Source organism: Caenorhabditis briggsae (genome assembly GCF_000004555.2).
Source record: "Caenorhabditis briggsae complete genome, chrV, whole genome shotgun sequence".
Taxonomy (NCBI): domain Eukaryota; kingdom Metazoa; phylum Nematoda; class Chromadorea; order Rhabditida; family Rhabditidae; genus Caenorhabditis; species Caenorhabditis briggsae.
In genome coordinates this window covers 14,587,125-14,727,708 of record NC_013488.2, presented here as the reverse complement: position 1 = coordinate 14,727,708, position 140,584 = coordinate 14,587,125, and the positions used below count along the sequence as shown (strand labels likewise).

General features: G+C 38.0%; 32 protein-coding genes and 1 non-coding gene across 33 annotated transcripts; 18 read left to right on the top strand and 15 right to left on the bottom strand.

Moving 5' to 3' along the window:
* Positions 1-4,580: 4,580 nt before the first annotated feature.
* On the top strand, positions 4,581-8,409 carry Cbr-unc-39 (the record flags this gene model as incomplete). Its single annotated transcript, XM_045238129.1, has 4 exons — positions 4,581-4,871; positions 4,921-5,050; positions 7,835-8,184; positions 8,233-8,409. The coding sequence occupies 4 exons, from the start codon at positions 4,581-4,583 to the stop codon at positions 8,407-8,409; spliced, it is 948 nt and encodes a 315-aa protein (XP_045092727.1).
* A 784-nt stretch (positions 8,410-9,193) lies between these two features.
* On the bottom strand, positions 9,194-11,357 carry CBG04627 (the record flags this gene model as incomplete). The annotated part of the gene is made up of 8 exons (XM_002637790.1): positions 9,194-9,281; positions 9,335-9,493; positions 9,767-9,999; positions 10,045-10,178; positions 10,234-10,405; positions 10,454-10,537; positions 10,583-10,849; positions 11,262-11,357. 8 exons carry the CDS (start codon positions 11,355-11,357, stop codon positions 9,194-9,196), a joined length of 1,233 nt encoding a protein of 410 aa, XP_002637836.1.
* On the bottom strand, positions 11,146-11,217 carry CBG28182. Its single transcript has one exon. It is a non-coding gene (tRNA).
* A 17,060-nt stretch (positions 11,358-28,417) lies between the features above and the next one.
* On the top strand, positions 28,418-29,452 carry CBG04625 (the record flags this gene model as incomplete). The annotated part of the gene is made up of 4 exons (XM_045238128.1): positions 28,418-28,439; positions 28,913-29,013; positions 29,060-29,354; positions 29,400-29,452. 4 exons carry the CDS (start codon positions 28,418-28,420, stop codon positions 29,450-29,452), a joined length of 471 nt encoding a protein of 156 aa, XP_045092726.1.
* A 14,862-nt stretch (positions 29,453-44,314) lies between these two features.
* On the top strand, positions 44,315-48,420 carry Cbr-gnrr-2 (the record flags this gene model as incomplete). Its single annotated transcript, XM_045238127.1, has 6 exons — positions 44,315-44,551; positions 44,599-44,714; positions 45,650-45,809; positions 45,859-46,156; positions 46,200-46,437; positions 48,324-48,420. 6 exons carry the CDS (start codon positions 44,315-44,317, stop codon positions 48,418-48,420), a joined length of 1,146 nt encoding a protein of 381 aa, XP_045092725.1.
* A 788-nt stretch (positions 48,421-49,208) lies between these two features.
* On the bottom strand, positions 49,209-51,744 carry Cbr-nxf-1 (the record flags this gene model as incomplete). Its single annotated transcript, XM_045238126.1, has 10 exons — positions 49,209-49,551; positions 49,601-49,891; positions 49,936-50,129; positions 50,187-50,255; positions 50,305-50,341; positions 50,487-50,596; positions 50,642-50,728; positions 50,774-50,953; positions 50,998-51,395; positions 51,594-51,744. 10 exons carry the CDS (start codon positions 51,742-51,744, stop codon positions 49,209-49,211), a joined length of 1,860 nt encoding a protein of 619 aa, XP_045092724.1.
* Positions 51,745-52,495: 751 nt separating this feature from the next.
* On the top strand, positions 52,496-52,833 carry CBG04622 (the record flags this gene model as incomplete). Its single annotated transcript, XM_002637786.2, has 2 exons — positions 52,496-52,647; positions 52,695-52,833. The coding sequence occupies 2 exons, from the start codon at positions 52,496-52,498 to the stop codon at positions 52,831-52,833; spliced, it is 291 nt and encodes a 96-aa protein (XP_002637832.2).
* A 140-nt stretch (positions 52,834-52,973) lies between these two features.
* Positions 52,974-54,627, bottom strand: Cbr-nxf-2 (the record flags this gene model as incomplete). The annotated part of the gene is made up of 7 exons (XM_045238125.1): positions 52,974-53,379; positions 53,588-53,652; positions 53,698-53,829; positions 53,877-53,939; positions 54,002-54,235; positions 54,281-54,460; positions 54,508-54,627. The coding sequence occupies 7 exons, from the start codon at positions 54,625-54,627 to the stop codon at positions 52,974-52,976; spliced, it is 1,200 nt and encodes a 399-aa protein (XP_045092723.1).
* Positions 54,628-55,213: 586 nt separating this feature from the next.
* Cbr-dhs-22 lies at positions 55,214-56,306 on the bottom strand (the record flags this gene model as incomplete). The annotated part of the gene is made up of 3 exons (XM_002637784.1): positions 55,214-55,409; positions 55,455-56,044; positions 56,091-56,306. The coding sequence occupies 3 exons, from the start codon at positions 56,304-56,306 to the stop codon at positions 55,214-55,216; spliced, it is 1,002 nt and encodes a 333-aa protein (XP_002637830.1).
* A 686-nt stretch (positions 56,307-56,992) lies between these two features.
* On the bottom strand, positions 56,993-57,823 carry Cbr-pas-1 (the record flags this gene model as incomplete). Its single annotated transcript, XM_002637783.1, has 3 exons — positions 56,993-57,324; positions 57,369-57,705; positions 57,752-57,823. 3 exons carry the CDS (start codon positions 57,821-57,823, stop codon positions 56,993-56,995), a joined length of 741 nt encoding a protein of 246 aa, XP_002637829.1.
* A 187-nt stretch (positions 57,824-58,010) lies between these two features.
* Positions 58,011-58,473, bottom strand: CBG04618 (the record flags this gene model as incomplete). Its single annotated transcript, XM_002637782.1, has 3 exons — positions 58,011-58,125; positions 58,183-58,300; positions 58,347-58,473. The coding sequence occupies 3 exons, from the start codon at positions 58,471-58,473 to the stop codon at positions 58,011-58,013; spliced, it is 360 nt and encodes a 119-aa protein (XP_002637828.1).
* Positions 58,474-58,834: 361 nt separating this feature from the next.
* Cbr-rrbs-1 lies at positions 58,835-59,916 on the bottom strand (the record flags this gene model as incomplete). Its single annotated transcript, XM_002637781.1, has 3 exons — positions 58,835-58,985; positions 59,034-59,771; positions 59,816-59,916. The coding sequence occupies 3 exons, from the start codon at positions 59,914-59,916 to the stop codon at positions 58,835-58,837; spliced, it is 990 nt and encodes a 329-aa protein (XP_002637827.1).
* A 4,337-nt stretch (positions 59,917-64,253) lies between these two features.
* On the bottom strand, positions 64,254-64,654 carry Cbr-egl-1 (the record flags this gene model as incomplete). The annotated part of the gene is made up of 2 exons (XM_002637780.1): positions 64,254-64,420; positions 64,489-64,654. 2 exons carry the CDS (start codon positions 64,652-64,654, stop codon positions 64,254-64,256), a joined length of 333 nt encoding a protein of 110 aa, XP_002637826.1.
* An 11,878-nt stretch (positions 64,655-76,532) lies between these two features.
* CBG04614 lies at positions 76,533-78,395 on the top strand (the record flags this gene model as incomplete). Its single annotated transcript, XM_002637779.2, has 4 exons — positions 76,533-76,737; positions 76,788-76,932; positions 76,977-77,072; positions 78,197-78,395. 4 exons carry the CDS (start codon positions 76,533-76,535, stop codon positions 78,393-78,395), a joined length of 645 nt encoding a protein of 214 aa, XP_002637825.2.
* A 410-nt stretch (positions 78,396-78,805) lies between these two features.
* On the top strand, positions 78,806-79,997 carry CBG04613 (the record flags this gene model as incomplete). Its single annotated transcript, XM_002637778.2, has 5 exons — positions 78,806-78,830; positions 79,335-79,410; positions 79,457-79,493; positions 79,663-79,819; positions 79,873-79,997. The coding sequence occupies 5 exons, from the start codon at positions 78,806-78,808 to the stop codon at positions 79,995-79,997; spliced, it is 420 nt and encodes a 139-aa protein (XP_002637824.2).
* Positions 79,998-80,412: 415 nt separating this feature from the next.
* On the bottom strand, positions 80,413-82,092 carry Cbr-dlat-1 (the record flags this gene model as incomplete). The annotated part of the gene is made up of 4 exons (XM_002637777.1): positions 80,413-80,542; positions 80,595-81,047; positions 81,102-81,834; positions 81,885-82,092. 4 exons carry the CDS (start codon positions 82,090-82,092, stop codon positions 80,413-80,415), a joined length of 1,524 nt encoding a protein of 507 aa, XP_002637823.1.
* Positions 82,093-82,552: 460 nt separating this feature from the next.
* Cbr-tag-114 lies at positions 82,553-84,018 on the top strand (the record flags this gene model as incomplete). Its single annotated transcript, XM_002637776.1, has 5 exons — positions 82,553-82,639; positions 82,689-82,847; positions 82,892-83,400; positions 83,526-83,794; positions 83,837-84,018. The coding sequence occupies 5 exons, from the start codon at positions 82,553-82,555 to the stop codon at positions 84,016-84,018; spliced, it is 1,206 nt and encodes a 401-aa protein (XP_002637822.1).
* A 218-nt stretch (positions 84,019-84,236) lies between these two features.
* On the top strand, positions 84,237-87,339 carry CBG04610 (the record flags this gene model as incomplete). The annotated part of the gene is made up of 6 exons (XM_045238123.1): positions 84,237-84,852; positions 84,873-84,878; positions 84,905-85,188; positions 85,235-85,380; positions 85,427-86,018; positions 86,071-87,339. 6 exons carry the CDS (start codon positions 84,237-84,239, stop codon positions 87,337-87,339), a joined length of 2,913 nt encoding a protein of 970 aa, XP_045092722.1.
* Positions 87,340-88,085: 746 nt separating this feature from the next.
* Positions 88,086-89,977, top strand: CBG04609 (the record flags this gene model as incomplete). Its single annotated transcript, XM_045238122.1, has 4 exons — positions 88,086-88,293; positions 88,529-88,642; positions 89,139-89,360; positions 89,403-89,977. The coding sequence occupies 4 exons, from the start codon at positions 88,086-88,088 to the stop codon at positions 89,975-89,977; spliced, it is 1,119 nt and encodes a 372-aa protein (XP_045092721.1).
* Positions 89,978-90,711: 734 nt separating this feature from the next.
* On the bottom strand, positions 90,712-91,200 carry CBG04608 (the record flags this gene model as incomplete). Its single annotated transcript, XM_002637773.1, has 2 exons — positions 90,712-91,023; positions 91,081-91,200. The coding sequence occupies 2 exons, from the start codon at positions 91,198-91,200 to the stop codon at positions 90,712-90,714; spliced, it is 432 nt and encodes a 143-aa protein (XP_002637819.1).
* Positions 91,201-91,544: 344 nt separating this feature from the next.
* On the top strand, positions 91,545-92,063 carry CBG04607 (the record flags this gene model as incomplete). Its single annotated transcript, XM_002637772.1, has 2 exons — positions 91,545-91,682; positions 91,740-92,063. The coding sequence occupies 2 exons, from the start codon at positions 91,545-91,547 to the stop codon at positions 92,061-92,063; spliced, it is 462 nt and encodes a 153-aa protein (XP_002637818.1).
* An 872-nt stretch (positions 92,064-92,935) lies between these two features.
* CBG04606 lies at positions 92,936-93,417 on the bottom strand (the record flags this gene model as incomplete). The annotated part of the gene is made up of 2 exons (XM_002637771.1): positions 92,936-93,247; positions 93,301-93,417. 2 exons carry the CDS (start codon positions 93,415-93,417, stop codon positions 92,936-92,938), a joined length of 429 nt encoding a protein of 142 aa, XP_002637817.1.
* A 332-nt stretch (positions 93,418-93,749) lies between these two features.
* On the top strand, positions 93,750-94,234 carry CBG04605 (the record flags this gene model as incomplete). Its single annotated transcript, XM_002637770.2, has 2 exons — positions 93,750-93,884; positions 93,938-94,234. 2 exons carry the CDS (start codon positions 93,750-93,752, stop codon positions 94,232-94,234), a joined length of 432 nt encoding a protein of 143 aa, XP_002637816.2.
* A 1,620-nt stretch (positions 94,235-95,854) lies between these two features.
* Cbr-clec-57 lies at positions 95,855-97,298 on the top strand (the record flags this gene model as incomplete). The annotated part of the gene is made up of 8 exons (XM_002637769.1): positions 95,855-95,897; positions 95,943-96,107; positions 96,154-96,267; positions 96,309-96,423; positions 96,467-96,576; positions 96,629-96,743; positions 96,789-97,127; positions 97,175-97,298. The coding sequence occupies 8 exons, from the start codon at positions 95,855-95,857 to the stop codon at positions 97,296-97,298; spliced, it is 1,125 nt and encodes a 374-aa protein (XP_002637815.1).
* A 170-nt stretch (positions 97,299-97,468) lies between these two features.
* CBG04603 lies at positions 97,469-98,847 on the top strand (the record flags this gene model as incomplete). Its single annotated transcript, XM_002637768.1, has 6 exons — positions 97,469-97,505; positions 97,559-98,077; positions 98,131-98,242; positions 98,287-98,406; positions 98,452-98,673; positions 98,724-98,847. 6 exons carry the CDS (start codon positions 97,469-97,471, stop codon positions 98,845-98,847), a joined length of 1,134 nt encoding a protein of 377 aa, XP_002637814.1.
* Positions 98,848-99,089: 242 nt separating this feature from the next.
* Positions 99,090-102,139, top strand: CBG04602 (the record flags this gene model as incomplete). The annotated part of the gene is made up of 5 exons (XM_002637767.1): positions 99,090-99,138; positions 101,027-101,542; positions 101,585-101,696; positions 101,722-101,859; positions 101,917-102,139. Coding segments are annotated over 5 exons (1,038 nt in total), but the record flags the coding sequence as incomplete, so codon positions are not given.
* A 383-nt stretch (positions 102,140-102,522) lies between these two features.
* CBG04601 lies at positions 102,523-104,455 on the top strand (the record flags this gene model as incomplete). The annotated part of the gene is made up of 6 exons (XM_045238121.1): positions 102,523-102,571; positions 103,166-103,681; positions 103,729-103,840; positions 103,888-104,007; positions 104,056-104,277; positions 104,326-104,455. 6 exons carry the CDS (start codon positions 102,523-102,525, stop codon positions 104,453-104,455), a joined length of 1,149 nt encoding a protein of 382 aa, XP_045092720.1.
* Positions 104,456-104,530: 75 nt separating this feature from the next.
* Positions 104,531-104,994, top strand: CBG27220 (the record flags this gene model as incomplete). The annotated part of the gene is made up of 2 exons (XM_045238120.1): positions 104,531-104,729; positions 104,897-104,994. The coding sequence occupies 2 exons, from the start codon at positions 104,531-104,533 to the stop codon at positions 104,992-104,994; spliced, it is 297 nt and encodes a 98-aa protein (XP_045098329.1).
* A 311-nt stretch (positions 104,995-105,305) lies between these two features.
* CBG04600 lies at positions 105,306-106,201 on the top strand (the record flags this gene model as incomplete). Its single annotated transcript, XM_002637765.1, has 3 exons — positions 105,306-105,661; positions 105,714-105,994; positions 106,050-106,201. The coding sequence occupies 3 exons, from the start codon at positions 105,306-105,308 to the stop codon at positions 106,199-106,201; spliced, it is 789 nt and encodes a 262-aa protein (XP_002637811.1).
* A 97-nt stretch (positions 106,202-106,298) lies between these two features.
* Positions 106,299-106,969, bottom strand: CBG04599 (the record flags this gene model as incomplete). Its single annotated transcript, XM_002637764.2, has 2 exons — positions 106,299-106,486; positions 106,867-106,969. The coding sequence occupies 2 exons, from the start codon at positions 106,967-106,969 to the stop codon at positions 106,299-106,301; spliced, it is 291 nt and encodes a 96-aa protein (XP_002637810.2).
* A 24,886-nt stretch (positions 106,970-131,855) lies between these two features.
* On the top strand, positions 131,856-132,633 carry CBG04595 (the record flags this gene model as incomplete). The annotated part of the gene is made up of 2 exons (XM_002637763.1): positions 131,856-132,002; positions 132,202-132,633. The coding sequence occupies 2 exons, from the start codon at positions 131,856-131,858 to the stop codon at positions 132,631-132,633; spliced, it is 579 nt and encodes a 192-aa protein (XP_002637809.1).
* A 576-nt stretch (positions 132,634-133,209) lies between these two features.
* On the bottom strand, positions 133,210-134,401 carry CBG04594 (the record flags this gene model as incomplete). The annotated part of the gene is made up of 2 exons (XM_002637762.1): positions 133,210-133,298; positions 134,218-134,401. The coding sequence occupies 2 exons, from the start codon at positions 134,399-134,401 to the stop codon at positions 133,210-133,212; spliced, it is 273 nt and encodes a 90-aa protein (XP_002637808.1).
* Positions 134,402-137,279: 2,878 nt separating this feature from the next.
* CBG04593 lies at positions 137,280-138,459 on the bottom strand (the record flags this gene model as incomplete). Its single annotated transcript, XM_002637761.2, has 7 exons — positions 137,280-137,381; positions 137,436-137,529; positions 137,735-137,832; positions 137,880-138,047; positions 138,096-138,190; positions 138,235-138,348; positions 138,396-138,459. 7 exons carry the CDS (start codon positions 138,457-138,459, stop codon positions 137,280-137,282), a joined length of 735 nt encoding a protein of 244 aa, XP_002637807.2.
* Positions 138,460-140,584: the final 2,125 nt, after the last annotated feature.

The window sequence follows — 140,584 nt, the reverse complement described above, 5'->3', positions numbered from 1 at the left end:
AGAAGAATGATATGAAAGGGAGACGTCTGGTGCCACCCGGTGGGGGAGCAGGCGGAAGGCGAAGAAAGAAGGAGAAGCATAAATTGGTGTGCACTTCTGAAAGTGCAAGCAACGAAATGTTTAGAGAGAGAGAGATATTTTATCAGGAGAAGAGATGGAGATGTGAAATGCCAATTGATAAGGGGCGCCCGCGCCAGACAGCTTCGCAACATAATGGAAAAGAAGGAGAAGAACCGGAATGTATGGGAAGAGAAAGGGAACGTTAGGGTTAGAGAACACTTCAGAGAGACTGGGGGGCGAATCTAGAGAGGATAGAAGTTATGAATTCAGAAGATCATTTTTTGGAGGATCTCCTGAAACATCAGAAACACCTTAATAAAAATTTTTGTGTTCTTGTCATAATTTTGTTTAAAGAGGAAATTTTAGAGCGCCCCCTAACTTTCAACTTTGATCTCTTGTATCTCGGTTTCCGGAGCATATATCAAAAAGTGATCGACTGACAAAATATTTTTGACATTACGATAAATGTTTTATCAGTTGACTATTTGTTGATACAGTTCACAGCAAATGAGATATATGGGCTCAAAATTGACGGGGGTGGGACGTTTTATTAGTCTGACCGAAAATGTTTTAACCGAAAATAAATTTTAACCGCTTTTAAAATTAGAATTTTAGATAGAAAATGAAAGAACTAAAACTTCAAAAACTGTATAAAACTCCTCTGAACCAGTATTTTATGATTAAAAAAGACATCATAGAGCCTGTTGGTCCAGCCTATTTATTCTAATAAAAACCTGCCCAGTCTGTCAACTTTGAGCTCAATTATCTTGACTTCTGTAAAAGGTATAAAAATTGTGCTAACTTATAAAATATTGGTGATATAATGATAAATAATTTGCCAGTCGACAACTTTTTGATACCTTTCATAGGAATTGAGATAATTGAGCTCAAAGTTGACAGTTTGTTTGTGCTTCTATTCAAGGAAGTACGGTGCTATAACAATTTTACAAAATACAAATTTCACAATTTCTGCCTTCCCAATTTTCTTTTTCAAACTTTCAACCCATAAAACCCAAATGTCTCTGTATCAATTATCAACCTATCAGATTGACATTATCAAAACTGACAGGTTTCGATTTCAAACCGGAAGTCCTCTCTTTTTTGTGACTCAATTTCCTCCTGTAAAAAGTGTTTTCAGCCACTATCACTTAAAACTTTTGATTTCGCGAGTTTCAGACTGAGTTTAATCTCTGAAAAGTTCATTCAGAAACAAATCCTCTAGACATGTGTAGACATTTTTCCGGTGCTAATCTGTGCTGCTGATAATAGCAGAGAGATAAAAAAGGGATTATTCGTGTTTTGCGCACAGAGTTGCGTTTGGATTTTGAGACGGAAGAGGGGGTCAGGATCTGGAAAGTTCTAGAAAAATATTTGAAGAAAGAGTATAAATCTAAAAATGCCTTCATTTCAGGAACCACAAGAAATAAGAAATGTTAAACCAGTAATACAAGGGAGCTCATTTGTCTCGGTTCCTGTAAGAGGTATCAAAAAATTTTAACTAATAAAATGTTTGTGATATCATGATTAATAATTTATTAGTTGACCACTTTTTGATACCTTCCGAATGAACCGAGATAGTTGAGCTGAAACCAAGACCAGTTTCCCAACTCATCCATCCATCCATTTCGTCAAGAATTAAAAAAAAACCATTATCTGTCTTTCAATTTCCAACACATTTCCAATATTTCATTCAAAGCGTACATTTTCACTTTCTCAAAAACGTACTGGGCTCATAAATCTTCGTCTCTCCCTATCTCTCTTGTTCTTCCGTAAAACCACCGTATTCCTCGCCACGTCACAATTATCGGATCAAAGTGACGCCTTCGAAATGAGAGGAAAAAGCCAATTCTTGTTTTCCGGGGGTCCCGTATTTTCGCTTGCTCCCTTTTCGGAGCATTTCCATAATCCGCGAAAACCCGAAATGCGCACCAAAACAACGGGGGGTCATCTGAAGAGTTCGAAATGGGGGACAGCTGGAAAGTGCTAATAGGCCATTAGGAGATGGTATAAGTATACGTTATGAGTCAGAAGAAATAATTTATCAGCAACACCTGTAAAACTGGACAGATAGGAAGTGCTGTAATAAATGGTTATATTAAAAGTTCAAGATGGTTCAAATTAGGGTCATTTGGGGATACTAAAGGAGGGGTCATGTCTCATATGGGTGTCACTCGTGTAGGTAAACAATATATGATGAGCAGGGACACATCTGGGTCAACAAAGAGGTCGGGATTAAAAAATCAATAGAAATTGTAGACTACTTCAGAGATAAAAATATCGTCGAACTAGTGTTATCATAGACACTCTAATAGAATGACACTTTCTAAATTGAGCCAATTTATCTCGGTTCCTGTAACATATATCAAAAAGTAGTCGACTGACAAAATGTTTATTATAACATCAGTTTTACTAACAACAAATGATAAAATGACTAACAAAAAAATTTTACTAACAACAAATGATATAATGGAATGCACAAATTTTGAATAAAAAATGGAAGAAAACTGTTTCTCAGGGTTTTTGTTTTGGGAAAATTGGCTCCTGGGAATGAAAATAAAGGGTTTTTTGTTAGGAAGTTTATATCTGACTACCGTAATTTCTCGAATAGAATGGTTCAAATTTGACGATATGGGAGCATTCTATTAGAGTGGTTACGGTATGTTTAGTCAAGGTTAAAATCGGATCGCAAAACTGTTCTTATTGAAAAAAAAAAACATATTCTGAAGAACAAATTTATGATCCCACACAAGGAATAAAATGTATTCACACCCATTGTCTATTTGCTCTACTAATTGCTCACATAGGCGGTTCTTCCCAGAAGAGCTTTCCCTGAAGAACTTTCCCAGAAGTCAGGTTCTACCATACTGATGACTTTCATAGCTATGGTGTATATATGGAACATCACAAAACTTTGGAGAATGGTTTTCGAAAACCCTCATATTTTTCTAAACCCGGTTCCTCCTAATTACGCAACTCTCTAACCCCAAGTCAACCTCAATTAGTGACACCTATTACTAGAAATCCACCTGTTGTAATAATGTTATCTGATCGAAAAGTAACGATAAGAGAGGTGTTGACTGCTGGTGAAACCACAATTAAATTGGTGTCGAGAGCAGATGTATCCGGTAGAAGTGCACAAATTGGTTAACCATACACCTGCACTTGGATAGTGCCACGTGGCACCATATAGGGGTACTAGATTTGACACATATGACTCATTGTGTGGGTTTAGGGTATAGTTTACGGTACTCAGGGTGTCAAGTAGTGCATGTTGCGTAGACAGCAGAATTGAGCCGGATATAAAATACCTACATTTTTTGGAGGAGTTAAGTAGCAATTTCAAAATAACTTAACTTACCGTACACCTCGTCAGAGAACCCAATTTTTCGCACCGACATCCCCAGAAGAAAAAAAACGATAGAATAGAATCACTTGTGTAACGAATCAATTGTTGGAAAAAATGAATGACAGCAGATGGGCGGAAACCAGAGAACATGATTATCATCAATTGTGGCACACGGTAAGAGTTAATTGTATTAAGGATGAGGTTTCATTTTTCACAGTATTTTTTGTGGATTAAAAATGGAAAATTGGCAGAAGAGCGCAGAAAAGGAAATGAAAAGTTTTGAAATGTACGGAAGTTTCAGAATTTATTTTCAGAGCCGATTTTTAAATGACACTTTTTCAAATTTGTTTTCTATCTTACTGTAATTGCACTAATAGAAGCCCATCCTATACGTGCATTTTGAGCGCAATTATCATTTTCTTCAAGATATTTCAAAATTTGGTCAACTGATACAGTGTTTATCATAACATCAGAAACATTTTATGTAGATTATTTTTTGATATCGTCTAAAAGAACCGAGGTAATATCAAGTTTGTAAAATATCAAATTTGTAAAACTAGACGATTTCGGAAATTGAAACTTTCCTCCAATTTTAGAGCATTTTTAAAACTTCCCCATCCTAAAAAACCAAAAAATGTTTCAACAAGAAAATCATCTCTCTACCGTAATCCGACTCTATCGCAACTATGCACAATCCGTTGACAAAGAGCCCAAGCAGTGCTGCTGAAAAATTCAGCAGTCGAAATGTTTTGAATGAAAAGGCAAAAGTCCGAAGAGAAGAGGTAATCTGAGATCCATTGAGTGCACTTTGTCTGGGTCGTTTTCAGGAGGATCTTCTTCATTCTTCCCGAATATTCGTCATTGTTTCTTTTACGACAAACCCTTCGAAAAGAGAAAAAAGTCAAACGGAAATCATCATCCAATTAATTTGGACCATCCTCTTGTCTCCCTTGTGTCGCTTCATACAAGGATTCATATTTCAAACGAGCAGCTTCTCCAATTTACACCCACATATTCTTCTCTAACGCCTCCTATAATTAATCCCCCTTTCTAGGCTCTCTACAGGTGTCTACAGTACCACAATATTGTTGCCTTCTCCGACTCCGCCCCTTTGCCCCACGGGAACGTTTCCGAGATTATGAGTAACCTACTGCCCCCTCCTCCATCCTATTTCATGCCGGACCCTCACCTAATCGACACCTCTTCATATTTCGACTGCTATCAACAACAACAGCCACACCAGTATCCGATCCTCCCGGCTTCTGCCTCTTCAACAACATCAACACCTTCAACGTCTTCTATCCTTCTCTCATCTTCTCATTTTACATCTGGAGCATCGGTACCGCCCTACTCACCAACATCGTCTCATATTCTGACACCTCCTTCTGTAATTCCAACGCCTTCTCCATCGACGACGTCGATTGCAACGTTCGGTTTTCCAATGGCAGAATATAATTTGGATCAGGTTAGTTCTTTAAACATATTTTTAATTAATTTTTTTTTCAATTTTTTAGATGGAAGCCATCTGCACATCCCTATTTCAAGCAAGAGATGGTGAACGGTTGGTGGCATTTTTTAATCAGATGAAAGAAATGTATGGATCAAATGCGTTGGATCATTTTGGAAGCGAATCTATTGTTGTAGGTTAGTGTGGAATTTTCAGCAAGCCGATGAGTTCGTCTTTTTATCTAGTGATGCAATCTATGTATTCCTAGGAACAAGTGTTTGCAAAATCTTATGAAGTGACTGCATATCGTAAAAGCTTGATCTGTTATCATTTCTCAATCTATATTTTTGTGATTCTGTGTTTTTTTTCTTAAGATTACGACTCACCTGAATTTCTCTAATACCAACACTTGAATAAACGCCTACCCAACACCTTAACTTTGAGCTCAGATATCTCGGTTCTTGTAAAAAATATGGTCAACTAATAAAACGTTTATCATGACATCACCAATAGTTTATCAGTTGATAAATTTTTGATATTTCTTATAGGAACCGAAATAATTGAGTTCAAGGTTGACGGTTTGGGTGGGCTTCTATTATGGTATGTGCCCAGCCAGGACCAGTAAAAAATTTAGCATTTCCAAATGTTTTAGTGGAAAATAGCCAACTTTGGGAAACTCGAAAATATAGTCGATTTCATCAGATGAGTTTGAAAATTTTCGTATTTACTGACCAGGGAATGGTATGCATCGGGTATGGAGTTATGCCACATGACCTTTATTATTGGAAATCTGAGAAAAAGTCATTTACGAATAAGATTTTAGCAATTGTTATAGAGGCGGCTGCTCAAAAAAAAATTAGCTCTAAAGCTATAAATTTACTACTCTTTCCCTCAATTTCAATAGAAATTTAGAACGCTTGTATAGGCATTTTCTATTGTTTCGAATGGATTTATATATTTACTGTTCACGCGGCTCCAAACTTCTATTGTAATAGAGGAAAAGAGTAGTAAATTTAGAGCTTCAGAGCTAATTTTCTCGGAGCTGCCGCCTCTATAGCAAATTGTGAAACCATATTCGTAAATAACTTTTTTCTCAGCTTTCCAATGATATAGGTCATGTGTCACAACTCCATACCCGATTTACACCATTCCTTAGTAAGCAAAAATAGAGCTTTAATTTTGTGTTTTACAACTTTTTTGTGAAAACTCTTCCAAATGAGATATGCCTCTTTGAAAATATTAAGGCTTTGAACACATTTCTTTTTCAAAATATTTTGGCACATGAAGTTATATTTTTGTTTGGTAGAACTTAAAATTCACAGTCTTATTCCATAAAATCTACTTTATTTTTTTTTTTGGAACTTCAAACTTGACCATTTTCAACTGAAATCAATTATTTTGCAAGATATCTAAAATGTGTCAACTAAAAAATCTTTGCAGATATTATAATAAACAATTTATCAGTTGACAACTTTTTGAATCTTTGACAGGAACCGAGATTTATAGACTCAAAATTGACGATTCGGGTGGGCTTATATGAGAGGTAGTCGGTATACTTTTTAGATTTCCAAAGTCGATAATTTTCAATTTAAATAAGTTAAGTTTATGCAGGGTGGCTAATAAGTTTGTAGTTTTTTTTTTGCGCGAGTCCCTGGCACCGTGCCAAGTGCGATTTTTGACAACTTTCGATGGATTCCGAAAGCAGGAGACATATACAAGAGGTCTCCAGAACCAATTGTCATCACTTTTTGTTTATACTTTTTCTATGCAAGCTTATTCCCATAGTGCTAAAATTTTTAAGCGTTAACACTGAGAATACGATAATGTTGGACAGTCAGCGTCGGTCAGCTCAGGAAATCGCCAAGCAGTTTAAAACAGAAGAATGTGTCAATGAGCAACTAAAAAATAAAAAATTTCCTTTATTGAACATTTCTAGTATCTGTTGGATCCTCCAGAAAAGAACGATATGTAGGTGCGCCGCCTCTACGTCATATGGACCTATGAGAAGATTTTCACAACTTAGTAGCTTCCAAAAAGCCAGAAAAATTGGCAAATGATGTTAAAAGATAACTCGAGATTCCCTCACCGTTTTCGGCATATAAAGGATTTTTCCCAAAATCTGGTCTGAGCATGGTTGACAACTAAAGGTAGAGCTCCACTGATCTTCATTGACAAACACGTGAAGATCAACTCGGACACCTACCAAAATATGGTTTTGAAGGGTGTTCAATTTCCCTGAGTTGCTAGTCATGTTGGCCAGAAACAATTTACTATGAAACAATATTCGACACCGCCGCAAAGCTCCAAATTCACCAAAATCGGGGACCGAAGCTTGTTTTACGCGAGACTGGGAGAAGGAGTTCAACCGGATCTCAACCGGATCTCAACCCGCTGAATTTTCATTTTTGGGGTATATGGAAAGCAAGAGCATGGCTTGTTCTAGCCCAACTTTCAACTTGCTTAAGCGAACACATCTCACGTTATGGGATAAAACAGACGACAACTACCTGCGGCGCACGGTGACTTTTTCGTGGAGCGTCTGAAGGCCTGTATCAAAGCAGAAGCATTCAACTCCGATCATGTACTAAAATAATTATTCAATTGCTCCTATATTATCAGAAAATGAACTTAGTTCGAATGTCATAAGCCAATTTTTTTCCAGGGCACTCCAAAACGAAAAACCACATACTTATTAGCCACCCTGTATACTTTTCTATAAGATTATGGACTTTGGATTTTTTGAATTCCCTGTGGCCTATTGCGTCTTCAAATTTGTATTAGATTTCTCGTGCATTGACTCCCCCATTGAATGAGCCCATTTCTAAATTTCAATCACGCAACACCTCCCATGAATATCAACGCAAGATCATCACCCTCATACGATTGCGTCATTTCCTCCCCTCCTCAAATTCGATACAATTTATTGCGTTCTCCCTTTTTAGTACCCGCCCTTCCCCATTCTATAGTATCTCCAATTTCAGCCTACACCTACGCACTGTACCATTCGAATGACTTTGAACGACTCTTTCATCTTCTTTCAACTCGTCACTTCCATGCCACATTCTTTGCGGATCTTCAGGAAATTTGGCACTATGCCAGATACAAAGAGAGTCAATTGAAGAGAGGAAAAGAGTTGAATCCAGTAGAGAAATACAGATTGAGAAGAAAGTTTCCACCACCGAAGACTATTTGGGATGGTGAGGAGACAGTGTACAGTTTCAAGGATTCCAGTCGAAAATACCTGAAAAAGTTCTTCAATGATGTCAATCAGTATCCAAATCAAGAGCAGAAAAGGGAAATTTCCAGAGCCACCGGATTGAAAGTTGTTCAGGTATGCACTTTGAGAATCTCTCCACATATTCAAGTTTCAAAATTTCAGATCTCCAACTGGTTCAAAAATCGTCGTCAACGTGACAAAACCGACAACGGATCTCCTCCATCCAGCTCGGCGAGTTCCAACGGAGGCAATGAGTTTCCACCACTCGTCGATGCACAACGATTCAATCTGACTGCTGTACCATTCAATATGAATGTCAACATGTTTTTTGATAACTGATTTTCTAATCTTCTTCTGCAAATTTTTAAAGTTCTCCCTGTAGTTCTGTAATAACATCTTTCCTCTCTCTTGTGTTAATTTGATCTCTTTTTTGATAAATAAAGTATCTAATCCAAGAATTTATCAGACAAGCGATTTTTAAGATTTTTCATGTTATGAGCTATTTTCAGAATAAAATCTCTTTTTACTAGATTTTAAAGATTCAATAAAACCAGTCAAAAGTTAGAAAATTTTAATTATTTTCAGATGAGAATAAGTAGACAACGAAGGATGTCTGAAAATTATAGTATACTGTATCAAATATGTGTTTTATGAGTGCTTGGAAATTCTTAATTTAGACATTTAAGAATTTTGAATTAAAGGAATTTGGATGTTTCGAAACTTTGAGATTTAGAAGTTTCAAAAGATCCCAACTGTTCAATTTCAGAGTTTTGTAATTCCAGAGTTTTATATTTTTGAGATTTCGAAAATTTTCAGAAAGTCGGAAAGTCAGAATTTTTGGAAATTTATAGTTTTGGCATTTCGTTTATAATTATAGAATTTTCGAAATATTCTTTTAGAATATCAAAATTCTAGAATTTTGAAATTTGGAGATTTAGGAAATTCGAATTTTAATTGTTTTACTAATCCAGAAAATTATGTTAATATTCTTTTCGAAAAAATCATTAGATTCAACAAACAGATTCACTTAAATAACCCGATTAAAAAAAACCGAGAAGGATAAAGCTTTGTAACAAAAAAATAACAAAAATAAAGCGAGATCATAATCCAGTAGATGGTATCTCTATCCAGTGAGTGAAGTATTCAGAATCTCCTTGGCCTCTTTCTTGACAATTCGACATCGAATCCGACGTTCCAGCCATCTGAAACACCTCAAAATCGAGAGGACTTTTTAGAATCGTCCGTCCCCCAAAAATACACTCACTTTTCGAATCGAACTTTTCCAAAATATGCCAAGGTGTTGGTGGCAGAGTTTAGGATCACCAAAAAGTCAGATATACGAATCACGATTGTCATAAATGAACCAAAATGTCTGTCAGTTTCCATAAAGACCTCATAGAGATCGATCAGAGTGGGAAGGGTTCTGAAAAAGGGAAATCATTTGAAATGAACCTTCAAAATACCGTAAAACCTGCAATAGAAGGGGCCCATACTGTTAAGTTTGAGCTCAGTTATCTCAATTCCTGTGCCAGATATCAAAAATGTGTCAACGGAGAAACGTTTTATCATAATATCACAAACATTTCATCAGTTTACACATTTTTGATGTCTTGCATGGGAGCCAAGAGAAATAAACTCAAACTTGACAATGAGTGGGACCCTTCTATTACAGGTTTTACGCTCTGTAGTTTCTCACCTCAAAATCAAAAATTTGACCACAATGAACACAGCCAATGCTTTGGAAGCTTTGTCCTTCAATTCTTCGGTAACCAAAGTGTCTCTACTCCTCTTTTGACTCTCGAACAGCCGTCTTCTCTCCTTTACATTTATATGCATTTTATACTCTGTGAATACTGATAAAGTTGAGATGAAAATCATTGGACCCAATGTCTCAGTTGTCATAGTTAGAGCGAGTTTTAGCTGGACGTACTGGAAATTTAAAAATTAATTTGAAAAAAAAAACTAAAGGTTTACCCAGTCTGTGAGTCTTAACGGAGCAGCTTGGAGCATTTTGGTTTCGGTTCGATAGTATTCGTCGAAACAAGAGATTAGAAAGAATTCGAAATAGGAAGTTGCGTGTGTCACGAAGCAGATGATCACCAGAAGAACTGAAAATCAGGGAATATGGAAATTCCAGAACAATGTAGAAAAATATTTGCTCACTTGGAACTAGAAATGGTTTGAAGAATCTTCGAAAGTTTGCTCTCATTTTTCCAGCACTACTTCTCGAATGGAAATCATAAAACATCTCTGCAGGGAATGATATCGTAAACTTTGCAGATTCTGTTGATGGCTGCTGAACTGTGCTCATTTTTCCGGCAGATATTGATTTTCTCTGTAAGATTAAAAACTAGAAAATATCCTATTTTGTGTAATTGCTCACCGATCGACTATAATTCGATGCAAATTTAAGTGGATTATTGACAACTCGATATCGGATGTATGTGATGTAGCAAACAAGCATCGGCTGCAAAATGAAATAAGAATCATTATTTTCATTTCCGAGGCTCACCGAAGCCATTGCAAAACTGTTTCGGATTCCATAAAGTACTAGAATCATTCCTTGGTGCTTATAGAACACATTGGATCCCCAGAGAAGAATACTGAGAGGTTCAATGCTTAGAAAGAGTACTGTAGTCATCATAAGCATAAAATCCATGAGACATAACGTGTAGAGAGCTGCAGACATTCTTCTGTTGAGATGTCCATTTCGCAGAAATCCAATAGCGTAGACTGTGCCGATAGCAGAGAAAATTGCAGCGGAAATTGTTATTGGTCCCTGAATCCAGGTTTTTAGAATTTTTTTAAATCTAGAAATTTAGCGTCCCAGTACAATTGTACTCGAAGCATGCATTCTTCAAAAAGACGTCACATTTCTAGAAACATGGGATTAGATCATGTCAAAAGATTCCCTAAATTTGGAATAGTCTGGAAAACCAGAAGTTATTAGTCTACATCATAATCTGCTGGGTCCTAATAAGATTAGAGGCCAACAAAAATATCCAAAATATCCGGATGACAGATAAGAAAAGCAATTAGATGACGAATAAGCGTTAGAAAAACAAAAAACGCAATAGGTCCCACCGAGATTTGAACTCGGGTCGCAGGATTCAGAGTCCTGAGTGCTAACCACTACACCATGGAACCGCGGTGGACAGAGGACACCATTGCAATAGAAGAAGGAGACTCACATCAAGCCAAAGAGTAAACTCTGATTGTCCGGACGCTCGATATTCGCATTTGGGAGATGCATTAAGGACCATCCAATTGCCATCAGTTTCGTTCATTTTGGAGTGTGTCTTGAATCTCAAAAAAGCAAATAAATGTAGTTTGTGTTGGGAAGCCCTTTATAAACACTAAATCAAAAGGGTAGGAGGTAAGAAAGACACTAAAACGATCAGAAATTCATGTGCATAGAATAGGTTATTGAAAGATCGAAACACAGAGTTTTAAGTTCTAAAAGATAATGTGGCTTCTAGAAAAATGGCATTTTCGAGTACGTATAATGACAAGAAAAAGGGAGAATTGAAAGAACAATTTGCACGTTCTGAGAGGAGGGAAGATGAATAGGAAAAGCGGAGAGAGCTTTATGCATAGGAAATTAAGAGTATCGAAATGACGAATGAGGTGTGAAGAAACTGTTTCGGAGAAAATGAAAAACGGGAAAGACAGAAAGACATGTGTACTTGTTTGAAATTCAAAAAAAAACAAGGAAAAATAATGAAAAAAAGAAACAACAATGGGGAAAACGAGGGGTAAACATATTTAAAAGTCATTCTTCCAAGGGAATGGGGGATCAGTGGAACAGATTCAGAGAAACATGTAAATAAGGAAGTGTTGGGTCCAGGTAGGAACCATGTCCAGAACAAGTTTAAATGCGAGCATCACTTTTTAAAGCATAATTACCCGGACTAAAGTTTGTGCTACCATAAAATTTGTCTGAAGCGTTGCACTGAGCTCAATTTTGAAGTGCTAAATTTCAGATAATTCATCTGTAAACTGGCGAAGTTTCAAATTATTTGGTCAACTTTGAGCTGAGCTATCGCTAGTCAAAGTTTATCGATCTCATGAAAATCAGAAGAAACATTTTGCCGTTCATCTTTGGACAATCATTGATTTGAGGAATCGCATTGAAAATTTCAGTAGCTTTGAATCAGGTTTAAAATTATGTTTCTACCAATTTTCGTGCTTCCAAGATACTTATTTCTAAAGATATATGTCTAAAGATATACCTGTTTTTATCAGTCTGAGTAATTTTGCGCCACCCTACAAATCCTTGGGTACGGAAAGCAATATTGCTAGCCTGTAGACCACCAAAACTGAAAAAATTTCTTTGAATGAATTTAACACCCAACGGGAAGCAAAATGGAACGTGTTCAAATCCGTTCTGACTTGCTAAAGAGGATTCCGAACTTTGAAAAATCATAGGCTAATCAGGATTCTGTGTCATAAACCACAACTTGAGTTGGTTCTGTGGCAATGAAATTTGCAGAAAAAAGCTTATTGACAAAGATTAAGGCTTATTGACAAAGATAAAGGAGGTGTTCCGATTTTTTGAAAAAAGTGATTTCAGAAAAACACAACCAAACAAAAATCGGTTCCAGAGATCTCGAGGTGATGAACAACAAGCAAAATTTCTAGGCCATGAGCAATTAGAACGGGAGTAGAACAATTTAAAAAATACTCGGATATAAGATTTTCAAAAGTTTTTCAATTCAGCTCTCCTGATTTGCAGATGGAGAGACCAAGCGAACAGGAGGAACATTTCAAAAAATATGGAAAACACCGGAAACCAAAGATCCAAGAAAATATAAACAAGGTATATTTTTCCTCATATGCAACTTTCTTTTGCAGAAAAAAACTCTGGAATATCTATAAGAAACTCAATACTTCATGGAAAATTGACAAATGAGAGAATTCCAGGAAAAATTAGAAAATTAAAAAGGAAATAGTTCAGCATCAGAGAGCAGCTGAAGTAGCAGGAATATATGGACTTGTGACATAAGAAAAAATGTTGTGCAGATAATTACTATTTACAAGATCGTTTGGTTTATAAAAAGTTAGCTTTCAAAGTGTTAGGAAAAGGGGTTACAGTAATTTTGAATTGCTTTTTAGAATATGGCTACTTTCTACGACTGCAAAGAAAATCATAATTTTTCCGATTTGTCCGAAAATTTTTTTGGTATTTGAAACAAAATTAAATTTACGGAAGAGTGATATACTTCGAAATAGAAGGCAGGGAACATGAAAAAATTTATTTTCTCGAAATTCCTCATGTAAACCTTTCGAGGAGTTGAACTTGTGGGACGAATATTGAAGGTGCGGCGCCGCTACCGACTGAGCCACATCGGCGAAGCTAGAGCGGGCACGAACACTAACAGCATTGTACACCGTCACGTCAGAATAACACAAAAAAAACACTTTTCAAAAAATCTCCTGTCTTCGCTCCTTTAATAATCAGTTACTGCAGAGCCTCTGTTATCAAGAATATGTTCGTTCTTTTTGTTTTCCTACAATGAACACATTAATTTATATATTTACTGAAATTTTCAGTCTAATCGAAAAAAAATTAGGACTATTTTTTGCAGAGACTTATGAGGGCAACCGTAATTTGAAACCCTACTTTTTTCGAATTTCAATTTGCGTAGTAATTTTTGAACTACTAGGTTTGTTTGTTAAGATCATACCTCTAGATTCCCTATTTCTTTTTTCGTCTTCTAGATTCTAATCGATCTTTATTTTTAGACCACCCTCCGCAAAAAAAAACATAACAACTTTTAGAATCAATTTTTGATCCAAGAAGTCCTAAAAGCTGGTCCAATCTGGTCAAGTTCGAACTGGAAACTTGGGAAGCCCTAAAAATGATGAATCAAAAAAACTGGAACGCAAGTTTTAATGATACAACTTAAGAATAAAACGGGACATCTTCCCAAAAAATGATATGTATTCGTTCTCCTTTTCTTCAACACCCCTCCTAATCCCCTTGAGAGACACATAGGCAAAAAATTGGTCACATTTTCAGTTTCCAGACGTTTTGGAACAAGGAAGAACTAGTAGAAGACGAAGACGGGAGAAAAGAAACGTCGTCTATTTTAATTCTCTTTTCTCCGTTGCTCAATGGGATCGAAAAGTTTTTGGCAGGAAACGAAATGTGCCATTCATTTCGGGTTGATTGTTGTTCGTAGAGGAACATCAGAATACAACGTCTTTAATTTAATTTGTTTATTGATCAGGTGTAATAAAACATTAGAGGGCAGGACATGAAAGACTCAGAAAAAATGCCCCTCACGAGGCCGATCTGAGTAGGGGAGGGGAAACGGGATAATTTAGATATTTGACACAGTAAAGATGTAACCGGTAGAAAAGGAAAAATAGGGAGCAAATATATCAATAACGAGTAATACTGGAAGAAATTAAGGATTCAAACTCGGAAGGTAGGAGAAATCGGGTAATTTGGGAAGTGATGGCGTTCCACAGGGGAACAATTGAAGAAAAATAGTCAGAGGAGTAGGGCTGAACAATAATTAAGTTCATAGGGCGACGAGGGAAAGAGGAGTATTTGACATGTGCATTTAGGTTAGGAAAGTAGGCGGAGCCATTTAAAAATTTATAGAGAAGAATTAGTTGAGCTTTTAGCCTACGATGTCGAATGGAGAACATATTGAGGATAGAGAGACAATCAGAATAGGAACTGTACTGGATATTACAACGCTGGAAAATACACTTAGAGAAAAATCTTAAGGGAGATTCTAGTTTTAGAGCAAGGCGAGAAGAAGGCGGAGGGGAATAAACTACAGAACAATATTCAAGTCTTCTCAAATGTAAACACATCGAAATTAGTCTAGTTTCGAACAAATTGAAAAAAATAGGAGGAGGGAACGAAGAAAAAAAACAACATATATAAAGTTTGGCCGGCCACACCTACGTGCTATTTTTAAATGCATATCCAGAGATGATTAGGTTTCTCGGGGTGAGGGTCCGGCCAGACTACAATTTATATGTACAGACTACTAACAAAGTGAGGTAACATCGTAAGGAACATATTGCTGGTACTTCCGATGATTATGAATTGCAGAGACAGAAAAAAAAATCTACGGAGAAGAAGAAGAAGGAAGTAGTAAAGGAAATTGATGGTCTCTGTCATGGGAGGTCATATTTTTAAAGAAGAAAAAGTTCCTATCAGATTCAGATGAATGTCAGAAAAAAAGAAGGAAATCGAGTTACCTAATAATCGAAAATCGTGCTTTGATTGAGACCAAAAAATAAAATGAAATAGTGAGTATTTCAGTTCGAAGGGCAAACTAAACATACGGATATTTTTAAATCCAAAATTGAGAAAAAACGGGATTTTGTAAAATTCTAACAGGTCCGAAGGGTTCTAGTTTTCAGACTTTGTCTACTAAGAGGGCTCTCAAAAACAATGACACACCAATGAGCATCTATCTTAATATCGTCACTGTTTTCATATAGGTCATCCAACCGAGCCAACCGTAGATCAGAACTTATTGTTTTGCTCTACCAGTTTTTTTGGTATAAAGGGATACTTTGGGTCAAAGTGTGACGATGAGTCAAAATTTTTTCTCAATTTTCTAAAAATGGGAATTTTGAGGAGCTCTAAAATGGTTGAAAATATTTAGAATTTCCGTATTTTTTCAAACAAAAATCCAACAAACCGTCAACTTTGAGCTAAATTATCTCAGTTCCTGGGAAAAATATCAGCAATTTTTCAAAAAAAGCAATGTTTATCATAATATCACCAATATTTTATCAGTTGACAGATTTTTGATATCTCTTATAGGAACCGAGATAATTGAGACTAAAGTTGAAGGTTTCCTCACCCTATACATACACTATGAGCTCAATTATCTCGATTCCTGTGAAAGATATCGAAAAAGTGTCAGATTTTTCAACGCACAACAACAGGAATAAAATTTTTGTAGGCATATTCCACAAGTTCTACTGTAGAGATATACTGAGTGAAAACAAGACTGTCGAAACGGACGGCCGGAAAAGGCCGCGGTGGCGGCTAAAAAGAGGAAAGTATCTGGCTCATATCAAAAGACTAGCTTGATTGAAAGTTTCGAAAATTTTTACATGTTCTTTAGTTTTTTTTTGAATTTTTCGCCTATCCTCGATAATTTATGGGTAAAAAAAGAATATCAAAATGTAATAGCAAACTTTTGACCAAAACATTTCTCAAAAACATATGACTGTAATTACAGCTGTCTAAAAAGTCGGTTTCTGTTCAAGAGTTCGCCATTTGCCTTGATTGTTTTTTCCCTTGAGTTTCACACGCATTTCCGCTGACTGACGTACAAGAAATGTACTTTTTAGGGGCCTGTTCTAATATGCTAATTGCAGCCGGCACCATGAAAACAAAGGAAATTTTGAAAGAAGAAGAAGAAGAAGTAGCTTCTAGAAAAAGGGTAAGCGAGTAAGGAAACATGAAAGTAATATACGTTTGTCTTCTCGGGAGTTTGAAACAAAAAAGAGGAAAAAAATAACTAATTATCAGAGGGACACAAAGTCATTGGCTAAACGCGGTGACTCGTGTTGAAGGGAAAATTGAAACAGAAAAAAAAACTACTCAGGGGTCCGTCCAGAAAGAGTAAAAATTATAGATACCTATGAATTTTCTTCAAAGATTTCCTTTTCTGAATAAACAATCCGTGTTTATGTTCATTGGTCGGGGATGAATAAACAACTAGGGTTTCTTTTTTTTCGCTGAGAAGGTGGCATTGGTAAGTGGGAAGTTATGTGAGGATTTGTGATATCGGTGGTCGATGGAATAATTTAGGTTTGCAAAAATTGTATTCTTTAAAGATCATGATGAAAGTCATCTTCCAAAAAGTTGAAAGTTTGAGAAAAATTTCTGTGGAAATGGTTCATTAAAACTCAAACTATGAACAAAACCGCAACTTTTGAAATAAATTCAGGTACCTCAAAACCTGTAAGAGAAGGTTCCCAACAGAGTCAAGTTTGAGCTCAATTATCTCCACTTCTATGCAAGATATCGAAAATTTGTGAACTGATCAAATACTGCTGATATTATGATAAACAATTTATCAGTTGACAACTTTTTCATATCTTTGACAAAGACCGAGAAAAGTTCAAAAATAGGGGGCCCTTCTATTACGGGTATTGAGGTATACTAGAATAGCAATGAAAGTCGACAAAAATAGCTATGCTTCTTGGTTCTAATTGGTAAGTATCAGAAACTCCGAAAAATCCAAAAATATGAAAAAATCTAGGAAATCCGATAATTTCAAACATTCAAAATTTTGAATATTTCCAAACATCTGATTATTTTGAAATTTCTGAAACTTCTGAAAATTTCTCTTTGAAAAATCTGAATTTAAAAAAGTTTTTGATTTTCGAAATTATGGGATTTTTCGGAATTTCTCGGATTTTATGAAATTATAGGTTTTCTGGATTATTTTCTAGATTTTCGGGTTTTTATTCTGGAATTTTTTGAATTTTTGGATTTTTCGGATTTATGGGTTTTTGAACTTTTCGGAGTTTAAAAATTTTTCGAAACTATGGGGCTTTCCGGAATTTTTCGGGATTTTGTTTTTTTTTGGCCTTCTTTCTTATGGAATTTTGAGTATCTGGAATTTTAGATTTTTTGGATTTTTTATATTTATGGACTTTCGCATTTTCTGGATTTTTTGAAAATTTTAGGATTTTTTGGACTTTCGAACTTTTTGGATTTATGGATTTTTGAACTTTTTGGGTTTTCTTCTGAATTTTTTTTGAATTTACGAATTTTCTGGTTTTGATTTTTTGATTTTTTTTTGGAATTTTTTCAATTTTTCGGAATTTCTGCTATTCCTAGAACTTTTAAATGAGAAAAGTTCGAAAATTTTGGGACAAGCTGTTTGAGAGTCGTCAAATTCGAAATTTCAAAAAAAAACTGAAAAAAAGTCAAAAATCTAAAGATCCTAAATGAAATGAATTTCGGAAGAAAAAAACTAATCATTGATAAGGAAACCTTACGGAGGCTTATAGTTAGTTCAAATGTTCCAGACAATGACAAAAAATTTCCTTTCGAAATATTTTTTTGACTCTCATGTTTTTCGATTCCAAATTTACAGTATTCAAAAACAATAAAAACAATAAAACACACTAATTTTTTTGTTTTCGATGTTCCCGTCGGTGGGATATAAAAAATGGCCAAAATGGGTGAAAATCGAGTAGAGAAAAAATAAGGAGGCATTAGCAATATGAGCAAATTTTGAGTGAATCATTCGGAAAAGAACCCTCTGGAACATCAGAAATGAACCATTGGAAATGGGAGCAAGCAAATATTAAGGAAATGTGGAGATATAGAAAAAAAGAGGAGCAGAAAAAACATATGAATAAGTTCCGATAGAAGTAAGGAGCATATTTAAAGAGAGCAGAAATGAATTAGGCCTAGAAGATGTGTGACACTGTGATTTCTAGGGAAAACAGAGCAGAAGGCGTCAAAAATAAAGAACGGGAGGTTTCTATTTTCCTGGATATGATGGTCAAGTTCTTGTTTTTCATTCTGACTTCTTTTCTTTGTTTTCGGGAATATTCTTATTTTTTATTTCAATAAAGTTCTCTGTACTCATTGTTTTGGACGGCTAAATAAAAAGAAATTCAGATGACGTTGAATTTATTCTAGAATTTACTGCTAACCCAAAACCCTTGAAACAAAAAATCTAACTTAACCTCCAAGACAACTCAAAGTCTGATTGGTTTCTCCGAAAAAGGAAATTGGAAGTTTTGGCTCAAAAGCTTTTGAGTTGATTAAAAAATTCAATAAATAGTCAAAACTTCAGAAGGGGCGCTAGGAAATAGCTAAAAATAGATTTTCTGTCAAAATTTTTTAATTTTTGGCAAGTTCACAGTTTTAGGGAAACCTTTGAGTGTACTAGAAGAGTTTGAAATTTGTCTGAAACCTTAAGTTGATAGAACGAAAAATGGGGGAGTTTTTTGGGATTATAAAGTCTAGAGTGTAAAATTTGAATGATCTTCAGATCTTTAGATAGTATGAGTAAGCCTGGATTACTGTAGAAAAATCTAAAATCCAAATTATTTTTAGTCATCCGAGTTACTACTCTGATCTAATCCTTCAAAGATTTTTCTGCCGGAACACCGTAAAAGCTGTAATAGAAGGGTCTCCGTACTGTCAAATTTAAGCTCACCTACCTCATTTACTGTGAAAGATATCAAAAAGTTGTCAACTGATAAAATGTTTACCATAATATCAAAAATATTTTATCTGTTGACCACTTTTTCATATCTTTCCCAGGAACCGAGATATATAAGTTCAAAGTTAGGGAGCACTTCTGTTACATGTTTTACGGTAACACTGGCAAGAGTAAAAAAAAAATAAAAAGTTTTTCAAAATTGAACGTTTCAGTTATTATTAAAGCTCGAAAAATATTTTAATAGTAGACCTAGACTATTATGTAGCCAGGAAACTCAATAATTCATTTCGTTCATTTAAAATTACATACTTACCATCAGAAATTCTGAGCTCATATCATTTTGATTCCCACGATTCTCGCTTTCTTTTTTTGATTCCTTGGCAATTCTATTTTGCAAGATTTTGACACAAAACAGTACTATTTTATTTTTGTTTTTTCAAATACATGCATGACAAGTAAAGTAAAAGTAGCGGGGAAAATAAAAAGAAGGGTTCAATAGGGGTCATCCCGGAGTTCTCGGAATTGTCAGAATTAACTATTGAAAACTAGTTCATTGAAGCTTGCAAATCGAGTAGTAGAAAATTGAACGATCAAAAAGCAATTGAAAACTTATGGATGGGGGACTAATTATTTTTTTGGAAAAGAGATGGATTGCATTTGCCGTAAACACTCTAATAAAATGTCTTCAACTTTAAGCCGACTTTCAACTTTAAGCCAATTCATCTCGATTTGTGTAAAAGATGTCAGAAATTTAAAAAGAAATAAAATTTTTTTGACATTATGATCAACATTTTGGCAGTTTATCACTTTTTGATATCTTTCACAGAAACCAAGATAAATTGGCTCAAAGTTGAAAATTATGAGACCCTTTTATTACAGGTTTTACGGTAGTTTAATTTTTTTAAATCCAAATTTTGTTGGGACACTAAGGGTATAAAATCGAATGATTAAGATTTCGCAATTAAAAACAGCTGAAAATTTTAAGACACTTTGATTTTCAAAAAATTTTCTCCTAAAATCATTTTCACCTATTTTCAGATTGAAGAGTTTGATGTTTCAAAACGAATTACCACCTGTTTTTCAAGGAAACCACATTTTCAGAAAAACAAAAAACAGAGGCCTTCTACACTTTAAAATTCAATTTCAGCTGAAATAAATAGAAACGTATTTTGTGATTTCTTAAAATCAAAATAAAAAAAACACATTCCGCACAGATGAAACAAAGTTTTACGAAGTTAGGTTTACCGTATTTGCTCTATTAGCCCACTGTATACGGTACTTTGAGCTCAATTATCTCGGTTCCTTCAAGAGATATCAAAAAGTGGCTAACTGACAAAAAATTTCTGATATTATGATAAACAGCTTATCAGATAACAATTTTTTGATATTTTTTACAGGAACTGAGATAAATTGGGTCAAAGTTAGAAGTTGGTGGGCCCAGGGTATACGGTAGCTAACATAAACCCAATAAAGTAATGTCGTCTGAAACCTGAAACTAAACACAGTAGGAACATGTGGCATTTGAAATTGAGCAAACTAAATTGACACCTCCTGACCTATTGGCTTTCCAGAAACATGTGAACGTTCAAATTCTTTTTTTTTGCGTTTTCATGTTTTTGTGGATTTACACCTCTCATTTTTCTTCTCTCGTTGTAACGTTAATCGTTTATTCATTGAGTGATTTGTGAAAGGCTTTCTCATTTTTTCTTGTCTCCCGATTTGCACACAACCCGTACGTGCAACTGACAAAAGATGAGTGAATGTGTAGTAGTGTTTACTAACTAATCACAACGCTGAGCTGAGCAATCTAAAACGAATTCATTAAGGGGAAGGGAGGGGGAAGAAAAATGAATGAATGAATGTATGGGTGGGCAGAGGGAGGTGATCTTATGACTTTGGGACTATTTACAGAAGGGGCAGAAGAGAGAAGATCAGAACACAGATGTGGGACCATAGAAGTTGTAGGCGTTAAAAGTCAATGGAAAATTTCAGAAAATACCGCTCTAACAAACCCTATAAGGGCACTTTGACCTCATTCATCTCGATTCTTTCAAAAGATATCAAAAATCTGTCAACTTATAAAATATTGGTGATATTATGGTAAATCATATATCAGTTGACAAAATTATGATATATCTCATAGGTACCAAGATAATTGAGCTTAAAGGTAGTCTTCTGCCAGAGCAAATACGGTATTTTGCATAGTTGCAAAATCTCGGGTCGGCCCTTTTTTAATTCAAAAAAAATTACCCAATCATCAATTGGAAATGTTTCAACTGTAATAGGCGGGCCGGGCTGAGAAAATTCGTCCATCGGCCCCGGCCCGGCATTTTGCAACTATGGTATTTTTGGGACAACAAGTCAATTGTAAAGAAGGTTATTAGCCTATAGAAAAAAACTGTTCTCTATCTTTTAGAGGAACCGAGATAAAATTGCTAAAAGTTGACAGTCAAAGGGACCTTCTATTACAGTTCTTACGGTATCGTTGGAACCCTTTTTAGACCTAATTTCTAGAAAATACATTTTGGGTGCTCCCGAACCATTATTTGGTTATTTGACCTTACTCCTATGTTCAAATCCAATAGAAATAGAAACAAAGAAAAAATCCATTTGAGGGGTTCAGACTGAAGAAAAAAGATAGATGTACAAATTTGGAAGAGGAAGCAAGTAAGAAAAAAGAAAGCAAGTCTTGTTTTTTTTCTACCATCCCCCCTGACAATTTGAGTGCAGCATTTTTCAGCATTTCGTTAGCTCTGAATACTCCGGAAGAGCCACAACACTAGAAAAGACGTCAAGAGGTTTCTGGGTATTCAAACGAAGAAAAGAGACAGGGATCTTGCAGAATATAAGAAAAGGGTTCAAAATATCAACATTTCATTTTTTTTCGTCGAAAAATTTCAGAAAATTCGATAAGAACGGCAACAAAAAGAAGGAAAGAAGAAGGTGTCAAAACACGGTGAAACTAGAATGAAGTTTTTGGGAAAAGAAGCGGACCTGAGTTTTGCAAAAAAAATTAGAGTCCTAAGAAAAAGAACAGAGACTAAAGTTGAAAGAGCTAAACTGACCCTAACTTTCAGGAGCGATTTTTCTAAAACTTTCAAACGCCGAATTCGCCCAAATAGAAGCTCACCGAAACTGTCACCTTCGAGCTAATTCATCTCGGCTCCTATAAAAGATATCAGAAAGTTGTAAACTAAGAAATTGTTTATCATAATATCACCAACATTTTATCAGTTGAAAGAATTTGGATATCTCTCATAGGAACCGAGATAATTAAGCTCAAAGTTGACACTGTACGGTAAATGCAACGCCGATAACGGACTGTACATTAATCAAATGAAAACTATCAGGATTCGGGAAATCTGAAATTAGTTTTCAAAACTTTCTGGAAAGAAAATGTCAGCTGCATACTTGAATTTTCATAAGAATAGGGAAGTAGAACCTTCTAATATTTCGAAAAATAAAAAAAATTCTAAGAATTATCGTAACGAAAATAGATAAGATTGCTTCCAAGAACTTTTAATTGAACTCAAAAAAATTCTGAAATAACCAAGATTTTTCTAGTTCAATACTAAAAAAGACGACAAATTAGTGAGGCGACTCTTTTTTTTTAGTTGCTCTCCAAGAAAAAAAAGATGAACCCGATGTGAGATAGGAAAAAGGTGTTCTATTCAAGTAAAAAAATATTAGGTTGGCGGGAAAGTCTTTGTCACTCTGTTTGTTTAATCACTGTTCTCGTATATGGAGGCTGTGTATGATATCGACTCTAGTGAATAACAAGGTGATAAGAACCTTCCATATAAACAAGTCCCCATTTCCTTCCCTGCTCCTCATCTGTAATTGAAACGATATGTTTGTTCCCACTGCTATTCACATCAGACATGTTTTGATTTACCTCTTCCTATCTCACACCACGATGAAGGATTCGGAAACTTTCTTGAAGAATGTGTACAACACACTTGCCCCTCACTACAATACTATTCGCAATTGGTTCCATCGTTTCGAAAAAGATGACTTCTCGCTCGATGAAAAGGATCGCTCTGGGAGACCCCGTGAGTTGGATTTGGACAAGCTGAAGCACGCATTGCAATCGGATCCATTTCAATCTAGCCGTGAACTAGCTGTCACATTCGGAGTTCACCATAGCACAGTCCTTGAAGGTTTGAAGTCTCTTGGAATGAGAAAACTTTTTGGTCGATTCATACCTCATCACCTGACTCAAGCCAACCTTGACCGCCGAGTCGACGATTCGATTACTCTTCTCACTCTCCACGCGGGCGATCGATGGCTGGACCGGCTAATAACCGGAGATGAGAAGTGGGTCTTCTACGATAATCACCACAGGAAATCCCAGTGGGTTGGAGAAGGAGAGAGCCCACAGGATGTCCCCAAACCCGACCTTCATCCGAAAAAAGTTATGCTCTCTGTGTGGTGGGGAGTGGACGGCCCCATCTACTGGGAACTTCTGCCCGAGGGCAAAACAATAACTGGAGACCTCTACACTACTCAACTACGAAACCTCAAGAAAGCAGTCGACCGTTCGGCCCTGAAAGACAAGAAAGTGTACTATCAACATGATAACGCTCGCCCACATGTTTCGAAACAAGTGAAGCAGGAGCTGATGGGATATGGATGGAATGTTCTCCCTCACCCCCCGTATTCTCCTGATCTTGCTCCTTCCGACTATTGGTTATTTGGCGATATGACACGTGCCTTCGAAGGAAGAAGCTTCAATTCCCGTGGAGCGGTCGAAGCGGCACTCAAACAATACTTTGCCTCACGCCCGGCTGGATTCTACCGCAATGGAATCCATAAATTGAGGGAACGTTGGAGACATGTTGTTGATAATGATGGACAATATAATTAATTATTCGGTTATTTTTTCTTTGAGAAATAAACTATTGAAAAAGTGACAAAGACTTTCCCGCCAACCTAATAGCTTCGTTCTTTAGAAAAGGAACAAATAAGTAGTTAGACAAAAAAAATCCAAAAAGAAGGTTAGAATATGCAACAAAAAATACAGGAAGCGAGAAGAGACGCAGAGAAGCGAGAGCGCTCTCGCTTCTCTGCGTCTCTCTGCGGCATGATATGGAAATTTGCTGGAATTCTAGAAAAAAAAATGACGTCTGGAAAAGAAGTCCGAGAACAATGGGACTTTGCTAGAACGCAGCAAAATGAGTCGAGACTAGTGAAGCATGAAACATTTTTCTTCCACTCATGAATTATTTTTATCTCTTTGTTTCAAATTTACATCCTGAATTTTCTTTTATACAAAAAAAATTATATATCCTAGATCTCTTATTCTCAGAAGTTTGGAAACTCGAAGAAATCTCAGACGAAGAAAACAGGAAGCGGTCAAAATGAGACGAAAAGAAAAAAAAAACTGAAGATCAGTTATCTAATGTTACAACATTAAAGCGGGAAGTATATAGTGAAGAGGGTTTTTTGATCGAATTTAATTTGATTTGGATTTAGGATGTGTAACATCCATCGGGAGGAAAAAAATTAGGTGGGATGCAATGGATGATAAATAAATAGTGCAAACGACAGGAAAAGATACAAATTTGCAGCTTTAACGAAATATAATTTTTAAAAATCTGAAATCATCGCAATTTTTAGTTGTTGATTCTGTACGAAACGTTTCTAAAAGTTTGAAAAAGAAGTTGAAAAAAAGATTGACCCAAAAAAGTGGGACCACTAAAACCGTCAACTGTGAGCTCAGTTATCTCGATTCCTGTGAAAAATAACAAAATTTTTTCAATTAATAAATTATTTATCATTATATCTCCAATATTTTATCAGTTGACATATTTTTTATATCTTCCTCAGGAACCGAGATAATTGAGCTCAAAGTTAACGAGTTGGTTGGCTTCTATTAGAGAGAATACGGTAATCGTTTGGCTCTTTTCTAGTTTAGAGGTCCGAAAAAAGATTAGAGGTCCCAAAAAAATTTTGGAGGTCCCAAGAAAAAATAGAGGTCCGAGATTTGTAAAACGCACAGATATTGGAACAGTGTAACAGAATTTGAATTGTGTAAGAAAATAAAACTCTGTGGTCTTATTTAAAAAAAATAAGTGCTGATGATATATTTTATACTTCTAACGGGCTTAGGGATGCATATTTTTTGAAAATTATCTAAGCCTGAGAGAAAGCTTATTCACGGAGGCATTCCTGTTTGCCGACATTTTGCTTACATGTAAAATGGGGTCCATAAAAAAGACAAAAAAGAAATGGAGTCAAAACTATCAGGAGAAGTCACATTTCCGCTCTTATCCTCCTAGAGAGCCTCAAAACTCCAAATTCTGGCACATTATTCTAATACCTGCGCGTTTTTCAAATATCGGACCTCTATTTTTTCTTGGGACTTCTAAACTTTTTTGACACCTCTAAATTTTTTTCGGACCTCTAAACTAGAAAAGAGCCAATCGTTTTTGGCTCTTTACTGTCAATTCTGTGCCGGTTTTTTTTTTTGCAGAAATATTTTTGCCGAAAAAAGGGCAAATTAGTAATTTTATGATAAACATTTTATCAGTTGACAACTTTTTGATATCTTCTACAGGAACCGAGATATATAGACTCAAAGTTGACGGCACAGGGCGTGGCGCTTATTAGAGTGTTTACGGTGGTTGGTGTCAAAGTTTAGGCCTTCCCTATAGAAATATGTGATTGATACAGATGAAATATGTCCAAAAATTCAAAAAATAACCATAAACCCCCAAAAACTACATTTCCAGATATCTGATTCAAAATAATCCTGACATTGCTCTTCCTTTTAAAAAATCCAAAAAGTTTTTTTTTCGTATTTTTAAAAATCTTTCCCCGCTACTAAATCCGAATCATGCTTATCTAAAAGACGATTTTGCTACTAGTCACCCTTTTTCTGCAATAAAAATTTGTTTTTTCCTCAGTTGCCATCCTATTTTTATAGTAATATGGAAAATTAAAGAGCGACTACAACTAAATTAACCTCTAGAAGAAGGATGGGACCTCTAGACTTGTGAATATGCGTCTTGGAAAACAAAAGAGATAACAAGAGAATGAGTCAGGATCCTTCTTCTTCTTTTTCTTCTTTTCAAATTCTTCTCCTTTTCCTTCCATTAGGCCTTTCCCATTTTTTGGGTGGAAAAAGGAAAAGTTTAATGAAAGAAGACAATGATGACGTTGGAACAAAACAAATCAACGTCGTCATTCATTTTATCATAAGAAAGGAGGAAAAAATATGGCAACATTTTTAGGAAAAAAGAGTCTAGGAAAAATGGATTTCCAAGAATCCTGTCACTTCCAGAATCCCTACTGAAAGCGGTGGCGAAGAGTCTCGACCATAAATCGAACTAAAAAAAGAGGAGCAGCTCCAAAATGAGGGAAAGATAAACGAATTATGACGGAAAATGAGCATAAAAGAGAATATAAGAGAGGAGGAACAAATTGACCGGCCACTTCTTTTTTTGGGGGACAAATTAGTTATGAGTAGAGGAGACGAGACAAATAATGTGTCTGAAAATTACTTTAGACAAGAGGAAATTGGGTCAAGGGCACAGCGCTTATAGGCAAGGGATCAGGGACCATGAGAATGAATGCCTGCTTAGAGGAGGAGAGGACAACAAACTCAATATACCGATTAGAATAAATTGAGGATCTGAGGAATGAAAGAAATTTGAAACCAGTTTGTTTTCTGAAAATCGCAGAGTTCAGGCTCCAGAGAAATGTAGGACACCAAGAATGGGCGGGACTGGACGTGCCGGAGATGAAAAGTTCTGCTTGATTTTTTGATCTCATTCAGAGGAAATTGTAAAAATTGTAGAAAAATAAAAGCTCTTTTTTATAGTTGACCTAAAAGAAAGCTATCGTACGTATTAACAGAACGCCCCCAAGGCGTTAGCTATGAGACCAGAAGTCTCATTTTCTGTAAAAGATATAAAAGAGGTCGACTGATAAAATGATTACCATAATATCGAAAATATTTTATCAGTTAGCAATATTTTGATGTCTTTCAGATACATGGAGATAATTGAGCTCAAAGTGGACAGTTCGGATGAGCTTCCATTATAGGAAGTATGGTATAGCCTTGGCAGCCAAATTTCAAAATTAAAAATAAGAAAAATTAATTAACTAGTACTGTATGTAACTGCAAGGGCCTAGAAAACCTCTATGTATTCGTTTCTAACCTTCTTGAGATAAGTTTTTCAGTAATCAATTTTCCAGAAAATAACAGATTATTTTTGCACATTCTCTCTAAAAATTAATTAATTGACACAACGAAAGCTAACCAAGTTTCGAACAAAGAAACTGAGAAAAATTGATTCACAGTAAGGAGTAAGGAAGCCCTACTATTACCGGTTTTACGGTAATTGACACAAGAAAAACAAATTAAGTTTTGAACGAAGTTTCGAAAGCTTCAACAAACAATTCAGGAAAAAACCTATCGATACTCTGGAACCCAGACGTTGACATTTTCAAAACACCTGTTTCTCATAACCGATAAAGTTCAAGTGGGATCAGCAAAAATTTCTTCCGGGATTTACAACAAAAAAACCAGAAAAGATTCAAAATGCAACAGTAAGGTTTATAAAGGATTTCTACCGGGGAAAATAAAACTAGGTATACATATTCCTGGTATAATACCTTTCCAGAAAGCTTTCAAAAATATCTAGAAATACTTCCATTTTTCTGTTTATGAGGATCTTCTTTTTTTTTTACACATCATCATCATTCCCCACCCTGCTTCATTTTTCAATATTTGTTTGAACTTTTATGGTAACACTTCCTAGTAATACCCCCTTTTTTCTAGAAGGAAACCTCCCAGAATCCTCTTCATCTTGTGTAAACAAAAACTAAAAGAAGGATCTTTGGGAGACTCAAAACATAAAACCAAAGCAATGAAAAAAGTTTTAGGTCGTGGCACCAAAAATATATTTGCAATAAGTTTTTTTTCAAAATTCCTGGAATCCAAATCAGAATTCTCTAACTTCAAGGAATTCTCACGACTGCATACGTGATAAGGAAACGGGATTTTTTTGAGTAATCTGGAAAAAAAATCTGAAAAAAGAAATTGGAAAGCGTGGAAAAAATCGTGAACATCAAAAAAAGAAAAATTCACATAAAAGGTTTTTCTTGAAGAAAGGTTCAAATTCTGTATTTCAATATTTTTAGCCTCGTCTGGAAATTAAACAATGAACTATCTCATAATTGAACGTACGATCCAAAATTTTGATAATTTATTAGATTTCACTTTCTTTTCACTGGCTGGCCGAATTCGTTCATTTACGCGTCAAGTGTTTGCGTACGCAGCATTGAAGTTTAAAAAATCAAAAAATTCTTCGTGCGTCGTAAAATAAAATGCAGCGTACGCAAACACTCTCTGACACGTTGGCGGGTAACTGCACGAAATTGGTCGGTGGTCGGTAGGCGGTTAGTAGGCGGTTGGTAGGCGGTTGGTAGGTGGTTGGTAATGCGGTCGGTAGGCGGTCGGTTGTCGGTCAGTCGGCTATCGGTAGGCGATTGGTAGACGGTCGGTAGCTGCTCGGTCGGTGGACGGTCGGCGGTCGCTGATTTTCGAACGACTGAAATGAAACGTTTCATAGAGTACTCTTCGTACAGTTAAATGTCCAAAATCATCCCAAATAGATTAGACCTGAATCTCTGAACCTCCAATTATTTTTTTCCAGTAGCACACCTGATCTTGGTATTCATTCTTCCTATCTACACCATAATTGCATGCTCGTGCAACACACGAGCTCGACAACAAGCTCATTTAGAAAATCGTCAGGTACCGTTTCAAATTTCAGACAGTCATCTAAATCTCCAAATTACAGGCCCTCCGCGAACGTCAACGTCAGGCGGTTTTGTCTGGAAAAAGTGTTCGAAGTGTGATAGAAACCGAAATTGAGAGTGAGACAACGCAATGTCCCACGTGGGCTTGTGTTGGCAGATTGGCTCCGAGACTCAAGAGTCAGAATGAAACAACATACAAACGAATCGATCAAATCGATCAGAATGAGAAGGAGAAGCCACCATTCCAGGTCATTGTTGATTCTACGTCGAGTAAGACTATGAAGAGTGTGAAAACGAACGGAGGAAGTGTCAAGTATTCGGATATTGTGTCGAATGGTAGAGAGGGTAAAGACTGATAAGGAAACAGAAACTTTTTTTCAGATTTCGATGTATCTGCCAACTCTTCCCGTTCCTATGTGAGCTCCATGGCATAGATGAACTCTTTTTTGTGTCGAATAAATTTTTTATCGATTTTTTAAATCCTCAACATCCCTCCTGAACAGGGGTGGGCGAGAACGGGCGAAAAACCTTCACGTTTTGCAAATTTTCCTCTCTCGAAATAGGAAGTGTTGAGTAAAGGCGCACACGCAATTTTGTCGATGGGTCTCGACACGAAAAAACGAAAAGAATTTAATTTGAATTTTTAAAGATTTTAAAAATATAATTGATTGTTTTCTTCCTTTTTCATGCGTTTTGCATCATTTTTCACATAGAATTTGTCGAATTTCGCTAGAATATATTGTTTTTTGAGGTTTTTTTAATCAAAATTACCCTTTTTTCAGGTAATCGAGCCAAAATTCGGATAACTTTGATTTTAATTAAAAATTTTAATAATTAGTAATTTATTATCAATAATTTTGATTAATTACTTTGAAAAACGATATATTCTAGCGAAATTCAACGAATTTTATGTTTAAAAAATTATGCAAAACACATGGAAAAGGAAGTAAACGAAAAATGTTATTTAAAATATCTTTTAAAATCCAAATTGAATTTTTAAGGCCGTTTTCATTTTTTCGTGTCGAGACCCATCGACGAAATTGCCTGTGCGCCTTTACTCTACACTTCACGTGTGTTTTGCAAAATGTGTATTTTGCAAAACCCGTGAAAGCCCATTGCTCGCCCAGCCCTGCTCCTGAAATAAATTTTCTGGAAAACTACTAAGGACTACTGTAATTATTGGATTCATTTTTCAAAAATAAAGAACTAAGGATTATTGTAGTTTTCGATTTTTTAATTAAAAATTGAGGGAAGAAGGATTACTGTAGTTTTTTGATTCATTTTTGAAAATCGAAGAAACAAGGATGACTGTTGTTTTCGTGTCTATTTCAAAGTAATTGGCGAAATAAAGAATTCTATAGTTTTGAATATATTTTTTAACATCAAAGAAAATTGGGATTACTGTAGATTTTGAGTTAATTTTTAAAAATTGACGAATTAAGGGTTACTGTAGTTTCCCCATTCATTTTTGAACTGAATAAATAAGGATTAATGTAGTTTGCGAATTCAATTGGGAAAATTGAAAAACAACGGATTGCTGTAGATTTTGGATCAGTTTTTCTAGAAGAAATAAGGAATACTGTAGTTTTCGAATTCACTGCTTATAATTGAAAGAAGATGGATTACTGTAGTTTTAGAATTCTTTGTTAGAAAATGAAAAAGTTAAGATTACTGTAGTTTTCGCATTAAATGTCAAAATTTGAAAAAATAAGGATTTCTGTAGTTGTTGGTTTCTTTTTTAATGGAAGAATTAACGATTCCTGCAGTTTTCGGTTTGATTTTAAAAATCGAAAACATAAGGTTCACAGTAGCTTTTAAACGAATTTTCAAAAATTGACAAAATAAGGAATTTTTGGATTCGTTTTTAAACATCGAAATGATGAGGACTACTGTAGTTTTTGAATTCACTTTCGGAAATCTAAAAAATTATGATTACTTTAGTTTTCGAATTAAAATTTGGAAATTGAAAAAATAATGGTTACTGTAGTTTTCCAATCAATTTTCGAAAAGCTTTAAAAAAGCAGGTCACTGTAGTTTTCGAATTCAATTTCAAAAATCAAAAACAACGCCTATTTGTTGACAGAAGGTGACAAAAAATCAGATTGCTATTCTCGAAAATTCCCATCAGATTTTTCATTTCTTGAATATTTTTCCCATCGAAATAAATAAAAAATCAGAAAAAATTCAGAGCGAAAACTTCAAAATTCCAAAATTTTTTGTTCTGTCACAAACTATGATTTTTTGCGGTCTATGAGTCTGTGACTCTATTCACAATCCATTTTTTCATTTGTTGCTTTTGAGCTCTTCAAAGTAGACTGCATATTTTGTATACTTTCCAGTAGAGATCAAAAGTTTATCTTTTCCCATCCATTTATCCAAAAAGCAACCCATAATTCCAATTTTTCGAAACAAGATGAACCCATTTTTTCCAAAAAGCGCCGCGGCGATTAGTAGTCAAAAAAAGGGGTCCTACAACTGAAAATTACCGCTCCCCGGGGAACATTTGAGACTGATTCCAAAATAACAGAGCCTTCGTACTCGTCATTCTCTGTTAAATTGAGTTGTGTACTCAAATGAGATGCTCAAGAAAATATGAGATTTATAATTGGGACATATTCCGGTGTCTATCCATATATTTTTCTATTCTTTTCCCTTTCAAAATCCCTAGAATTATCTTTCGTCCCATACATAGATCCTTGGATTCTTGATTCAACTTTTCTCCATGATTCAGACCTTCGTGACTACATCCTATTAATTTTATAGATATATGCCAATTTATATGTATACTTTTTAACAAATTGCATATTCATGTGGGCGTCTTCTTGACCTCGTTTTTGCTGAAACCGATAATTTATGTTCGTCATTCTTTTTGGAATTTAGTAACGTTCTCATTGAACCCTTTGCAGACCATAGTGCAATAGAAAAATCCTTTGAAACCTTCTAGACCATTCTAAAATAAGGACTCCAATAGGAAATTCGTCCGACCGATAAATCGCCAACCGGTGAACTCGTGCAACACGCCAAAGAGTGTTTGCGTACGCAGCATTTTATTTTAAGACGTGGATTCCGTCAGCAGTCGGCCGGCGAAGGTTGGCGATCGAAAGCCGGTCGGCGGTCAGTCGGCGGTCGCCGATTTGTTCATTTACGTGTATTCGAAAATTCAAGAATTTGGAAATTCAGAAATTTTAAAGTACCAAAATTCAGAAATTCTGGAAATCCACATTTCAGAAATTCAGAAATTCAGAAAAAATCGAAATTTTCAGATCTTCTGACGGTAATCTTGGTCGGCGGTCGGTCGGCGGTCGCCGATTGACCGCCTGAAATGTAAGCTAGACATTATAACAGTACATAAACCACACATTTTTAGAATCTTCTAGACTAGTCTAAAAACTCTAATGGTCTGACACCCTGAAAATGACAGCTATTATAAAAATCCGACACTAGTACTCAGATTCAATTTTTTCCTTTTTTTTTTCATCCTCAAAAATTGAACCTTTCTGTTTACTTTCCAATATTTATCCTAAACTAAAAATCCAAACATTTGATCTCTGAAATCTTTCTGAAATCTATTTTTAGGTCGTACTCAAAATGAAGAGAAAAAAGCGGAAATTGAAAAATTTGCACGTCATTTTTTAGAAGGGAAAAGTTTAGATGTGTATGTATAAATAACAAATATTCAGATTTTGAATAGACCATAATTGGTCAAATTTAGGTCGAATCTCCCTTTTTGAAGTTGAGGGTGGCACAAAACACACATTTATTTTAAATCTCACATTCTGAATTTCAGAGTCTGGAATTCAGTGGACAACATTTTGATTAAAAAAAACGTTTTTGTGGATTTCGACAATTTTGACATGCAAAAATCCGATCATCGCACAGCTGGAATTGACTAAAAATCAAAAACCATTTTCGATTCAATTTTTTGCACATCCTGTATTTTCATTTGGTCCAGACTAGTTTTATTGACTATCCAAGTTTAGCTTTCAATTCAAAAATTCAACACTTCAAAAATTTAAAAATTCTGAAGTTCCGAAATTCTGAAGTTCCGAAATTCTGAAATTCTGAAATTCTGAAATTCTGAAATTCTGAAATTCTGAAATTCTGAAATTCTGAAATTCTGAAATTCCGAAATTCTGAAATTCTGAAATTCTGAAATTCTGAAATTCTGAAATTCTGAAATTCTGAAATTCTGAAATTCTAAAATTCTGAAATTCTGAAATTCTGAAATTCTGGAACTCTGGATTTCTGAAATTTTGGAGTTCTGAAAATCGGGAATTCTGAAAACCGGGAATTTGGAAATTCAGAAATAAGATGTTTGGGATTTCAGAAAATCGAAAATTTTCAAAAGAGCTTAAATATAATCACTGGCTAGCTCATTTCCGAAAACTATTTGAAAAAAGTCTAGTCTATTCTTCCCTAAATCCCCAAATTGTTACAATTTGTCTAGACAAAAAGTACCCATTTCCGTTCCTTTCCTCTTTTTTGTTTCCTATTTTTCAAAAAAAAAAACTTGAAGTTCCTTGGCTGATTATTCTCTAATCAACCAATGTTTGGTCCCTCACCCAAAGACAAATTGAGCCTCCCCCGCCTCATTTATTTTCAGCCTTTGCTCCTTCTTCTTCTTTCATTTGACGTCTAATCTCCAAATGACTCTTAAACGTCAGAATCCGTATTACTTGAAAGCGTTCAGATTTCTTGTATTTTGTTTCTTGCGTTCTAATTCCCAGAAAAGAGTATCTCATTACCCATTTATTTGCAAAGATCCCCATTTTCTTTCTCTCCTTATTATGCACATTTTCTAGTATAGAATCAGAGACTACTCAACTATACACACGTCGTGTCTTGAAACAATTGGACCACCAAACAACAGGGAAATTAAATAAACTATCCTAAATCTTCTGGTTTTTGTCCAACTATGTAGGTTTAGAGCCCTCGTCATTTGTTTTTGTCCATTATAAGGGTCCCACAGGTATTTTGATAATAGATCTTTTGGATTATGGAGAGTACAAGTTTACAGGATGGCGCAAAATTACTCTGAATGATAAAAACGGGTATATCTGCAGATATAAGTACTTTGAAAGCACGAAAACCAATTGGTAAAAATATGATTTTAAGTTTGATTCAAAGCTACTGAAATTTTTTCAGAGCAATCCCTCAAGGTAAGGTGTTGTTATGATTGTCTCAAGATGAACTCCGTAATATTTCAGTGATTTTCATGAGATGAAGCAAATTTGCCAAGCGATAACTCAGCCCAAAGTGGATCAAATGATTTGAAATTTGGCCAGTTTACAGATGAATTCTTGGAATTTTAGCAATCCAATATTGAGCTCAGTACAACGCTTTACAGAAATGTTATGCTAGCTCAAACTTGAGTCCGTGTAATAACGAGTAAGAACTAGGTTAGGTCGCGCCGAGGGCTCTCCAGATTGCTGGTTTAAAATAAATAACTTAAATCGCGCCGAAGGCGCACCAGCCGGTTGCTTAAAATATATAATTGAATGTTCACAAATTCACACAATTCCTGAATTGACTTTATTTTGGGTCAGTTTCAATTTGAAAATCCTGAAAATAATCGAGAGATGTAAACATAGGTTGAGCTACTTGTTGGTTCTTTAAAAATCCGGGATTAATGTTACGATTTAGAAAAACATCTATAAACTATAGTGTGTGTTTAGTTTGATCAAAAATACGATAACATTCAATATTCAGGATGAACCAAGTTAACAAGTTAATCAAGTAAATAAATACCAAAAAATTTTAATCTGTACTAAAGTTTCTCTACTTTCTATTCGATTAAATGTGAAAGTTAATCAATCTCATAGGGCTCATAAACATTCTATACCTTTCAATACTCATACATCAATTTGATTTATTAAACTCTTGAACTACAAAATTCTTCTATTCTCTCCTCCCTCGAGACACTCCGGAAAAGGAAGTAGTCGAAAAAGGATAGGATCTTATTCCTCACCCTCACCTTACTTCCAAAACTTTTTTGTGTTTCAAAAAAAGAGTTTGTACCCAAACCCAAGTAAAACATTCATGATCCTTCTGCCCCTAAATCAAGGATCATGACTCCCAAGAGATGAAGTATTTAAGAGATACAACAATATGCGTGTGTTTGTGTTTCGGTGGACATAGAATCAAATGCTCAGTGAGCATAAGAGAGAACGACTCGTGACTTTTTTTTGCACTTTTTTGGTCAATCTGAGTTGAAATTGAAACATTTTTTGGTATGGAGGTTTAGTACGTTTTTGGGAAGAAATTCTCAAGGATTACTGTAGCCTTTGAGCCATCTTTCATCTTTCAAAAATGCAAATTCTGAGCTCTGACCTTCCGAGGACATTCTCCAATTTCAAATTCGAATTTGCAAATTTTCTACTTTTAAGAAAAACGATGTTGTTATTTTTCGCCTTTTTCTCTTTTTCTCAATTCTTTCACATTTACCGTAAAACCTTTGTAATAGAAGGGCCCCCAAGTTTGAGCTCAATTATTTCAGTTCCTGTGCAAGATATCAAAAAGGGTCAACTGATAAAATGTTTGTGGCATTATGATAAACGATGTATCCGTTGGCAATTTTCTTCTATCATTGACAGGAACCGAGAAAAATTGGTTCAAAGTTGAAAGTTAGGTGCCCTTCTATTACAGGTTTTACGGTACTTTTTGTTTTTCTTAACTCTGCAAAAATCAATTTTCATTTCCATAAATCTCACCTTTTATCTATTTTTCTTCGAAATCTGAACTTTTAGGGAACAAGAAACTCAAAGGAACAAGTTTGTTTTCTCAGAAAAATGTATCTTTTGATTTTTTTTTCTTTGAGTAGAAGAGAGTAAATCCTATTTGCATATTCTTTCCGAAAGAACTTTAAAAGTCTCGTCTTTTCAGATTTTGAACGGATACAAAAAATTCTGAGCTCTAGTTTTTTTTTGAGTTTTCCACTACCGCAAGACCTCTAATAGAAGAGCCCGCCCTCACTTTTAACTTTGAGCCATTTTATCTCTGTTCCTGTCAAAGATATCTAAAAGTTGTCAACTGACAAATTGTTTATCATATTATCAGAAACATTTATTATTTGACACATTTTTGATATCTTGCATAGGAACCGAGATAAATGAGCTCAAACTTAACAGTATGAGGGCCGTTCTATTACGGTATTACAGTAAGCTTCAAGTCATGAGTCGAATTCTTTACTTTTAAAATAATTCGGTGCATTGCGTCCCAAAAATGCGGGAATATCCAAATTCTCCATTTTTAAAAAGATCTAGTCAAAAACGGGAACGTTGGAGTGCCCCTATTAATCTTCAAAATGCAATACCCAATTTCAATAGATTTAAATATTTCCGAATTCTCTTCCGGGACCAAAATCCTTGGTCTCAAAAGCCCTTTGGTCCCAAGAGTCCCCGCTCTTTTGGTTTTTTTTTCTAATTAGAAATTTAAATTCGAATTCTCAATTCTATCATAAGATTCATAGAAGATATATTTTTGGGGAGTTATTTTTGGGAGAATTCTCAGAACTAGCTATGGGAAGCTTCTCGGCAAACTTGCCTGCAAAAAACTATCTTAGAATTTGAGAAACTTTTGGGAAAAAATCTTCTGAACTAATCTGAAGAACTCCTCTTCTAAATATTCTCCTCTCAAGAACACTTTGTTCTTCTTGTTCCACTAGAATAATTTGTCTGGAAGAAGATGACTAAGGACCTCCCGTTCTAGACTTCCCTCTTCATATTTCAGTCGAGGAATCTGAATCCTTTGTACTTGTTTTCTGACGTCTTCAAAATTCGTTTTTCTCTCTTTTTCTTCTTTTTGCATTTCTTAAACCTTGTTACTCATCTTTGGGACCTTTTCCAATTACCTCTACACCGCTTTTTTTGCACGTCTTCTAATCCAGACCAATTGTTTCTACCAGCTGATTTTTTCAGTCTTTCAAAGAGTTTTTTCTGGAATTTTTCTGGAAAAAATTCTTTCATTTGTTCCAATTTAATTGAAAATTTTCAAACTCATTGTAAAAAAGAAATCTTTCTAATTTGTGGTCAGTTGTACTAGATTAGGCTTCGAGATAACCCCTTTTTTGCTTTTGAGTCGAAACATGTTACCTTTTTTCAAAGTTCCCTCTCTTTTCGTTTCCATTGAGGTGTTGTGCTCTTTTAAACCCGGAACAAGATATGTTTGTACTGAATTTTCAGAAAGTTTTTTTACAATTGCTATCTTAATTCGAATTCCTAAAAATCGGGGATGAATTGGTAATTTCCATACCCAAATTTTACATTCAAAAGCCAAAAAACCTGAGATTCTCGGAAAAGTTTACTTTTTCTCGCAAGATATAGGATACTGAAATCTTGAGCTAAAATCCAAGAGTTGCAGTTCAGCTTCAAGAATTTTTAAAAATCACAACTCATTTTTTCGGTCATTTTGACCATTTTTGAGATGTCGAGCTCGGCTGTCAAGTTTCCGATCACTTTGAAATATTAACTAGATTGAAAACTTTGCATTCACAGAACTTTTTGAAAATTCCTAGTTTTTCAGATATTTGCCGATTTCTGAAAAACACCTGTTTTTCACATTTTTAGTACTAAAGCGACCAAAAGGAAGTCTTACAGAAATCGGCACATAGCTGAAAAACTAGGAATTTTTAAAAAATTCTGTATTTGAAAGTTTTCAATCTGAATTGGCTTTACATCCCTCCAAAATTTTTTAAGTGGTCGGAAACTTGACAACCGAGCTCTAAACTCCTGAAAATGGTCAAAATGACCGAAAATCAACTGACAAATACGTTTTTGTATCCTTTTTTGACTGGTACTGTATTTAGGTAATTTGTTTCCTAAATTTTCATAAATTAAATTCTGAATTCAGTTTATTGAGTCCGGTAAGCCGTTAATGTGTGTACACCAGGTCCAAATCCCATAACCCAAAAATCAAAATTCGTATATTCCAAGTTGTTTATAACAATAATGACAAACGCTCTTACAGAAAAAATGTGACCATATTCGAGTTATTAATCCAAGGGACTATGGAGATTAAATTCAATTAGATCTCTGTCAAAAAAACATTTTTTACTCATTTTCAGACTTTGGGTATAAAATGAAATGTCACTATAGTTTTGGTGTCCCAATAAGTTCAGTTTCAGGAAACTTCCAAAAATACTCTAAATTCAACAAAAGAGATGCTTTAAAATCATATTTGCAAAATTAGTGCCCGGTCCGGCCCGGCGGGCCGAGTTCTCCAAATTTGAAATTTTTTTTTGAAATTTCAGAAATTTTTTCAAATTTTTTTGTGAAAGAACTATTTTTTATGGACACTCTTCTCTGGAAAAATTTTTTATTTGACAGAAAAATCGTCCTTTTGTTCTGTTGACCCTAAAAAGTTTTTTGAAAAGACGGAAAAAATTTTTTCCGAAAATCCGGGTGAGTCCAGAGAATTCAGAAAAAAGCCCGGCCCGGCCCGGCCCGATGCAAGTATGCTTAAAACCTCTAATAGAAGGTTCCCAGTTTGAGCTAATTTATCTTGGCTGAATTGAAAGATATAAAAAATGAGTCAACTGATAAATTGTTTGCGATGTTATGAAAAACATTTTATCAGTTGGCAACTTTTTTTATATCTCTGACAGGAGTCGAGATAAATTGGCTCAAAGTTAGAAGCTAGGGGCTTTCTTTTATATGTTTTACGGTATGTCCCTACATCCATCTATTCTACCGTATCCCAACTTTTCTAATTATCCATTCAAAAATTGTATAAGTGGAGCGTCTTCTAGATCCCTTTCCACAACATTTCAATTATTCTGACTCTCTCACTTCTTTTCGCCGAAAAAATTATGGTTTATTAATTTTGCTCCTTGAGCCTTCATTCCTGATCCTTCGCTCTTTTGTTTATGTATTTCTACACGATTTCTCAACTCTCACATATTCCTTCTTCTCCAAGTTTTCTCTTTTTTCTAGTCACATCTAATTGTTCCCAAAAGAACTCCCAATCAACGGAAACCGATCATTTACTCTTCTTATTTTTTTTCTAGTCTACTTTTTCTATGTTTTTACTGTTTGATAGTTCATTCAGCTCAGCTTTTTTAGCTTTTTTGAAAGAAGCAACCACACGTCATTTGAACTAATTGGAATACTCTGGAAAAGAAGAAGAAGAGCACTTATTTTTTTTTCTTTTCTCTCTCCAATTATGAATTCATCTCTTCTAAAATTAGCTTTTTCCTCGTGGTTCTTCTATGCAAAAAAAGTATATCGTAGATTTTTGGTATAAAATTATTGTTGGACCTCCATTTACCTCCATTTTACGTCATCATCATCTTTGGATTGAGATGTTGCGAGGAATTTTTAAGTGCAGAAATATTTGTGTAGCTTGGTTCTCACATGTTTTATAATGTCTAAATTTTCGAACTTTCCGAAGATTTTCGAAAGTTCAAATGGGTCATCCAAAGCCTATTTAGATGGACTATTTATTAGAATCTTTCAGTTCTACCTTCAGTTTTGCTAAACCAATTTTCTGAGATATAAAAAAGTAATCAACTAACAAAATATTTCTGATATTATGAAAAACATTTCATTAGTTGACCACTTTTTGATATATTTCACAGGAACCGAGATATATGAGCTCAAAGTTGAGTGACCTTCTATTAAACATCATTTTCTAATGTTCCTTGTTTTCATTTTTGTCCGAAAAATCCCCAAAGCGTTATCTAGATTCATAGAATGCATTATACAAAAAATGTGTTTTTGTTTCAGAAATGTCATTCTCTGAATATGACGATTTGCAGATTTCTGATCCTTTTGTCTGTTTTGGAAGTAGTTTCTTACAATGTTCCAGGTGATAAGGGTGGATCTTTGGTTTTTTTGTCTAACGAAATTTTAGGTATGTATTTCTTGTAGTCCGTCATGATTATTAAGAATCCCACACTATACTGGCACTTTGAGATTAATTATCTCAATCTCTACGAGAGATAACAAAATTTTAGTCAATTTCAAAAAGGGCTTGCTCGGTCAGGGATCGCCTGCCTCACAAACTCTCTCTAAAACTGTATAAAAAGAGAAACGAGAAACGGAAATAACGAACACGATTTAGAATAAACTAACGGTTTATTCTAAAACCAGGGCAACACAAAGAAACAAAAGAAACAAAAGAGTCCCGGACTCGGAAAGAACACAAAGAGAGAAACCTAGAACTTTCGTACAATCACCTGCTCATGAACTTGTACCTTCAGAAAGGAATCTAAAGACTAAAAACTGGAACCTAGTAAGCAATTTGACACGTTCACCTGCTCGTGAACGGTCACTCAAAAGGAATGCCAAAAAAAGGTCCAAAGAAATCCAGCAAAAAAGGGAATTTCCCGCTGCCTGTGCGCTAGGGCGCGCTTGCGCGTGCAGGTGTTTGAGTCAATTCCAAAGGGAATTTTGCGGCTTCAAAAGAAGATTCGGAGAGAAACCAGATCTGACACTTTGTCAACTGATAAAATTTTTGTCGTAATATCACTAAAATTTTGTCTGTTGGCTACTTTTTGATATCTTTCACAGGAGCCGAGATAATTGAGCTCAAAGTGCCAGTATAAGGTAACCTTCTATTAGAACGTTGGCGATATATTTTGACAGCCTTATTATGATAAAACTGCGAAACTTTTTGAAAAACTTTCGTGTTTGTGGAAATATTTTTTTTTTTGGATTGTAACCGGATTCAAAAACCATTCTGAGATACTTGAAAAAGTGACTAAAAACTTCTTAGAGTTTGAATTTTATGCGAAAAAAAGTCATCTTGGATTCTGGGTATTTCTAGAAGCGTTTCTAGATTTTGTCCACTTTTTGGTCAACTTTAAAAAAAACTCCTCCAGAAAAACAGACCGTGCCTTTGAGCCAAAACCTCGCAAATGTATATAACCTAAAGCCTGTGATAGAAGAGCTTTTAATTATCAGTTTTATGTCAGTTTATTTTGATTCCTGTTAAAGATATGAAAAGGTTGTCAACTGATAAATTGTCTACCATAGCATTAAAAATATTTTGTTTGTTGACAGCTTTCTTATATCTTTGCCAGGAACCGAGATACATTGGCTCAAAGTTGAAAGTTAGAAGCTCAGGCTAAGAGTGTTCGCGGTAATTGAGACAAAAGTAGCGGTTCGCTAAAAACTTTCCGCCTTTTTTCCCCAATTTCCTCATATTTCATTCTTCTGATCTCCACCCAACGTTTTCATAAACCTAATCTATCACATTTTGTCAGTTTTCCACTTCCCAATAAATCAAATGGTACCTGGAAAAGTGACCCACACGCGATCATAAATTACCCCCAGTACGTGCAATAGTTTGACATATAATTTTTGTTGGACCCGAAAGCCGCCCACTTTTTGACGTATAAATAGATGGCCAAGTACTCGTAAACTTTGTTCCTTTTTATTCGAAACGAGAGATAATTTCTTCCCTTTTCTCTTCTTCTAGACTTTTCCCATCTTCTAATTACAGACAGTAGACATCAGAAAGGGAGACTCGTTTTTTTCATTAGGAAAAAGAAGGAAAAACAAACATGCAAAAAACAGCATTTGTACTTCTCCAGAAAAAAAAAACGAAAAGGTTCCATGTTTTCAAAGAAGTTCCGCATCTGATGGATCATGGAGATTTTTTTTTTCACGTTTTTTAAATTATTTGCACACCCAGAGAACGAAGAAGCTCGCTTAACGTTCATCGTACAGATTCTAAAGGAGGAAAAGTCTGAAAAAATGTGTTTATGAAAAAGTTTGGATTTTCAGAAATTCGTGGTCAGCAATGGTCCAAAGCTTACGTGTTTTCTGGGTCATTTTAACATGGTGGCCTAAGTTTCTCAACATGATTTTTCTATGCCACTGTAGTTAATAGTCCATAAATGTGTATTTTCTAGGTCATTTAGCATAACTTCTGCAAGTTGAGTTTTTAGGCCCCCGTGGTAGATACCCTAGAAGATGGTTGATATTCACCTGATGTTTTCTAGGTCAGTTTAACATTGTGGCCTAACTTTCTCAACATGATTTTTTTAGGCCACTACATATTATAGCTGCCCTTGACTTGGCCTGAAATTCACCTCGTTCGTTTTCTAGACCATTTAGCATGGTGGCCTAACTTTTGCAAGTTGAGTTTTCTAGGACATCATGATAAATGCCCTATAAATGGCACTCTTCTAGAACCACGGAACGAAAAAAAAAATCACGGAACGAAAAATAAAATCGCGGAACGAAAATTTTGGGTAATCCAAAAATTGCTATCTTCTTTACTTTGACAAGTAGTATCCGTAATACTAACTTTGGCATCAATTTTACTTTGTCCAATACCCAAAAGTATACTAAAAAAGGGTTTATCGATTTCTTAAGATACGCTAGTTAACAGGTTACATAGGACCTGTAGAACATCTGAAAATTCAGTTTAAAGCAACATCAAGCAGTTATTGAGCTTGCTGACATTTTAGGGTGTTCCAGATAAAAGAAGCATGGCGTTTCAGCCTAAGCCTTTGATTGAAAAAAGCTTCTTCAATCCAAAAATATCATCCAATTTTTGAAAAATGAAAAATAAGATTTCTTCAATTATAGGCTTAGGCTGAACCATCATGTTTCCTTCATGTTGGACACCCAAAAAACGACGGGAAGTTTGATAACTCTGCTCGCTGCAGCCACTAACCTAACTCTCATATGTCCCATGATCCTCAGAACATCTGGGAAAGGTCCTATGTAACCTATTAATCATGTACACTATCAACTAGTGTACCTTAAGGACTCAATACCACATTTCGGGTGTCATTTTGGATACTGAGCAAAAAATGTAATGTCAAGGTTAAATTTCAGGATAGTACTTGAATGAAGGTCCTTGCAATTTTTGGATTATCCAAAATTTTCGTTCCGTGATTTTATTTTTCGTTCCGTGATATTTTCGTTACGTGATTGTTTGTTCCGTGATTTTATTTTTCGTTCCGTGATTTTTTGTTCCGTGATTTTTTTTTTCGTTCCGTGATTCTAGAAGAGTGCCCTATAAATGACCTGATATTCACCTGGAGTATTTTCTAGGTCATTTATCTTGATGGCCGAACTCTCGCGTTTTCTAGGTCGTCATTGCCTGGAAACACACACTAGGTCAATATCAGGTCATTACTATGTACCATGGTGGCCTAGAAAACTCAACCTGCAAAAGTTAGGCCAATATGCAAAAATGGTCTAGAACACAACAAGTCTAGTTTAGCGGTTAGATCGTTTTTTTTTCGAAATTAACCGTTTGGTCGAAGTCCCTCCTCTAAAGTTCATTGAACAAATCCTAAAGAAGTGGCACAAAGCATAATGTTAAAATCATACTCTTAAAAACTCTAAATTCATTTCAACAGGATTTCTGATTCATTATCATTATTAAAGTACACAAATCCGGTTGTCTAGTTTTCAGCTTATAATCCTCTGATCCCCCGCGCTCGTAAAGCATCAGGATTAATCCAGAAGTCGTATTATATCAAATGTTCATTTCCGTTCGTTTATTTCTAAAGAGGCTATAATGATTTCCATTTATTACTACCTTGTATTATTTATTCTTTTTTCTCCTTGCAATCCTGATTCATCATCTTCCAATACACAAGGAAAGTCTGAAAAGATAGAGAAGAAGAAGCGGAAACTCAGTCCCTCTTCTACGCTTCATGGATTCTCAATTCAAAAACGCCCCGGAGCATCATTCATTTCCATTTCAAGACATGAAGGATAGGAAGAAAAGTTCATGTCACTTTTGTTTGGTTTTCAGTCTTACTCCATCTCTTTTTGATCTGCGCAAAAATTTTCTGAATTGAAAAGTGAGATTCCATTCGAAGCATATAGTAAGAAATCTCAACTTGCAAAAACTAGGTCATCATCATATCAGGTGATCCTCAGGTCATAAAAGTTGGTGACCTAGAAAACTCAACTTGCGAAAGTTAGGCCGCTATGGTAAAAAGTCTAGAAAACACATCAGGTGCATGTGAGGCCATTTCTGGTCACCTAGATAAATTATGTTGAGAAAGTTAGTCCACAATATATAGAAACGGAGTCTACAAACAGCTCATTTTCGAGTTTATGGCTTTTCGGCTAAAAATTGTTTTCTTGAAAGTTGAGCTCATGACCTGGTAACCCAATTTAGAGACGACTAATTAGATTCAAGGGTCAGACCAAATTGCAAAAATTAATCAGCTAGTGCCACCCGATCCTTATTTTTTCTGCAATTTGAATCTTCTGTTTTTTTTCATCTCCGGGTTACTCTAATTATCGTTATATTCTTCTTCCTCGTTCCCTCTTTCTCCGTATTCATTTATGATCAAGGCCTCAGTAGCTATGTTCCATTCCAGAATGTCGTCGCTAATTCTCAACTCGACTCCACCAACACCATCAGAAGAAGATGTGATTGCTCAAGAGCCACTTGGTTATATCACCTCTGATTATGCTCAAATGCTCATTTATGGAATTTTCGTCCTCATCGGTCTCCCTGTTAATATTTCAACTTTGATCTACATGCTCAAACGATACCGACATGCGAAATCTTTCCTCCTTCTTCTTCATATTAATCTCAATATTTCGGATATTTTGGTGAGTTTTATTCTGAAATTGACATCTTCTGAAATGTGTATTTCCAGGTTCTTGGCCTCTACGTGCCCGGTCTAATCGGTTGGCTGGTGACTTTGGAATGGCGTGGAGGCGAATATCTATGCAAATTTATGAGATTCGTTGACGCCTTCGTTTTTGCGATCAGGTATGTAACATCATCTGAAATGAATGGGAAATTATATAGGAGTTAGTTATTGAGATGAAAAACTGATTTAGAAAGGTATAAGGTCCTTGGACGGTCGGAGAATTTAAGAACCAAAATTGCATAGTAGAGGCAATTAGCTTTAGTAAGTTTAATACGAATTCTCCATCGCAGTTAACAGATTCATGTCAAGCCGAGTATAGTTCAAAAATTGTGACTCCATTCAAAGTGACCGAAATGTCCGTCGGTAAGCCGTCAACGGTCCGCCCGGATCCCCAAGGAGGCGACCAGGCGGTGTTCAATCATTTTGAGATCAATTATCTCGGTTCCTATGAGAGATATCAAAGAGTAGTCCACAGATAAAATATTGGTGACATTATGATATATAATTTATCAGTTGACACATTTTTGATGTCGCTCACAGCAACCGTGATAATTGTGCTTAAAGTTGACGATTTGGGTGGCACTTCATCATACGGGATATCTCTTGGAAAGCCACTTTCAAGATTCATATCTCACTTGGGTGCTTTTTCCACAAAAAAGTTACAAACTGCAAGACAATAACTTTATTTTGATTGGTTCAGCTGGAAAATTTTTGGACGTTTTGAACGAAAGCTAATACCGTAAACACTCTAACCTAACCCACACAAACCGTCAACTTTGAGCTAAATTATCTCGGTCCCTTTAGACGATATCAAAAATTTGTCAACTGATAAAATATTTACCATATATATTTTTTTCAAAAACATCTTATCAGTTGACCGCTTTTTGATATCTCTAACAGAAACCGAGATAAATTGGCTCAAAGATAAAGGTTAGAGGATGGGGCGTCCTAGTGATTAAGGTATGTTTTCAGACTTCCTGTTCACCTGAAACAAATTAAAATTCCCTTTTTTCCTATTAGTAAGAATAACGCTCAAGTATTAAGCTAATTTCAGCTCCAACATCATGGTTTGCATTGCTCTCTACCGCCTATCAGCCCTTCGTTATCCACTCTGGGTCAACGCTGTTGGCCACTCGCGAGTCCCCAGAATGCTCGTATTGGCATGGTCGCTGGCAGTGGTCACTATGCTCCCCCAGATGTTTGTTTGGAATGAAGTAAACTTGATTTTGAAACTTTGCTCCCATTACAAATACAAGCTTCCAGGTCCAATTCAATCACATCACTCAATGTGTCACAGTATGGACTGAAATCATCAACAAAGAACATGCGCTCAGCGAGAGTGAGCTTCGAAACATGAAGTTGTATTCGATTCAGAATGCAATCATCATTTTCTACGTCCCCCTGATGATTCTGGTCGCTTGTTACGTCTTGATTTTGAAGGACATTTACAAGACACTCAATACTGATACAGAATGCTCATCAGCCGCCTATCTATCGGAAATGAGCTCTTCGAAGACTGGCGGAAAGGCGACAGCGCATAAAAAGGAGCAAGAGAGTTTTGGTGAGCTTTGAGAAACCAAAAAGAAAAAATGGTGTTATTTCAGTAACTCTAACCACTCGCACTGTCCGCGGACAAGAGAAATTTCGTCGTGCCAAAGTTCGAAGCCTTCGAATCACACTTCTTCTAATTCTAACCTACGCAGTCACTTGGCTACCGTATAATCTTTTGTCCTGGTGGATGGTTCTTCATTTCGATTCGTATAAAGAGAACTTGGATTCAAATTATATTCTCAACTCGTTGGTTGTGCTCAACAGTGTCATCAATCCGTTCATTTATGGCAGGTTTGTACTTTTTCACTTTCACTTTACAGTATTACCGTATTACCGTACTACCTCTAATAGAAGCAATAACCGAAAACGAGCGAAAAATTAATTAATTTCGAGATACGGTATCAAAGGTGCATGCATTTGTTCAAACAATTTTCGCTGTTTTCGCTTCAAGACCATCTATGCTCCTTTAATTTATCGATTGTTTCCAGATGCCAAGGAATTCGTTTCTTGTTCAAGTGTCGAGAACGGTTGGCTGCGCCGAAACCAAAAAAGATTTGCAAACTTCTTCAAAACTAGAGAATCATCTACAGAATTAGGAAGAAACGGGTCTAACTTTCTTTGTATACACCTGAACTTTACAATAAACGGTGGAAAAATTAAATTGAATTTTTAATAGCTTTTCATCAGCCTTTCGCCCGTTTTTCGTCCGTTTCGTCAGGTTAGTTTCGTCAGGTTTGTTTCGTTTATAAGGTTCTTCCGAGGTTCGTTCGTGAGGTTCGTCCGTCAGGTTGGGCCGTCAGGTTCGTCCGTCTGGTCCGTCCGTCTGGTTCGACCGTCAGGTTCGACCGTTTGGCGACGCGACGCTACGCGGTCGAACCTGACAAAAAACCTGACGAAAAAAACAGACGGTCGACCCTGACGGTCGAACTTGGCGGTCGAACCTGACGGTCGAACCTGACGGACGGACCAGACGGACGAACCTGACGGACGAACCTCACAGACGAACCTGAAAAACTTAATGACGTGACGAAAAGGACGGAAAACGGACGGAAAACGGACATTAGAGGGTCCGAACCCACAGCCTTGTGACTACTGGCGCCCACCACATCCCCGACACCACGCCGTCGACATATACTATTCATTCGAAAGGCGCTTAAATGTCAGGCCTTCATCAAACTCCTTTTAAAGGGATTTCGGGGATGAAATGTGTAGTAAATCATGCAAATCAACGGATTTCAGTACTAAAACTTTGAACTGATATAACTCGGTTGAAAGTGGGGAGCGTGTTCTAAAATTTTCAGAGATGTCTAGATAGGATATCCTTGACATATTCTGAAATTTTCATCAAAATCCAAACTGACGAGGTGTTGTCGTTCCGTTGTCAGCCGACTCAGAAGATATTGTGTGATGCACGCCGAAAGACCACGCAAACGATTTCATTTGTATAGGAGGTGTTCTGGATGTACCGACATCTCCCGGGTTCCGCCGTTCACTATACTTTGCGTGCAAAGTGGGCGAGGCTAAGGTCGACGTATTCCATGACTTTAAGAGCCTGGAACACAAATCAACATTGCCAAAAACAGTAATTTCAGTGAATAGTTTCAATTTCTAACTTTTCTGGTTTTTTTTTTCATTGAGTTGGCTGTAAATTCTTAGTATAACGTAAAACCTGTATTAGAAGGGCCGGCCCTTCTATTGTTCCAAGGTACCTCCGGAGGGCCCTTCTATTACAGGGGCCCTTCTATTACAGGTGCCCTTCAATTAGAGGGGGCCCTTCTATTTTACCGGGCAGTTTTTCCAGAATTTAGCATCGAAAAATTCGACGAAGTTTCGTTCAAAATTCATGAAAATCTGCCAATTTCCACAAAATATAGCAAGATTTTCATCGAAAAATAGAGTTTCAACAAATTTCTATTAAATTGTGGAGTTCCCGGAATATTTTCCACTGGAAAAGTACGGAAATTTTCTGATTTCTAAACACATTTTGGAGGGGGTCCTTTTTCACATGGGGCCCTTCTATTACGGGGGTCCTTCTATTACAGAGGCCCCTTCTATTTTTCCGAGCCTCTCACGAAGGGCCCTTCTATTAGAGGGGCCCTTTTAATACAGGTTTTACGGTATACCTAAACTTTAAGCAATAAAAAATGGTTGAACTAAATTTTTTAATTTTATTTGAGAGAAGAAAAAGAAAGAAATCGGACAAAAAATGAAATAGAAAATGTGTTGGTCGAGAAGGATAATGATAATAATAATGAAAAAGAGAGGGACAAATAATGATATAATAATGAAAAATACACCAAAATGAATGGAATGAGGAAAATCGGAGGGGAGCTATTGGGACACAAATTGAAATATGCCAAGTATTTTTCAAATACAATAAAGAAAGGGTGTGTGGGGGGACCTGATGAAATTATGGGTGATTTTTAAAAGTATGAACTCAAGCTTCCCAATGATTTGTCGTATTGATTTTTTTAGGGTTTTCGATTTTTAGAATCCTTCTGAACAATCCAAAAATACGCTCTACTGATAGAAAAGTTCTGAACATAAAACCAGTCAATTATCACCATACGAACTACAAATCTCTCTAACCGACTTCTTTTGACTACCATCATCACTCCAGATGGCGTCAATGTGCTACTGCAGGACATCCACACACTTCGACAGCATCATGATAATGGAGGGAAGTGGTGTTGAAGGAGATGTTAGAGCACATTGACAAAAACGACTTGGTGGGAGCGATGGTGGAAGAGTCTTTTGAAGTCTAGGATCTACGCTAAATGACTGGTGAAAACCGACAGATCGAATGAACAGAGAATTGGGATCTGGTAGAGAATCTTTGGATAGTGTTAGAGAAGGAAGATAAATGCTGAAATAGGGATAGGCGGAGGCTCCGCCGCGGAGCAAATCAGTGGGAAACTTGATGGAGGGGCTAGTGATTAGGGGAAAATGGTATGGAAAAAAAAAGAAGAAGACATAAACAAAAAACAGGAAAAAGTCATAATAAAATTGATAAAAAGACAGTTTGTGTGAAGATATGAGAATAAGAATACTGGGATGAGTTTTTACTGGGCAAACGCCTCTATTGGGATTGATGCCTTGATCTCTGTGAACTTTGCACATGCGAAATCAAAGTTCCAGTTGCAGTCAGCCAGGCATTTCTCGCTGTACGGAGCGATCATTCCACTGAACTGACACATGGCCTCCGTCATTGCTTTCCGGGTCTCTGGTGGAGGAGCACCATCGAATCCGATTCCATTAACACCGATTTGCGCGATTTGGACAGCACTGATCTGCTCTACGGCGGCTCCGTTGACAATCGATTGATCGTAGAGCTTCTTGAACTTCTCCAATCGCTCTACTGATGCGGTGGAGATGAAGAGCTGATCTGAGAGAACGGCGACAGAGCTGCAAGATAAATTTCTTTGAATAATTCCACCTTTGGTTCAAAACTCACTCATTCTCTCTCGGTGAGACAAGGAAAGACCTGCTGAAGTAATTTGGAGATGGTTCTTGGGTAAGGTCTCCGTCCAGGAAAAGTCCTTGAACTGTGAATCCTAGCAGCTCATTGGTGAGCATGTAGACGTCAACGATGAAGGTCTCTTTCATATGATGAGTTGTTGGCAATTTCGACAGAGCCACTGCGATATCCATGGCTCCGCGAGCTTGTCGAGCAGCCCGATTGCGAGAAAAGTGCTCTTGCTCCAGCACGTTGTGTGATAATTGGGCGTATTGACGGTAGCAGTCGCTGAAAATGAATAGTTAGAAGAATAGGTTTATCTTTATTCTTACTCATTGTGATGTCTCTGGAAATTCGATCCGCTTAAGTTTTTGACGGTCAATGTGAATATAGATGCATCGGAATCATATGCATTGTGGAGACTTCTGCGTGTTCTTTGTCCATCTTTTCCGTCGTAAAGCTCGAAGAAAGACATGACGAATTGCTCGACAAGAACTCGGATTTGAGCGTTCGGGTAGTATCCGGCCTGAAAGATTTCAAAAAATTATTGATTCCTGTCTCAACCTTATTCGAAAATTCTCACTCTGAATGGCATAACTTCATTGATATTGACTTCAGGTCCAGTGACCAACGGCTCCACTTCGACACCATCCTGAGAAGTTAAATTTTATTAAACCCCGTTGGAAGAGGTCAAAACTCACCATGAGGTAGCATCTCGGGAATGTCTTGTGAATATAGCTGAACAGGTATTATTGAAATAAAAGAACAAAGGACAAGGGATGAGAAAATAGACATGGGAACATTGAGAAACCGAAAACTACTAATAAAATCAAACAGGTAGAAGACAGGCTGCAGATTCTGCAAAAAATTTAGACTAGGTAACCTGATATATGCAGACTTTTGTGTGAAAGTCTCGACGACTGGATTTCCTTCGAAGAACAGCTTCTCAACGGGCAAACCTGCGAACTTCTCGAGGTCTTTCTCGGCGGTTATCTGGAAAACGTTCTTTTGATTACATACTGTTTTTGCAATTCTTACATGATTGTGACTTAAATCCAATTCTTTGACGAATTTGGCAATAGAAACCAGGGCGGAAGCGTAGTCCAAGTGGCGGAGGCGGTTATTCTGAAACAAATGAGCTTAGACTGCAAAAGACAATGATTGACATACTGCAAGGGAGAGTGAAACAATGTTTCCGTATTTGTCATCAATGTGGTCGAGAACTGTGAGCATCACGTTTCCTTTGGTAAGATTCATGAGCATATCTTTGGATGTGAACTCTTCGTCGGCATGGAATTCGGATAGATTGAGTAGGCGAGCCTCGGCGTTGTAGCGTTTGTCGACGACTTTCTAAAAACAATTATTGTGCTGATTCTCAGAATCCTCAAACATACGTGGATAATTTCAACTTCCGTTCGTTTTAAAGCCATCCATGGAGCTGGTACTCTTGCGTAAAGCAGTTCAACTTTAGTTCCAGTCTCTTTGTGAAGGATACGACGACTGTTCGCCTTGATTGCCGAAGCGATATCCTCGTCACGGACATACCACTCGAAGTCACCACGAGTGTTCTCGTCCCAAAGAAGAGGTTTGAAGTTTTCGACTTTCTGATTGAGTTGTTTGATGAGCCATTTCCCATCGATTTTTTTGGCAGCTCCGACCGCACGACATTTGAAAACAATGTCAGCGTTACGAACACCGGTATTGGCGACGGATTGAGTTGAACGAGAGAATGGATTGTTTCCTGAAGAGCCACCACGTCCGCGAGTGCTTGTTGTAGTCAGACTGGCACGGACTGAAAATTTTTACTCAAAAAAGGGTTAGAACATACATGAGGAATTTATGTAAATTTTTGGTTTTTTGAGGTCGCGAAAATTTTTCAAATCGTTTAATTTTGACAAATTAGCTCGCGATTTTGATGTTTTTAGGGTAATACAAGTTCGACAAACACAATGGTGTTAAAATGCGAGCCGGAAAAATAAATTTTGGTTACCTGGTACTGCCGGTTCGTCATCAAGATCGTCGTATCTGCTCTGAATGTCTGGATCGAGGCGTGCGAAGCGACTTTTGTTGCGAGATAGCTGTTTGGCGTCGCGATGGCCTCCACCACCGGAACGGGGATTTCCGAAACCTCTTCGACTCATTTCTGAAAGATAAGTTATACAGGAAGGAGGTGGAAGACAAAAAAGCGAGTTGAAAAGAAGAGAAATAGAAAAAAATACGATTGGGAGAGACAGTAAAAATCTTCCGATAAGAGTAAAATATGAGGAATAAAGGAGTGACGTCACCCGTCATGGGGTGTTGCGAAACTGAAAAATAATATGCAAGAAAGGCATAGATGTGCCAGAAAACACTAATTTATAAACTATGCCATTCAGAAAATCAATGAGGAACGACATGTTATATCGCAACAGTGTCTCGTGATTTTCCGAATTTTTCCGAATCAAATTGTGTGCAAACACCATCACGCAATCTTGCAGACTGACGACAGCCCGTTTATTTACGATACATGCACCACAACAGAATTAGACAAACATGGGGTTGTTTTGAGAAAATGACGTGGATTCTAGGAGGGAAACTGATAATAAAACGGGTCGGAGGAATAGTTGCCAGTGTACACTTCACAAACTTGATTATTGATTTACAGCAGTTTTCGAGTAACTGTACTGGTCTACAGTAATCCGGCCTAAAATAACATTTTATGAAAAATAATACAGTTCAGCAGCAGAAGCAGCAATCATTTTGAAAACAAAAACACAGGCGATCTTCTCCTTGTACTCCCTAATTTTTTGTTTGCTCACCACTCCTTGCACAACTTTCCACTCTCCTATACAACTGCCAATTTTCCAAACATCCGTCGTCGTCCTTCTCCGGCTTCTTCACTTCATACTCCAGATGCAGAAGTACACACCAAACTCTCGTCTCAACGACATTGCTCCGATTCCTACACGTTTCGATCGTAGGAAAATGTTGCCGGATACTGGAACAGCACTGGAATTCTCGTGGGCCCGAATTCCGACCTTCCCAATATATAAGAAGCCTATGGGGTGAGTTATGAAATAATGAAGATATTAGAATAAAGTATTGATTTTAGAAAACGAATCATCGCAGTCTACATTCTCAGTGCTACAGTAGGCTTCGCTACTGCCTGGTTCGGAGCCGCCACGTTTGACCATATCAATCTTAAAATTGATAGCTACAGGGATCGTCTAGATATTCTACCGTATAAATAGGTTGTGAAGTTAATAAATTTTCAAAAATTTCACACGGTTCACAAAATGCAAGATTAGGTCATCGACCGGCCAACTACAGTAACAAAAACAGTTGAAAAATTAACAATTAGATAACAGATACAATAAAAATGATAACTCCATTAGACATCGAAATCTGTAGCGTTCTCGACGAGCATGCGATACTTATCATTGCGCCTCTTCGACATTGAACTGATGAACAATTGGTCTGAAATGACAGCCACTTTTCCTTCTCCTTTCGGTGCTACGATGAATGTTCTCGTGAAATAGTTTTCCGCTGAGTTGATGTCTTCAGCGACCATGTTTCCATCACGGAACGTTCCATGAAGAGTGAATCCGAGAAGTTCTGCTGAGACGAGAAAGACGTCGACAACAAAAGTGTCCATCAGATGAACAGTGGCTGGTAGTCTTGAGAGTGCCACAACGATGTCCATGGCGCCGTGAGATATTCGTGACGCGCGGTTCGCAGCGAAGAACTCCTGGTTGAGAACATTGTGCGAGTTTCGCAAGTACATACGATAGCATTCACTGAAAAATGTTGCTATTATTGTTGTGCGAAAAAATTGGAGCGAGAGTATTTTTTGCAGTCTGAATACGGTAGGCACCTCGAAGCGACAATCCTAAATAGCGCATATTCGGTGGAGACGCAGAGAAATATTTCGATTAACTGTCTGCTTCTCAACACCAATTTTTCGGACAACAATAATATTGGGGTTAACTCTCTAGGAATGCATACCTGTCTGGATACATCGTGTACTTGTACGGATCCCAAAGGCAGGTGATTGTAATTGTGAATGTCGACTAGAAATTAACTAATCTTGCGATGCAAAATCTCAAAAAGCATACATTTGTGGCATCGTACGCGTTCAGAAGCGTCTTTCTGGTTTGTTGTCCATCGGCACCATCGTAGATTTCGTAGTATGCAATGATGAACTCTTCGACAAGATTGCGTATCTCTTCATTGCCATAGTATCCGTTCTGAAATTGTATTTCATAGAAATTCGAGCGAAGTGCTCTATTCTCACTCTAAACGGCAAAAACTTGTCCAAGTCGAAGCGTTGTTCCTTCGGTTTAACATCAATTCCATCCTGAAACGACAGATGATTTTACTTCCACTATGCCCTAGCTCAGCTAGGAAACAAAAACCAACCAAATTAGAACACTTCGGGAACGCCTTCTGAATAAAATTGACATACTGCGACATTTGAGTGAAACGCTCGCAAACTGGGTTCCCTTCAAAAACCAATCTCTCCACTGACACCTTTCCAAGCTTTTCGAGTTCATCTTCAGTAGAAATCTGGTTATGACTCAAATCGAGAAACTTGAGCGATTTGGTAGTTTTTCCGAGTGCCGAAAGATGTTCCAAATGGCACAAGCGATTGTTCTGAAAACAAAAATAGTTAGTTTCAGTGTATTTAGCTTTCGATACCGAAAACGAGATTCCAGAAATTTTCGGATATTTCGCTCCAATCCATTGAAGAACCGTCGTCATCACTCGCGGTTTCGTCAAACACATCAACATATCGTTTTCAAAGAATTCGACGTTTTTCGAGAAGTTTGAGAGATCCAATAACTGCTTCTCGGTGTTGTGTCGACTATCAATTACATTCTGAAACGCAATAAAACTCTAAAAAACCGGAAGAAATGTATACAAACCCGAATAACATCGATTTCCACTGGTTTCAGACTTGGCGCAGGTGGATGTCGCGATGGTGGTGAGTCGGAGAATGCTTCCTCATTTTTACGATTTACAGTTCGCCGATACTGGCTTCTCATCGTATTTTGGCTCTAAAATTTAGTTTTTGAGCCGACAACAACCTGGAGAAGTGCAGAAAATGGGGAGAAAAAAAACGAGGCCGCGATTCGTAAATATCACCGGTTACTGTAGTCCGCGTTTTCCGTGCGAGACCCAACGTTGTGTTGGAAAAAAAACGAGGCGGCACAAATTCGGAAGAAAAAGTTTCAACTGGAAAAGTGGGCGGAGCGTAAATTGCGAGTTGCGCACGTTTTTGTCGCATGGTTTTCCCATTTGCATACTGTCATTGAAAAACCGTGTCAGACTTGCAATTTAGGCTCAGCTCACTTTCCAGGAAATTGTTTTCCTTGGAATTTGCGAAGCCTCAAACACCGTTCCTATGGGATTCTGCGAAAAAGAGACAAAAATTCCACCAAAAATCCCCAAACGTTTTTCAGTCGAATTTTGTTTTATGTCGGCTGCTGAATATACAAAATAAATGAACAGACTCATTCAAGAGAACCAAGAACATTTATTATTCACTCGATTATTACTTCGTTTTGAAAAAGGGATCAGGTACTAAAGCGATAAAATTAAAGTTCGGAAAAGAGAAAATTCAAAGCAGAATTATTTAGCGAGTCCAGTTGCTTCGAGACTGTAATTGTACAAATCCTGGCAGGCTTGGTCATCGAGAGCCAAGGGATTCTCCTTGGTGAGCTTGCAATCGGCAAAATACTTCCCACTGATTCCACCGAGTTTCTTACCAAGCGCCACGTAGAGAGAAGTTTGAGCTCCATCGCGGCTTGTTTTCAGGAAGAACCATCTAGAAAAAAAAGATTTTCGTTAGAAATTGAGAAGTTATTTTTACCTGAATGGAGCACTAATTTGTTTGATGACTGGCCATGCAAGGATGGTCGTTCTAGTGAGCTCAGTATCCACACCTCCTGGGTGTACAGAGTTGGCAGTTACGTGTTCAGCTCCATCCTTTCTCAACTCTTTCGTCAGCGCTCTGGCATGCATTACATTGGCCAACTTGCTCTGGCTATACGACTTCATCATTCCAAACGACTTCTTATCATCGACAGTAGCAATATTTATTTTTCCGGACCGCATGTGCATCAAAGACGAAACATTGACGATTCTCGCGTACTGAGACTTTTTGACTGCCGGGAGCAAGAGCTCAGTGAGCAAGAATGGTCCGAGATAATTGCTTTGCCACGTCTTCTCATGTCCGTCCTTTGTTAACTCATGCTTACTTTGGAACATGATCCCCGCGTTGTTCACAAGAATATCAATTGTATCTGTCAACTTAAGAGTCTCCTTAGCCGCACGACGGACTGATTCGAAGTCAGTCAAATCGCATTCAATGAAATGGAGACGAGTGGCATCGCATCCCTGTCTAACGAGAGCTCGTTTAGCGTCATTGGCCTTCTCTTCACTGCGACACAACATGTAAATCTAGAAAATGAGAATTTTCAATTTGGTAAAGAGAAAAGAAGCTTACATCAGCTTTCTTCAAATTGAGCTCTCTAACTGTTTCATAACCGATTCCACAATTTGCTCCAGTCACCACAGCGACCAATCCTTTCGCCGAAACTCGCTCAGTGAACTGACCTCCTTTGAAGAAGCGTCTTGTGAAATACAGAGCAATGAAGCTCACAGCTGCGATGAGAACTGTGGGAAGGAACCAGCTGGATTCCTCCACCTCTACGTCCATCATGGTTATAGATGTCGTTTGTTTTTCTAGATAACTGAAAATCAAAAATATGCCTTTATAAGGAAGTTTTTGTAAGAAAAAATTGCGCTGATTTCAAATAATTACCCGACGTTCGGCAAAAGCGTCACACTGTTTTTTCTGTGTTTTTCATAGTTTTCCTATTTTTCAAGGTTTCCAGATATTTTATCAAGTTTTGTATTCGAAAAAGGCATTTTTCCCTATAAAAACTTTTTTTTGAATCCAATTTGAAAAAAATTCAGGAAGAAAACCCCGAAAAATGGTATCATGAAAAACAAGAGAAAAACTGCGCGGCGCTTTTGCAGAGGGGCGGAGCTTGGATATTTGAGCGATTTTTCTCAATTGACAATAAAGAAACTACTCTTTAACTACTAAAAAGTAAGGAAGGAAAAGAACACAAGTGATTTTTAAAAGAGAGAAATAAATTGTAAACTGGTTTTTGAAACCTTGAATCTATGTCGCAACCCCACCAGTGAATCACCAGTGTGACGAGTGTCAAAAGGTTTTGTTTATCTTTATTTTACTGATAAATAAAGGGGGAGGCGGAGAGATAAAAAACGGACAGAGAGACGAAAGTAAAGGAGACAATAAATAAATTAGGAACAGGGAGTTTGAAACGGAGAACCGGACTCAATGCAGAGAGAATAATACACGGATTTATTTTCATTTTATTAGTCTCTGTTGGCGATCTGGTTGAGATGGTGCTCCACTTGATCGTTGGTCAATTTTGTGAATTTTGTGTTATCCTTGGTGACGACAACGACTTCGAGATCTTTGGATCGGACATCTATACCAAGGGAGTTCTGAAGAGCCTCGATCGCAAGCTCAATGGTCTCCGTGGAATTCATCTCTGGCTTCTTCTTGATTTTCTTCTCGAGGAACGAGGTGGCTGGAACTTGTTTGACTCCCACTGACACTCCTTTCATTCCACGGTAATAGCCAGCTGGGTCAACACGATAAACTTCTGGGCCCTTCTCGTCGTCATAGGAGATGAACAGAAGAGCTGGAATATGGATATTCTCAGAATTCTCTATAGATTATACTCACCGCATCCCAAACTACGCATCTCGGCGTTTTGGGTGTAGTACTGGTTTAGATCGGCCATCTTCTTGGCGAGAAGCTCGCATGGCATATCATAACCATTTTTGTACTTCCAGCTGGCGGCTTCTCCTTGCGCACGCTTGACCTGGAACTTGGCGTCTGGAATCATTCCGATGGCACAGCATCCGACAGATTGAGAGATTTGGTAAACCGAAGTGACAGTGTCGGCGACAATGAGACTGTCTGGGACACGCTTCTGGATGGCAATGACGGCGGTGTCAACGCCCTTGACAGCAACAGCGGTGAGATTAGTGGAGTTGATTGCTTTGAAAGCATACTCGACCTGGAATCTAGCTCACTGTTATTGTTATTTGAAGGCACGAGTATACCTGATAGACACGTCCTTCCGGGGAGAAGATGGTGATGTGACGATCGAATCCGGCGCTGCTTCCACGGGACATCTGAATTTTTTCCATTATAAGGTTTTTGTTAGTTAGGAAGAATCAGGAGCAGAGATAATAATCTGGTGAAAGGACCAGTATAGAACAAAATCAGAAAATTTCTTTGTGTTTTTTTTCAATTTTCAATTTCTAACAAAAAAAATACAAAAACGAACTAACAAAAAAATGACAATAACGAATAACAGAATCATGAATATTCAATATCCTTCTTCTTGCACTTCAGACACGTATAGAACACCGTTTGTCCTTCATCAGCCGATCTGGTCTGCATGGTGGAGTAGGATGCTTTCGTGTGTCCGCATCTGAAAGATTTTCAGGTTTTTGAGAAGTTCACTATCAACAAAAGGGGGAATACTCACTTCGTGCAAATGTGATCCACCACTGCATCAGCAGACTCGTCGTTCTCAATTCCATCTGTGTCGGCCACTGTTCTCTCATAAATCTTCTCAACGCGGCTCACTACTTGATCGACTCTTTCTGAAATTCGTTTGGATTATAATAAATCACAATTTTTGAAAAATACCTTTGACATTCCACCGAGTGGAGCAAACTTTACAGGTCACCGTTGACGGTGCTTGGGGAGGAAGCTCCAGAATCGCTCCACAGTATCCACAGAAGTCATCATCATAGGAAAGGAAGTTCAGTGACATATTTTCCACTGGAAACAGCCATTTTCATGGGGTTTTTAAATTGGAAATCGTCCAAAATGATGAGTTTTGGCGAAAGGATGACAAAAAATTTTTGAAGGGAGTGCGGTGGAGCGCGTTTGTGGGGCGCCCGAAATAATCCGAAAGAATGCGGCCTTTTTGGCACAAATCAAGATATTGACTTCAATGAAAAGATAATTTAATTTCGAGATCGAGAAAAACTAAACGCGGTCAAAAGATAATCTCATAACAAAGTCTTTATTGATTAAAATGGAGTCAAAAAGTGAACGTAACGAATAATCATAAAACAAAAAATCAACAAAATCAAAGAAAACAAAGACAAATGAGATTACTGGCTCGAAAGTTACTTTCTCTTGTTAGCTCCCTTCTTTTTAGCTCCACCGGTTCCCTTTTTCTTGCTGTCGACCTTATTTTTGAACCATTGCTGACGATGAATTTGACTCTTCTGCCTTGTCGCTTCTTTGGCACCCTTCTTCTCTTGCTTCTCTTTCTTCCTGCAAATAATAATACAAATTACAATGGAAAAAAATCTCAAAACTCACTCTCTCAGTGGTCCAGCAACGGCTGAAGCCTTCTCTTCAACGATCTTGGCCTTCTTGGACTTCATTCTTTGAAGAATCTGAAGAGCACGCTCCTTCTCAGCCGAAACTGGAGCTTCATTGGATTCGAACTTTCTCTTCTTTCCAGTTTTAATATTGGCTTTTTCGCCTTTCAATCCTTCTTGGAACTTTCCAGCTGAAGCGGTGGCAAGCTTTGCACGATCAACAGCAAAACGGACGTCTTGCTTCGATTTGTCTTTCGCATCAATTCCTACTCCGATCATTTTGTCGGTAGATGGTCCTGTTTTCACTGTCGTCTTCATTTGGCGAGCAAGATTCTTCATTCTCTGCATTTCGTTCTTGGCGACTCTTTCCTTCTTCTTCTCGCGTCTCTCAGCGAAGAAGTCCTTGTTTGGATCCTCTGCATTATCTGGAATCTCGATCAACCAATCCTTGGTATTATCATTTCCTCGCCGGTATCCGTAAGTTGGCTTCCATTCCTTCGTTGCTTCATCGAACACCTTCTTATCCTTCTTTCTCTTTTCAATACCCTTCTCCTTAGCGTACTTCTCCCACTTCGTTGGTTCCTTCTTTTCTGGAAGCTTCTTCTCACGTGGAAGACGGTATGTAGCTGCTGGTAGAGTCACAATAATCGCTTCCTCTACTCGTTTCTGCTCTAGTTGCCAAATGTTGTTGAAAAGAAGCTGTGTGTTTTTTCTAGCGCGCTCTTCTAGCCCTTCTCTGAAAAAGAAATCTTTTTGAAGAATTGACGAATTTATACTTACTCGGCATCTCCTTGAAGAGGTTCGCGATCGATGAACAGCAAGTTGCCCAAGTCAATGATTGGATCAATGGCCTTTTCAACTTCTGTTGATTTGTCAGCCATAATCTACAAAAATTAAAGAATTATCTCATGAATTTAGCTGTTTTACAACGATAAATGCAAACAAAACGAAAACGCTGACTAAAAACCCATTATTGAGAAGTTAGCCGGATAATAACTGTTTTTATTAACATTTATAAATAGTTTTAGTTTTTTACAAACATTTTCAGCAATTTAAAACAACCGAATACGCGAAAAAACGCAGAAAATCATTGACTTGGAATAAAAAAATGCCGAAAATCTAGAGGCGGAGCTTCTATTGCAACTGCGGCGCGCGGTTTTCGCAACACCGCCGCACGCGTCTCTCTTTCTGGTTTTTTATCAAGCACCTTCGAATTCAATGAAATCATTTAAAAAAATACAAAAAATGAACAAAAAACTATATATTTTTCTGTGTGAAAATATTGAGGGTCCCTTCATCGTTAGTCTAACCCCTTTTCCATGCGTGCACATTCTTCCACATGAAAAATCATATAAAATCACACCCAGACAATAAAATACAATATTTTATCGTTCTTTGTTCCTGATATATTACGCACCGGGTGGTCCATAACCGATTTTTAACGACTGCAATGGGTGTCCATCGTTCCTTTTCTAAAATCTCCCCCTGTTAGAATTTCCAAGTAACTTGTTGAATCGTTCAGAACACAAAGAAGCCGCAAAAACGGCACAAGAAACGATTTCAAATAAATCAACGAATTAGTAGTGTTTCTTTGGTTTCCAAAAATGCGCGAAAACTTTTCGCTTCCTTTTCCTTTTCGGCTCTTCCCTCATAAATCATGAAACAAATTAGCGTTTCGACGCGTCTTCTTGATAAAATGGTGTGAATGAAACAACAACACTTTTCGGGGATGTAATACTAACTACTTTTGGCACATCTGCCTTTTGTTTCGGGAATGTGTACGGAATACTCGAAGCAAAGAAAGAACGAAGGTCATTGCAATATTATGATGATGTTGATGAGGGGGAGTTGACAGATGACACTGTGCATCGGAAACACACCAAGAGAGAGAGGAATGGCTTTGAAGTCAAGAGACTCGTGGGAATTTGCGGCGAGGTTTAATTGGTTATTGGCGACACCTTTTATGGAGAAAAGCGTAGATAATTCGGTTTTATAATGAATACAATTTTATATCTATGTTTTTTTTTTCAATTTAGTGAGCAAACCTTTATTATGGTAGTACAAAATTGGAGCTGCGGAAGAGAAACTCCGGTGGCCGTGGATGAAGGTCCTGCAACGACAAAGACCGTAACCTAAAAAAATTTTTACGTTCATGGTTTATTTTCTCCATTTTCGTGCGTTTTCAGTCAACTTTTTCAAAAAAGCGTCCTGATGGAGCTTGTACAGTAACCAAAGAGTAGGAGTATACACGGAGGTTTTTCCGAAACGTTTGGGGGAAAATAGCAGTGAAATCGACGAAAACCGGTGCAAAACAAGTAAATGAAGATTACGGTAGTTGTCTCTATGGGACCTTTGGCCGTTTCTTTTTGGTTTTCGTCGCCCTTCTCTGACGACATTGCACAATAAGACATCTACAGTACCCTTCAACACGTGCAACACATTAAATGATCTAATTTACATCGCTCTTCTTTTTGTCATCTATCTTACTCATCACATCCGTCTTCTCTTTCCACTTCATTCTTCAATTTGGAGTGACACCTTCTGTGTCGGAACCCTTGGCTTTTAACATTCTCCAAATTTACATAACCTCTGCTCACTCACTCCGTTACGCCGTCTAAATGGATGATCTTTTGTGTAACAATTAGTGGCAATGGCAGATGGATGGATATTCAACTTCTAGGAAGTGCCCCAACCATTTTCGCGCATTCAATTCAACAAATATTATGAGAGGAGGAAGGAAGTAAGGACAATACTTACACACACCAGTGCACAATTAGACGATGTGCATCCTGGACGAAGAAGCCACCTGCAGAGGGAGAGAGTGTATGAACTGGAGAGAGAGCAGAGAAATCTAATCCACTGGCTTCTCCTCCTAGTTATTCTTCTCCCTATTAGTTGTCTTATTATTTTAATAATTAATTAGGGATTAGTGTAGTAGTAAGTCAAGAGTATGGATATTAGGTAAGAAGTGGGGGTCCTTAAATCCTCGAGATGTCATTTACACTTCTATATCCCAAGTATCAACGCTTCCACTATTTATGTACATATTGTCAAAATATTATGGTTACTCAACCCACCTGTGCCAACAAAATGTTTCCGTAGCTGTCACCTAACCCCGTTCTCAGTTTTGTTATGTTTACTCAACTCCGATCATCCGCTTAATTAGTTGAATTGAGGAAGGAGAAGCTGGTTCTATTGGTTGTGTACTACTACTACAATGATTAGCACCTGTTTCTCGCGCAATCCTAATTGACCTCCGGATCGGATGTCCTGGGGTGGAGAACATCCGTTGTAATTTACGACATTTGATATTTTTATGTGTGTGTATTTTTACTTACAGCTGGGTGTAAGGATAGGTGGGAGAAGGTATCAGTGGTTTTATTGCAGTAGGTAATTTGATATCAGCCTGTTACAATTTGATGGATTTGTGATGGTCACAGTAATCAGGAAAAACTAGGAAAGAAACGCGGTAATGCAATAATATATTAAAAAGCGAATTACATTTTCAGAGCGAAACGTCCTAGTTTCGAAGCAATTAACACCCCCAGAAGGACAATACTTACCGTAAACACTCTTGTATAGGGCCACTCAAACCCTCGGCTTGATATCTCATTTCCTGTAAAAATTACCAAAAAGTAATCAACTGATAAACTTTTTATCATAATATCATAAGTTTTTTATCAGACTACTTTTTGATATCGTGCATAAAAAGCGACATAATTGATCTCAAAGTTGATGGTTGCGGTGGGCACCTTTTAGAGGTAATACGGGAAACGCATTTTTATTTTAAAATTGTAAGCTGCAAAAATAAAGCTCTGTTTTTGTTCATCATTCTAAAAAAGTTTCCGATTGGTCGATTAATTAAAAACATCAATTCAGGGTTACGAAGTTGACTACTGTATTTGCTCTAATGGATGCCGAGAGGCACATTCACTTTGAGCTCAATTATCTCGGTTGTCATAAGATATATCAAAAAGTAGTAAACTGATAAAAAGTTGGTGATTTAATGATAAATAATTTACCAATTAACCAATTTATGCTATCTCTCATATGAACCGATAATTGAGCTCAAAGTTGACTGTTTGGGTGGGCTTCTATTAGAGCGAGTACGGTATATTTGAGTGAATTTATCTGTGTTCCTTTGAAAGATATCAAAAATTAAAAATTAATAAAATACTTCTGATACTATGATAAAAAATTTATCAGTTGACACCTTTTTTATATCTCTGACAGGAATCGAGATAAATCGGCTCAAAGTTTTAGGTGGGCTTCTATTAGAGCAAGTTCTTAGAAATTGCCAAAATTGATGTACTATTTTAGAACTGCAGTTGGAAGATCCGATATTATCTCTATAGAGCTCTATGGATTCTTAGAACGTTTATATTTTTTTCGTCTTAACAAAAAAGTTCCAAAAACAAATCGGAACCCGTCCCTCCAATCTCTCCCTTCCCCTGCCTTTCATCTCTTTCCATTCTCCCCTCCGGTGTGTATATTGATGACATAATCGGTATGCTTTGTCTGTATCCATAATTCATGGACAACACAAGCCATTCTGTCGACTCCACCCGTTTTCTTATATAATTACTCTGTTTTTATGTGTCCGGTATACGGCTTCTTCTCGAAAAACAGACACGCGGCGGCTCTTTTGAAAAGGAGGTGCCGAGAAGTCCCTGGGGGCATGTCCGGGCACAGAGAGAATAATTCATGCGGGAAAAACGATACGGTATGGCTTTTTAATAGGAAGGAGTCCGGAAAAAGAGTAAAGAAGAATTTAATCAGGGGGAAAATGGAACCCGCGACTCTGAGAACGGGAGCGAACGCGCTAACCGGCTGAGCTAAAAGTGCGATGACGAGGGATAGTGGCGGTTGACAACCAAGGAGTTGCCTAAAAGCAGCTTAGGAAGAGTAACAACCACTGCAAAGTTTTCTGTCTTTTTGCTTTTTTTTCAACATCTGGAGAAATCGAAATCGGAAAGGAAAAGTATACAATCCGTACACTTTACAACTTTCATAAACAAAAGACCTTGGTTTAAAAAAAACCATATTTATTAGTTTCAAATAAATATGTACATTTGGGAATTAGGCATGGTACAAAAAGGGAGAAAACAAGTATAATAATAGAAAAAAGAGATCATTTAACAAAAATCACTGTGGCAGGGGAAGTCACCGGAGCTGCTTGAGAATATGACATCAGGGGAGAATCAGAAGACGACATTGATTAGAAGGCGAAGAAGTCGAGCACACGGTTGAGCAAGCTTCTGGAGGTGTCACGTCTTCTGGAGTAGGACATCATTTCGGCGTCGAAAGCATCGCACATGGCTGCCAGCTTGGTGCCGATGTCGTGACCGATGGAGCTGATGGTGTGGCTGGATTCGTCGGAGTCATCTGGAAAAAAGAAAATTTAGAACTTGTTTTTCAAGATTTTGAAGACATTACAAGGAAATATTACTCACCAAAAAATCCAGAATCGTCAGCGAAATCAGAAGAAGACGTCACGGCGTCATCAGAGGAAGAAGAGAAGTTGAACATCTTCTTGTCGTAGGAAGGTTTGATGTACTCGAATTGGGATGAAGGCATCGAGAAGAGATCAGAAGTAGAAGTTGAGGCGAATGTGAGCATCTAGAAGACGTGATATTTAGAAGACGTTGAAAAAAAAGAAGAAGAAGAAGAAGAGAAACAAAAACAAAAACAGTTTTGCTCTTCTCTGCGCCTCCTCCTCTTCTCGCATGCGAGAGAAATCTGTTTCGAGAGACGCAGAGAAAACTGTTTTTGTTTTTGTTTTCTGATGAAATAAAACATGTTCTACAGTAACCCATTTTTGAGGAATAAAATCTAGGTAGATCAAAAAGAAAAAACTCACAATCATTTGGAGAATTGACAAATGAAGAGAAATTGGGAGACGTGTTGACGGTTGCGTGTCGTTTGGGTGTGAATGAGAGGGGGCGCACAGCTTCTCCCCCCCTCGCCCCGCCCCTCGATCCTCCCGGATGACACGCCCACCCCACTAGGTTGTCAAATGTCAACGAACGAGTTTTAGGAGGGGAATAGGTAAATCAGGAGATGATGATTAATTTATGTGTTACCAGGATGATGCAGTTTTTGCGCAACAGCTGGTACGAATATGGTTACGAAATGCGCGAATTTCTGGTTTTTAGTTGAAATTAAATAGATCAAATTAAATAGATCAAGTGTTTTTGGTGAGGATTCCTCACTGAGGAAATGGTGTCGAAAGGTTTCGAAAAAAAAAAGATAGAAGAGGAGATTCGAATTACCGTATTCCCTCTAACAGAACCCTTACCAAACCTTCAACTGTGAGCTCAATTATCTCGATTCCTGTGAAAGATATACAAATTTTGCCAGCTGATATTTTTTTTACTATAAAATCACCAAAATTTTATCTGTTAACATATTTTTAGCATCTTTCATAGGAATCGAGATAATTTAGCTTAAAGTTATGATAGCAGTCGCCTTGAAGATAGTGAAACTAAATAAACGACGTTGGGTTATTGCCCAGTGGATTTGATCCAATAACAAGTCGGATAAAGTTAATAACAGAATTAAAGTGAATTTTGGAAAAATTTAAGAATCAGAAGACGTTCAGAAGTTTCAGAAGGCAACGGGGTTGAGAACTCGGCTGACGAAGTTTCTGCAGGTGTCACGTCTTCTGAATTAGGACATCTACGGGCGCCTTTGGTTGGTCAGATTCCGGATAAACTAAAGCTGACCAAACTCCAACAAACTTATCACCATATTTCAAATTAGTAATATTTCACTTCCAGTGTCCGACCCAAATCTGACCATGGTCCGCTGTAGAGCCGTTTTCGGGCAATTTCCGACCAGAACCTGGCCTATATCCGTCCAAAAGCTAACCCCCAAATCATCTGGAACAAACTCATTCTTATAAACAATAACCGTAAATCTTCGAAAAGCTTTAGAATCCGTCGGAGTGTCTCGGAAGCTTCAGGGTGGCTCAAAACTACCGGGACTTGTATAAACGGGTATATCTTTAGACATATGGATCTTGTAAGCACAGAAATTGGTAGAAATATAATTATTACGTTTGATTCAAAGATACTAAAATTTTCACCTAAAGTCTAGGTATTGTTATGATTGTCCAAAGGTGAACGGCAAAATTTTCTTGCACACTGTTGCGATTTCCAGGGAGTGCTGAAAATTTGACAAGCGATAACTCAGCTCAAAGTTGATCAAATAATTCGAAACTTGGCCAATTTCCTGCTGGTTAATTTTAATTTTCGCATTCCAAATTTGAGCCTAGCACAAAGCTTCACTCAAATTGGATGCTAGTACAAACTTGAGTCCGGCACACTGTGCATCTACAACAAACAAAAAACTGACTTTTTGAGGTAAATCTCTGCGTAATCTCCTCCTCAACCTCATCATCGTCACTCCTTCTTAATCCAAATATTTATCCAATTAGTTCCCTCATTGCTTACCCACCTGCCTATCCATATAAGCACTTGTACGTGAGAAGTACACACAACATATCACTTGAGATGATGACTCCAGAAACTGACTTAGTTTGCAATTGACAGGTTCTACAGTAATCCTACACAATTGCTCATCTTGGGAAGATTCGAAGCTTCATCCCATCCACAACAATCTACCTCATTAATAATGATTCAAAGATACTCCATGTGCCGACCTGTTGAATGGCTTCACTTAGGTTGCCTAATCCTTCGCGTTTTGTCGGCACGCTTATCCCTCCTTTTAAGTGATTGCCGAATTAATTGCCGTGTGAAACGATACAGGGTTTCGTTAATCCAGTGGGGGATTCTCGACACTAACTGTAAACACTTTGATGTAATGCCGACTCCACGGTGCTCAAGGACTCGGAGGAAGAGGAGTTGCGTCAGAATTCTTGATTATGCAAATATGGACACACAAGTGGGTCAAATTGGATTATGCAATAGGTAAGTGGATAGGTTGATACTGTAAGCTAGGTGTGAGATGATAACGTCAAAGAACTTGTAGAGCTGGGCCAGATAGCTCAAGTAGCTGGGAGCCAAAGCTCCAAAATACCGGATTTTCAGGATTTTGTGGAGGCTTTGTGTAGGCCCAAGTTCTACTAAACTTGCATAGAAAATTTGGAAAACTTTTACATATTCCATTTTTATCATTTTCATCCAAAACTCATCATGACACATACCGTACTCTCCCTAATAGAGGTCCACTCGAATTGTCATCTTTGAGCTTAATTATCTCGGTTCTTCTGCGTGATATCAAAAATGTGCCGACTGATAAATTGTTTATCATATTATCGGCACCATTTTATCAGTTGACAACTTTTTTATATCTTTCACAGAAACCGAGATAGATGAGCACAAAGTTGGCGGTGAATGAACCGAGTTATGCGCTGTACGCTGTACGCTGCACGCTGTACAATTATGCGCTGTACAGTGGTTGGCTTGGGTTGGTCCGTCAGGGTTTTATACACCGTCACATTTGAGCTCAATTATCTCGGTTCCTGTGAAAAATTTCAAAAGTGGCTTACTGATAAAATATTCATCATAATCTTTAAAAAATTTTTTTAGTTATCAAAATTTCCCTATCTTTTAGAGAAACCGAGATAATTGAGCTCAAGGATGACGGTGTATAAAACCCTGACGGACCAACCCAAGCCAACCACTGTACAGCGCATAACTGTACAGTGTTTAGCTGGATTTCTTCTTGACAGCTTCTCGAATCCAACCCTTTTTATTCTCCAATAAGCTCCTTCTTACATTCCAATACAATATAAAATGCATGCACACATAATTAATTCAATCCTTCCCCCTAATTAGGTCCGTTTAACTATGCTCTACAGGTCATGGGAAGGATAAGATTGCTCAGCACAGATCAGATATCTACCAATTATTGTATTGAAGGTTAGCTAACTATACTTCTCAATACTCTCTCTGAACAAAACAATAACCCATTACCTACCTAGAAGTTTTTTGTCTAACTCTAATAGGGTCACTGTCCTTGGAAGCCAAATGACCTGTAAACGCGATATTGCACAACTTTCGGACTTTTTGTCCTCTTTTGCGGTGCGCATCAAAGAGAACTCACTTCGGGAATAGAAGTAGAAGAAGACTGTCAATAAGAAAATAGGTAAAGTAGAATCTCGAGGTGTCAATGAAACAATGAAACAGTTCCTTGTTTACTTTGATAGGTCCTTAAAAACAAAAGGGAAGCTCAAACAAATCTCCAGGGATGGCCCCTCCGGAAGTGCCGACAAAGGGAAGAAGACGATAAAATGTTATTAGATAGTATGTGTCCACTGGATTAGGATGTTGCCACTGTTTTTCGATTGGATGGATGGAAGGGGCATCGGATTTCAGAAGGCGGCAAGTGTTACCGCGCGCATCCTCTAAGAAAAGATGACACATGCTCTTCTGAATCAGTTATGACATGCATCGTTGCGTTGTGTTTGCTTAATAATTGGGAGACAATTGGGCGTGAGCAAATTGTAAATTAGAGGGAGAACGGTTTTTTTTGGAGGATTGAGCATTTGGAAAACCTGATTTGGGACAGGTTTCCTCAAATCTAAATACCGTGTTTTTCTAATTGAAAACCCTCAACTTAGAACTCAATCATCTCAGTTTTTGTAAAATATATCAAACATCTGTCAACTGATAAAATATTAATGATATCATGATAAATATTTTATCAGTTGACAAAAGTTTAATATCTTTTACAGGAAATAGGATAATTGAGCTCAAAGTTAATGGTTTGTGTGGGCGTAAATTAGAGGAAATACTCTAGATCCAACGTTTACAAGGATATCAGAAATTTCAGAATTGAAAACCTTTGCGAACCCAAATTCAAAAAAAGAATAAAGCTACTCCTCATTTCCTAATTCATTCAAAAGGTCAAATAATTTATGGGACCTGAAAATAAACCGTAAATGCTCTAATAGAAAGGGTACCAGATTGTCAACTTTGAGCCCATATATCTCATTTCCTGTAAGAGATATCAAGATATGTTCAATTTATAAGTTATTTATCATAAAATCACCTATATTTTGTCATTCGACACATTTTTGTTATCTCTAATAGGAATCGAGGTAAGCAGCACGAAAGTTGACGGCGGGGCTATAGTCACAGGGTGGCGCACAAGTACTCGGACTGACAAAACCGGTATATCTTTAGTCATAAGTGCCTTGGGAAGATGAAATTCAGTAGAAATATAATTTTACGTCTGATTCGAAGCTGCTACAATTTTCAAAGCGATTCCTCAAGTCTAGGCGTTGTTATGATTGTCCAAAGATGAACGTTTGTTGCACGCAGTTGAAGCAACTTTGACAAGCGATAACTTATCTCAAAGTTGATCGAATAATTTGAAATTGCACCAGTTTATTGATAAATTATTCGAACTTTCGTACTCCAAATTAGAGTTTAATAGAACGCTTTGCTCAAGTTTCATGCTAATGCAAACTTTAGACCTTGTGAAACTTCAAAAAAATCCAAGTTTCAAAAAGTCTCCAATATTCCAAGCTCTTCCAATCCTTTGATCGCATCGAGAATCTATTCAAAAGACCTCTAGTTTTTTCTCCAAAATTCTAGGTGCCATTCCACCCTCTTCTCAGCCCCATCTTGCGTCATTATACCCCCACTCCTCTCGAATGTCATTTCCCCCGTTCATTCATTCATTGCCACATTCCACCTTCTTCCGATGGTGAGGACACCTATTTTTTCAATTGCCATTTCATTTTTTCAATCTATTTTTTGCAACACAGTCTCATCTTTCTCCCATTTCCAAAATTTTCAGTGTGTGTCTTGAAATTGATCCGAACCGGTTCCTCTTCAAAAATAAAGAGTGTGGTCATTTTTTAGTATCTCTCGTTTCTCGCGTTTCATTTTTATTACACAATGTGTAGAAGCCAACTACTTTGGCAGTAGGAAATTACTATTTTTCACTTTTGACCTTGTATGTCTTCATCTTCTTCTGTCCTCTTCCTCTTTCTCAGATTTCCCCCACGTGGATGCTTGTTGCTCATTAATTAAGAAGACTCGTCGTTCTCACACAGGTGTGTACGAGAATGTCATGTATCTGGCACCAGATGGAAATTGTAGTTGCTGAGGATTAGGATCATTAGAGATATGTTTTAATAGTGTTGCTTAGAATAATTATTATTGTAACTGTGCTGTTAATGAAGAGTCAACATGGGAGGATTAGTGTATCCCTATATGGTAATGAGAAGCTTTAGGCAAACAGAGACTGTTTTTAGAGCAAGAGGGTTTTTTGGGGTTTTTTGGAGTTACGGTATGCATTCTGACGTGATGGTGTGGAGTGTCTAGTGTTCATACATCGATTCGGCCGCCTCAGACACCGTAGCTCAGTCGGTAGCGGCGGCGCACCTTCAAAACTCGGTCCACAAGTTCAACTCCTCGAGAGGCTTATATGACCTGAATTTCAAGGAAATTATTTTTTTTCATGTTCCCCACCTTTAAAGGTGGGGGATAGGAGATTTTTCGTAGTTTTTTTGTAGCTAGAGTATGCATTCTACCGTCACGGTGTACAACGCTAAATGTCACCCTGCGTACAGCTGTCGTCCTCGCCTTTATGTATGCAAACGAGGGTGCGCTTTCTCTTTGCCCGCGTGGCTCAGTCGGTAGCGGCGCTGCGCCCTCAATCATCGCCCTCACAAGTTCAACTTCTCGAGGGGCATATTTGAACGGAATTTCGAGAACATTATTTTTTTTCATGTCCCCCCACCTTTAAAGATACATTTTTAAGTTAAAAAAAGTTGCTGGTAACCTCCAAAAAACCAATTTGATCCTGTTCCTCAAAGAGAGATTAGTACATACATTCCTTGTTAACTGGTAACCTTGAAGAAATGACGAAAACCCATTGTCTCTGAAGAGACAAAACGCAAAAAAGGAAGATGAGAAATTGAAAGTAATGCAATAAAAACCTTAGCCGATATCTTCTTATTTCATGCAATGGATGACAAATTTCGTTCGAATCGAAATCTTTTGTACTATCATTTTTGTACTGTCATTTTGTTAGGTATAGATTTTTGGGAATTTCGAATTTTAAATTTTAAATTATTTTAATGATATAAATTTTTATGTTTTTTTGAGGAATAAATATATTTAAGACATTTTTCTTTGTTTCAGCAAAGCAGGTAAATTTTGAATTTTCTCAAAATATTAAAGCTTACAGAGTGCCGCATAATTACCCTGACTAAAGTTTGTACTAGCATAACATTTGAGCACAGCGTTGTACTGGCCTCAAACTTGGTGTAAGAAATTCCAATAATTTATCAGTAATCTGGCGAAGTTTTAAATTATTAGATCTACTTTGAGCTGAGTTATCATTTGCCAATATCTTTGGACAATCATAATAATACAATAACTTGAGGAATCGCTTTGAAAATTTTCGCTTTGAAAATTTTCGCTTTGAAAATTTCAGTAGCTTCGAATCAAACATAAAATTATATTTCTATCAATTTTTGTACTTCCAAGATCCATATGTTTGAAGATATACCCGTTTTTATCAGATATACCCATTTTTATCAGTTTTTTTCACGTTATTTGCATTCATCGCCTGTTTTCTTTTTACATTGGCGATGATCGCCAGTTTTCCAATATTGGCGTCAAATGCCAATATTTATTCTACACACCAAACAATTTGTGAAAAACGTGGAACGGCGATTGCTGGCGCTTTTCTCGTGCATCGAGAAAAGAGCAAAATTCAAAAAGTTCAAAAGAAATTAATTTGTTCGTGAACCGACATATGGATGGATTTGAGACTCTAGGCATCACTTTTCCCCTCAAATTTTCCTCTTCTAGGTCATTCCACGTCGATCCAAGCCAAAAATGCCACGCCAATAATAGCACGCCAAATAAAAATGCAGCAAATTTTGAACAAAAATAATAATTTTCCCTCAAATCTACAGTAATCCGACTGCTTCAAATCCTATCAGGGGTCTCAATTCTAAATTTTATGGGTTGATTTTAATATCAGCAAATTTCTCGTAAAATTCTGGACAAATCCTACCTATTTTCATTAAGAATGGTTCGACAGATTTTTTGAAAACTTTCAAAAACCTTCAAAAATGACAAAATTCAGTTGATTTTTTAGAAAGTCTATCAGGGCTTTTTTTTGGGCCAAATCAGACGTTTTTCAGATCATTTGATTTGTTTTCAAATTCTCTACAATTTCTACCTATTTTGAAAAAAAAATTTTAGACCCAGAATTTTTTAATGCCAAAAAAGCTGATTTTCCTCTGTATCGAGAAAAGCGCCAATAAATCAGAAAAAAATCAGAAAAACTCGGTTTCCAATATTATTCGCCGTGTCCTATGAATTGCAATGTTTACTTTACTAGGGATAAATCTGAGCGTCTCCAAGTTACACTTCATGACCTATATCATTAGAAAGCCCAGGGAATTTCCATTCTGAATGTGTTTTCTGTTTTTGCGAAACAGCAAAGAACTTCTAGAAAAATGGGTCAAAAGATAACTTTCAGTTGATTTCAAATTTGAAACTTGGAAAATGCAATTTTCTATTTATTCAAAATGAAACTTGAATGTGTTTTCTGATGATATAGTTCATGAATTGCAACTTGGAGACGAATTTTAGATAGATCCTTAGTTAGAGAACCTAAAAGTTTTTGAGTTTCAAATTTCAAATTGTCTAAGATTTCGAGATCCCGAATTTCGAAACTCGCAAATTTCGGGATGTTTTTGGATTTCTGAGAAATTACAGAATTTCGAAATTCTGTTTCCTTTTTTTCCTTTTTTCAGTTTACAACTTTTTGATATCTGTTACAGAAAATGAGATACCGTAAAACCTTCACAGATATCTTTCACAGAAAATGAGATATATAGGCTCAAAGTGGACGATCAGGGTGTCGTTCTATTAGAGGTTTTACGGTATCTCATTTTCTGTAACAGATATCAAAAAGTTGTAAACTGGTAAATTCTTTATTATAATATCATCAATATTTCATCAATTGACAAAGTTTTGATACCGTTTACAGGAATCGAGATAAATTGGCGCTTCTAAATACCGTATATTCTCTTTGAGTTCAGGAAACACCAGCTAAAAACCTAAAAACCGCGTAGTTCAGATGGCAAGCGACTTGTCAGCTTTGAGCTAATTTATCTCATTTCCTGTAAAAATTATTGCAAGTCAGCTGATAAAATTTTAATGATCTTTTGATAGAGGTTTTACCAGTTGACCAACTTTGGATATCTGTTACAGGAACCGAAATAAATTGGGTTAAAGTTAAAATTAATAGGTAACAAAAACTAGGAATTTTCGAAAAGTTCTGTGAATGAAAAGTTTTCAATCTAGGTCTGTTAAACATCCTTCAAAATGTTCAAAGTGGTTGGAAACCTGACAGACGACCTCCAGACTACCTGAAAAGTATCAAAATAAACTGAAAAATATTTTTATTTTAAACTAAACATAAATATTATGAAAAGTAACAAGTTTCAAAAAGTGTACTGATTAGCCAAACTAGAAAGTCTGTTGATCCCTTTCGCCACGTAGAGGCTCAGTACATGAAAGGGAAACAAGGTTTATTTTCCAATGGTATCACCTTCTAAAACCCATAGAGGGTGGAGGGAGGGGTCCCCCACCTCCTAACAAAAAAAACAACAAAAAGTCACCCGAAAAACCCCTCTTTTCGGAGACCATTGTCGTTTAATTTTCAAAAGCTCCTTTTCCCCGATAAGAAGCCACATTGCATACCGTTTTCATTGTTGTCTCAATATTTTTAATCTTTGATAAAATCCTTGCTACTCGGGGACGTTCAGTGATAAAACACCTAGCCATGAACCCGAACATGGCGACCCTTAGGGCCTTTTAGTACTTTTTCGCATAGAACCAATCGACAGAAAAAAGCAAAAGAAACAACAACAAGCAGCGTTATGCAAAGAGCTTATTACCAGTGAGAAAGTGCCTGTGAAAATTATCCAGCAATAAATTTTAAAGGGGCGGATTTCACAGAGAACTGATTTCTTTTCAGTACGTGGAATTTTTGAAACGTGGATAGATGGAGGGACCGTGACCTAATATTGATTGATTTAATAATTTATTACGTTACATGAGTAAAAAATTTTATGAAAAGTTTAAAAATTAAATATAAATTGACGTGACCTTTGAAGAACAGTGAAGTAAATAGGTTAAATCGCGCCGAAAACCAAGGTTTCGTATGGTATCTCATTTTTTCCTTGTTTCTTTCAAATCCAACCAAACGCCAAACAGTTTGTATTAACTTATCCTTTCCCATCCCGTTCCCAATCACCCTTCATTTTCTCCTGCCATCCCACCCACGTCTTCTTTTTCTTCTCTACTCCTAAACGCCTACATTTTTATTGGACGTGTTTGTTTCAACCAAAAAACCATCTTCTCAAGAATGTTTGTATGTTGTTTCACCCCCACTTGAAAAACTTCTTCTTCTTCTCATTTTCTTCATGATCGGTTCCTTCAAGAAAAAAGTTCAGTTAAGTGGAATGTAACGCCGTACTACGTTCTTCTCTGTTACTGTTACACACAAACTGTGTCTTCTTCATCTTTTTCTTTTTTTCAATTAAAAAATGACTTCCCCGTTTCTCGAAGTGAGAAGAGTCGTATCATTACTATTTTGCGCAAGGTTAACTACTACATTTTTAGTTCCGGATACTTTCCATTCTGTAAAATGTGAAATCTATCTGCCACGTGTTTTTTCAGAGATTCCCATCTTTAGATGCCCATCTGTTTTTCTTTCCTCACTAAGTTTTAGCTACCAACATGCTTCTAGAATAATAGACACGACCGTTTACTACCATTCTCTTCTGAATGCCATCTGGCCATTTTTAGGGGTAGAAAGGGCAGAAGAATGGCGGTGTAGTAACGGACAAGACAACGGAAAAGAAGAAGAGGAAGAAGTGATGATTTCAATCTAAACGCCTTCTCCTCGTTTTTCGTATTTTTCGTCATTTCAGTTTACACGCTTTTTGTGCTGTAACCTAGTACTACAAAGCTTCAAAGTTCATTATGTCTTGTGAGAAGAAGGTGGAGAGAAGAGACCTTGAACTTGTGTTAATTTCTACTCATGACACTCGAATTTTTTGTGACCTTTGGCTTAAGCTTCTTTTTCTTTTCTTAATCAGGTTAGGATCAAAATTCTTTTTTTTCAAATCTCTCGTTTTCACGGATTACTGTAATTAAACCAATACCGTCAGCACTCTAGTAGAACGACCCAACTTTCAAGTTTGAGCCTGTATATTTCTTTTCTTGGAAGAGATATCAAAAAGTTGTCAACTAGTAAAATGTTTATCATAATATCAAAAGTAATTGGTTAGTGGACAATTTATTGACATCTTTAAAAGCAACCAAGATGAATTGGATCAAAGTTGACAGCTCGAGTTCGACAAGTATGGTTGTGCCGACCCGGGCCAACCACTGGTCAAGCCATACCTCAGTTCACTTTCGGAATTTTGATACAACGCGAGAAAAAAATTATAGAACTAAAAGAAATCTACAAAAACGATATCAAATTCAGTTTTAGCGGACAGGCCATTTTTCATCCAGAGGCCGTTTCATAGCAGATCCAGAAATATCGGTTCGGGTAGTTTCGCAGCCTCTCGTTCGAAACTCGGCTAGCGAATATAAGCAATTTGCAAACCATTTTGTAGATTTTGTTGAGTTCTACATTTTAATTATTGAATCATTCATAAATTTCAGGCTTGAACCGCGTTATGCGCTATGCAAGTGGTTGGCTCGGGTAGCCCCCCTCAGCGCGTCCGAGTTTTATACATCAAAACTTTGAGCTCAATTATCTCGATTTCCGTGAAAGATATCAAAAAGTTGTCACATAATATGTCACATAAATGTTTATCATAATATCACCAACATTTTATCAGTTGACTACTTCTCGATATCTTTCACAGAAAATGAGATATATGAGCTAAAAGTTGGCGGTTTGGTTGTGCTTCTAATAGAGGAACACAACGCCAACTTTGAGTCAATTTATCCCGGTTCCCGTAAAAAATATTATAAATTTGACAAATGATAAAATATTTATAGTTATGATAAAAATTTTTTACGTTGACCTCTTTTTGATATCTGTTACAGGAAATGAGATATATGGGATCAAAGATAATGGTTTGAGAGGCATTCTATTAGAGTGTTTACGATAGCATCTTTGCCTATTGTCATTTCTAAACTCTGGCTGTAAACTCTGAATTTCTAGTTATGACCTTTCATTCAAATTACTCGAATTATTAATTTGTTTCATCTCCTACTTCTAACCCGTTTCTCGCAAATTCTACAATTTTTATTTCCGCATGCTTGAACCAACAATCTCAATCAAAGAAATGAGTTTTTTGAAGACCTCAAAAATCATTTGGAATTCGAAACATGCCAACATCTTCTTTCCACTACCTTCTCCCTTAATTTTCCGTTCCAATGCCATTCATATCTTCCGTCTCTATCGAGTTTCTTCTCTCCTTCGATTTGAATTCTGAATTCTTGAATCTCATTTCTCAGATTCTTTCTCAATGCTTGAGTCCCTTTTCGTTCTTCTCGTCTCTCTGGTTTCGACAGTATATGCTTGGCCGGATGGTGCTCCGTGTGTACATGCTGCTTTCGAGAGTATGAATCCATTGGAAGCAGTCGAACATCAGGGAGGTCTTCAATTATCAACACCTCCATATGAGATCGCAGTGGATCAGAAGTGTTATTGGAGGAATCAACCTATAGGGTGTAAGCTTTTTTGTGAATTGTTTGAGTTTTTCAAATTAATACTTCTACAGTAACCCTTCAAGGACACAACGAATCAATTTGGTTCAAAGGATTTGTGATTCAGCCTTTCAAATGGAACAACGATCAACTCGGAGAACGATTTGGACAACTTGTGAGACTCGATGATAACGGGTCATGGCAGCAGCAATGCTTCAGGTTAGTTTTTGAATTTAGGAAACGAATTGGGAAGATTTGTTTAGGTATCAAGTGTCTGCTACTCATTCTCACGACGAGAAGAAGAAGCACATTAAGATGTGGTGGAAGGTGGATGATGAGGTGGACACAGTTCAGTTTGTGTGAGTTTTTTAGAATATCTTTATTTTTTCGTAAATTACTTTGATAGTTTCCACAGAAATTATGAGCGTTGGGATTCAAATTACTGTTGGCACTCTAATAGAGAACCACCCAAACCGGCAGCTTTGATATCATTTTTCTCATTTCCTATAAAAGGTCTAAAAGTGGTCAACTCGCAAAATGTATATCATAATATCACCAATATTTTATCAATTAAAAGATTTTTGACATCTTGCACAGGTACCGAGATAATTGAGCTCAAACTTGACAGTGTGGGGGAATGATTTTCAAAGCGAATTACAAGTTTTACTGTAGTTCATAGAATGTGTCAAATAATTTTTTTTTTCATTGATAACTTTCTGGTATATTTCACAGAAATTGTGATAATTGTGAACCAAATTTATAGATGAGATGTATCATGAATGAAAACTTGCCATCCCTTCATCAATTAAATACCGTACCATATACATACACTTTGAGCTCAATTATCTCGGTTCCTATATGAGATATCACAAACCTGTCCACTCATAAAACATCGGTAATATAATCATAAAAATTTTATCAGTTGACAACTTCTTGATATCTTTCACAGGAATCAAGATATGTGCTCAAAGTCGGCGGTGTGTGAAAGACGGACGCTCGGCGGGCCAAACAGCACCGGCTATTTGCCCGGCGCATAACTCGGTTCAAGCTTGAAATTTCCAATTTCTCTGAAAATTCAAATGTAGAGCTCAACGAGATTTACAATCTACAAAATTATATACAATTTAACTATTTTCGCTAACCGAATTTCGAACCAGATGCATAAACACTACCGGACCGATTATTCGGGTTCTGTAATCGAAGCCCAACCCATACGTGCGCTTTGAGCTCAATTATCTCAGTTCCTGAAAAAGATAGGAAAAATCTGTAAACTGATAAAATATTGGTGGCATTATGATAAATATTTTATCAGTTTAACACTTTTTGATTTCTCTTATAGGAACCGAGATAATTAAGTTCAAAGGGTACGTATGGGATGGGTTACTATTAGAGCAGTTGCGCTATGATGTTGAGTCTGAACACCTCGATCTCTTTTGGAATATGTATCTATACCTAAACTTTAAATGACTTTTCTCATTTCCAGCGCTACCGTTGTCAAACATCAAACTCAATTCTGGGTCAAGTCAGTCCGTTCCCGTCCACTTCCACCTTGCCGTCTGAATCGTGATGGTTTCCCCAACTACCAGGCACCAGCTCCATCAGTTCCACCACAAGTCAAACAGTTCAAAATGGAGACGTTCCGTGTATTCGATTCGATTGTGCGTAGGCGCCCATTCAACTAACTGCACTTTTTATGTACCGATTCATATTTATTTTGTTGATTTAGATCTCACCTTCTTTCACATATTTTTTTTGATTTTTTAATTTGTTGGTTCACTAAAAAATAGAATAGTTGCTTGGTTCGCTCTCACACTGCTTTCAATGATACAAAATCTAAAAAACTTATTCAAAAATTATAAAAAATTCAGGGAGCCCAAGCCCTCGAACAATCTCTTCCACAACAACCCCAGTTCCAGTCGGCTCAGCAACAGGTCAAGAGTTGTTTTCCTCTGCACGGTTTTCTCTCTTTTCAGAGCCACACACACTTTCAGCAATATTCTAGCTTTGCACTTTTTATTTGTTTTACGAAGAACACTTTAACCGTTTTGCAAATGTTCAGCCACCACAGCCAGTCTCCTCCACGACACCACATATGTCGAGAATTATTCCAGTGGCAGGTATGGAAATCATGCATAGACGTATGTGTAAGAATGTAGGATTTAGAGGATTTCATTTCGGTCGGTCGAACATGAGCGACCGCCGACCGACCAAACCGTTCGAATTTTTGCATTTACTTGTTGAATTTTTTGCGTAAATTCGGTCGGCGCAGGAATGTTCGGAACGGAATTCCCAAAATTCCGAAGTGGTAAAAATTGAAAAATTCCGGACATCTAAAAATTTTAAAAAGCGGAAAATTCCGAAAATTATGGAATTCAAAAAAGGAAAGTTCCGAAATTCCGAAAATCGAAGTTTTCGACATTCCGAGAACGCCATTCCGAACATCCCAGAGTCGGCGGTCGGATCAATTTCCCGACCGAATGGAACACGAGTTATAGAGAATTTTCAGTTGAAGATCTTTTGTTCTTCATTAGAATGTGTGCATTAGTTTCAGTGAGAGAATAAGTTCTTGGTAGATTTGTTGCCCTTTTTGGTTCATAGTTTTTCTAGTTTTGCTCATTCAGATGGCTTCCAACGTGCAAATTCTGGAGATGCTCAAGTGACGACTCCACCAGTAACACCTGCTCCATTCACTCAACAGTTCGTTTTTCGAATCGATTCGGTATTTATGATCTCTATATTTCAGACCGGCGTTCCAACAGACTTTCCGGCCAATTCCAGCGGTATTGTTTATCACTTTCTTGTTGCAAAATTTGGCTGTGTGCCAGTTTTTTTTTTTTTTGAAAATTTGAGCGTCTGAAAGCGTAGTCAGTTAGCGACCGCTACGGCGACACGCGACGCGTCCAAATTGGCTTGGTGCCAAACTTCATATCTAGGTTCCCTTTTCTTCAGCGACCACGCCAACGAATCATTGCTCAACAGCCACAATCTGTATTCAACAACCGGCAGAACGTCTTCATCTCCAGGAGACGTGGACAAAGCAACAGCTTCTCTGCGAATAGACAGAATGTATTCCAGCAACCACAGCAATCATTTGGAGGTGGTGGACGTAAGTCTAGATAGACTATATTTTAGTTCTCCTTATAAACCCGCTTCTTTCAGAATGCGTTGATCGCGATCCACAAGGAAGGTGTTCTCAATGGCGTCAATTCTGTACGGCTCCATCTCATCAGCAGTATCTAACGGCGTTCTGTGCGAGAACATGTGGATTGTGCCGTCGTCACTAAATGCTTAATTTCGGAGCATATTGCTCTCTAGGGTCTCTAATCTTGCTCACTTTATCAACCGCTAGGCTTTCCCTATTACGAGTTTCTGTATGACAGACAAAAGAAAATAAAAGAATTTTTTCAAACTAATAAAAAATGTTTTTCACTTACATACACTACCGGAAAATGAATAGAGAAATTAATTAAACGGGGAGAAAGAAAATTGCCATGACGGTGAGAGAGACAAAAAAAAAAGAGAGAGCAAATGGCTTGAACGGGGAGAGAAAATTATAAAATTATGACCTATTTATACGCTATCACTTCGAGACTTTACGGAGTAAAATTAACATTTTTCTTCTTTTTCTTTCTTCGAGAAACGGGTCAAAATTGTTATAGGAAACTGGGTGAGATGGACTGAAGAACCGGAAAACACTACTTAGAGAAGCATGGTGTGTGGCTTCTCGAGGAACTCCTTGAAGTGACGAAGCCAGACGGCTCCAACAGCTCCGTCGACAGTTCGGTGATCGCATGACAGTGTCACCTTCATGGTCTTGATCTTCTTGTATCTAAAACAGAGAACATATGAAAAGAAAAAAGGATCGTTTTTAGTTGACTAACCCTTCAGCTTCATCTGGAATCAGTTTGTCGGAAGCTCCTCCAATGGCCAAAATGCATGATTGTGGTGGGTTGATAATAGCAGTGAAGTCAGAGACCGATCCGAACATTCCGAGGTTGGAGACAGTGAAAGTACCTCCTTGGAATTCGTGTGGCTGCAACTTTCCTTCACGAGCTCTCTGTGCCAACTCGGTAACTTCGGAGGCAATAGTGGCGAGTCCCTTGGCGTGAGCATTGAAGACGATTGGAGTGATCAAACCGGCTGCAGTGCTGACGGCCACTGAGACGTCGACGTGATGGTTCTCACGGATGAAGGAGTCCATCCAGTAGCTGTTGGCTTCTGGAACACGTCGGCAGGCAAGAGCAGATGCCTTGATGATGAAGTCGTTGATGGAAATTTTGGTAGCATGTCCAGATGTTCCCTTCGCGAGAAGACCGTTGAGTTTCTCACGAACTCTGCAAACCGACTTGTCAGATACGGCTCGAAAATTATGAAAACTTAAAACTTACTGAAGAAGAGTATCCAATTGAATTTCACTAGTAAGATAATAATGTGGAATCGTCGACTTGCTCTCAGTGAGTCTCTTAGCAATAGTCTTTCTCATATTTGACAATGGAACATCAGTGTAATCTTGGCCAGAAGACGCCTGGCTTGTCGTTGATGTAGCTCCTTTAGCTGGAGCTTGCGAAAGGTCGGAAGCAAGAATTCTTCCTCCTGGTCCACTTCCAGAAACACCGCTCAAGTCGAGTCCTTGCTCAGCGGCAAGTTTCTTTGCGAATGGAGAAGCGGAAACTCTTCCGGATGATGGTGGTGGAATTGGAGCAGACTTTGGGATAGATGGAGCCTGGTACATTGGAGTTGGTGGAGAAGAAGCAGCTGGTGGGGAGGATTGCTTTGGTGGTTCAGGAGCAGATTCTTTCTTAGCGGATGAATCTCCTCCGGCGGCAGCTCCATCATCCTTGAAGTCTTTGAAAGCAGCGACATCGGCTTCATTTTCAACAATGATACAGAGAAGTTTTCCAATTGGAACGTCTTTCGATCCTTCTTGAATCAAAATCTTGGCCAAATATCCCTCTTCTGGAGTTTCGAATCCCATAGTGGCCTTGTCGGTTTCAATTTCGCAGAGCAAATCTCCCTCGCTGAGCTGATCTCCTTCTTTCTTTTGCCAACTGACAACAGTTCCGAGTTCCATAGTTGGCGACAGCGCTGGGAGAGCTACTCGGTTGTGCTTTGGCAGGTTGTCTGAAAATGCGTTTTGTTCGTTTCGGTGAATAAAATTTTAGGTAACTCACTGCTGCTGTAAAGGCGAACCTGCTTAATGCTGAAAGCGGCCGCATTTGGGTATTGGCGAGCAACTTGTCCAACGAGAGCGGAGCTCTTCGTAGAGGTGTTCAAGGCGCGGCTCGATTGTGTGAAACCGATATTGGCCGCTGAAATGGCGGCGGTGGCCGATGGACGGAGCCCACCAATCGTTCTCAACGGCACCGGGAACTTCGACATTACCTTAAAATTCGTTAAATTTTGGAATCGCAATTGATGAGAATCAATGAGAAAAAAATGAGATACGACGAGAAAAGTCTTTAAAAATCATGTACCATTTGAAAAAAATAACTGCGGGCAACAATCACCTATTTGAAAAAAAATTGAGTTTACCCGAAAAATGGAAACATTTCAGCCTACTCGAATGATTTTCTTCGAGTTTCTGGTGCAATTTACTGATTAGGCACACTATCAAAACTGATAAAGCAAAAAAAAGTTTGCAATCACTACGATTTTTGATGAGAAAGAACGTTCGCAACAACAGAAGAAAAAGAAAAAATCAGACGGAAACAACGACACTCCGCTCATGACGCCCGCGCGTTGTTTAGCAATTTGGAATATTTATTTTTTCCGCTGTTCCCTGATTGCAAAGCGTTTTCTATTGCAATTCTCTCAATAAATAAAACCTAATTTAGCGAAAATGACAACTCCAGTTCCATTCCGCTCATTCAATGACAAGTTCGAATGCAATGACGACGGGAATTTCACTTTCTCAAGCACAGAACAGGTTTACCTAATTTCGAATTCAACCTTAATTACAAACAGAATAATTTCAGAAACGGATTGAAGCAATGCTATTCGAAAATTACAATTCGTTAGTATTGGAACCGTTTGAAGCCACTGGGGACGAGGATGCCTCTCAGTTGACTGTTCTGCGCCAGCGACATACTGCCTATTTGCTCAGATACCTCAAGAACTGCCCGCCAAGCTACTCAGTAAGTTGAAGAAACGCATTTTCTCACTTTTGCAATAATTTGAGACATTGGACGCTAGTCGCTCGTGGATGTGCTATTGGTCTGTGAATGCGCTCAAAATCTTGGATGCAGAAATTCCAAAAGAAACCGTGGACAACATTATAACATTTTTGAAAGCCTGTGAACACCCAGACGGTGGATATGGTGGCGGACCAGGCCAGTTGGCTCATTTGGCTCCAACATACGCCACAGTCATGTGCCTAGCTTCACTTCAGACAGAAGAAGCTCTCAAATCGATCAACCGAGAAACGCTACACAATTTTTTGAAAAAAAGCAAAGATGCAAGCGGAGGTTTCGCTATGCACGAAGGAGGAGAGGTCGATATGAGAAGCGCCTACTGCGCTCTTGCCACGTGTGAAATTGTGGGTCTGCCTATCGCGGAAATCTCAGAAGGCGTCGCTGAATGGATCATCAGCTGCCAGACTTACGAAGGAGGCTTTGGCGGGGAACCTCACACAGAGGCGCATGGAGGATACACATACTGCGCTGTTGCATCGTTGGTTTTGTTGAACAGGTCAGAATGTTATCTTTAAAAAAAGCGAATGACATCAGCACGTGTATATCACATGTACCTGTTGTTCCAAGTTCTTGAAGTAATATGAAATCAATGATCTTGCTGATCTATTATATATTTTTCAGATTCCGTCTTGTCGACGTCGACAGTCTTCTTCGCTGGGCCACTCGCCGTCAAATGAAATACGAAGGGGGTTTCCAGGGAAGGACGAATAAGCTTGTGGATGGATGTTACAGTTTTTGGCAAGGCGCCATTTTTCCCTTGTTAGATGGAGAGATGGAACGAGAAGGGCGATCTTTGGAAAAAGGTCTTTTTGAGGCTAAAATGCTTGAAGAGTACATTCTAGTCGGATGTCAATCACTTCATGGAGGCTTTAAAGACAAACCAGACAAGCGTAATATCCCCCAGAAAAGCTACCACTATTTCAATTTTTCAGCTGTCGACCTCTACCACACTTGCTACGTCCTCGGCGGTCTCTCAATTGCTCAAAAATATTCCATGGCTCGAGATGGAAAAATACTCGGAGGGGATGTCAATATGCTTTGCGAGATTAATCCAGTATTCAATATAACTGTCGCCTCCGAACAGTTTGCCAAGGAATTCTTCACTTCTCATTGATACCTCTCTGCTTAATTTATTACTTCATCTCTCAGTTATCTCGCTTTTATATGTCTACGAGTCTCCCCATTGAATATCTGTTTTCGCCCGAATGTTTTGTATAAAAATATATATGTTTTAGACTGAAATTATTATTCAGTTGAAGCAGTTATCAGACTGAATTATTTATTTCTGTTTTTTATCTCTTGAATATTCATTCTAATTAATATGTCTTACAGATGAAGCTGAAAAAACATCCGATGAAGTTGGCTGCTAAAAAGAAGCCAATGGAAAAACAAAAGATGGGAAAATCAGAAAAAGTGAAACAAAAAGCTGCTGATCTCGCTAGTGCTGAAAAAGTCATGGCTCAATTCGAAAGTGGAGCTGTCGATCCAAAAAAGAAGAAACATCAAAATGGAAAAACCAATGGATTCTCTGCCCCGCCTCCAAAACCAACAGAAGCCTCGAACCCGAAACGTCAGTTGAAAAAGATTCTGGGACAAGATGGTCTCCTCGTAAAGCATCAAGAAGGTTCAAAATGGTACAGCTACCAAATCGACCATGTTCATGATGAGAAAACCGAGAAGATGAGTGCCACAGACATTCAGAAGCTTCTTGAAGAGGGAAAAGACGCGTTGGCGCAAGATTCAGCTCTTCTTCAAACCAAAGACAAACAAGAGAACGGATCGGAAGCATCATGGCTTTATTCGGTGATTTCTAAAGGAACAGCTGCTGATAAGAGAACCGCAATGCAACTTCAAATGCACAAATCACCTGTTCACTCGTTGGAATACGTTGAGAAACTCATCGCTTCTTGTAAAAAACAAGGAACCAGAGATGTGGTCGACATCATTCGTAAGAATCCTCTATTAGAGGGAAAAGCAAGCTAAAACATCTAATTTTTCAGCAATTCTCGAAGACGTCTTCATCAATCACTGTCTCCCAGAAAACCGGAAGCTGATTCCATTCTCGAAGCGTGCACTGAAAGAGCTAACCGAACTCTCGTCTGGAAACAACCGTTCTCGCCGTAAAATTCTTTTGATGTGGGCTTTCGAGCATGAACTCAAAATTCTGTATCAACAATTCATCGAAACTCTCATTGAAATCATCAAAAGACCGCTAGAAGAGGTTATCAAAAGATCGTTGAAGACGTTGGCGAATTGCTTAATGGGTAGACCGGAATCTGAGAATGTAAAAGGATTCTAGCCGTCGTTTTAATTTTATCTATAAATTTCAGTTGATTCTTTCGTCGCTTGTCAATGCGTTCGGTCATCCAAACTACAAAATCGGAGCATTCGTTACGACGCTTCTAGAAGGTATCGCTAGGAAGCATCCAGCTATGAGACTTGTTATGGTTGAGGAAATTGAGAGATTAGCATTCAGGTATAGCTGAAACTACAATAATTCAAAAACAATTCTAAAATTTCAGAAAGAACGTCAACGAACGCGCTCATCTCTACTCCATGACATTCCTTTCTCAAATGAAGTTCTCGAAAAAAGACTCTGATCTCTGTTGTCGTCTGATGTCCATTTATCTGGCTCTTTTCAAGACGATCGTCGGAAAGAAAATCACTGACAACCGCCTTCTCCCCATCATTCTCGCTGGAGCGAATCGCGCATTCCCATTTGCCAAAGAAGCTGAGAAACTTCTCGAAGACGTCAAAGATGTCTATTTCCTGGCTCACAATTCTAACTATAGAACTGCAATTCCAGCACTAAAGCTGTTGTTCCAGTTTCATAAAATGAACGACTACGTGTCGGATCGTTTCTACAACGCTCTCTATCGCAAGTTGCTTGACAATTGTCCAGCTGGCGCCTATGCTCAGCTTCTCAAACTCATGTTCGATACATTGAAAGAGGACTCGTCGGCACAGAGAATCCGCGCTTTCGTGAAACGACTCCTTCAAGTAGCTGTAAACTCCCAACCGGATTTCGCTGCCAGTATTCTCATTCTCATTTCTCGCCTTCAAAAGTTAAGAGGACCCACTGAAAAACTAGTGGTGCTTACAAAAGATATCGATGTAAGATTTTCATAGTTTAAATTATATTCAGAATATAACTTTTTATTTTCAGCCAGCTGCTCGTGTCGTCGAACAGATGCAAAACGACGATGATGATGAGGAGCACTACGTGGATTTGGATGCCGAGGGAAATGCAATTGAGAGGAATGGAGTGAAGAAAGAAGAGGCGCCAACTGATGATATTGTTATTGAGGAAGAGGACAAGAAAAAGATTAAAGCAGGTCAACTTGGAGCGTCTTCAACTGGCGGTTGGGTTCATCGAAACCTGGGTGCTCGCGGAGCCAAATCCCCATACGATTCTGTCGCTCGTAATCCACTATTCGTTGACGCTGCCCATGTGGCTGACAGTGAACTTCTTCTCCTTTCAAACCATTACCATCCATCTGTTGGAGTGTTCGCTAAAGCTCTCATGGAGGGAAGAGAAATTAACTATGGTGGAGAGGCGCTCAATGACTTTACTCTCATGGCATTCCTCGATCGATTCGCTTTCCGTAATCCAAAAGATGTTACCAAGACGACAGGAAGCAGAATTGTCAGAAAGAAAGCACACGATCCATGGGGAGTTAGAAAGTTGGCTGTTGGCTCGAATGTATGTTTTCTATTCAGACAAGCCCCAATTAATTTTTTTCTGTTTCAGGAATACACTCAAAAGCGTCGTGAAGAGATTCCAGCTGACGAAAGATTCCTTCATCGTTACACTTCTAGTCTCAATAAGGAGAAGAAGGTGAAGAAGGAGTCTGGAGAAGACGAGTGGGAGTATGCGGAATCTGTGAATTCCGAGGAGTTCGATCAGTTGTTGGAGAGATTCGAGCCTGGAGAGCTGAACGAAGAGTTTGACATCGATTATAGCAAAGAGTTTGGAGCCGAGAAGAGCAAGAGGAACAAGAAGAAGGCTGACGAAGAGGATGATGTGGATATGGATGAGGATGATGATATTGATTTGAATGATCTGAATGAAGAAGAGGATGGAGGAATGGAAGAAGATGATGATGATGACGTGGAGATGGATGACGATGAAGATGTGGATGGTGTAGAAGAATATGATGGAGAAGAGGAAGACGACGACGAGGATGATGACGAAGGAGGTTTTGGCGGAAAGAGCTCTGCGAACATCTTCGGCGATGATGATGGATCCAGTGATGAGGAGATTGGTGCGAACGATTATGAAACCGCTGGAGACAGATTCGCTGAAATGTTGGAAGACCTGGAAGAGGATGATGATAAGAAGGGAAAGAAGAAGAAGGGTGGAAAACGAGGAGTCAAGCGAGGAGGAGGCGGATTCAAAAGAGGCGGAGGAGCCAAAAAGTTCAGAAGACATTAATCTGACATTGTTATCTATTCTATTGTTTTTCTTTATTTGTTGTGTTCTTGTTGTTTTTTACCATTTTGTTTTCATCTTTTATCGTTCATCTTTATAGTTTCTTGTTATGAAATCTGAAAAAGTTCTTTTTTTCCCAATAAATAATATCCATCGTTTCATGAAAAACTATTTTTTAGGAAAAAAAAGGGTGTCAGTGGCTGCCCAGGACGATTGGCAACTTAAGAAGTAGTCTAGAATTTCAGCTATTTTAAGCCTTTACCAGTTTTCATTTTCAAAAAAATAAGTTTAGAATTATTTTGGGCGATTTGGGGACTCAAAAATGTTTTAACCAAAATTTTCAAATTTCATTTTTCTGTAATACCAGCTCCCTCTCCTCCACGGCCCTCTCACAAACCCTCCACTACTTATCCGCCTTCGTAAAGGATTCGTTAATGTTGTCCGATGGCAGAGTGGTGCGCAGGCTTGTTTTCGAATCTGAAGATCATGATGTTGCTAGTTCGAACCCTTTTTACTTTTTTTTCTTTTTGATTTTGCATTTTTGGGTCATTAATCGTTTTTTGTTGACTTTTCACAGTGATTTTATAACTGCAATCAGTCAATTTTCCGATTTTTTTGGAATTTCAGAACTTTTCCTGTTATGGTTTATTCTACGAACGTTAACCTCATAGTCTTTTTCCGTTTTTGATAAGAGCCTATTCTTTGTTCCTATAAAAAGGGAAAATATGTTTCAAAATTTATTGAACTCAATGATTTTTCTTATTCTTTTCCTGCTATTGTTCTCCGCCATTTCTCCGGACAACGAGTGTCCCTATCGATACAAATTCTATGCGAACACTGCGATTTGTTATCATTTATCAGATGATTTTTATGATTTCAATGGTGCCGTGAGGTATTGCGAGAGCACTGGCGGGAAGTTGGTGTCGTTGATTCAAGGAGAACGAGCTGGAATTGCGAGTGAGTATCGTGAAGTAATAGAAGCCCCCACTCAAGTTTGAGCTCAATTATCTCAATTCCTACGCAAGATATCAAAAAGTGGTCAACTAATAAAATGTTTCTGATATTATGATAAACAATTTATCAGCTAGAATCTTTTTCCATATCTATGACAAGAACCGAGATAAATTGACTCAAAGTTAGGGGGTCCTTCTACTACAGGTTTTACAGTATCTCTGATTCAAACATTTCCCAGATCTCACTTCTCATCTTCTTGTTCAACCATGGGTCGCTTCAAAACGAAACACAACCACTGGAATTTTTTATAATTTAGATCATTCCGTTTTCATTTCTGAGCAGTGGGCGCAAGGTGATTTTTTTCTTTAAAGGGGACTCCGACCAAAAATTTTGTTATCTTAAAATGTTTAAAAAGTGTGCATTTTCGTAATATTGCGGAAAAATTCAAAAAAAATGTCGTTGAAAGTAATAATTGTGCTAAGAAGGTGGCGAATAGGGATGAGGATTTGAATTCCCGCGCAGTGAGAAACCTAGGCCACGGTGTTGGACGCCGTTGAAAACATTGACCAACAGAAAGCGGAAAAAATCTGCGAAAAATGCCACTGAAAAAATGGCGGGCTGCCGCGGTGACCTAGGTTTCTCACTGCGCGGGAATTCAAAGGCTCGTCCTTATTCGCTCGTTTTGGAGCGAAATTCTCTTTTTCAACGGATTTTTTAAAATTAATATTGGGAAAAAAACCTAATTAAAAAAAAAATTTAAATTATATAATAAAAGTTTTAATAAAAACATTAAAATTAATAAAAATTTCTAGACCCCTTTAAAAATCTGAAAATTCGAGAAATTCCAGGCGAGCCCAACCCAGCAAATGGAGATTGTGTAACATTCAAAGGAGTTTCTTCAAACTTTGGACTCCAAACGACCCAATGCTATCAGCAACAGTATGCCTTTTGTAAAATCGTTCCTGATCTTTGCAACGGTGGAATACAAAACGGAACATTTGGATCAATTCAATCGCCACAGTACCCAAATCAATACTATAACAAGTTAATGTGCCTCTATTACATTTATGGTAGGTTTTCAATTAGATTCAAGTACAAAATTATATTTTTAGCACCCCAAGGATTCCGTGTAAATATCTATTTTCCACAGATCCAGACTGAAAAGAATTATGACTTCATTGAAATTTATGAGAAGAATAGTACTTTGTATCCGGATAGAATAGTTGGATTATCTGGAAATATCACGGATTACACTTATCAATCGAATTCAAGTTTTCTTCTAGTGGGATTCCGTACCAACTACGTTTTCACTGATATCGGATTTCATGCAACGTGGAATGTTGAACGAATTCAACCACCAATAATTTCAAATACAACAAACTATGGAGAACTGACATCTCCAAATTATCCAGAAGATTATGACACATTTGATAAGCAACTGTACTACATTCAAGTAGTTGAGGGAGGACGAATCAATGTGACCATTGACGATTTTTTTACTCAAGAGACTTTCGATTATTTGGACATTTTCGACAGTTCCAATCAATCTTCTAAAGTGGTGCGACTATCTGGAAATTCTGTAGCTCCGTGGTCCTGGTTGAGCACTTCAAGTGTAGTTTTATTGAAGTTTGTGTCAGATGGAAGTTATCAGTACAGAGGATGGCATTTGACATGGAATATGATTTGAACACATGAAAACTGATAAATATTGTATTCTGTTAATTTGGTCATTAATAAATGCTTCAAACGAATTTGACTTTTTAGATACAAAGAGCTTGTTGCATGCTTTCTAAACCACACTGCGAAGTTGGTCTCAAATTTGCAAGATTTGAATTCGCTGAACTTATTCAAAGACGTCAGAGAATGTATATTAATCATGATGGAAATTCAGAAGAGAAGCTCTTCTAGAAGAATTTGGTACTTTCCAGGGCCGCGCGAACGCAGCCCCGTTACGCAAAAATTGAGCTGTTGGCGAATCTCAACTCGAGACTGCCACACAGGTCAGCCCATCCTAAAGTGCAATGGATAGGCCTCGCCATGGGGATTCCGTCTTCATGATCACGGAATGCCCCCAGCCAGGTAAGTTTATGAGTCGCCGGGCTGTGGGGGTAGGGGTGGCGAGTGTACCGACATCTCCCGGGTTCCGCCGTCCACTATGTTTAGCGTGCAAAGTGGGCGGAGCCTCGCGACAAGAGGGACAGGGGGAAGATGAAGAGACGCGAGAGAAAGCCAGAAAAGAAGCGTTTTATCAGGAAAATTTTGCCGGTTTAGTTGACAATGTCAGTTTTTGTGTAGAATATTAACTGTAAAAACAAGAATTCTGATTTATGATAACTTTATTATTACAAAACTGTCTGAAAACAATTAAAAGATCAGAAATACAAGTAATGTTCAAAAATAAAAAAGAATCATCAACAATCATTAAGAAGAATTCTGCTGAATAGCCTCCTGTTTCTGAATTGGAATCGATCTTCCTTGAATTGCTTCCTTCTTCGGAGCCTCAATCGAAAGTTTTCCGTCTTCAGAAAGATTCGAAGCAACTGCGGCGACGTCAACGTCTTCTGGAAGAAGGATGACACGAGAGAATGACTTTTTCGAGTATCCAGCCTCCTTTTTAACTTCTTGTTCTCCTTGAATTGTCAGAGTTCTTCCATCCAAATTGATCTTCAAATCTTCTGGTTTGAATTGAGAAACATTCAAATTCACAGCAAACTTTTCATCCGTGTTTACGATCTGAAAATCAAAAGAATTTGAACTTGAAGAAGGATTCAGAATATTCTGGAAACTTACCTCAGACGACGTTCTTCCTTGACAAAAAGGAACCAGATGACGGTCCATTCTTCCGAAATCTCCCATTAACTCATTGAAAAGAGAGCGTTGAGTTGGACGATAATAATGGTAGACAGACATTTTGAAATAGTTTTTAAAGAGCTTTCACAAATTGAGTGAATGATGTTTCTTCTGAATTCCATCGAGTATTTATACATATTCTCATTTTATTATAGAATCTTCTACAACCTTCCAATGCATTCCCGTCGAAACACCCACCCTCTCTTCACGAAGGAGAGAGTGTGAACAGAAAAGAGACGCAGGTGTTTTTCCGTCTGCGTCTCTCTTCGGTGGAACATCGGCGCGCCCTCCTTCCTTCTCGAAGCTTCTAGAATGTTCTTGAATGGATAGTCAGTTGGGTATAAAATAAAAGAGAATTCAGATGAAATCATCACACTTTCATCAAGTGAGTATTCAATTTAAAAATGCTTCTTCTCCGTTCTCCATTCTTTGATTCTTCTGTTCTTGATCATTTCTTGGATGAAATGAATGGATCTGTTCAATTACCGTATTGGAGAGATGCTGATCATAATTCATTCAGTTTTTCGGATACTATTGGAGAGGTAATTTAATTTCTATGGAATTCAATTTATAAGAAATTCGAATTTCCCAAATTTCAGATAGTGAACAACGACAACACGTTCTCCGTTCAAGTCGATGTGTCCCATTTCAAACCAGAAGACCTCAAAATCCAATTGGATGGAAGAGAATTGAAAATCGAAGGATCTCAGGAAACAAAATCGGATCATGGATTCACAAAAAGATCCTTCTCAAAGATGATTCTACTTCCAGAGGATGCTGATTTGAGTTCCGTTAAATCTGCCATTTCAAATGAGGGAAAACTTCAAATCGAGGCTCCAAAGAAGACAAATACTTCTCGTTCTATCCCATTAATTTTGTTGCTAAACATTGATTTTTTTTCATGTATATTTCAATTTGTCTAGATAATGAAATTTTTTAATGTGAAGTTATGCAAGTTCTGTCTCTAATAAACTGCGAGCTTTAGAATTCGTCGAAATTTTTTGAAGATGACAGAAAATACATGGAATTCATGATTCTTATTCAGAAGAGCTCTTCTAGAAATAATTACATACCAAGAAATCAGAATTTGGTCCAGAAAACCCCCCTAAATTCACAGAAATAAACTTCATGTACTTCTGTAGTGATTTTTGGGCGAGGCCCCGTAAATCGGCACGGAAGCCGCCCGCGAAATTTTCCAGGTCCCAGTTTTTGATTCGACAGTATTACTAGGTCTTCATCAGAATTCAAATACGACGCAACGACAACTGTGCTATCGGAAGATTTTTAGACTTTCCAGGGCCGCGCGAACGCAGCCCCGTTACGCAAAAATTGAGCTGTTGGCGAATCTCAACTCGAGACTGCCACACAGGTCAGCCCATCCTAAAGTGCAATGGATAGGCCTCGCCATGGGGATTCCGTCTTCATGATCACGGAATACCCCCAGCCAGGTAAGTTTATGAGTCGTCGGGCTGTGGGGGTAGGGGTGGCGAGTGTACCGACATCTCCCGGGTTCCGCCGTCCACTATGTTTTGCGTGCAAAGTGGGCGGAGTCTGTGGAGAAGAGGGAAATGCAAATAATATTGCCAAATATGACGAGTATTAGGAGTTTCTTATCATCGTTTCAACATAAATTTCGTTTTTCAAAAAAAAGGCACAAATTGAGTATGTACACTTTATTCAATTTTATTCAATTTTACAGTAGATAAGTAGTGGTGGACAAAGAAATTTTCAGCTAATTGATGATCAGAAAAAAGGGGACTCCAAATAAATTATCTCAAGATTCTCAAAAAGTGTGTTAATACTTCTGCTGGTCAATTGCTGGCATCTTTCGAATTGGAATGGATCTTCCAGGAACTGGAATCAATTTCGGAGCTTCAATGGACAATTTCCCATCGTCCGATAGACTGGAGGCTACAGAAGCGACGTCAACGTCTTCTGGAAGTACGATGACACGAGAGAAGGATTTCGCAGATTTTCCATGATCTGTGACAACATCTTGTTCCCCTTGAATTGACAGTTTTCTTCCGTCCAAATTGATTTTCAATTCGTCTGGCTTAAATTGGGAGACGTTCAGGTTCACTGAGAATTTTTCATCAGTGTTGACGATCTGAAAATCAGAAGAAAAATCTATATTTGAAAAAGTTTAGGTTCTGTACTCACATCAGCATTCAAAGATGAAGTTGGTGGATCGTAGTTAGTAGCAACTGGCATATAATCCCTCATATATTCTCCCATATATGAAAGATGTTTAGGATCGAAAAACGGGTAAAGAGACATTTTTCACTTCTCGCGCGAGAAAGAAATTGACTGATAGGAGCTCTTATATACTTGTTTATTGTTTTCGCGAACTTTCCATGTTCAGAGCTCGTCGACCAAATGGAGCACACAACAACGGGTAAGCGAGAGAGTTTGACCTGCTGAGAGACGCAGACAATGCTCTATTTTTATGCATTTTTCTCTGCTTTGAAAACACCATGGCCACCGTGATGTCTTCTGGAATCGTCTGAAGACAGATGTTGATGTTGTTTTCATGTTTTTCTGAGCAATAGTATAAAAGGATTCGGAGATTCCGATGAAGCCAAAAACTTTCTGAAACTTTCACGACAATGATGGTTTATCGTACCCCTTACGGAAGATCTCGCTCTTCTGATCACTTTTTTGATGATTTTTCCCGAAGATCTGTTCTCCCTTATTGGAGAGATGCAGATCACAGCTCTTTCAATTTTTCTGATACTGTTGGAGAGGTGAGTGGAAGACTATTACTAATAGTAAGTTTCATTCAAGTTCCTCATTTCAGGTCATCAACGACGACTCAAAATATGCTGTCCAATTGGATGTATCTCATTTCAGACCAGAAGATATGAAGATTCAATTGGATGGAAGAGAGCTTAAAATCGAAGGATGTCAAGAGATGAAATCTGAGCATGGATATTCGAAAAGATGCTTCTCGAAGATGTTCCTGATGCCAGAGGACGTTGATTTGACTGCTCTCAGATCTGCGATTTCCAACGACGGAAAGCTTCAAATCGAAGCCCCAAAAGGCTCTGCCAACAGTTCTCGTGCTATTCCAATTAGCTTCGTTGAAAAACATTGACTTGTAAACCTGACCTGTTTACTTTGATTTTGATACTCAATATATATTAAATTTAACCAGATCTCTGTGTACAATGTAATATGTTTGCGACATAAAAATCAAATGAAGTTTTTCGGATGAGCAAGCAGCGACTGCAGTTGGTGTGGCATCAAAAATTTATTCTCTACAATGAAAACTGCTTTGAACCTTGAAGATGTTTACCAATTCTGAAAACTATCATTATGGTTCAAAGTGATATTTTTTCCAAAGGGTGTGAAATGTATTCAAAAATCCCGAAGAAAACTGAAAAGTTGAAAAAAAAAGTGCTCAAAGTTTACATCAAATGGGATATTGTCGATTTAAAAAAAAGCTGGGACCCACTTGGGTTCAAGCTAGGGGGTCAGAAAAAGCGCCCCAGCAAACTTGTAGGCCAGAAGAAATTTAATAATTTCAAAATGAACGCGGGTTTGAACTAGATCATGATCTATTTCTTAAAAATCAACGGGTTGCAACGCGCGTATTCTCGCTCATCGTTTAAAACTGTGGTACTCAGCCAACGAAGTTCGGCAGCGAATTGAGAATTTTTGAAAAATTTACTGGGGCGCGCTTTCTGACCCCCTCGCTTGAACCCAAGTGGGGACCTGAGAGTTTGAAAACCATCGCTTTTTTGATCTACGAAAAAGTGCGGCAAAATCGTAACATTTCAGGCTTTTACCTCGTTCGAGCTACTTCCGCAATTAAGTTCGGTTTTTCACCGAAAAACAGATTCTAGAGATGCTAGTGATCACTTACATACCAAGAAATCAGAATTTGGTCCAGAAAATCCCCCTAAATTCACAGAAATAAACTTCATGTACTACTGTTGTGATTTTTGGGCGAGACCCCGTAAATCGGTACGGAAGCCGCCCGCGAAATTTTCCAGGTCCCAGTTTTTGATTCGACAGTATTACTAGGTCTTCATCAGAATTCAAATACGACGCGACGACAGCTGTGCTATCGGATGATTTTTAGACTTTCCAGGGCCGCGCGAACGCAGCCCCGTTACGCAAAAATTGAGCTGTTGGCGAATCTCAACTCGAGACTGCCACACAGGTCAGCCCATCCTAAAGTGCAATGGATAGGCCTCGCCATGGGGATTCCGTCTTCATGATCACGGAATACCCCCAGCCAGGTAAGTTTATGAGTCGCCGGGCTGTGGGGGTATGGGTGGCGAGTGTATCGACATCTCCCGGGTTCCGCCGTCCACTATGTTTTGCGTGCATTGTGGGCGGAGTCTCGGGAAGAGAGAAAGGGGAAGATGAAGAGACGCGAGAGAAATCCGAAAGAGGAGCGTTTTCGGGAAAGAGGGTTTTTGTCGAGAAAGGATGAGATAGAATGTAGCTTTTTTACCAAAGATTGCTATCTTTAAGGCTGTTATTCAAACACTTTAAGTCAATCTGGTGAAATGAAAATTTCTGAAACGGGATCAGCTCAACAGGACGATCGGAAGGTACCTAATTTTCATCACCTCACGAAACCATTTCTTCGCTACTTCTGTTGAAATTGATCAAACATTTACATAGAACTTGGTATAATAGCTGATAAATCAAACCACTGATAAGAAAAAAGGAGCTAATTTGCACTCTGGTTTTCGTGATTCCAATGATTCGTCTCCTTCTATTTCTTAGTTTTGCGAATCTTGCTGGTAAGCTCGCTCTTTAAAAAATCTTTCTATTGTTTTATTGTTCAGTGGGAAGTGAGTGTCCAATTGGTTGGACGTTCAATGCAGAAACGTCTTCCTGTTATGCCATCTCTGCCCGACTTTTCACTTTTGATGAATCAGTTCAATATTGTAATTCCATTGGTGGTAAATCAGTGTCAATTGATTCATACTCTGAACGTGATGCTCTTGTTGGTAAGGTGGTTTCTTTTTCAAAATCTACAGTAATCCAATTTCTCAGCTATCACCAACAATACCTTCCTACAACCATGGCTTGGTGCCAGAAGAAATACCACTACCAACAGATTCTATAATCTCGATGGTTCCTATTTCTACACTTTAATGTGGACTACCAGTGAGTTCAAACCACTGGAAACTGATAAGAGATAATTCTAGATGAGCCGAGTGTCAACGGAGATTGCGTTACCTTCAAAAGAGCGACTCCACCTGGATTGCAAGTCACACAATGCTATCAGTTACAACCGGCTTTTTGTAAACAGACTCCTGCACTGTGGGTTCAATGATTCATTGGAGAGTAAAACCTTTTCTTTCAGTTGCAATAGTGCCGTTCTTGGTGGACCCACAACCTGGTCTGGAACATTCCAATCTCCTGGATATCCAGTACAGTACTACAACAATTTGGACTGCAGATATCTGATCAATTGTCAGTGTCCTACCATACATTATCCTACCATACACCAATTTTTCCTTTTCAGCCCCTAATAATACCTTCATCACAATTATGTTCTACCCATTCGTAATTGAAGAGTGGTATGATTCTGTCGAAGTCTATGAGGGCAATTCTACATCATTCTATGATTATATTGGAACGTAAGAGTCTTTCTATTCAATCAAATTTTCTAACCCAATCTTTAGAGTCTCCTCCTACAACATGGCTCGCGGTTTCGAATCGTCTGGAAATGTGATGAATGTTAAATTCAAGACCAATTACGCTATCACTGATAAGGGTTGGTTGGCGACATGGAAGGCAAAAAAAGATATGCCAACGATCACACAGACTGGAACCAATGGAACATTAGTGTCTCCTAATTACCCGAACAATTACGATAGCTATGATGAACAAGTGTACCAAGTTAGCGTTGCCTGGGGAATGCAAGTCAATTTGACTATTGATGATTTCCGAACGGAATCAAAGTACGATTACTTGAATATCTACAATAGCAGTGTGCAATCGAATAGTACGCTAGTGGCTACGTAAGTTACAAGGAATCGAATGAATAGTTTTCAGAAGAATATTCCAGACTATCCGGAGCTTTGACAGTTCCATGGAACTGGGTCTCTCCAAGGAGTTATTTGTCAATGAAGTTTGTATCTGATGGAACGCTTCAATATAAAGGATGGCACGCAATCTGGAATTATTGCTAGATTCTAACTTTAAATAGAATTTTCAACTCTGTAATAAAATAGAAATTCTCTAACTTTTTGAGACTGAAGTTTGATTCAAACAATTAAAAAAAGCAATAAAAAATACATAAATTCTGTAGCTCCTATTTCGGTAGCGATAGCGAAAAGAAAAGTAGTCATTCGAGAGCAAAATGATCGGTGTGGTGCTGCTCTTTTTGGTCTTTAACAGTGAGTTTTCCGGTTTTGAGATTTATTGAATCTGGTCCTTCTTCTGGTTTTAGGTGTCACTGCTGATGACAATCATTGTCCCTCTGGTTGGACATTTTCTACGAACACCTCCTATTGTTACATCCAATCTCCACAATACATGACCTACGCAGAAGCAGATCCATTCTGCCAGTCAATGGGAGGATCTCAAGTGTTCATATTCACATCGAGAGAGCTCACTTGGCTCACTGACTTCACATCCTCGTCATTTGCTCAACCATGGCTAGCCACTACAAGAAACACAACCACAAATATCTGGTATAACTCCGATAACACATCTCCCACAGCAAGCTTTTGGACAACTGGAGAGCCAGGTGTCAATGGAGATTGTGCAACATTCAAAGGCACAAGTGCCCCAGGTCTCAAAGTAACTCCGTGCTACAGTATCCAACCGGCTCTCTGCAGGCAGATGCCGGCACTATGCCCAACGATTAAAGATTACGGTGGTGCGTACACTAGAAGTGGCACTATCCAATCTCCAGGGTATCCAGTTCAGTATTACAACAACTTGGACTGTCTCTACACTATCACATGTTGGTTTAAAAATTTCAGCAGATTTCCTATAGAAATATGTATGTAATTTCAGCCCCGGCAAACACGTACATCACATTGCTCTTCTATCCGTATGTTTTAGAGGACTTTTTTGATTATATTGATGTCTACGATGGTCCAAACTCCAGCTATCCATTCCTTGGAACGTATGATTTTCCTATCCAACTTGAAAAGTACAAATGGTTTTCAGGACAGACAACTGGTGGTATCTTCGTGACGACTTCGAAAGTTCCAGCAACTCTGTATCTTTTATTTTCCACACGGATAACATTATCACCGACAAGGGATGGTTACTGACTTGGAATGCCAAGTGAGATCAAGGCAGAGTTCTCAATTTTCTAATCAGCTCTTACAGATCAAACACCCCACCAATCAGCCAATCGGGTCAGAACGGATCATTCACATCTCCAAACTACCCAAATAACTATGACCCTTACACGGAGCAAGTGTATTATATCAGAGCTCCAGTGGGATTCCAGGTCAATGTGACAATCACTGATTTCGTCACAGAGTCCACTTTCGATGTTCTGGAAGTGTACAATTCATCGTATGTCAGTTCCAGTAATCTTATTGCAAAGTGAGAAATGATCTCAACGTATTTGGATTTTCAGTCAAATTCTTTTTCAGTTTGTCTGGGTCAGCGGTTGCTCCATGGTCTTGGCTTTCTCCATCTCGTTATGTGACGATGAGATTCAAATCTGATTATATGGTTCAAAAGAAAGGATTCTCACTTTTTTGGATTATTCAATGAAACTTTTATTTGAAGAAGTTGATTTACTAAGCTATTAAGTTAGCTAATTATTTATATTCTTTACGATTTCTAGCTCTTCCGTGTCTTTAGTGATAACTGTATTACGCAAATACATTTTGAAACTGAAGTTTGATACACTTTTTGGGCACATAAAAAGTCGTAAATTTAGTGTGGCTTGACGAAGTGCCTTTGCTCCTCTGCTCCGGTAGCGATAAAAAAGAAAGGTAGTCAGTCGAGACGATATGATCTGTGCTGTTGTGACCGCGCTGCTCCTTGCGTCAGCCACTCAAGGTGAGTTTAATTTTAAGAGTTGGAGATTGATGGTTCCAATGATTTCCAGTTGCCACCGCTGATGTCAACCATTGTCCCACTGGATGGACATTTTCCACGAACACCTCCTATTGTTACATTCAATCTCCTCAATACATGACCTATGCAGAAGCAGATCCATTCTGCCAGTCCATTGGAGGATCACAAGTGTTTATATTCACATCCAGAGAACTGACTTGGCTCACTGACTTCACTTCCTCGTCATTTGCTCCACCATGGCTAGCTACAAAAAGAAACACGACAAATGGTAAATGGTACAATTCGGATAACACGACGCCACTGTTAAGCTATTGGAGTATTGGAGAGCCGGGCATCAATGGAGACTGTGCAACATTCAAAGGAACGAGTAGTCCAGGATTGAAAGCTACACAATGCTACAGTATGCAACCAGCATTGTGCAAGCAGATGCCAGCACTTTGTCCAACCCAAACTAATTATGGTGGATTAAGCACGAGAACTGGAACTATTCAGTCTCCGGGATATCCAACACAATACTACAACAACTTGAATTGCTTATACACCATTACATGTGAGTTTGAAGTTGGCGACTTCCAAAATAGGTATATTTTTCAGCTCCACCTAACACCTATATCACTATGCTATTTTCTCCATACGTCGTTGAAGACTATTTTGATTACATTAATGTCTACGATGGTCCGAATGCCTCCTTTCCATATCTTGGAACGTATGTTTCCTCCTGTCTCTAAATTATGAACGACATTATTTCAGAACCGATAATGGCTATTGGTTACGAGACGATTTCGAAAGTTCCAATAACTCGGTCTCTTTTAAATTTATCACAGATAAAATAATCACTGACAAAGGATGGCTATTGACCTGGAACGCCAAGTGAGAATAGATTTCTTATCAATTCAATTTATGTTTTCTTTATTTTTTTTTAATTCTATAGATCAAACACCCCACCAATCCGACAAACAGGTCAAAACGGATCATTCACATCTCCAAACTATCCGAATAACTATGATCCGTACACGGAGCAATTGTATTATATCACAGCTCCAGTCGGATTCCAGGTCAATGTGACAATCACTGATTTTGTCCTTGAGCAGAATTACGATGTTTTGGAAGTGTATAATGCGTCATATGTCAGTGCTAGCACTCTCATAGCAAAGTGAGTATAACATTTATTTAATCTATGGTAACATCAAAAAGTACAAATTAATGGGGGTTTTTTCCAGCCTTACTGGTCCATCCGTTGCACCATGGTCCTGGTTATCTCCTTCTCGTTACGTGACGATGAGATTCAAGTCGGATGCAATTGTTCAGAAGAAGGGATTCTCACTTTTCTGGATCATTCAATAAAAATATTTCATTTTGTGCACACTTTCAGAAGTTTCAGAAGTTCCAGAAATCCCAGAAATAACTAAGCGCTACAATCAGACATGCAGGTTTTGAATTTCGAAACTTCTCCTCCATAAAAAGCACATAAAAAGTCATAAATTTGACGTCTCTTGACAAAGTGCGGTTGCTCCTGCTCCGGGAGCGATAGAGAAGAAGAAACAGTATAAGGAAATAGTCAGTCAAGACGAAATGATTGGTGTTGTAGTGACCGCTCTGATTTTTGCATCGTCAGCTCAAGGTGAGTATTGGATTTTCAAGCATTTTAGTGCTATCGAAAATCAGAGATATGAATGAACATTGTTTCAGAGAAGTTCAAAACTAGTTTATTCAAATAGCATAATGCCAATTTCTGTTTTGTTTTTTTTCATAATTAAAAAACGTAACTGAAAATGTATTTGTTAGTAATCTAGTATCAGTTGTTTAAAATATATAAATATGGATTTCGTGACCTGAATTTATGATTTAAAATGTTTATAATTTCCAATAGTCACTGCTGATGTCAATCATTGCCCCACTGGATGGATATTTTCCACCAACACCTCCTATTGTTACATCCAATCTCCTCAATACATGACTTATTCGGAAGCAGGTTCCTTCTGCCAATCCATTGGAGGATCTCAAATATTCGTTGTCTCATCCACAGAACTCTCTTGGCTCACCGACTTCACCTCCTCTTGGTTAGCTCAACCATGGTTAGCAACCACAAGGAACACGACAAATGGTAAATGGTACAACTCGGATAACACAACTCCACTTTCCACTTATTGGACTACTGGAGAGCCGGGTGTCAATGGCGATTGTGCGACTTTTAAAGGAACAACTAAATCGGGAATCAAAGCTACACAATGCTACAGTATGCAACCGGCATTGTGCAAGCAGATGCCAGCACTTTGTCCAACACAAACAAAATATGGAGGATCTAGCACGAGGTCTGGAATTATTAATTCTCCCGGGTATCCAGTACAGTATTATAACAACTTGGACTGTTTCTACTCGATTTCCTGTGAGTATGGTATTATTTTCCGATTATTATGTAGAGTTTCAGCTCCACCAAACACTTATATCACATTGCTATTCTATCCGTATGTAGTATACGATTATTTTGACTACGTCAGTGTTTATGACGGCCCTAATACCACTTCTCGATACCTCGGAACGTAAGCTTCATTTGGAGACTCCCAGAATACTTTGTTGCAGAATCGACGATGACGGTTGGGACCTTCGTAATGACTTCGAGAGTTCTAATAATTCCATCTCATTCCGATTCCGTACGAACAGCGTCATTACAAACAAAGGATGGCAACTAACATGGAATACCAAGTGAGCTTTAGTCTTATCAATTTGTGATCAATCTCTGACTTTATTCTATTTTTACAGATCAAACACCCCACCAATCAGACAAACAGGTCAAAATGGATCATTCACATCTCCAAACTACCCAAATAACTATGACCCTTACACGGAGCAATTGTATTATATCACAGCTCCAGTCGGATTCCAGGTCAATGTGACAATTACTGATTTTATCACAGAGTCCACTTTTGATGTTCTGGAAGTGTACAATTCGTCGTATGTCAGCTCATACACTCTTATAGCAAAGTACGCTTGAATGTGGTTACAGTAACCCGTCTAGTTTTTTCCAGTCTATCCGGCTCCGCAGTTGCTCCATGGTCGTGGCTCTCTCCGTCTCGCTATGCCACAATGAGATTCAAATCCGACTCGATGATCCAAAAGAAAGGATTCTCTCTGTTCTGGATCATTCAATAAAAATTGTGTTCTTCTTCTTATTCTTTGTCCATGTATTCTTCTTCTGATAACTTTCCAAAGTTATCTGGTAATAGTGCTCTCTATTACGCAAATCGAAATGTGGCACGAGGTCGTAAATTCTTCTTCTATCGCTATAAATTTGCGAAAAAAGAAGTAAATTTTTGTTTTATGTCAGTAGCGGTGAAGAGATAACACCCACTGATCAGTCGGTTGAGAATGGTTGCCGCTATATTGACCGCTCTGATTTTTGCTTCTGCTTTTAATGGTAAGGAGGATATTAAATGTTGATACTGATTATAAGCATTTGAACAAGCGTGTTGAAAAAAGGGTTTCAGATCAGAGTAAACTGTTTTCTGGAAAATGAGTTTTGGTGTTTCTGAATTTTAAATATCAGCCTAGAGTCTAGTTATATTTTTTCGTCAATAAGTTCTTCATAACTTCCCATGTTTCCAATAACAGACCGTCCGTTCAACCATATTGAACTTATTTCCCTTTCTTAAATAATTGACCAACAGTGAAATATATTTGAAAACATATGTACCGTAAGAACTATAATGGAACGCTACACCTAGCTTTCAATTTTGAGACAATTTATCTCGATTTCTGTGAAAGATATCAGAAAGTTTTCAACTAATAAATTGTTTATCAAAACATCAAAAATATTTTGTCGGTTGACTACTTTTTAATATCTTTTACAAGAAATGAGATGTATGGGCTCAAAGGTGGCCGTTTGGGAAGCGTTCTATTAGAATGTTTACTGTAAAAAAACCTTTTTTGAATATATGATTTGTTTTCGAATTAATGATAAGGATATCAGTTGCTTTCGAGCACTGGCCACTCAGAGTCATTTCAATTCCAGATGTGTCCTCTGTGAATCTCTGCCCAGATGGCTGGTCGTTTGGCAATGAAACCTCCTACTGCTATCAAATCTCGGACCGATACATGACTTATGCTGAAACCGACAGCTACTGTCAATCCATCGGAGGACGTCAAGCCTTCATTATGAGCACCAAAGAGCTCACATTCTTCAGTTATTTCACATCTGGTATGTTTGCTCAACCATGGTTAGCCATCACTAGAAACACGACAACTAATGTCTGGCATAACTCTGATGGAACAACTGCATTCTCGACATGGTGGACTACAGGAGAGCCAAGTGTTAATGGTGATTGTGCCACATTCAAATCCACTGATAAAGCAGGAATGAAAGCTACACCATGTTATAGTGTACAGCCAGCAATGTGTAGGCAAATGCCAGCATTGTGCCCTACGACGACAAACTACGGAGGATCGTACTCTCGAACTGGAACTATCAAGTCTCCTGGATACCCAGATCAATACTATAACAACCTGGATTGCTGGTATGTGATTAATTGTGAGTTAGACTATACTTGTAAAAGGATAATAAAAAGTAAGCTTCAGCGCCCAACAACACGTACATCACCCTTCAATTCAGCCCATATCTGGTCGAACGAACATTCGATTATATTCAGGCGTACGATGGACCAAATGACACTTATCCGTATCTGGGAAAGTACGTCTGGATCTTGAGCTTTTGTTTAATATTCTAGGGATTTTTAGAACCGATGAATACACAAATCCTCGTTACGATTTTGAAAGTTCTTCTAACGTCGTCTCTTTCAAATTTCACACCGATAAAACTATCACTAACAACGGGTGGCTGCTCACATGGAATGCTCAGTGAGTTTCCTTATCACTCCGTTTTTTTCCAATCTTTAATCTTTTCAGAGTGTACTCTGCCCCAATAAATCAAACAGGGCAGAATGGAACATTTACCTCTCCTAACTATCCAGACAACTACGGTCCGTACACTGAGCAATTGTATTATATCACAGCTCCAGACGGATTCCATGTCAATGTCACACTGGATGACTTCCTAACAGAAGCTAGATTTGATGTGTTGGAAATTTATAATTCGTCTACAGTACTTCCTAATAATCTTGTGGCAAAGTAAGCGATAAGACTAGAAAATTTATAAACGGGAAAAATCATTTTCAGTCTCTCCGGTAACGCTACAGTTCCTTGGTCCTGGGTATCACCATACAGTTACGTCACGATGAGATTCAAATCGGATGGGTCGGTTCAAAAGAGAGGATTCGAAGGATATTGGTTCATTACTTTCCCTTGATAAATTACGTAAAAGCTCTGTATAAAAATTGTTAGATAAATGTTCTATTTAACGTTTTATTTCAATAAAAGAAAAATGCGTTTTCTAAAATTGGCCACAGTTGTAGTGGTATCTGGAGTCACTCTGTTCGTTGTTTATCGATGTTACAAGTATGGATCAGTGTTTCGGGAGCAGAAGAAACAAGAAGACAAAAGAGAAGGGGATTCATCATCTGGAGAGACTTCTGGATCTGTCAGTAGATCAGCATCCCCAATGACTACTAATAAAAGAAAGAGTGAGTATTTGCACTGAGGCCAAAAATCGGCTTCCGTCGACCGACCGCCAACCCAGCCGAATACAAGAACTCGGTCAACTCGGTCTGCTTTTGCTCGGCTGAGTCGACGGTCGGTCAGTCTGTCGGTCTGCTGAATCAATTTTTTTTTCAAAAATCTCCTTTTCCAGAGAAGCGCCATCGTCGTCGTCGTGCCGCTCGTCCACGTACAACTCCAACAGCTCTTCACGAATCTAGCACTGACTCCTCTGTGGTTATCAATAAATAGTTTCCGGCCTTTTTTACCATTCATGATTCATTGATTCCTCATTTTTCATTTTTGCATTCAAAACTCAGGCAAACAATAAAAATCGATTTCACACTTCCCACACACTTCTTCTTCTTCTTTTTCCTCTCTTCTCCATGCACAACAAAAACATTTTTTCAAGTACAAATACAGGGATCGTTTTGACTGATAAGCATACAAGCGAGGTGGAGGAAAAATACATTTTCATATCACTGACTCATCCTCCTCTCATTCCTTTTCCTATTTTTTTTGCTTATTCTCATTCTTGTTAGCTAAATTCCTTTTTCTAGAAGATGCTCCGATTCCTGATACTCTTTGCCACGTGCCATACCGTAATCCAGAGTGGATTCCCTGATTATACACCCTACACATATCCCGATTCAATGACACAATCTGAACTGTGCGGTCAGACAAAACCATCGTTTTTCTGCGACCCAAATAATATTGTGTCATGGAAAAAAGTCGTGAGTAAAGATGGAAACGAAACAATAGAAGAAGAAGAGAGTTTTATGGAGAAGGAATTACTGTATGTTCGTGGTGAGACAAATTGCTCATGTCTCCGTCCAGCGATGTGTTTGAAATCTCCACCTCGAGGATTCACCATCTCCATTGCAGTTGTAGGAAAAATGCATTTGGATCACAATGAGACGTAAGTATTATTGTTTCGTAGTTAGTTGAAAATCAAAATTTCTCATTTTCAGTTCTCGTGACTCGATTCTTCAAGCCGCCAAAATTTTCGCCGACGTCATCAGAGACCGTCAGAATCGTGGCCAGTGTGACGACGATATGGTGATTTTTTTGTCAACTAAAGATGAAGTTGTCTACACATCAATTGGTTCTTCTATAAGAATTGATGATTCGGTGATCAAGAGAATAGCGGAGCAAGGAGAGATATTTTTCAAGAAAGAGCAGTATCGGGAAGGATTGGAATGGATGACCAAGCAGTATAAACATGTGCTGAAGCATGAGAAAATCGAGAACCGTAAGTGAATTTTAGAATCTATGAGTCTTAACATCTCAAATAACATTCATTTCAGTCTGGAAATGGCCTCTTCCTGAATGGGTTCTTATTGCTCTTGTCTTTTTTGTACTTGTGATCATCGTGGCTCTACTCGTCACACTAATCTACTGTTGTATTCGTTTCTATCGCCGGGATCGTCGCGACGAATATTCTATGGTTGAGAACTAAAGATTTAACATTCAAATTATTTTTTCTGGAATTATTCTTTGTGATCTGATTGTTATGGGTATATTTCTTGTAGACTCTCTCTTTTCCAATAAATAAATTATCGTGCGCTTTTTCTTCCTTCCTCCATGCCGTCTTTCACATCTCCAGATGGTGTAATACAGGATTCTGACATGGATCGAGTGTGGAGAAGGATCGGAGTTCGGCGGGGAGATTCCATTCGAGTTCCTTCAATTCTTGCAGTTGTTGCACTGCTCGTGGGAAGTTCCATTGAGTTGTGTGTGGTTGCTGGAATTAAGTTTATGCGTTTTTTTCGTAGTCTCCATTAAGTTTGGTCTATGTCACCCTATACTTGCACTTTGAGATCAATTATCTTGGTTCCTTCAAAGGATTTCAAAAATCTGTCAACTGATAAAATGTTGGTAATTTTACGAAAAAATTTCATCAGTTGATAAATTTTGATATTTTTTTAAAGAAAGGGAGATAATTTGGGCTATAAGTGCCAGAATAGATCGTTCTTCTGAGTTTATCTATAATCGAAAAATTAAAAAAAAATCTGATTCTATATTTTACCCCATCCAGATATATCCCACTCAAAATAGTACAATTTTTCTTGCGTCATTCCTATCAAGTAAAACCTCTACTTTTCTATTTTCAAGGGTACTCACAATTAGTTGTAGCCGGTGTCATGTCGTACTTTGGCGGTGAATGAGATTTGATCGAATCCTCATACGTCGGTGGTTGCTGATTATGATGTCGATGGAGAGACATCAAAGCATTCGGATCCAGAACATAACCTGCAAAAAATCAACTATAGCTTCTTCTTATTCTTCCGTTCTTTTTTCTTTTTCGCATGAATCTCAGTGACCCACTATTTTCTTCAGAAACTAAAACACACACTCGTTTTATTTTCACATTTGCTTTCAATTTTATCACATTTTTAGAGTCCTGTTTACTCGATCCCCGGGATTCCGTTCTCTTTTTTTGTTTGAAATATACGTTTGTTGGATTTATTCGTTTTGTGGGTTCGATCTCATAGTCAGCGGAAATTGAATCTGGATTAAGAGACAAGAGTATGGATCACATTGTTCTGGAAATCTGACACAAATGATTTTTATTCTAGGCAGTCTAGCCGGAAAAGGTTATGATGATAAGTTTGTGTGGGTTTTTGCTAACTGGCAATTCTGGAGAAATTAAAATTCTATCGTGGAATATCACATATTCCACGAGTCTTTAATCTCAAATGAGGAAAATCCTCTCTAATGTTCTTTCAGGTTTCTTCAGATCTTTTACACCCCAACGGCCTGCATTCAAACTCCCGCCAACGTCACCAGTTTGAAGCGACTCGTGCGTACACTCCACCAACAACACGCTTCTCCGGCGCCAAGTTCAAGTCACCTGCTCAAACATGTCACATTAATTCTCTCTTATCTTTGAGATGACCTTAAGTCATCTTTCGCTAACCTTTTCTCTATAATTATATTTAATAAAGACTTAGTAATAAGTCAATGTTCTTTCTATTGACATTTAGGTGCACAGTTTCTAATTGCTCACATTCGTTGAACTCTTCATCGTTTTCTCTCTTGTCTTCGACGTCGAACCAATTGTGTCACTGTCTCTGGCAGTGGACCACAAAAAATTCCCCATATATAAAAAGTAGACATTTAAAACTAATATATGGTACATGCCATTTTCCATTCTTGTCAACAAACACATTATTATGTAGGTTTATTGTAATACAAACTGCTTTAGATTTGGAGAGAAAGTCCAAAAGCGTCTTGAGGTTTTGAAGGAAATTACTATGCTTCAAATTGAATTAAAATTTCACTTTGTATAAAGACATTCTGATCAATAGTACCGTAAACCTCTAATATAAGGGCCCGCTAAACGTTTAACTATGAGCTAATTTAACTTGATTCCAGTGAGAGATATGAAAAAGTTTTCAACTTGTAGATTGCTTATCATGATATCACCAAAATTTTATCAAATGGCACTCATTTGATATCTTGTATACCAGCCAAGACAAATCAGTTCAAACTTGGCAGTGTTGGGGACCTTCTATTACAGGCGCTATTGTCAATTCAAAAAGATCGCACCGGTGAACTCACAAACAAACAAGTAAACAAGGGGGCGGAGCGATCCGCCCCTTTTCGCAAAGACGCCGCGCAGTTTTTCGACGGTATTTTAGCGATGCCGTTTTTCGGTAATTTTTCATCGAATGTCTTCCGAATTGAAGGAAATTCGTCGACTTTGTGAAGGAATATATAACTTTGTTATTATAAAAACTGAGAAACACAATTGGGAAACACTATTCTTTGATTCAGGCTGAAAATGAAATGAGCAAGACCATATGACGTATCGAATCCTGCAATGATGAAAATAAGAGGTAGAAAAGCTTCGAGGCCACATAAAACATAAATTATCATTGCAAAGTTTCCTGAAAACCTGAAAAACTCGATCGGGGAAGTATTTGGAGTAATTTGTCGACTAACAGCAGATTATTCATCACTTCTTCATAGTTGTGATACCAGAAGGCAATTTTTCTTATTAGTTGATGGATGAATTAGAAAAAAATCGACAGATTTCCTTCAATTCGGAAAAAATTCGATGAAAATTACCGAAAAACGGCATCGCTAAAATACCGTCAAAAAACTGCGCGGCGTCTTTGCGAAAAGGGGCGGATCGCTCCGCCCCCTTGTTTACTTGTTTGTTTGTGAGTTCACCGGTGCGATGTTTTTGAATTGACAATAGAATTTTTATGGACTGACTAAAAGCTGACAGATCTCCCAAGAAAAAAAATGAAAAAAAAAATCCAAAACTGATTCCTTACTTGATCGCTTTTGCTATCCTCCTGATCTCCTGTGATTTATAGCATAACACTCCCACATAGCAAATTCCCTGTGAATAATCTTTGAGATTCGTTTATCAGAAAACACATATGTCCTTTGGTTTGACGTAGTTTCCCTACTAGTCTCTCTTGATGTTTCCTAATGTTTCCTAATGTTCTCTATTTTTGCCGGGATTCCCCTTCTATTTCAAAAGATCCTTATCAAAATTCAGTTTCCAAAAATATCGCCTTGACGACTTGTTGTAGACAAAGTGCTCATTTTGCATTCTAGGTCCTTGGTTTGGGCGTTTCTCTATATTCAATGTCCCGTATCCACGTCATATTGACATTTCCATTTGTCGTGACATCTGACACTTTTATGAAGCCAAGACCCAACATTCAGTCGACTACTTCTTCTATACAATGTTCCATTTCGAAAAGAACCTTCTTCCGTCCTACATGACTCCCAAGGGGTTCATCATTGCAAAGAGAATAAGAAAAAAAGGGCAAAATGGAAGATTTCATCATGATTTCACTTCTACCAAAAGGATTCAGAATAAGGAGAAGAACAAAAAGAAGAATAGGGGGAGAGTCATGTATTTACGCGGAAAAGGGAGCGGATTTCAAAACATGAAATATTCATCTAGGACCTTCCTTTTTTCCTGACACAATGGGGTCGCCTTGCGGACATTCCCTTTTCACTCCCTTTTTTTTCCATTCGACCCTCATTTTTTTCCCACATTGCTCTTTTTTGGAGCCACACACGGACACGAGGTTGAGACCCTCATCACAATGGGAAAAAAGGATGTTCTTTTTTGCATCTGACAGGTTGGTTCATGGCTTTGAATTGTGTTAGTAGAGAGAAATAAAGAGTGAAATTGAGATAAAAAGAAAAAAGGACTCGGAAAGGGTGCGTAGAATGTTTTAGGTCTAACTCCGAGGTCATGTCTGGGTAGGAAATACAGTAGAATTTAGGAACTGGGGTTATGAGGAAGCTAATTTTTAAAGTTTATATTATTTCAGATTTTCTAGGAATAGACTCAGAGAATAGGAATCAAAGGTTGTGAGTCTATAAAATAGCATGTTTCAGAAATTCGAAAAATGTATTTTCCAGTGTTTTTGAAATTTTCTTAAAAATTTGTTCGAAAATATTGAAAAAAGGTTACCATGAACAAACTAGGATAGAAGGTTCCCCCGGTATTTTGTCAGCTGACCCCTTTTTGATATATTTTACAGGAAACAAAATATATGGGCTCAATGTTGACGGTTTTTGTTGGCAATCGTTTGAGTGTATACGGTAGTTGTAGGGAACGGTTGTTCAGGTTTTTTGGATTTCAAAAATTCCAGATTTTAATTTTTCAGATGATCTTCTTTTCGAGATTTGCAAAATCCTATTTACTTCATTTCCCTCCTCCTCTTTTCCAAATTACTAGTTGCCCTATTTTCTCAAAGTTTTCTCAAAAACAAGATTTTCAATTTTTGTCCTCTTCCTATTTTTTCTCGAGCAGCAAGAATTGGTGTTTTCATGTCTTGGTCAGAATCTTTCAAATTGCCTTCTTCTTTTTTTTGTACAAAATCATAAATCCAACGTATATGCCGAGTGTGCCGGTTGGTTGGGTCAGAATCTCTCTATCGCCTCTCAATCTCTTTTTTTCGCTGTTTCTTCGTTTAATTTTATGACACCCAAAGAGCCCGAGGACACTGACAGAACATACGGCACACACGTGTCTCTCTCTCTCGATGGTCTTCTTGTTCCAAACACCGGTCGTCGTGGTTTGACACATACATCTATTTGAAATTGAAGGATTATCTTCATTGTGTCTTTCGCCTTTTCTCACTTCTTCTTCTTCTTCGCGGAGAGCAAAACTAAGAAGCCCTCGTTTTGGTAGGGCGAGTAGAATGGGTGTGAAGTCGGTCGTTTGTCAAATTGTTTCCGTTTAGATATACAAGAAGACGTCAGGAATGAGAGATTCCCATTATTTCAAAGTTCTACCTTTTATTTAACGAAAGTACCGTATTTAGTCTGATAGAAGCCCACCCAAATCGTCAAATTCAAGCTCGATTATCTCGGTTCCTATGAGAGATATTAAAAATTTGTCCACTAGTAAAATGACTACCATAGTTTCATCGAAATTTTATCAGTCGACAACTTTTTCATATCTTAGACAGGAACCACGATAAATTGGTTCAAAGTTAAAAGTTGTCCAGGTTTTACGGTAATCAGTATCTGTTCTATATTGTTTGAACACTGCATTTGAGAAAATATTCAAAAATTTTCACAAGTATGTACTTTTCAGGTGAAAATTGGTATTGAAACTTTTTGTGCTCTAATGTCATAGATTTTGATCAGCTAAAAGGCTAAGCGTCAAAGTGCGTCCAACATCTGTCATTCAAAAATAAAAGCTCAGACTGAAATACCGACTAATTTGAAGGAATACGGTACATGAGTAGTCTGTTCAAATTTTAAAAAATTCTTGTTAGCTTCATAGAACCTGACACATTTCTATTATCAGTCTCCAATTCAATTCCAACTTCTTATCAATCAACACACTTTGATAACGCCAGCTATGGATTCGCCGACTCCCTTTTCAATCTAACACAAACTTTCAGTTGTCGAGTACAGTATTCTAAAAATTCCTATTCTTCTTTTTTCAAAAAAAAATCTAATCCCTTCATCCTTTCTTCCTTTCCTTCCAGAACCCACTTTGTACATTTTCCAACAACCTATACCTAACTATCTATGTTTTTCAAATTTCCTTTTCAACAAAACCTTAAATTAGTGGAAATGGGGCTTTGAGAGAGCAGGTGTTTTTTTTCAAAAGATTGTTGGTGCAGAAGGGATTTTTATGCATTCATATTATTAGGATTTCACCGCTTTCAACTCGAAAAAAAAGCGAATTTAAGCAGTGATCAGCTCATCTTTGTGGGCTATCTGGCTCTTAAAAAAAGCTACGACCTAGTTTGATTTCGAGACCACACATCTTAAATTCTCTAGTAGATATCCACCCTATGCGTGCACTTTGAGCTGAATTATCTCGGTTCCTTCAAAAGATATCGAACATTTGGCTACTAATAAACTGTTCATCATAATATCACTAACATTTTATCAGCGTACAGATTTTTGATATCTTTCATAGGAGCAGAGATAATTAAGCTCAAAGTGTACGTATATGTTGGGCATTTACATCTAGCTCGTTTTTCTCATACGCTTCATTCGCTTTTATCATGTTTCAAGATTCTTGTGATAAAAATCCCATCAAACATGATATCAAACATGATAGAAGATGAAAAAACATCTGACGTTTCTATTGCAAATGGCTTCCCTATTCAAAGATGTAGATCATCTTCCCCCAATTCAACTTTTTAATCTCCAACAAAAAAGATTTGTTGGCACACGAGGTGGTTCCTGCTCTCTTCATTTGTCATATGTGTTTTTTCCCTGGGAATTGACTCCGACAAAAAGTGCAAAAGCGTTTTTTTTGTTGTGTGCGAGCTTTCCGTTTGATGATAAGAAATCTAGAATTTTTGGGATTGAAAAATATTTTTGAGCGCCTGAAACAGTAAAAAACTAGGTGGAATTTGAGTAGGAACTGATTTGAAAATAGCCTATGCGTTTTTTTTCGAAAAAAAAAACTTTTGTTTACGATAGAACTCATCTACCGTAGTAGACACTCCAATAGAGTGACACCTTAACTTTCAAATTTGAGCCAATTTATCTCGATTCCTGTGAAAGATATCAAATAGTAATGACAAAATATTTTTGATTTTATAGTGAACATTTCGTCCGTTGACTATTTTTTGGTATCTCTCAAAGGGAATGGAGCTATATGTACTCGAAGTTGATGGTTTGCGGGGGCTTTCTATTAGAGTGCTACGGTACCTACTCAAATGGTAACGATAATAATGAGCTCTGACTCCATTTCTTGGTTAAACTGGCTGTAAATCTACAGTCAAACAGCCAATTCCGAAACAATTATCGACAGTCTAGGTTGTTCTGTAATTTCAGCCAATTATGGGGTTCATCAAAATTGGTATTATTAGTTTTCAAGAAATGATCTGCTAGATCGGAGCATGAGATTAAAGTTAACTCTGTTCATAAGACATGATTATTCATTAGGTTTCTAACTCATCTTAGCCACCTGCATGTTTTAACAAATTAGATGATCCCCTAAAACCTGCGCAAGATCTTCAACTTCTCCAGTTCAACTAGTGAAACGTCTCCTCGTTTTGATTCCCATCTCATTGATGCTCGATGCTATTTCTCCGTCCCATCAATTTCCCACGGACACAAACCCGAAAATAGGCGCCAATTCATATTCTTATGGTGCTCCTGGGGTGTGTCCATCGTCCGCCGTCCATCCGTTTTGGTTTCACTCCTATTTCTGCCAAGTGCCTTCAACATACACACCGCATTCAAATCCATCATCTAATTTTCACAATTAACCCGTCGCTCTTCGCGTCCTTCTTCTTCTACGTCGCCCTTCTTCTTCTTCTCCTTTGCTCCAATTTCCATTCAACTGCTCCTTCACCAACGCATTCTTCTCCTTCGGCCCCCGGTTTTCTCAACTCATCGGGAGGTCCAAAACTAAATGAAGAAGGATGTTTCTTCATGAAGACAACACTTTTGAAAAGCAACCACCAACCATCTGCCCTTCTTCTACTCGGGACACGACTATTATACATTTTATATGCGGGTAAGAGCATGGGGGCTAAGCTCTTCTTCTTCTTCCATCTTCCTCAACAACAATTCACGATTTATCTTCCTTTGAAGTCAAGACACATTCAAATTTATCTCCCCGTGGTCTTCTTCTTGCCCATCCATTGCTCCAGTTCGACTCTTACGTTTTGGGTCGTGCTCTCGGAGCCAATGGCAATCAGCCTAATGTAGTATGTATGTGTCTATTCATGTCTCAAATGTTCCTTTTTATCGCTTTCCTTGTTTTCAGTCGAAGAAAATAAAAAACCCAAAGTCTTTGGTATCCTTTGTTTCATTCTTAGTTTCTAAAGCTTTAACTGGGTTAAAGCTTTAGCTGGGTTAAAGCTTTTAGATCCTCTTCAAGCCTTCATTTAAGACTAATCAAAGTTACAGTAGTTCTAGCCTTACATCTTCTAGAATTTAGTTCCGCAAAAATGAGATCATACATCTCTCATATTGGGATACTGTGTTCTTTCTGAATACATAGATGAATACAAAAATTCCATTATAACGTATGCAAATTTTTTTTCCTAGCCAGCCATCACATTTTTATGAGCGACAGCTGCAAATATTAGGTTGGCGGGAAAGTCTTTGTCACTTTTTCAATAGTTTATTTCTCAAAGAAAAAATAACCGAATAATTAATTATATTGTCCATCATTATCAACAACATGTCTCCAACGTTCCCTCAATTTATGGATTCCATTGCGGTAGAATCCAGCCGGGCGTGAGGCAAAGTATTGTTTGAGTGCCGCTTCGACCGCTCCACGGGAATTGAAGCTTCTTCCTTCGAAGGCACGTGTCATATCGCCAAATAACCAATAGTCGGAAGGAGCAAGATCAGGAGAATACGGGGGGTGAGGGAGAACATTCCATCCATATCCCATCAGCTCCTGCTTCACTTGTTTCGAAACATGTGGGCGAGCGTTATCATGTTGATAGTACACTTTCTTGTCTTTCAGGGCCGAACGGTCGACTGCTTCTTGAGGTTTCGTAGTTGAGTAGTGTAGAGGTCTCCAGTTATTGTTTTGCCCTCGGGCAGAAGTTCCCAGTAGATGGGGCCGTCCACTCCCCACCACACAGAGAGCATAACTTTTTTCGGATGAAAGTCGGGTTTGGGGACATCCTGTGGGCTCTCTCCTTCTCCAACCCACTGGGATTTCCTGTGGTGATTATCGTAGAAGACCCACTTCTCATCTCCGGTTATTAGCCGGTCCAGCCATCGATCGCCCGCGTGGAGAGTGAGAAGAGTAATCGAATCGTCGACTCGGCGGTCAAGGTTGGCTTGAGTCAGGTGATGAGGTATGAATCGACCAAAAAGTTTTCTCATTCCAAGAGACTTCAAACCTTCAAGGACTGTGCTATGGTGAACTCCGAATGTGACAGCTAGTTCACGGCTAGATTGAAATGGATCCGATTGCAATGCGTGCTTCAGCTTGTCCAAATCCAACTCACGGGGTCTCCCAGAGCGATCCTTTTCATCGAGCGAGAAGTCATCTTTTGCGAAACGATGGAACCAATTGCGAATAGTATTGTAGTGAGGGGCATGTGTGTTGTACACATTCTTCAAGAAAGTTTCCGAATCCTTCATCGTGGTGTGAGATAGGAAGAGGTAAATCAAAACATGTCTGATGTGAATAGCAGTGGGAACAAACATATCGTTTCAATTACAGATGAGGAGCAGGGAAGGAGATGGGGACTTGTTTATATGGAAGGTTCTTATCACCTTGTTATTCACTAGAGTCGATATCATACACAGCCTCCATATACGAGAACAGTGATTAAACAAACAGAGTGACAAAGACTTTCCCGCCAACCTAATATAAATCAAAATCAAAATCCATCCGAACCCAACAATATTTGTCTTCACATTCCTTTTCATTTTTCTTCTGGAAAAATCATTTAAAAAATTCCGAAAAGTTGAAAGAACTCTTAGAAGAATCTTGGTAGCTCAACTCTTTCCTCTTCTTCTTCTTCTTCTTGGGTTTTTCTTTTTTCTTCGTCTTCTAAAAAACGAATGACCGGAAAAGAAGAAGTGATGATGTTTGTGTGTGGAAGATGTGAAAGACTGACTTATATGCGTGTGCAACTTTTTCGTTCCGCTTTTAGAAAAATGAGAAAAATACGACGATGACAAACTTTGTGCTCTATTCTGCATCTGATAGGTTTGATAGATTATAGGTCATGATGGAAATTATGACGTTTTAATTGGTGAGATGGGTAGAATTATATCCGGATCTTCCTAGATCATATATTAGAAATGTTGGAATTTTCAGAATAGACAAAAAACTATTGAAAAAGTTGTAAGCTACAATCTTAATGATTATCGCATACCGTAATAAAGGCACCCTAACTTTAAACTTTGATCCAATTTTTCTCGGTTCCTGTCAAAGATACAAAAAAGTTGTCAATTAATAAAATATTCATCATACTATCAAAAACATTTTATCAATTGACTACTTTTCGATATCTTCTACAAGAACCGAGATAAATGAGCTCAATGAACATACAAGATGGGCCCCTATTAGGGCACTTATGGTACGGTCTTAGGGATTCAAAATCACTTATGGGATAGTCCACGAAAACTAAAATTATTAGACATAAATTATAAGATTCTAGGGTAATTTTGAAGTTTTTCACTGATTCGACAAGATTCAGAATATTCCTTCTTTCTCAAAATTCTCAATTCTTTTCTTTGAACTCTATCCCTTTTTCCATTCACTCCAGAAGCAATTAGGACCACTTTAAAAGCTTTTCCAGAGCTAAAACTTCTGTCATCATCTTTCTAAAAAGGTATTACTTCTCCATTTCCAACCAACACCACCTCATATCATATTCAAAAAGATCAACACTTTCTCTTTTTCCCCCATCTTCTTACTTTCTTCTCCTCCTCATCTTTGTCCTTAAGTTTTCTCATGTGTGACCAAAAGACATGGAAATACTTGCAGAAAAAATAAAAGATTCCCTCCGGTTATTTTTCTTCTTTTTTCCCTTCTTTTCTTCTTCTCGTTTTCCACAATCCAACTGCAACCTATTGTCAAGAACATGCCCTTCTTCCTCTTTTATGCATCCCTCAATTCCTTATTCCCACTTTTCTCATTTTCTTATTTTTTTTCTTCCCCAAACTTTGTTCGTTCCCTTTTTGTGTTCCCTTTTTTTACCCGTTCCCTTTTTGTGTCCCATTTTTTTGGCATTCAAAACAGACAAAACACTGTGAAAAGAAGAGAAGAAAAAGTGGAAAAAAGGGACACCCAGGAAAAAAGAGCGGGGTGCACTTTTTGTTTTTCCCGGTTTTCGGGTGTCAGAAATTTTCAGTCGTTTTGCTCCAGTTGGTTCTGAGAATATCCAAAATTCAGAGTGAGTCTATTTGTTCCAGAAAGTCCTTTTCTTAGAAGTCCGAGGGTCTCTAGGATAATGTAGCCCCCCATAGGATCCATTTGAAAAACTTCTACGTGCCAGGTACACTCAATTTGGTGTGCATTCAATAACAAATCTTTCTGACATACCTATGGCAACACAAATAGTATTTGAAGGCTGAAATTGCATACAAAACAACGGCCAGAAAATTGCTGACCAGTATTTTTAGAATTTGGGTTTTTGAGATTTTACTTGCAGCTACCGTATTCCCTACACTTGAGAACTTCAAAATCGAATAAGGTAGGCAGTAAGTTTCAAGATCTCAAGTGACGCATTTTATCACACCCATCCTGAGATCTTTAGGAATTCCAGAGCATTTTTTACTATCGCGTCATCTAATATGTTAAGCAATTCACAAAATTACTGTCCTGAAAAAGCCCATAGGGTCCTGATCCTTTACGGGGTGGCGCATAATTATCCGGACTAAAGTTTGTATTAGCCTAAAATTTGAGTAAAGCGTTTTATTGGGCTTAAATTTGAAGTGCGAAAATTCAAATAACTTATCAGTGAACTGACAAAGTTTCAAATCATTTTATCAGTTTTGAGCTGAGTTATCGCTTGTCAAAGTTGCTACATCTCACGAGAATCACGGGGGATCTTTGGACAATCATAACATCACCTAGACTTGAGAAATCGCTTTTAAATTTTTAGTATCTTTGAATTTATTTTTTTTTATTTCTAAATACCAATGTTTGCAATGTTTGCTTCCAAGATATTTATGTTTAACGATATACCCATTTTTATCAGTCCGCGTAATTTTGCGCCACCCTGTAGATACAGAATTCTTGATCGCTCTTCTAACCACTTTCCGAATTCAAAATGCTCATCCTCCAAAAAGAAAAATGGGTTAAAGAAAAAAGAACAGATGTGTGGAATGTATGTGTGCTCATTCTCATTACAATGAATACGAATGTGATGATGTTGAATCGTCGTCTCCTACGAACCCCTTCGGAATAAGAACCCCCACCAAACCAATCGGCGCACAACAATAATCGCGTGTAGATAAATAAATGGGTTTTGAGTGAAACGGGCAGTCTGTCCTATAGGGTGGCCTTTCGTCTTCTTGACTCTTTTGGAAAGAAGAAAAAATGAAGACTAACGAAAACGTTGTTTCGTTTTCTTCAGGAATTGGAAATCGAGAAATCGAGATGTCGCCGCATAGATAGTGTTTGAGTGTGAGGGGCAATTAAAGAAAATGACCATCACCTTTCCATTTCGAAAATACTTTCCCTTTTTTGTTCATAAAAGAAATCAGAGTTGTTTTCAAGACAAAATGTTATTTGTTCCAGTTTTCTTGTCGCTAAAAATTTTCGCGCTGATGTCGCGTTGGTCAGAAATGAGAAAATTAGATAGACTGGAGTAGGAGAGTGGGGTACATTTATTATCGGTTTGTCTGTCAATTATGAAAAGAATAAAACAGTGAAATTTGGCTTTCATACTTTTAGAAAATTAGGTTACTGTAGTCAAAAACATAAACACTTTAATAGAATGCCCCTCAAACTGTCTTTGAGCTCATATGCCTCGGTTCCTGTGAAAGATATCAAAAAGTAATCAACTGTTTGTCATAATATCAAAAATGTTTCGTCAGTTGATCACTTTTTGATATCTTTCCGAGTAACCGAGATACATTGGCTCAAGTTCAAAAGTTAGGGGTGGCGTTCTTTTAGAGTGTTTACGGTAATTCAGAATTTTTTTTAGAAATTTTGGTTACTGTAGGTAAAAGGTCATATAAATTGAGTGAAAATTTAGATTAAAATCGATGTTGGTTTTCTTTAAAATTCAAATCAGTTCAGAACAGGTTTCAGGATGAAAGTCCTAAAACATAGATAGTACGGTAGTACTGATTAGATCCTTTTCACTGCCATTCTAAAATAAACCATTCTCCCTAGCAAGTATAGCATTTGTAACTGAAGATACTGGAGTACCAGACCCCTTTCTCCTAATTTCAGCAGACCCAAACACATCAGTTCAATAACATTTACCACGCAATCTTTCTGTTTTTTCTAGCTCTTTCATTTCAGAGGGGTTGGTGTTTCCTGAAAGCTGAAACCCTCTCTAGACACTTTCACTCCATTCTAATTTCCAGCTGTTTTTGGTGGTTTGGTTCACACACACACACACTAAAAATATTCAGCGTTTTTTCTCCACCACTAACATTCATTTTAAATATCAATCTAATTTCTTCTTCTCGTCCAGCAGCCACTTTTTAGGTAAGTTCTTGGAAGTGGCTTCGGATAGAGAAGGAATTCCTTTTCTCCAACACTAAAAGTTCCACTCTTCTCACGATAATCTCATCCAACTTTCTCCTTCTTCTTCTTTTTCGCCGTTCTTCTTCTTCTCCTTTTCTTCGTTTTCTTCTTCTTCTACTACTTTATTAACACCACCTATTCTCATCTTGTATTCCCTTCTTTCCGGTGACACTCTTCTCTTTAAATATTCTAGGGCTGAAATACATTGGGTTACGGTAATTTAAACTTATTATGATCCAATAGAAGACTTGCTCCAATTTGGGTGAGACCTACCGTAACCACTCTAATAGAACGACCCTTTTAACTTTGATCTCATTTATCTGGGTATTTATGAATGATATCAAAAAGTGGTCAACTGACAAAACGTTCATTATAATATCAGAAATATTTTGTCAGTTAGCAAAATTTTGATATCTCTTATAAGAACCGAGATTATTGAGTTCAGGGTATAAGTCTTTAGACTGTTACCGTATTTGTTTCTTCCTGGTTACTGTAGAACATATTCTCAAAACTATATTCTAGTTCAGTAAACTTATAGTGTAATTCTTTTCCTTTCCTTCTCCTACATAATATATTTCAATTTCCTTTTTGCTGATCCTAGTGGATTTGTAAGAGGAGGGTTGAATGAAAAAGATGATTCTGTTCTCATTCTCTTCCTCTCGCGAGAAGCCTCTCCTCAATTTGCATATGGAATTGATAATTAATGGGCGAACGAGCACAGCGAAAAGAGCAACCAGTCAACATGCTCTTTTCGAGTAATTTGGCGAATGTTTTGAACAGACAGAAGAACACCAACTACTTGTGGAAGTAGGCCGAAAGAGCCTAATCTGCTTAGTGGTCACTTTCTCGCGGATCGCTTTTCTTGTTTTGTTTGTCCTTTTTCTCGTCGCCCCGTTGCATACACACCATCCCGATAAAGAGAAATATAGAGCAAGAGAAAAAGTATTTGTCTGTTATTATTGAGCATCCGATCTCCTTTTCCCCCCACCACCAATTCTACTGTGTATTTGACAGAGATGATTGAGGTTAACTGTCGGCTTAAGAGATCTCACTTCTTTTCGTACTATTTTGATATTTTTTTGGAGAGAAAAGGTAATTGATCATCTAGTGTTATCTCAGTTACCACTTTCTACTAATCAGGGTGTGTCACACTTCCGTTAGACCGTGAGAAAAGGCTGGGCTTTTTTTTAATTAGTTTTAGGTACAGCTTTTCGAGTTGTTACCAGTCAAAACTGGTTGACAAACGTGAGCATACTGAAGGCGAAAGTGTGATTTTTCAGCTCTTAAAGCCCTAATTATCAAAAACTGTTTCAGGTTTTTGAAAGACTATGAGATATCTGAAGATTATGATTAGGTTTCAAAAACAATTTAACTTTCTACCGTTGACTGAAGTTACCATAAACACTCTAATAGAAGGTCAATCGAGCTGCCAACTTTGAGCCCATACATTTCTTTTCCTGTAAAAGATATCAAAAAGTGCTCGACTGACAAAATATTTTTGAAATTATGATTAACATTTTATTAGTTGACTTTTTTTGATATCTTCTACAGGAATTGAGATATATGAGCTCAAAGTTAGAAAACAAGGGTGGCGTTTTATCAAAGTGATTACTGTACATTTCAATTTCAATTGACTCTTTCTCCCCGTTTCAGTTCATTCCTAGGTGATCCAGCTCTGAGAAAAAGTTACAGTAATCTCGAACACCTCTACAGTATCCCCTTCCATATTTTCAGAATATCCTCTTTCCTACAGTAACCCAGAGAATAATTCCATCTCAAACGTTTTTTTCTTCTACTCCTACTACTTCTACTTCCATTTCCCATTTCTTGCCCTCGATACAACAAATTGTGCTCTTTCTCCCTCCGAACCGCCACCGGCGTACGTGTCAATAAATGAAGACGATCTTTCTCTCGGAGCAAGAGCAAAAAAAGAGAGCACACAAAAAACAAATACAATAATGTTCAGTTTGGTGGCCCAGCTGCCTGCTGCTTCTTGTCTGTGCCCAAAAAAATATTTTCCGTCAAAGAGCATTTTGCGTTTTTTTTTTCAAAAAAAAAAGTTCCAGGGAGCAAACTTGGCGGGTGGGTGCAGCCAGCAGAAGCACAACTCATTTCCTGAAACTCTCGGGAGCGAGGGGTGTCAACAAGCAGTTCTTTGCCAGTACATCTTCATCATCATTTATATAAAGCAGTAGGGGGAGACGGAGAATGACCCTTGATGGCCATGTGTGTATGTGTATTTGTATGTTCGAAGGGGAGACATATTGCATCTCTTCTTCTTCTTCTTCTACCACTCGCCACCCCGATTAGACCACCCTTCCAAGAGAAAGAGAGAAACCACAGCCGGTGTTCGTCGTTCTCGCTTATTTATTCTTCTGCCATTTCATTGCGTCTTGATTCTTTGAATGCTAAGTGTGTGTCGACAATCTTTACGAGAGAGAGCGACTAGCCTAGTATCAAAACCTTCTTCCTATATACTCTTCTTCTGCTGATCTTCCGAAGGTGCAGCTGGGAAGTTGGAAGTCCAAACCTACAGTACCCAGCTGTTCTTTTTCTTCTTTTTAAACCTCAACATCATTAAACAGGTATTACAACTTCTCTGACTTATTCCAAGCTATTTATCTCATCAGTTGTTCTAATCGTTTCACTTGATTCTGCCAATCTCGCGCGAAAAGTTTACAAGTTCCGACAGGTTAGTCGCGAGTGAAGGTCTTTTCATTCATTTTATTCCTCTTCGTTTTTTTCCCGCTACACATGACAATTTTTCTTCTACATAAACTTTCTTTTGAAATCGACAAGATCCCATGATCTATTGAGATTCGCAATTTTCGTTTATTTTGGTGTTTTTCCTTCTGTTGCTGTTTTAGTAGGAAGACGTGTTGAAATCTGATGCATCACATCTACATCAGACGTTGTCGAAGGTCTCCAACTTTAAGTACAGTACTCCTCCCTCAGGTAAAACTCCCTTGTAAAAGCCTTAAGGATTTAAGAAAGGCCACATTGAGTTCATACAACTACAAATTGTGCTAGTATTCTGTGAGTCTGCTGATCTTATCAAGTTACTTCAAGTAGTAGGGTTTTGTAGATCTTGATAGTGGTAATCGAGTGTCTCAATCTTCAAAAATTTTTTAAAAGTTTTTGTAGGCGCGAAAGTGAGAAAAGATTTTGTTACCGTAATAGAAGCCTTCCCTGTACTTGCTTTTTGAGCTCACATATCTTAATTTCTATAAGAGATATCAAAACTTTGTTAACTAATAAAATGTTGATAATAATTTAAACAGTATTTTATCAATTGGTACAGATATGTTTCACACAAATTGAGATAATTGAACTCAAAGTTGACGGTTTGGGTGGGCTTCAATTAAAGGGAATACGGGATTCTTAATGAAGCTTATCAACTGGTATCTAGAAAAATTCTAAAATCAGAATTTCCAAAATTTACAATCTACTTTTAACTTTCTAAAAGCTGAAATCTTAACTCATAAACTTTGAAAATAATTTCAAAATTTTAGGTTCTGATTTTTAAAATTTTCGGATTGTTCCATTCAGAGCTTCCAGATCCTTGCTTCTCTAGAATCTGATCTTCATCGAATACTTCTGAACCTTCCTGAAATCCCGAACCTAAGACTTCCAACTCTGTATTGTGCTCCAAAAAAGATCCCAACTCATGACCAACTCATTTCCTGGCCACTTTCAAAACCAGTACTCTCCTCCCGATTTCTTTTTCAAAAAAAGTGGCAAAAAGTTGCGAGTAGTTGAAAACAAACACAAACACCACCAGTCGTCTTCTTTCGGAGCTCACACAGTCTTCATTTTTCACGTTCCATTTTTTCTCCTCCCGATAGACCTGGTTGGTAGGGGTAATACACACCACCCGGTTAGTTCATTGTTTGTTCTCTCCCTTCTGTGCTCATTTTCTGCTCTCGCGTGTGTTTATAAATGTGTGTATGCTTCGCCGGTTGCCTTTTGACAAAATAATCAGTTGGGAAAGTATGTAGCACCTGCATCAACTCTGACACTCCGAATCGCCTTGTTCTTGTCGCCCTAATTTGTTTTTTTTACTTTGGATCGCCCGTTTTGTTCCTTTCTCTCTATGCCATAACTACAGATAACCTCACAACATATAACTTGCCCAATTCAATGGGTGTTAGTTTTGAATTGGTTGGTGGAATGACAAAAAAAAGAAGTAGAAGACGATGTGAGGCAAATGAGGTACCGACGAAGTGTCGCGCGAGCGCCCTCCAGTAGAAAAGAACAAAAAATGGAATGGGAATGGAGGAATAGTGTGTGAGACGAAGAGACGCAGAGATGAGACTTTTTCCGCGCCGTTTTGTATTGCATTTATAATCGAAACTCTGTCTCCATATATATATGTCCCTTCCTACAACCAACTACTCCAACCATTTCAAAACTAATCTTATTTTATGATTTGCTCTACAAAATGGATCAGACTAAATGCTGAAATGGTCATAATCCTAGTAGAGAATCCTAGTAGAAGCCTGAGTCTGAGGCTGTCTAGAATTCATTCCATTCAGGCAAAGTGCAACCGCTGCAAGTTTCGAAACTTGGAATTGGTTTAGAATATTGCGAAAGATGATTTCCTAATTTTTTTCCGATTCTAAGGTTTTCAGTTTATGTGGTCCCATAGACTAGACTAAAACAGGGTTTCAGAACAAGTCTAGATTTTTTATTTCTGGAGATTTGAAAGAATCCAATAATAGAAATAGCAGACTTTGAGAACCTTGTTTCTTAGGATATTCGCAGATGACGTTGTTAAAGTAAAGTGATCCCTAATTTTTCAATCCTATTCCTTTCAGTCTATTCTGTTATAGACCATAGAAAATCTAGATAGTATGGTGCATTCTAACAATATGGAACCTTCGTGTAGGTTCCAAAGATCCTTCAGCTTGAATCAGTGATTGCCTTGATAACTCTTGGTCCCCGATATTGCACAATCCGGTATAAATATCTGTTCATCTAGATCAGATTTAATGAATCCCTAGCTTCCCTATCATATATTTCCTACAGTACCATCAATTCCTACTCCTTTAAACTCAAGTCTCAATTTAAAGGTCGAAGATCCGATTTCTAGGAACTTTTTAAAGGTCGCCCCCAAAAAGAAATCTGACCCATCATAAATTCAAATTCTTCTCACAATCCTTCTTCCTCCCAACCCACACTTTGTTTACTTCTTATTTTACCCATCCCTCCGTTCTCATGTTCTTTCTTTTTCTTCTTCTTCATTTTTGCATAATACTATCTTTCTTCTGAATAAGATTTTCTCAGAGCCCAGAAACATTATGACCTTTTTTACAGTGACGCAACGGGCATGCCATCATCATTTGAATGGGGAGGAAGCGGTAGTGGACAGGCATTCTCATCGGACACACAAAATGACACACTATCCGCGACCCATTCACTTATTCTTCTTCACACACAGACCCTTCTTCTGCCCAGATCACCCTCTATTGCGCGAGGAGGCAAGGCGCGGACATAGAGGAAAAAGAGAAATGGATTGAGAGAGAGTGAGCGCTCAAATGTTTATTGGTACAATCGGCAGTGTCACCTACACATACAAATCGTCGACAGCAAAAGAGCTTTCGGTTTTGTCGTCTCCTTCTTATTAGAATCAGTAAAGTATTTGAAACACTGGTTTTGAATTCGCTAGGTAGAATAGGAACTAGGTGAAAGGAACTGGGTTACGGTAGTTTCCAAAATTCGGAGCTCAGACTTTCAGACTCTAGGATTCAAGATCTGGGAGCTAAAATCTTAAAATTTAGGATCTAATCTTTTTCTCGGAGCCAAGATCTAGTAGCTGAGAGCAGCGTTCTGGAGATCCGGAAATCTTGATGGACTCCAGAATTTTGAGCCTTTAATCTTAAGGTTCTAACAGTTAGCTTGTTAAGCTTTAGCTAGCTAGCCTTAGCTTTAGCTAGCTAGCCTTAGCATTTGAATGCTTCGTAATTTCTCTTCGTTCCTCCATTTTTGAATACTGTAGCCTCTCACCAGTGAAAAGCTCTGAAATTTGCTTAATACTAGACCTTTCTCCTCCATTTCAGCTTTCTCAAAAAGTCTTCCAATTAGACGCTCATGTTTTTTTTTCTTATTTCGAAAAACTTGATATCCCCACGTCTTCTGAAGCGCATTCAAATGCTCATTTCAGAGAAAAACTCCCCATACAATTATGTTATTTCTCTTCTTCTTCTTTCTGCTGCATTTCGAAAGTTGTTGACTAAACCCTAAATTCAAAAACATAAAAAAAAACCTTGAATCTCCCAATATGAATCTCTAAAGGACACACTACACTTTCCTTCTGCCATTTCCTCTTTTTTCTCGAAACAACTAGCCAGATGTCAGAAGATTAACTACCCACCCAGACAAATCCAAAACAAGGCTGACCCTTCCATACTCTTCACGGCTTTTTGCCTCTTTCTGATCTCAATAAATTGTCGGGGCTGACCTTCTCCTCTTGGCAACTGCCTGTTTTTCGCGCACCGCGGACCTCAATAGACATAATCTTGCTCTTCTCCACCAGATGTTCCTCTCGTCGGTTTTTATTTTCTTCCCTCATATCCTTCTTCTTCTCGCTGCTTCCTATTCCAATTCAATACTGATTCACATTCTCTTCTTCTTCCTCTTTTTAGTTTAAAAAGGAACGATCGTTCCTTCTTCTCTTCTCCTTTTCCCAATAAGCTTGGATAGTCGCGCAGAGATAGACCAACCGGGGTGGGGGAAAAAAGCGAGAAGAAGAACTTGACCTTTTTGCAAATCGGTGGTTGCGTCGCCCGTCTGTTTCCTCTTCTCTGCGGTTTGGTTGGCCACACCAATAACATAACACAAACCGATCATTCATCACTCGCAAATCACTTTTTTTTCGTTCGCTTTTTGTCTGGCCTGAGAACCTTCCTTGATAAGGGATAGGACATTTCTTTCCGTCTTCCTACTGTAGGTCGGCTGGTCGTTTAAGGAGTGCCTTGAAGAAACTTGAGGCGACCTACCGTAACCTTGATGAGGTCTTTATGAAGTTTGTGTCTCATTGTCAAAAGCTTTTTTCAAAATCTCCTACGATTTATCTAGACATCTACCGTAAACACTCTATTAGAAGGCCACCCAACCAGCAAAGTTTGAGCTCATATATCTCGGTTCCTGTAGAAGATATCAAAGGTGTTCAACAAACAAAAGTTTTACCATAATATCACCAATATTTTGTTAGTTGACTACTTTTTGATATCTTCTACAGTAACCGAAATATATGGGCTCAAAGCTGGCGGTTTGCGTCCCCGCAATTCCTACAGTATGGTTCAAAACTGGAGTCTTATCTAGCTACCCTAGTCTACTTTATCTCCTTCCTCGATTCTTTTGCACTACGGCTGCTATTACTTTTTGTATTATTAACACATACATACAGGCATGTGTAGTATACCACCTTTTATGTGTAAATATGTCAGGCATTGCATTTTCACACAATGTTTGTATGTGTGTTCCTTGCCTCTTCTTCTAAATCAGACTCGAAGATGAGTAAAAACCTTAAATGAAACTGGAACATTCGTTCATTTTTGTTCTCTCTTTCTTCTCGTCCGATTCTCCTTTTTTTGAAAAAAAAAAGTGTCAGCTGAGAGGGAAAAAGAACAGATAACTAGGCATGTGTTGTCGGCATAGTTATTTGTCAGTTGCATCTTTTTGGTAGTTAGTGGTGTCCAGTCAACCCTCCTCCCTCATGTTATCATACGGGAGAAGAATAAATGTTTGAATGTATGTTTAATATGTGTTTGAGGAGAAAATTGGTGGTGGAGGGCAGTGAAAATATATAGGCATACTTTTTTTTGTTGATAAGACGTCACAAATTCTCTTGGATGCAATAGATTTTGTTAACTGTATTCTTCCTTGGAAGAGAGATTCTATTGTATTTAGGAATAGGACTTTCAAGAAACTAGTTTCGTCTAAAATTCTAGAATTCAGAACGCTTGGTTGCTAAGGTGATTATCTTCTCACCTAGCTACGTTTGCGTCTTCTGAGTGGACTTTAAATCTAGATTCCCAGGTTCTTAGGATTGGGCCTAGGACCAAAACTGATGCAGTCCTTTAAAGCCTAGCTCTCATTGTCATGTTGTTTTCAATCCAAACTATCTCCATAGCAACAAAGTAACCACCCGAAACGGCTCATTATGCTAAACGGTGGACCCCTATTGTTGGTGAGAACCTTGTGTACACCTTGAGTAAGATTGCTTTGCACCAGATGTGACAGGTCAAAATCTGGTGCGTGTGTGCAACAGAAGACGGCACTCCATCTGACCCTAAACGATATCACGTCACTCCTCTAAACACAGAGGTCACATCTCTATTGTTACTACACGAACACCTACCTCCTCCGTCGGCCCTTCCGAGCTCATAGGTCCGGTCATTAGATAATCCCTCTTCTCCTCCTCCCGCATCCTCATCTTTCATATACTTCTTAAGTAGATGAAAGGGTCAACCTGTTTCTTTTTTTTTCGTACTGTTTGTTGTACACTTCTCTAGACATTTAAAGAAACGCTGCTGAACCATTTTCTAGAATTATAGATGAGGTCATTGATAAGGGACGAGATGGTGGCGGGGGAAAAAAAGAGTTTCCGACAACTATTAGTACTGTTTGTTGACACTTTTCGTTGTGATCATCATGCGCCTATTTGTGATAGTGAGCGAGCGAGAGGTTTTTGATTTTCCGACAAATTTCCATCCCACCAAACACTTGTATAACAACCAAATTGATACAAATCGGAACGACCACCAGTACTGAGTCAGTTAGTCATCTTCTCGTTTTGCCATGACGAATAACCTTGAAAACAATTCTCAAAACAAAAACGTTCACTCTTCTTCTTCATTTTCTGCTTCTGATTCCCACTTTCTCAACCCAGTTCGTCGGTTGTTCCCACGTAACATACTCTCTCCAGGTGTGTATGTCCTTCGGAAATGGTGTAAGTTGCCCTTCGAATCTATTAAACCGTCTTCTTTTTATTCATCTCATTTCCACTACTAACACACACCGCCAAAATGACGACTCATCGACACATTTCGCATATTTCCATCCCGCGTGGGGTGGCGGTGGCGCCCCTCCGAGTAATACCATAAAACTTTTGTGTGTCCGGTGTGCGCTGAGCGCGTCCTCTTCCATCGTTATAGCGGAAAAAAAGGTTGCTATTACTGAAAAGAACCAAGGCGAGAAAGCATGTCTAGATTCTCGACCGATTCATTCCTTCATTGCCTCTCTTCTTCGATTGCATAATAATGCATTCATCAAATCAAACACATATTGTGTGAGAAGCATCCTTCTTTTCCTTTTCTACAAATGTTCCTTCTTCATCTTCTCCATATATGGTATTTGTCCCGATACGGCTTCTCCATTTTTTTCTCTCGATTCTTCTATTGTTACAGTGTAATCTACAATAACCCATTTCTCTAGAACTAGTTGACTCTCGGCTGTACAACAAGGTGCAAATAATTGTTCTTCTCCTTCTCCTCTTTTGTAAACCGTTCGTCAGCCTTTTCAACATGTATCACTAGTTTTTGCAATGTGTGCATTCTTTGGAACAAAAACGTTTGATAACACACAGCCTAACACAACATTTGGGAGGGAGTGTTTGTTTGGCGACACATGGGGAGAGGTGTCCTATTCGATCACTATCTCGTTTGAACTGTCAATTAATGGTTCTCAATGCTAATTCGTCTTCTTTTTAGGCAGAAGATACCGTGAAACCTCGGCCCCCACACTGTCAAGTTTGGGCTCAATTATCTCAGTTTTTATGCGAGATATCAAAAAAGAGTCCACTGACAAAATGTGCATCATAATGTCACCAACATTTTGTTAGTTGACACATTTTGGATAAATTCCACAGGAAATGAGATAATTGAGCTCAAGCTTGAGAGTATGTGGGCCCTTCTATTAGAGGTTTCACGGTAGCTGTGCTCTATATTTTTATGTTCTAGGTAGTTCTTGAATCTTTCATGCTTTTAAAACCCATAAAGCTAATTGCTAGAATCAAATTTGAGGTTTGGATTTTTTAAATTCAGTCAGAAATCCTAGAATTTATGATTTATTGGATCGGAAAAGTTCCTAAGCCATCTCAACTCTACGTAATCAATTATTCATGTTCGTTTCAACTCCAAACTTCCCTATCAATCTCCTTATCACCTATTCAATCACCATCAACACCAAATGGTTGTCTCTCTTCGCTGCTTTCCCATTGCTAAATATCTTTCATTCTTCTTTTTTGCTGCTTTTTCTTCTTATCACCACCTCCTCTCCGACTTCTTCCCGCACCCTTATCAGCTAGTCGGATCTTTTGCGCGACAGCGTAACACCGACAATAAATGAACAACAAAAAAAACTACTGGGGGCCTCTCTTTTGCGACGAACGAAACGAACAAAAGTGCGCCCTCTGGCGCCGCGGCGCGCGCGCAATCGTTTTTCGTTTTCTTCAGCGGAGGCGCGACACCGTTTCTCCGTTTCTATACTTGTCTCTTGAAGATGAACGGTTGTATTGGTAGAGGAATAAGGAAGAAGAAGAAGAATTAGAAGGAGTGTTGCCTGCCGGCTTTTGCGCGAGCGACAAGCGATGCGTTTCGTTTTCATCCCGACCTAACACTAACCGCCACACACATACACTTATACACACTGTCAGGCATCTTTGAGAGACATGCCCTGATGCTGCTGCTGTTGGTGCGGTGGTGGGTGCGCGCAATCGGACAGATAGAGACAGACGTTTTATTATTATAATGCTACGCAGATGAATACGTCTTTATCCGCCCTCCCACCTCTCCTCCTCCTACTTTCATTCCGAAGTCCACACTACCTCATTTCCTTTTTTTGAGATTCGGCCCGACGGCTGAAGGACAAGAGTGGTGTGTATATATACAGGCTTTTGATTTCAAGGATTACCATGAAGTGGTGATCCTAGAAGGATCTAGAACTTTATTCTTTCACCTTTCGATCCTACCGTAACCCAGAAAACTAAGGTTCTGGAACCCTTAAGGAGGGCTTTGATTTTCAATTCTACCGTAACCATAGGATCTTGAGAAGGTTGGGAAGCCTAAATTTCGTTTTAGTTTTTCAGTTGCTCGACGGAGCACAAATCAATGTCATGTCCTAATTTAGGCTTAGTGTAGCTAGATGAGTTTCTTAGTTTTATAAACGAAATCTAGACTTCAAAAGTCTGATATGGTCTGTCTAGTCAACCTTCTCGTATGAGTTCAAGTTTTCGGAGCTCTCAAAAAACTGCGACTCCAGATTCTAAAACTTTAGTTGTTGACCTCTAGAAATCCTTATCTAACCTAGCTGGAAATCATCGAATCAACATCGGCACTGCGCGAGCAACGATCCTTGTGTTATTAGATCCTATCTCATAACTCTCAATTACCCCCTTCTGTTGACCTCTCCCCCCTCATACACACATAAAATTTACAACCGACACGCACTCCCCTTGTTCCCACAAATTACATCCCATTTCTAGGCGAACGATCCCATGGCAACAGTAGGAAGAAGAGCCCACCCAGTTATTTAGTTCAATGATGACCCGACCTCTCTCACCATTCCTTCTCTCTATTGCCCCCATGTACACAAAAGGGCACCACCCCATCAGAAGGAGAAGGAGGAGTACCCCAAAAACACCACCACCTGCCATCTGTACACCCATTCCCTTTTTGCCTCCTCCCCCTCTTATTTCTTTCCTCCCGGTTCCTTTCTCTCTCAACAAGATAACCTTCAAAATGACTCTGCTACAACACAGATACATTACTTTCTACTAGTTGTAGTAGCCTCCTCTACAGATTCTCGAAACCATTCGCCTCATTCATTTTGCCTCGTTTTTTGGCTTCAGAAGAAGCGAAGTCGATGGTGACAAGCAAGGAGAAAGCAATTATACGTATTGAAAAAGAGAGAAAGAAACCGGCCGACACCTATTCCTCTACTCAAAGCCCATTACTTCTTATTCAGTCATTTCATAGAAAGTGAACACTGACGAACACGTTTTAAATATCTGATTCGAGATCAACTTATTCTTCCTTTTTTGGTATTTCTTGATTTTTCTTTGATCACTGTTTTCTTGTGTACTCTCGAGAAGAAGCCGTTCCACTTCGATTTCTACCTCTTCTTTTCTTTTTTTTCACTTTTTTGCAACAAGTGTAATTCTCTTTCCTATTTTCTCACATTTTGTCTTCAATGGTTATCAATCAGCCTCGCTCTCTTCTCACACCAAATAACCTGTCTTTTTGGTCTTTTCTCGGGAGAAGCTTCTTCTTCTTTCTCCTGCCATTCCCTCTCTCTCTCTTATTTTTTACAGTCTTATTTTCTATTCCCAAAAACATACATACATATATGTATTAATTCTATGTCTTTCTAAATCTTCCTCCGTCCGACGCTTTCACCTTTTTTTTCCTTTTTCTTATTCTTCTTTTCCTATTCCCTTTCACCTCTTTTAATCTTACAGATTCATAAAATGAAATCCGCGCCTTACACCACCACTTCTACATCATCGCATCATTCATGGATGCCGATTTCTCTTCGAGAGCCACCAGCCAAATTCCAGAAAATCAGCACCACTGCCTCGGCTCCAATCCATCAGAGCACTTCGTCACTCAAAATGGTATGTGTCCTATATTTTCCAATGTTTTCTCCGTAATAAGAACAATCCGGGTGGAAGAAAGACAACAATAGCCCATTAATCGTTTATGCGCGATGAGGGTAGTCGTCGGGTACAACAAGTGTGACCCGTGAAAAGTCCTTGACAAGAACATCTGTCCCTTTTAAAGAAGAAGAAGAATCTAACCTCATCTTTATTTCAGAAGACAACGATCACAAAGACCAGAAAGCGAGTCTCGCCAAATCAGACAGAACTCCCACCACTTCCGGCCATCTCCACTTTCTTCGATTCTGGATCCTCGTCACACAGCTCCAGCTCCAACTCTTCTCTCGGATCGTACTGTCAATTCTCCCCTGACGGAAACTACACCATCTACCATCTCCCAATGAACTATATTCCATATGTGCCGGAGACAACCACTGCCTCGACTTCCACGAGTGCCATGGCCAGTCCGATCATCCATTGCCCACCTATGTCAGCGGATGAGCACAAGCCAGTCAACCAGCCGCTCTTCATCCAGACCGCCGATCCCTACGACTACTCGGCTCCAGACCTTACCGGTGGATACCCCAGCAGTGCCACCATCAATGCCAGCCAGCTTCTTCTCCGTCCGGTCCCAAATGGACGTATTTAGTTGCCCCCAAAACTTATTCCACCTGTTTCGTGAACCCTGTTATTTTTTAATACCGTTTTGTGACCCGCCACCCACCTTCATTCTTGCTTTACTTTTTTACCTCTTTTCTAACCATCTTTCCTCTTTTTCTTCCATTTCTCGTTCTACTTTATTTCGGGTCCACCAAACGACCTCACATTGACATTTCGAGTTTTTTCCACTTCTACCGCTTTTCCTATCTTCCTTCTCAACGTACCATAGATCTACGCGGGCCAACAACACAACTCCCTCCCCAATCCTTGCTCTTTTCTTTACCGCAATTCTTGCTTTATGTGCCCATGTATTTTTCCCACCCCATACAAACTCTACAATTTTCTACGGTCTTGGTGTACAATTCCTATTCTTCATCCCCCAAAGCTTCTCACTCATCGTTCTCTCACACGGATTCCTCATTCCCCCCAAAACATTGTATTTTTCTCTCATGCGCTGGCTGTTTTAATTTCTTTTTTGACCATAATAAAACGAGTGTTATTGTGTGATAGTTGAGCAAACATTCAGAAAAAAAGAAACGAAAGAATGATAAGATAACAGAGGAAACTAACCGACAATATGCTGACCAGGTGGAGATATTCGGGTGATTGTTACACTTCGAACATTCGCATCTTCGTCAACGTAGATTCGGCTGTCTGGAATATCATGTACATTTTGAGAGCAAATTTTTAGGTGGTTTATCAGTAAATGTGAGAAAGTGAAACCACATTTTTTGTCTGGAAATTCTTTTCCAGAAGCTGATACGGAAAGACCTGTAATAGAAGGGCCCCCACAATGCCAAGTTTGAAGAACCGAGAAAAATAGGCTCAAAGTTAGGGGACTTTTGTATCACAGGGTATTCATTTTCAGTCCATTTCAAATGTCAATTTTCCACTTTTTTGCATACTGTCTTATATTTGCTCTGGTGGAAATCGTTATTCACCTTTTCAGGTTTCGAAAAAATCAGTCAAAAAGTTTCTTGGTCATTTGTGGCAATATTTATTTCGGTTAACTGCATCTGGATTCAGATGCTCCTATTGTACGAGGATCTTATACTTCAGTTAATATGAACAAACTTTATAATAATTTGAGGCTTCAAAGCTTCTCTGATTCTCCAAGCCGCGATACTCGGATTACTGTAGAACTCATAGTTTTCCGAGATCTTCAATTTTCGATACACCTATCGCATTTTTCCCCTAGTAACCCTTTTCGAAAATACCATTAGGTCAGCTCTTCTTGGGAAAATGTTCGAACTATAAAATATCGACTACCGTAACCCTTTCGCTTAATTAGCTTATGTAGTGTTCTGTTCTAGAATCAATCATAAGCGCAATTTTCTCATCAACAAGTTCATTTCTGTTTGTTTCTGACCGTAATCTATTCGAATACTTCCGATCATAATGATACATACACGTACAGTAGTACAAACAAAGGATAGCTTTCTCTCTTGTTTCCCAATTCATCTCCCCCCCCCCCCCCCCCCCCCCCATTAATCACTCTCTTTCACTTTTCCGATTGGGTAACAAGAAGGCGAAAATAAACAGAAAAAGAAAAAGAAAAAGAAGAAGAACATACAAGTGTGTGGGGTGTTTGAGACGAACAGATGATTAGCGACACGTGTGAAATCGGGTGCCTCAGTGTCTGATGAGGAGACGACGGCCGATTGGGACGGTTTGCAGTATTTGATGATTAGACGGAGAGTAAGAAACGAGAGAAATGAGATCACGATAACAGGTGTCGCAACAGTAAATACGTCCATTCTGAAATATGAATCAAAGATGTTGGAAAATTTATTAATTTGCAATTCATACAGTAATATTTAAAAATCATGAACATCAATTGTTAAGATAGGGAAACTCCGAGAGAATCGTAGAATGAAAACTTCACAGTATACCGGAAAAACGCTAATAGAATGCCACCCAAACCGTAAACTTCGAGCTCATATATCCCATTTTTTATAAAAGATATCAAAAAGTGATAAAATAAGACAATGCTAATCATAATATCAAAAGGTTTTGTCAGTTAACCACTTATATTTTTCGCAGAAACCGAGATAAATTGGTCCAAAATTGAAAGGTATTTACGGTACACAGTATCGGACAAGAATATATTATAACTTTATGTCCTGAAAAAACAATATAATTTTTGTAATTGACATAGTTATCTCCAAAGTCTTGAATTAGAATAGTAATACAGGGAGCTGCAAAAGTTCTGCAACCAAAATTTGACTCAAGCTGACGCAGTTTTTGTGCGTTGATTTTATGTTCATGTTTTTCCCAGTTTCTTCATCAGTAAATGTGCAAAGTTTCATGTTTCTACCTCAATTTTTACGAAAATAGCGCTACTTTTTGTAAGCCCCCTTTGATGTTTTTCCTGAGCTTCTGGCACGCGCTTGACCACCGCGTTCATTGATGGGACACTGTTCAGCTTAGAGGCAAAACTCAAATTTGAAAATTTCCGTGTTTTACCACAATGATCTAGGCTATCTAACAGTAATAGTCTGTTGATTCTTTGGGCAGCCAATCCTCAGCAAACCATGAGTTTTGAAGGAATCACTTCAAATGGGGGAAAAATGGCTGTTTTGGTGGAGCCAGGTGTACAAGTGTAACAAGGATATTACTTTTAGTGAAAATTATACTGCCTCACTATTAGTTTTGTCACAAATCTCTTAAATAAAGTCCCGTTAAAATTTGAGGCTGATTCGACTAATTTCCGAGAAGTTATGACTTTTGGTTGCAAAACTTTTGCAGCACCCTGTAAGTTTTGTTGGAGATTCGCACGAAAGTTGTCAATTACAAAATAGTAGATGTAATTTTTGAAGAACATTTTCGAATTTTTCGAAAAATTTACAAAATCGAGACCACTCTCTGAGAACGTCAAAGTTGACTATCTTAAACTGAAAGTGACAAAATGTGACTTTTTTTGACAAAACCTTGAATACGGAACAATAGATTCAATACAGTAATTATCGCTGCGTTCGTAGCGCTAGAATCTAAACTCTCAAGAAAACTGAAAAAAAAAAACAATTAAAAACGAGGCAAATCTGTGTTCTCATCGACACGAAGTGTCTTCAGTAGTCTCTCCTCCTCGATACGACACGTTGTCAGGAGATACATCCGATTTAATAGAAAATGAATCTCGAATATTATCCTCTTTTCTTTCTCATCCCCCCGAATGTGTCATTTTTTGTATATTAAAAATCTGTTATCACTTCATTGGGTTCCTATGAAAAAAAAAAGTTTTACAGAAAAATAAAATAAATCCGAGGATGATCCTAGCTGAGGTGATGGACCGTCGTGTGTCTTCGAGAAGTTAGTGTCGTTCGAGTGAACATCGATTGCTCCGGCTTGTGATGAATTGTTCTGGAAATTTGGAAATGGTTAGAGAAGACAACATAGAATAAATAGGGAAAACTAGATCAAATTTCGACAGATCACTTTTTTTCAGAATAGAGGACAGTTTTAATAAACAGTTTTGAAACTAAAACTTAAAATCATATTCTTTTACGTTAGGAAGTCCAAAACGCCCCTTTCCATTGTCCAAGGAATCTCATGAAATATTGCGAAATATTTTTTAATAAAAAAAAATTGAAAGAAATCTTGGAAAACTTTAATAAATCCCAATATATAGATCAGAACTTTACTAGTTATTAGTTAAAATTTCTCTTTAAAATGGTAATGTCTCCTACGAACTTAAAAATTCCAAAAGCTTCGGTCAAGGGGTGTTGATGGGAAGAGGGGTTTCCATTCTTTATGGGAACGGAAGAAGATGTTCGAAATTCGAACGGATAATTAATTGGCGGCACCAGATAAAGTCAATAACATCATCAAAGATAACCCATCAACTCCGGACCGAAGCGAAATAGTGGCAAGTGAAGTGAGTTTATATACCCGGGACAAAGGAAGCGACCGACGTTTTGAGAGAAATGGCGGAACATGCAATATTTCGAAAGAGAGAAAAAAAAACTAGTTCGTCCTCTGCGAACATGTGTTAGCGGTATTTTTTAAATATTAAAAAACCAAATGTTTCAAAAAAAAAAGGAACAAAGCTTCGCTTCTGATAACAGTTTACCATAAAACCTGTAATAGAAAGGCTCCCTAACTTTCAACTTCGAGCGAGTTTTTCTCGGTTTCTGTCAAAGATATAAAAAAAGTGGTCAACTGATAAATTGTTTGTCATAATATAAGAAGTTTTCGCCAGTCGACCATTCTTTGATATCTTGCATAAGAATTGAGATAATCGAGCTCAAACTGGACAGTGTGGGGGTACTTCTATTACATGTTGTACGATATACATTCAATCCGAACCTCTAAAATAACTTATGTTCTATATGGACATGAAAAAAACTCAAAAATGTCTCCATAAACCTACCAAATCACATCTCCTCTCTCCAAACAGTAACTTGTCTTACGACAGTTATTGTATCGACTTTATTCGATCTGACTCAGAAACGAGAATTTAAAAATGAAATGAGAAAACTTACTTGATCCCCAAAAGATGATAAAAATGAGCACGAAGTTCTTTTCGAAACCGAAATGCGATTATCGTATTGACAACTGACAGGAATCCAGGCATCGCATAGGTCACTGCCACCTCAATATCTCCCCATTCAGTGATATCCCATCGAATGGTTAACATCACAACTGCTGAGAAGCAAGAAGAATTATTGATGTTCCGGACATGGCCAAAATCATCCCAAGTTTATCATCTTGAGATCCGTATTTGCTTTTTGTTAATGTCTGAAATTAAGAAAAATAGAAAGTCTTAGTCCATGTAATCTAGTGGATATCTACCGTCATTACCCTGCGAGTCGCCCATACGATGAGGGTGGAGAAGAAGGCGATGACGTAGGCAAGGACGATGAATGTGAAGTGAAATGTGGCGTACCTAGAAGTTATTCTATTTTTAACTAGAACTTTGATTCATTGAGATCATGTTCTAGATCATTTTGAAAATAACATTTGAAAATTAAAAGTGCGAAAATTCTTCTGATATATCAGCATGATCAAGCTACTTAAAGATCAAAAGGATCCTTTTTTAATTCAAAGAGAACGAGAACAAAACAAAATCAAAAGTTAGTTTTTAAACTTACCACCTACTGGTACTCGTAATAATTGCACAATGTCTCGTACCAACCACTCTATCCCCATCCACTCCGATCACAGATGCTCCGGCAGCCAACAGTGTTAACTTAAGACCATAAAACTTGTATGCTTGAACTGTACTTCTCAACTTACAACTCCCCACACCGGAACCATTCCGCATAAGATGTATTTAAAATTTTGAGTACACATTCTTTTATAAACTGCTGGTTTGCTGACAGCCATAATTCTTTCGAAAGATAAAAACATTGTGCAAATCGATGGAAGTTGAGTTCCAAGGATAAGCGATTGGGGCCAATATTTCTGAAAGTTACGGAGATAAATTTCGTAATTTAAATCTCGGTGGCTCACTGTGAAGAAGCAAGCTCGGACTGTAATGGGTACAGCCATCACTCCAGTCAACAACTGATGACCCCGCCCAGTACCCAATAACACATAGCTGATCGCTGAAATTCAGATAACAATCCAGATAACAGGTACAGTAACTTACCATCAAGAAGTTCACACATATCAAGGACCAGATAAAGAATATATTTTCTCCTTAAATCTCGACTCGTTAAATATAAAGTGATGGTTGTTAAACTGCAGATTATGGAAATGGTTCCTGGAAGTAAAATCGTGAATTACACATCTTTGAATATAACAAAAAACCTATAGAAATGTACAAAATACACATAAAAAGGGTTTGCGCAAAGTCGACTTGGAAGTCTCCCATTTGATGGTTGTCTGAAATCTTGAACACTTTATAAGTCACAAATCTAGTGGAAAAAATTCTGTCAGCACAAATGAAAAATGCGGAAAAAGCATAGATGATTGTGTTAGGTATATTTTGTTCTCTCGCAAATTTATGATATCAGTTTAATTTGTCAAGGTACCTGTCATGGCGAATTCAACATGGCGGTTAGTCATTTTCCAGAGTAGGCAGAGCTAGACAAAATACGAATTCAAAAAAGAAATCTAATTTCTAGACTCCAGATTGGCCTATTTATATACTTTGAGGCTTAATCTCAATCAGATGACTACGTTGATTTTGAGAACTCAACGAGAAGAAGTGAGTGCTAATTTGAAAGTGTTTCAATTGGATCACACGTTTCTTCAAAATCTGGGGGTAGGTGATAACCGGGAGATCTCAGAAAAAAATATTTAGAGGAATTCCGGAAAGATCGTTTAGAGAGCTGAAATCTGGAAATAAGAGTTTTCGCACAGGATTCTAGTCTATAGAAAACGCTATGAATTCAATTCATGGATTCATAGACTCTAATTGTTCCGTTCCTGGAATCCCATTTTGAAAAAAAAAACAGAAATCAGTGACGCCAAAACTTCTCCCAGGAACTTTTTAGGTACTGCCAAAATAAGGAATCTCATTTTATATGGAAGTCAAACAGGAAAACAGGTGAAATCAAAGAAAGGTGAGGGCAAAAACTGTTTAAAAGAGTTTTATAGTCAGGTGATTTTATTACGAGTCTTGACTAAAATCTAGACAAATTAATGTAATTTAGAATTACAAAAATTTATTAAAGGTGGGAGGACAGGAGATTTTACGAGGGATTTTTGGGGCCAAAGTATGCATTCAACCGTAACGGCGTACAACGCTTAATGTCACTCTGCGTACATCTGTCGTCCTCGCCTTTATGTATGCAATCGGGAAGCCGCTTTCCCTTTGCCCGTGTAGCTCAGCCGGTAGCGGCGCCGCACCCTCAATCAACGCCCTCACAAGTTCAACTCCTCGAGGGGCATATTTGAACGGAATTTCGAGAACATTATTTTTTTCATGTCCCCCCACCTTTAAAGCCGGTTTTGGTTTTCTCAAAAGATCATACTTGTAAAATTCCGTGCCGGGCCTGGGGAAATTTTCAAGGCCCGGGCCCGGCCCGGAAGGCCCGGTATCAAAAATTCTGAATTTTTGAGTCAAATTTCGAGCTCTCAATATAATTTTCTCCTTTTTTTTGTTTTTTTGGATTGTTTTTCTGTTTGATCTAAAAATCGAAAAAACTCGAAAAAAATTTTTTGATCGAAAAAAATCACATAAGGGTCCCCCCTTATGTGTTTTTTGAAATTTTCAAACTCATGAAATGACGGGCCCACCGGGCCTTCGAAATTCGGGAAAAAGCCCGGCCCGGCCCGTTACAAGTATGCAAAAGATGAAAAAAGGGCTTGAAAATACAAGGTGGCGCATAACTTTGGACAATGACCTCAGGAATCGCTTTGAAAAGTTCATTAGCTTAGAATGAAATATAAAATTATATTTCTACAGATTTTCGTGCTTCCAAGATACATATATCTAAAGATATACCCGTTTTTATCAGTCCGGACGAAATTATGTGCTTCAGAATTACAAAAATTGATTAAAAACGTTATTTGGCAAACGAAAATTTGTTCTGTTTTAGTCGTAAGATCAAAGGTGGGCTTAGAATAAAATAATTCTGAGTTCCGGAGTTTATTCTTTTTGGATAATTGACCTATTTCATTCCCTTAAAGCTCAAATATAACTTTTCCTAGTTCCTGGACTTTTTTTACGAAAAAATAATGAATAGATCAGAAAAAAAGTGTTATTTGACGAGGCAGGAAGTTTGATATGATATCAGTTCCATTCTGAGGACCGTAGCTAAATTATTCTAGGATTCTGGAAATTTCGAGCTCTTTCAGTTATAATCTTTGGGGTTCAACACATTCACCACGTGCTGAGAAATTCTTAAAGCTTGCTCTTTAAAAATCAGGATCAAAATTCACAGATGTTTCAGATCGGACCATTTTCATTCAATCAGAAAACCTATTCATCGAAACTCTATCAGAAAATTTTTTACATATTTTTAAGAAAACCCCAGAAATATTTGAACCGT